This window comes from Varanus komodoensis, unplaced genomic scaffold (genome assembly GCF_004798865.1).
Source record: "Varanus komodoensis strain SLA01 unplaced genomic scaffold, ASM479886v1 scaffold1, whole genome shotgun sequence".
Taxonomy (NCBI): Eukaryota; Metazoa; Chordata; class Lepidosauria; order Squamata; family Varanidae; genus Varanus; species Varanus komodoensis.
In genome coordinates, this window is record NW_025335268.1 from 126,932,603 (window position 1) to 127,066,787 (window position 134,185).

Genomic DNA, 134,185 nt, shown 5'->3' on the forward strand with positions numbered 1-134,185 from the left:
GCATCAATCATCGAAAACATCAGACCTACTGGGTCAGCCCCCCACATCTTTTCTTTTTATGTTAAACTATAAACATATTTAAGTCTATGGTTTAGACTTTATCATTGGTTTCTCTAGCCAATGATAAAAAGAGTCCCAGGTTTGATAGAAATCTGTATCTTCTTTCTCCTTCAGTGTCAAAGTCAATCTGACCGTTTCTGTACAGTCCAAGATCTTTTTTAGCATCAGTTCATCAGTGTAAGATTGTTTTCTTGTGTTTAATGTTGGTTTGGATGTTTGAGCTGCTGCCAGAATCTACATACATGTGTTAAATATTGTATTTTTTGACATTGGCCTCTTGAAGACATGAGATGAAACTATGGTTACCCTTCCAGGACATGGACATGTACACTCACTATATTTGTAAGCTAGCCTGGTAGTGGTTGAACTGAAGCCTGAGGTATTAAATGTTTTAAGTACATATTATTTGCTGGAGAATGTAACTTAGTTCCTATGGAATAATCTTCACCAAGGACCGGAGGATCTCAGAATTAAGCTTCATATTAATGATTAATGATATTAATGATTTAGATTGAGGTCATATCTGTATTTACCTGGAACTTACCTGGAACTTTTAATGGAACTTACTTTTGAGTAACCAGGAATAGGACTGCACTGCTAAAGCAGTTTGTATAAATGAACAAACTTACATAAAACCTTAATGAACTATATACAGTTGTATTGATCTGGAGACTATTAATTTGCTATTGGAATCATAAATATATATCATTATAATGTTGCATTTATTTCCCACTTTTTTCCTCCTGTGATATTCCATGTTAAACGTTGCAATCTTTATGTTCTTTGCTGCTTTGCTAATTTAATACATTATACACTTAATATATGCTAAAATGCTTTTTATAAATGTGTTTAAAACTGCACCACTGAAATGATGCATGCCATGAGTTCCCTGAAAATTTGTGTGTGTGTTTAATCATGCCAGTAGTCTACCCTTGCTGGACTACAACATGAAAACCTACAAGGAGGGTTTGAGTTATGAAATGGGTACTCACAGGTGTCTAGCATGGGCCACAAGCCACAGAGACTTATTTAACCCACTGTGGCTTAAAACAGTTGTGCAAAATATCTCAGTCATGCTCTCAATGAGACATCTCAATGAAAAATCAGCATGGCTTCTGTATAGCTCTCTCAAAAATAGTTTAGAATTCTTTTGGGAGTGTCCACAAGTCATGAAGATACAGTACAGTGGTTGCTGCTTATCTGGATTTACAAAATTATATGAAAATAGCACACTGTTAAGGACCTGTCCCCTTTTGAAGGCGGAATTTTGTAGTCTGGGGGCAGAGGGACAATTGTGTGCATGTGTGGCCATACATCCACAGTCTGGGCTCCCATAGGTGGGGTTTATCCCTTTCCCCAAATGCCGCTTTTCCACACTGAAAATTGCCCCCTCAAGTTGCTTTTAATCTAGCTGGGGATTTTTTTTAACTGGTTATGTTTTACCCAATGGGGATGAATGTACAGGGGGTGGGAAGGCAAGATTTTCAGCAGGAAAGAAATAATGTGAGGGTTGGAAAAAGATTAGGAAAAGTTGTGCTCTCCATGCTGATGTTCCACTTCAGACTGTAGCTTCAGCAGTGCAATGTGGGGAAGAAACAAATCCCCCTGCCCACAAAATTGCAAACTTCTACCTTCAGAACAGAAGCAAAGGTATAGTTTTCTCTATGGAGAAAAATAAAATATTGAAGCTTTCTAAATATTTGAGTATTACAGGGATGGAACAATGAGATAGATGTTTACAGAGGATACTACCAGTGATCAAATCCTAAAACATACTGTGAAGAGGTCCATAGAACTCTCAAAATGTGCTATTTGGACAAATGCTGGGTACTGTGCAAAGTGACATATCTGGATGACATTCTAAGTTGCAGAGCCAGTGTGATGCGTCTGTGAAGAGTTACTATGCAGGATCATGGAAAGCCAGGTTCAAACCTCGTGAAGGTAGGGCAATTCATTATCTTGAAAATGAACCTATTGCCTAGCGATTTTAGGAGAATATGAGGCACTCTTGTATGTCACCTTGAGCCAGTTGGAAACACATGGAATAAAAAGTGCTTTTAACCACCTCAAGATATCCTGGGTTCATAAATCTTCTTGAAATTGTCCTGGCATGACGGAGCTTGGGATTTCAAGAAACACAGCAACACAGACTGCACTTGCAAAGCTTTATTATTATTTATTACATTTCTATACAGCCCATAGCCGAAGCTCTCTGGACAGTTTATTAAAGACAGAGCAAAGCAACACTGCAGTGGGTCTCTCAGGCATAGGGGAGACAATGCCTCAAGGATCATTATACTTTCATAGAATAAAACAACACGCTAGACTTATTTTTGTCTATATCTAAGTCAATGCTTGGCAGCTAAACACAGGTTAAATGTGTGTTGCTAAGTAGATGTTCAAGCAAGCAGCAATGGAGAACTTGACTGCTGGGAAATTTCCAGTCTTTGAAACACTCCCCAGTGGAGAATTGCAATGTATATCTAAACCACAGAAAGTTCTGTGTGTCTGACCATTTGCAGAAAATACATGCAGTATGTAGGTGGCCCCCAGAAGAGTACAAAGATGGATGGGGGATCACTTAGGCAAGTTGCCAGAGCCCATGTGAATAAAACACAAAAGGGCTGAATGGATTAAGACAACACAAAAGGAAGAAACTTCAGGACAGGTATACCTTAGCATATCTAAGGTATAACTGGGGATCAAGATTTGCATTTTGTTTTCCTGTTCAGATCAGGATCCCAGCTTAAATCTAAAGCTGTTCTTACAGTGTCAGACTTTCAGTGGCTGTCTTATAGCTGAGCTTTCACTCATTTTGTCCTGATAGATGTAAGCACTGTAATCTTGTAATCTATTTTGATTACTTTTTAAAAAATGGTTTTTAAGCATTAATGCATTTGTTTTCTCTGTCTTAAAATAATCTTTGCCTCTTGCAAAGACCCACAGATACACCTCTGGAAAATATTTAATACTGAATAAATAGCTTCAAATTACCATTCCAGAAGAACATCATCATCTGTGGCTAAGATCTTAAATACAACTATCAAATATAAGCTGTATTGAAAGGATTTTAATTCTGTATATTTCCTTGGCAACTGAGAATGTGCTAATAGAACTGTTTTGCCTTTTAAGCATTTTCCCTAGGGAAGAATTATTTTGAATTTGACTCATTGGGAATCTCAGGACTGAATGAACACGCCCACAGAAGTCTTTTGCTGAATTATACTAACAGCCATTGCAAATTCCTTGGTGTAAGTATGCTGCCACCTGCAGGTTTTATGCTATTAGCAACATCTCTGTATTACAGTGCAATAGTTTACATCTTTATGTGGAAATACGTTCTACTCTTACTATGTGGTGCTATATACTTTGCTACGTGGTGTCTAATGTTCCCTCTCTGTTAATGTATTTTTGTCTGATACTCCGCAGTCTGAACATTCCGATTGTTTTGTTCCCCTCCCCACACCTTTTTGAACAGTATGCTGAATTCTCAAAGGTACCTTCTCCATTGTGCGTACTTACAGCCCGTAAGTCCAGTCACTTTAATGTGGCTTCTGCTTTTATTCCCTAATAATCTCATTTACCCTTCTCTAGCATGAAGCAAAATCCATTGCCCACAGAACAAATTGAGGGCATAGCTCCAGTGATATAAAACCTAGAAAAGCATTTTTTATTAGATTCCCCCATTTTTTACAGCCTCCAGTCTTTTCTCAGCTTGCAGGCTCCTTTGTTGTATATGTATAGGCCTCAAATAGCACTTTTGGCTACTAAAAGGTACAAGGTAATTTACTTCCTCATCCTGAAATCCCCCCCACCCCCAAGAACAAAACAAATACCATTTTCCAACTTCTTGGATCCCTTCTTTTGCCAAAATAGTCTGACTCTTAACTGACTCTTTACCTGAAAGTCAGCCTGAGTCAATTCTTCCATCAGTTGAACCTTCTGAAGCTATAAAGAGATGGAAGGAAGCTATCAGTCTGCCCCAGCTCTCTCGGACTATAGGAAACCTTTGCCATCTGTTTGTCATGAGTGTGAGAGTACTGCTAGTGGGGTTCTGACCCAGTCCTTTGCTTCTTCTCGTCGTCTTCGTCGTCTTCTCCTTCCTCCTCCTCCTCAGCTACTTCTCGGGGTTACTTGATCCCAATGCTTGAGGATTGCCTGCCACTCTGTGGCAGTTGCTACTATTTTTCTTGAAAAAGGCTCAAGACCTGACTTTATGCATACCTGCATGTCCCATATGCTGCTGCCGCCCCTCACTGATCATTGTAGTCAGCATCTAAGCAAGCTCTTCTGCCTACCCCTCTGTTGTGATTCACCATTCCAGTCTCTTAAATCCTGTTCTTCTCCATCCTCTGCCTGATAAAGGCTTTCCTCCTCATAACTAGTGTTGAGCCCCAGAAGGCCTTCTCAGCAAATTAGGCCTTTTACAAATTAGCTTGACCCCTCTGCTAGGTCTGTGTGTTCTTAGCTTTGCTGAGACTAGCAGATATCACTACCCTGTACCACCAGTGACAAATCATAAACACCCATAACTACCCAAATGTACCCAACTCAATTTAGCTTTGTTGCCTGACCATAAGATATACCCTGCCATACATACTCACCATAATAACAGGAAACACAAGGCAGAGTCCCAGAAAATTTCAAAGGCTTGAGCTTTTTCAGTTAATTCAGCAGATGATGGCCGGGGGGAGAGAAAGGGGCTTTTGCTTGAGCAAAAGGGGTGGATGAGATGATGTTTCTGTAAAGATGTAAAACTCCTCCAAGTTTATATTGCAGCATCCCAGAATTGGGTTGCATCCCTAACATCCACATCCACTATGTGCATATTGTCCTGAATAAAAATGGCTGCTACCTCATCTCTCTGCCTGATGTGTGGTTCCTCCTTGATTTTGTGGGCCCGAGTAATCTGTTCCTGCCTGGGCAGGCTGTCTGCAACCATTTTTGGTGAATGTGCCAGGACAGACTTGGTGGTAGGTGCTTGGACACCCTGCATCCTCCAGTCCCTTGCATCCACCCTGTCTATTCAGGGGTGTTGGATGGGCTCTCCACAGGCATTGTGTGGCACTGAGATGTACAAACTAAGCTCACTGACAGAGACACTGAAGGTTACAGGAACAGATTGAGCACGAGAGAAGGTGGGAATCGGTGTAAACCAAGGAAGGAAGGATTGGCTGGGTTTTTAAACACTCACCCTGTGGTGTCTCCCTGTCAAGTCTGCACTGAGCAACCAGAGCGAGAAAGCCCATAAGGTGCCAGTGGCCATCATCTGGGGAGACCACTATGGGGAAATGGAATTCAGTTCCAAAACCATGTGCCCCAGTGAGTTGAATTCTAAAGAACTGGAGTGTTGGGGGGGGGGATCCTTTGAACAAACCTAAGGTGCTGTTCTTGTGCCATGAAGTCTGGCCAAGAAACAAACTTGGGAATCAGACAAGGTGGCCACATGAAGGGTCATTGGATTAGAACACTATATTGCAATTACAATTGTTTTGTCAGAGGATAGGGAAATGGTTCGAACATACATATGCATCAACTTTTATAGACCTGTACCATAGGCTGGAAACCCAGGAAAAGTGTGGCATAAAGGTCATTTTACTCAGAGCTCCAGGGGCACTGCCAGAGTACCAACTTTCTGACCAACCAGCACCTGTGAATATAGAAAGTCGAATCCCTCCCTATATTCAGCCAGTTAAAAGACATAAGGGAATAGAAGCAAGGTTTCAGTGTCCTCTGCTTGAGAAACCAAGCCTGGTAGCTTTGCCAGAACTTCTGAAAGAGACTTTGGAATGTCCCCTCCATGAGCATGTGGTAATTCTAGAACCACGAAGAAGCAAGGGACAGCCAAAAGGAGATCAAAAGGGACTGCCAAAAGGGAGGGTGAGGCAGAAGGAGAAACTAGTACTGAGGAGATTTGGCTGCACAAGCCGTTTAGTGCTTTAGAACTTGCCGAGTGGAAAAGGAATGCCCCTTCTCCCCCAACAGAGGTGATGAAAGAATGACTGAACTCTAGAACCATTTTTGCAGTCCATAAACCTACATGGACAGACATCCAGATGCTTTTGACTGCTCTCCTGTCAATGGAAGAAAAGCATATGGCATTTAATAAAGCTAGAGAATATGGAGTCACTTTGGTTCAAACTTAGCAAGACCCTGAATATCAATTAAGTGATGTCTTCCCTGAAGTAGCTCCTACTTGGGATCTGAACAAAAGAAAAGGGAAGAAAAATTTGGGGAGATACAGGGAATATATCCTTGATGGATTGGTGCATGCCACCCTGAAACTTCTGAATTTGTCTAAGCCCTACAAGATGTACCAAGAACCTGATGAGGACCCTGGGGCTTATTATCAGAATACATCTGATTATGGCTAAATTGTGCAAGCTTTTCAGAAACATTGAAATTGACCTTATGGCCCCAGAAAATGCCATAGTAAAAGTAGGTCTGTTCATTGGAAATGCTGCTGAGGATATTCAGCAAAAGCTCCAGAAGTGAGAGGAAGTCGCCACAACCCCAATAGCTTCCTCTTGGAACTCACTGGAAAGTATATATGGCTGGGCCAGAGGAGAAGGAAAAGCGAAAATATGCTCAGCAGAAAAAATCCTTTCAGACAGTGTTAGGAGTCCAAGATGGAAAGAGAGAAAGCTGAAAAGGGGGTATCATCAGGAACTGCTAGGAAGACACCAGTGTGGGAAGAAAGGCCACTGGGAAAAGGGAGTGAAGGAAAAGTCATCAGGATGAGCAGAATGGATGAAGGGCCCCTATGGTCCTTATCCCAGGAGGGAGGCTTGGACTGATGGGGACAAGAACCAGGAATATCCCTATCACCCACTAAGGCCCTACGAAAGATGAAAGGGAGGGGGAGGCAACACATGAAGTTTTCAGTGGATTCTGGAGCAACCCGGTCAGCTGTTAATAAAATGATCAACACCCACCCCACCCAGGAAGCAGGCGTCACATAGTAGGAACCACCGGAAACCAGGCCACCTGTATTTTTCTGAAACCTGCCAAATGCACCCTGGGAGAAAACACTAACCTGCAAGTTTCTGTCCATGTCCAATTCTCCCATGCCCTTGTTGGGCCACAATTTGTTGAAAAAGATGGGGGCAACCCTTGAATTTGGGGAAGAGGAGATCCAGCTCAAAATCCCAATGGGGAAGAGTGGCAGTTGTTAGCTTTGAACTTAGATCCAAACCCCAGCCCAGCATTGATAGAGATTGGAAGTGAATCCTAATGTATAGACAGCAGATAAGCCAGGGAGTGTAAAAAAAGTCAAAGCAATACTAACTGACCTCAAGGTAGAAGTAAAGACTGTGCAGATCTGACAATACCCCCTGATGGCTGAGACCTGGCAAGGGTTAGCATCTTTAACTGAAAAAAATTGAAAGGTGGGCTTCTGCAAGAATGCCATGGAGGCATCTGACCTAGTTTTTGGACTTCGTTGTTTGCTCCCCTATCCTCTGTTTCACCTAGCCTGATGAGTTCTGGAGAACCTGGGAGCTTAGAGTTTTTGTGATATTTTGTTTTGTCCAAATAAAGGTTTTGCCCAACTATGTTTTTTTAAATGTTATGTTTAAATGTTTTTTAAAATGTTAAAGCCAAGACACAGCTATCTTGGCTTTTTAACAATCTGATTAATTGATTTTCTTTAAGTTCTCATGAACAATAATTTTATTACATTGGAAGCAGATATATTTTAACAACTGCAGATAGTAAGTGCCATCTTAAGAATAATTCTTGCTTTGTTTGCACATAGGTGAAATTTGCTATACATCTGCATTATCACAGATAAAATATTGTTTTTACTCATATGCAAAATTGACTGATACATTGACATATTCATAAGATCAATTAAAATGTCTTTAGTCAGGCTGCAGCCTTACAACTAATCAAAGAAAAAGGGCAGTGTTGTGTTTCAGGTGCTTTATGGGTACTAGGCATTTGTGATTTCAAGCTTTTCTCTACAACTGGCTTCCCCAACCCAGCTCCCACTGGATGTTTCAACTTCTGTCAGCTCAGCTAGCATGACCAATGGTTAAAAATAATGGGAATTACTAAGCAAAACATCTGGAGGCCACCAGCTTGGGAAAAGCTGCCTTACAACTACAATGCTACAACACACTTTGATCACAGATTCTGAGTAAACATTGGGCAAGATATTCTTTTGCAGATAAAGTGAGCTTAGGATGGGAGGATTTGCTTTCAGTGGCTTGTTTTTACTATCAGACATGCTTGTACAAAAAGATTGTAAGTAAACTATGAATATGAACTTGTACCTCCAGTGAATCATGGAAAATAATAATAATTTTAAAACTCTTGTCATTCAGTCACTTCAAGCTCAAAAACTCTGCATTATGGTCTTGTATTTCGGTGCTCTTGTGAATAAAAGGCATTTACTAGAGTAGACACAACAAGATTTAGAATCCATTTTGTTTTGTTCTTGTCTTGCTTAGGTTGGCAATCACCTAAAAGCAACGATAGTTAAAATAATCAAAGAAGAATTTACTCTATCTACAGATTCTTACAAAAAAGGGAGCAGCTTAACCTTCATGCTTACTTCAGAAACTATTTGCCGTCTTGTGTTCAAGACAGACAAAACACTGTTCCATCTAAGTGGGATATGGAACTCAGCAAAAAAATTTCAGAAACTGCTGTCCCTGGGAAGTACATGAAGCCAAACTACACAAGACATAGGAGATCCAAAGTTCCTATTCTGGCCCCCACCTCGTATTGCCCACTTCTACTTTGCGAAAAAATCCAGGAATGTCCCTTATTGGGTTAAAATTCTGGGTTGTTTAACCTTAGTGGAAAGGAAAATGGAAGTGATAATGCAGGAAGCAGCATGCTTGCTCACTGCCATGTAGCCACAAAAAATATGGATTGTTAACCCATAGGTAACCTTACATGCTAATCTGAACCATGTCTCAGATTCTTTCCAAAGCCCGTATCATTTTGTATTAATTAACAACTGTAGCAGACCACACTAACTAGTGCAGAGACTTACAATACAGTTGGGGTGTTTTGGTTCATGTCCCAAACTTCACTCTGTGCAGTTTAGAACAAACAACTGAAGTACTGACATTTCCAAAAGGTTACAAAGTAAATGTGTTCTTTTATTTATACCTCTTTTTGGGTTGAGTAAGCATGTTTTTGTCACTCTATTTTGCTATTGCTTTGGTTAACCTTTGTCTTCAGATTTGACATCCTTTGACATCTTGTTTCCAAACTACAGTGACCTTAAAAAACAATACATTCTTGGTCTTTTTTTACATGGATGTTATGATACATTTTTCAGTAATCACAACAGTTATCTCCTCTTCCTTTAGTAGTCAGTTGTTTTTGTCTAGTGCATATCATCAGTTACAGACCTTAAACTCTGATGGAAAAAAGGGTCTTTGTACAATGATCAGCTACACTAGATGAAAGAAGCTTAGCTTCTTACTTCATGCTGTTTCTCCAATCAAAATTACCTCCCAGAGGTTGAACTACTAATGTGGGGTTTTACTAATACCTGCATTCAACCATTTTATTCAAAGTAATAAAAGCAAATACACTTTTCGTTATCTCCCAGTGGGATTTAAACTTGCCTTATTAAAACATAAACTAGTTGTATTTACTTGAAGCCTGACTGGGTGTTTCTGTAATACATAATTCTGATTGTACTGTGAGGCTGTATATGTCTATATGTGTTGGAAAAACCCTTTAATTTGAAGAAACAAACTATCAGACTTTTACTATGTCAACTCTAAAACAGCTGTAAGGAAATAGCCCCTGAACAAGTCCAGCAGGGATATCTCTACTACCTAAACAAAATACAAGTTTAGATATATATGAACATGCCTTCAAAAATTAACAATGGGCAGGAGGAAAGACCTAAGAGTATATGGGGTAAGATCTAGATGATCAAAGATTGATGGGTTTGCTTTTAAAGATAGAAATACTTTTGGAGGTTAGCTGGGAGCTACTGATCTCGCTTGGAGGAGCAGGCTGCTCTGTATTGCTGTGTACATGCTTCAGTAAAGTGCTTTTCAGGTAGACATCACTGGTGGGTTTTTTTGTGTGTCTCAGGTTAAGACAAATGAACTTGGCTAATTGAGGGTTAAAATCCCTGACAGTCTAAAAGAGTTCTAGAGAAGCTAATCACCCTAATAAAAGTACAGGCAACAGCATACATGTCTACTCTGAAGTAATTTCCACTGAGTTCAGTGGGTCAAATGGACAGCAATAAAAGAAACATAAAATGAAAGAATGGAGTATCAGCATAAAATAATACTCAGGAGAGCAGATCATCCAGTGCTCTATTCATATTTATTATGCTGGCAATTTTCAATTGAATATCAGGAATATGGTTGCTACCTAGTTCTGTAACTAGACTTAACTAACTCTGAGTTAGCATAATTTTTAGATCCAGCTTCAGTGGGTAGGGTACAGACTCCACTTTGTATTTGTAGAAATTCAGAAAAATTACAACATGCAAATTAATACTGGTCAAGATAAGAAATCTGACCAACAGGCAATGAACAATTAAATACTGATGTTACTAATAAATCTTTAACGGTGCAATCCTATCCGTATTTAAACAGAAAAAATGAATACTGTTGTTCCCTTAATTGGTTTTTACCACAGCATTCAAACTTTATAAAATTGTGAACAATCTGAAAGCCTCCTAAGCTTTAAATGCAGCATTTGGAGGAAACTTTTTTCACTCATGGCCATATCCTTTGTGCAGCACGTAAAAACCTCTCCCAGCCACTGGCAATCAAGTTTAAAAGAAAATGTTTTAAATGTTTAAGAACTCAAAAACGTATGAGGGAAGAAAATTAGCCATGAGCACATGGTAAAGCCACGACAGTGAGTCTGAGAGGCCTGAATGATGGCCGCCATGTATGATGACCTGTGCAGGGAGAGAAACGGGGAGTGCGTTCCTGTTGGTCCTCCTGGACCTCTCAGCGGCTTTTGATACCATCGACCATGGTATCCTTCTGGATAGGCCAGCAGGATTGGGGGTTGGAGGCACTGCTTTGCAGTGGTTCCACTCCTATCTCAATGGCCGATTCCAGAAGGTGGTGCTGGGGGACTATGGCTCTGCACCATGGCAGCTATGCCATGGAGTTCTGCAGGGGTCCATTTTGTCCCCCTTGCTATTCAACATCTACATGAAACCACTGGGAGAGGTCATTAGGAGGTGTGGGCTGCGGAATCATCAGTACACTGATGATACCCAGCTCTACCTCTCTTTTTCAACCAATCCAGGTGAGGCAGTGGCTGTACTCAACTGGTGCCTGGCCAAGGTAATGGGCTGGATGAGGGCCAATAAACTGAAGCTCAATCCAGACAAGATGGAGGTCCTGTTGGTGGGTGGTCCGTGCTCTGGGGTAGGTGACTTGGACCTTGTCCTGAATGGGGTTGCACTCCCTGTAAAGGACAGGGTCTGCAGCTTGGGAGTGCTCCTTGACCCAGAGCTGTCTTTGGAAGCTCAAGTGACTGCGGTGGCGAGGAGCACTTTCCTTCAGCTTTGGTTGATCCATCAACTGCGTCCCTACCTGGAGGATGATTGCCTAGCAACAGTGACACATGCATTGGTTACTTCCCGATTGGACTTCTGTAATGCGCTCTATGTGGGGCTGCCCTTGAAGACAGTCTGGAAACTTCAGATGGTGCAAAATAGAGCAGCCAGGTTGCTGAGAGGAACTGGGCATTACTCTTACATAACCCCAGTCCTCTACCAGCTTCACTGGCTCCCCATCAAAGTCCGGGCCCAATTCAAGGTGCTGGTTATCACCTACAAAGCCCTTAATGGCTTGGGTCCTGGATACCTAAAGGAATGCCTGCTTCCATATTTGCCCTCCCACCCCTTGAGATCAGCGGCAGAGGCCCTCCTCCGGGAACCCTCTGTGAAAGATATGAGGAGGGTAAGTACCCAGAGGAGGGCTTTCTCTGCGGTGGTGCCCCACTTATGGATTGCGCTCCCCAGAGAGGTCCACCTGGCGCCGTCATTATTTGTTTTTTGGCGCCAGGCCAAGACTTTTTTATTTAAGCAATATTTTAATAATTGTTAATATTATTGGTTTTAATTTCTATAGCCAGGGTGAATCCGGATTTTATATGTATTATTTATATGATTGTTTGTTTATTATGTTGGAAGCCATCCCGAGGCTTATGCAAATGGGACAGCATACAAAAACTCCAAATAAATAAATAAATAAATACCACAACATAAATTGCGCATGTCTGAGACACTGTGGTTCAGGTGTTTCTAAGCAAATACAAGAAGTCTCCAATCCTAAATAGAAGAGCTGGAGACTCTGCTTTTACATGAAAAGCTAGACTGAGTGGGCATTTTGGAAACCTGATAAAATATGCATAACTAATAGGATATGGTCATCTCTCAATATAAACACAGAAACATAAAAGAGTCAGAAGGGGCCTCCTGGGCCATCTAGTCTGACCCCCTGGTTCCAGCCAGCTCCACTCATGAACATGTGATTGTCCAATCTTTCCTTAAACATCCTCACTGATGGGGAGCACACCACCTTCTGTGGAAGCCCATTCCATATCTTAGGGGTCCTAACCATCAGGAAGTACTTCCTGACATCCAACCTGAAACCTGGTCCCTTGAACTTTGCCCCATTCAACCATGTCCTTTCCTCCACAGGGGGGAACAGGTCATGACCCTCTACTGTGTGACAACCCTTCACATACCTATATGTCACTACACATACTGAAGGTGTTTCTCTGTACATTAAAGAAATATTACAATTAAAAAGATGCAAACTCTTCAACACAAGCACTGCGGGCAACAATTCCTGGCTCCCAAGTTAATTTAACTCTAGAAATATGGTATTGTTTTCCAGACTGGAATGCTTGGGGCTATCTTGAGATGGAGGGAGGCTTCCTCCAGAAAACAAGTCTTGCCCAAATGAAAATAAAAAAGAGCAGTTTGCACAAGGGGGATACAAACAGTTGATAAAAGTGACAAAAAAGAAAAAAGGAGTGTCTCATTACAAGCATCAAGGCTAAGAAAGAATTGTTTAAATATATCAGAAGGAAAAATTCGACTAGAGAGGCAGTTGGGCCACTGAATAATAACGGGATTAAGCAAGCAATAGCAATTTAAGAGTAGCTTGAATGCATTCTTTTCATGTCTTCCCAGCAGATGATACAGGAAGATACCTGTTTCTGAACTTATGTAGCCAGGGAGGGAATCTGAGAAATTACCGCTGATAGTTCTAACAAAAGATGAAATTCTCAAGCTTATTGACAAACTTAATAAATCACCAGTTCCAGATAGTATCCTTTTTACAAAAACATGTGACATGTCCCTAAGATCAGCCTCTGTACAAAAGGACTGGCGAATGACTAGTGTAATACCAATTTTTTAAAAAAAGGAATCCAAGTGGGAACTGGGAAATTACAAGCTGCTTAACTTAATATCTCCTCTGGGTAAATTGGTTGAAAGCGTTATTAAATATAGAATCTATAAGCATACTGAAGGAAAAGACTTGCTGAAAAAGAATCAGCATGGTTTCTGCAAAGCTAAGTTTTGTAGCTTTATATTTCTTGGACAGTGTCAATCAGTATTTGGACATTGGTGACCTGCTAGGGTAAAATCCTGAGTTTTTGTATACTTTTCCAACACTTGCTTTCTCTTCCACTGAGACAGCAAAAGGAACTTGTAAGTTCTCTTTCTACATACTTCATATCTAAAATTCCTCTTATCAGCCAGATGTATAAGTTCATTGCAGTGGTAGGGCCATTTCTGCTATTTCTCAGTTTCACTGCTTTTTTTTTTAAACAGTTACATACACCTCCCCCCTCGGATCGCCTTTGTGAAGAAATAGCACAGAGAATTTAAAACTGTATCTGGAAATACAAGGTCTGGTCTACTGTGGCTTTCCAATTCCAACAGCACTTTAGCTTTTTATTTCCGTCAGAAGTGCAACCTACGGCTCAGTGAAAACTTAGCACGGATGACTTTTCCCAAGCGCCTCAGTCTACACAAACTGGACACTGCCTTTAACCATTATAAATCATGGAAGGCCGGTTGTAGAGGGAAGAGAGGCTTCACTGGTGCCTTTCTTAAACATCTGGGGGCTTGACATTGTAAACACGCACCTCCGCGACCTTTTCCTGGCTGAACCCCTACGGGCGGCGGGGGAACGTGACGGGGAATTCAGTTTCCGGGTCTAACAAGCGCGGGCAGGAACATTCCTCCCTCCGAGAGCTGCACGGGGGCGCCCCTCCACTTGGTTTTTTTGTTTGTTTGTTTTCTTTTCGAGACGACCATTAAGTAAAGCAAGCTGTTCTCCGAACTGGCCCGGTTTTCTTCACCGTTCTCCGCGTCCAGCGCATTCGGCTTCAGCCACGGAGTTGACGTAGCGCTCACACAAACGCTGCATTCCGCCATCTGGCTCGAGGTTTTATTTTTTCCGCGCTCTGAAAAGAAAATGAAGGGGCGCCTCACCTAGAAGGAGCTGCCCGTCGCGATTCTTGCTGAAAGTTGGAGAGAGGACGGGAAGCGCTGTCCCCGTCTCCATCCTCTGTGGGAGAGAAAAGAAGCGCTCGCCGAAGAACCCTCTCGGCAACGCCGTGACGCCGATGCCCGATTTAAGCTTTGCCGAGCATTTGCTCGGACGTGACGTCCTAGGCGCGCGGCGCCGGCCGCAGTGACGCTTTCACCCGGCGCCGGCGGAGAGGCCGCGCCGAGAAGTCTCCTCGTGGGTGTCGCGGAGGAGCTGCTGTCGGGACGGCCATGGCGCCGGATGGGCAGGCAGGGGCCAGCAGCAGTAGCTCCAACGCAGTGACTCCCGAAGGATTGCGGGGCTGGATCCGAGGGGCCTACCGCTTTGCCACCGACCGCAACGACTTCCGCAGGTGGGAAGAGAGTGTTTGCGGTTACGAGAGGGCGGAGAGGCGCCTGGCAGAGGTCTTTGTACTCCTGCGGGGAAGAGAGAATGCAGTCCTGATAGGGGACCCCCCCCCCGCCCCGGCCTCGCCAGATCCCGTTATTTGCTTTATTTCTAAAACGCTTTGCAAAGGACTCGCGTGACAATGCAGCGACGCAATTCAAGCCAGAGTGGACGTACACTGGTTTTTAAAAGCCGTATGAATTCTAAGGTGCCCCAGGTCGGCAACTTGTCGGATTCCAGATGTTTCAACCTTCATTTTCCATTAGTCGTAGCCAGCGGTGAGGGATCATGGGAGCTCTAGGCCAAAATGTCTGAAGAACCACCACTTGCCCACCCTAGTGCGACTATAAATCCGACTGATTAGAAGGGCTGCTATTGGCTTTAGAACTTAGCATATAATGAGAGCATCACTTTCTTTGTCCCTTATGTCCACGCACGTATTTCAGCCTTAAGCTTTGAGAGGCTTCGGTATTGTCAAGCAACATTTTTAAAGCATTCATTTTATAAATAAAAATGGAAACATTTTCTTGTATCACATTGGTTGTATAACTCTCATGACCTTCCTGTCATTTCCCTTGTCCTCTGCTCGCAGAGCTTTGTCACTGCAGGGAGATGGGTATTCTTCCCCAGACAGCATTCTTTCAACCTGCTTTGCCTTGCAAATTTTGAATTAAATCTGAAGTAGAAAATGAGGCAATCAACTCTGAGAAACTTTGATTTGTGGGAACCCAAAGACAACCTGATTGCTAGACTCTTCTGCCATCTTGTTAACAGAACCCAGCCTATGGAGGCATTTTTGTATTGAAAGGTCACTTTTAATGTGATTACTTACTTAAAACTGCAATCCTGTACTCCCTGGGAAACAAGGGTGTGAAATGGAACATCCTTACAGAGGCCATGGCTGTCTGGATTCCTGAAAACAAGAGCACTCATGATGCAACATTTTGTTGCAGATTCCATTTATAACTGTACAATATGGGGAAAAATGAAATTTACTGTTTTGCTTTTTCCATCACATGAAGCCATTTTGTACAGTTATGCTTTGTAAAGTTTAGTAGCAACATAGGTAGGACAAACACTTCAGTGTTAGCAAGTGTAAAATGATTCACACTGGGGCAAAAGTCCTAATATATTGCTTGATTCTGAACTCTGATAACTGAATAGGAAAGAAATTTTGAGTCCATGGTTGATACTTAGATGGAAATATTAAGCCTTTATACCACTGCTGAAAAAAGTAAATACTATGTGGGCTTCATGAGGAAAGACATTGAAAATAAAATGCTTTATACAAACTTGTGTTCTCACACCTTAAGAAGATATTGCAGAACTAGGGATGTATAAAAATATACATGATAAAAAATTATTAATGAATGTCAATAGGGGAAGTTCCCTCTCAATACTAAAATCTGGGTCACTCAATGAAGTTGGGAGTAATCAACTTTATGAAAACTTTGTTATTGCTGCCCTGAGACACTGTAAAGGGCAGGATATTAAAAAAATAAGTTAGGTAAATGGAAGTACTGCTTTACACATTTGGCACAACTATGCATTTGTTATGATAAATTGTAGTAATTGCAGCCAGTTTGAACCATTTTAGAAGAGAGAATTCATGGAGAATAAGATTGCCAGTGGCCACCAGTCAGGATGGCTTCCAGAATCAGACACAGTAGGTCTTAATAGTAGAGCATGGAGTGGGAACTGGTGGTTTTTGCATGGTTTTCCTGCTTGTGAGCTTCCTATAGGCCCCTGGATGGCCACTGTGGGGATGCAAAGTCTGATCAGATAGGACTTTTGCCAGTGCTTGTAGGGCTACACTGACTTTCTTAATATAAGTGGAAAGCCAGGGGAAGAAACCACTGTGTCCCATTTTTATATGGAGTTTCATAGCCTCGGAGGAAAAGGAACGAGAGTAAAGAAGTTTCCAGGTAATGTGTTTCCTCACAGGTAGCAGAGAGTGCATACAGAGGCTCTTCCTGCACTTCTAGAATATACTTACTATATTAGCACTTCAAGATAGGAAATCCTCTAGAAGGATTCTGTGTAAAATATGGTATCAGCTGCCACTAACCAGTAATTAAACTCAATTTGTATTTGTTTCAGGAACCTTATCGTTAATCTGGGTCTTTTTGCTGTGGGAGTCTGGGTAGCCAGAAACTTAACAGACATCGATTTAATGGCACCACAGCCTGTTCCATAGTAGCAAGGGTGAGTAGGCAAGATTGTGTGAATCAAACATACTGTATATTTTAATATTTCCCCTCATTGCTCTGATTAATAGTTAATTGAAGAAATAAGTAGGACCATGCTTGTTCTGTGGAAACATGATTTCCTAACTATGAATATCTTGGGCAGGTCCTTTGCAAACAGATGTTCCAGTTGTACTACATTTCTTTCAGGAGAAATCTGTCATGTTGTGTTAACCCTTCAATTCAGGACTTTTTCAAAACTAACATAAGTAGGTACTATTGTGACATGGAAAAGAAACTGCCATGGAATTATTTTTTTATGTAAACTCATTTTCTAGTTTCAGATTCATTTTTTCCAGAATGGTACATATGGTCTTCAGTTTGTTTGTTTTTTTTAAAGCACTCCTAAACTCAGGGGCATTTCCACAAAATCAAGAATCATGAAAATTCTGTGTGTATTTAAATCAGATTTAAGGCAAACATTTGAATGTTTCACCTGCCTGTGTATGTCTGAAATGCATTAAGTATTTAAGAGATGTTGAGTTTATGAACATTGTTAGTATTTGAATAACCCCTGCTTTCTGGCTTGATAACCTTTTATGACAGTGTACAGCAGGTAGTAGTGCATCTTCCTTTAAAGGAAGTGGACTTGAAACCTTCGGCTGCAGTTTTTCCACATCCAAAAAATAGGAATATGTACATGCTGATTAATTTCATTTTTAACCTATACAAATACATGTTATTCATGTTGAAAGTCATGATTATGCGATTTTAATATCCGGGCTGAGTACTTGTTCTTTAGATACAGAGGCACTTTTGATTTGCCTTCTATATTTTCAGTAGCTGGAAATTCTAAAGAGGAGTTGTGTTATATAAATTTATTTTTGGGAAGGCTGTACATGTGACTTATTTTTGCAGTAGAGTAGCAGCTGAGTAGCAGCTTTGCTTTAACTTTTGTAAAATTTAATTACAGATGTGAATGAAGTAGATCTGCATGAAGTCTGAACTTTCCACTTGTTATATGACAAAATGAGTTGCAGTTGGTCATCGTGTTGATAATACATGAGATGGAATCTTCCATGCAGCTTCTATTCCACGTAATTAGAGGCATCGGCAGCTGTAGAATTCAAGTATGGAGGATTGGAGATAACACTGAAGCGACATTTTACCTGTACAATTTTTCATTCTATTCCATTCATTTGCTTGGGAGCAATGATTCCAAGTAGTAACATACCTTAGGTTCTATTTTTGCCAGAGGCAGTTATTTAGAATGTTAGAAATTTCTTGTGCTGATGAAATTATCTTCTATACTAAGAGTTTAATTCTGAATTGAAGTGTGAAATAAAGACATACTAATACAATGGACTTTTCTTTTTAATAGGAAATTTCAGCTTACAAAAACAAGGTAAAAAGAGTAGAGATTTACAAAAATCATAAAAACATGATTTATATTTCACACATAAAAGTAGTAACAAGCCCCCCAGTCCTGTGTTTAAGTAGGCCATGTTAATTATTCAAAGGGAAAATACATGTTTAAAGTTCTAGATGAGCCTTAATTGTGGACTGTTTTCAGCCAACATAATGCTTGTCTGGTGCTGTGAATTATGATTGTATATTCCATGTGGAAAAGGAACTGTTTGGTGTTGCATAGCATTTTGGTGCCTTGGTCTGCTCTATGATGCCTCTGAAGTTAACAGGAACCCATTTGCTAGTAGTATATGATTTTTTAAAAAGTAAGTGTTGGAATTCTGTCCCTCTTGCAGAAAAACTCCACTGCTGCTACAATGGGCTTTTAGTCTTTGTTTTTACAATACAATGATGTTCATCATTAGCGCCATCTCTTCTTTAGATGTGGGGATAAAAGATAGTTGAAACAAAAGGAGAAACCACAGTCTAAGTGTTTCAGTTGCTCCTAAGGGGAAATTAGAGCATTAATTCTATGGGTATGACATCTACCCAAATTTTGGAAAGTATAGTCTTAGGCAGATCATAAGATGATGTAGTTAGAGCAGGACTTAGTTTGTTCCTAACTTTGACAGAAAATTCTAACTTCCAACTTTGTGCCACTTTATAATGCAGCTCTTAGGATTTGTAAACTATTAAACCTAGCTCAGTATGTAAAAGATTAGTAACTGTGTGTCAATATCATACATGCAGTTCATTGATGAAATATCAATCATTCATGGGTCTGTCTTCCCTTCATTAACTACCATCTTACAATACACTTTTAAAGCAAAGGCTGTCCTATCTGTTGCAAGTGTGTGGGTGTGTCTATTTGAGCACCACCACACAAGAAGTAGCCAAAAGCAAAAGTAAGGCAACTTTGCCCTGAAGCCCCCTGCAAATAAGTAGTAGACCTACAATCACTTTAAAAGACTGACCCAAAAAGAAAGCTGTAACAGACATCAAAAACTGCACTAAAATGATTGAGCAATGAAAAAATATGGTTGGAGAGCTTTTGCAAGTTAATGAAGATTTCACTGAGACAGGTCTGACTGTTGTAAATTGTTACTTTTTAGAAGGTATCAGTTTAAAGAACAGTTTAACAATAACTGGAAAAGCAGGTGACGAGTTTATCTCTTGTTTTTAGGCTTAGACTTGCATTCTGTATCGTTACAAAAAAAGTTCAACTGATGGCATTGGAATGTACATGTTTCCTTGTTTGTTTAGGTTTACACATGTATGTTTGGTATATCTGAACTTGAGCTAAAAGAGGATTACCTGCATTTAAGATGTATATTAATTATTATTGCCTTTGAAAACTGCACCAAGCAAAAGCGCTCAACTACTGCAATTTTGTCATTCGGTAAGGAAGGGGTAGGCATTCTGGTGCCTTCCAGATGTTTTACACTACAATCCCTTTAACCTCTGGCCATTGGCCAAAAGTAACACCAAGATTGGCTTTTAAGAACCACAAGAAGCCTGTTCTTGTATCTTATTCCATATTGTTAGGAACACCTTTGCTACCAGCAGTTGGCAGGGTAGGGCATTGGGAAGCAAGAGTCTGCCATGTGGAGCACTGACTTAGGAGGAGTGAAACTAGATGTGATTATGAATGTGCAGTGGGAGGCTGCATGCTTGGAGCTGTGTAGTTGCAGAGTTGTACATCTGGCAGTCCATGCTGCTTCTGTTTCCTCACAAGCCTGCCTCTCAGGTTGACAGGTCCTCTCCCTCAACTGTCTGTTAAGAATGAATTCTCAGAGTACTTTACCAGAATTCTATCTTCAACAGCAGAGTTCTTAACAATATTACGAGGCCTTTCCAAAGGGATTTTTCATGCTGCTTTCTAAGTCACAAAACAGTTCTTGTCTTTTTTAATACAGAAGAACTGGCAATACTTAGTGTCAAAATGCCCTGTTCTGTATTCAGTTTTAACGCATTTTCAACCATAAAATTGCCTCACTGGTCTATTGGTGCTTTTAAGGAATACTTTGGAATTCAAAGAGGATAAATGCTACAAGATACACTGCTTGATTCAAGCTTGCTAGATTGTAATCCCATGAATGGTTTTATCTTTAGATAGCTCAGGTTTCTTGTACCTGTTTCTCCTGGTTGCAGAGCCGGGCACCAGGTAATGGAAGGAAGGATGGAAGAACTGGACAAGAGCTGGGTGGGAGAGGCTAGCCTTACTTTTAGAATTTGGCAACCCTGGCTGATTTTTCAGTTGATAGTACTAAAACATTTTACAGCTTTTGTATAAAAATGATTTCTATAAATGAAGTCCCACAATGTGTCACAGTACTTTGCTGCTGCTGGCAAGAATTTCCCTTCCCTAGCTTCAACCTACACTTCATTTGAATAATACAATTCAATCCATACTTTCTATGCAGCAATAGGTTCCATAATCACAGTTCTGTACTCTTAAGTAGTCAGTATTCAATGATGTCCTTCAGAATATGCATACTGAAAGAATGCATACTGAAAGAATGCAACAGTGCCCATGCCTCATCCTAATCAAAGTGCTGTATTTTAGAACATATATTTTAAATTTTTGATACCCTTGGTCTAGTGTCATGAAAATATTCAATAGACTTTAAATTCTGTTAATCACTTATGTAGATCTTTAGCCTCAAGCAACTATGCATATCATGCAATGCATATTTAATATTGCAGGTCTATCTGCATGAAGATATGATTGACTAAAGATGGGGGAAGCAATATTATGATACAAGAGAACTTTTGACTTGCAAGGCACCAGTCAGTAATATAATAGCCTTTTCCAAACTGCTCTGTCAATAGGATGATCCAGGTATTTTTATCTTTCACATAATAGTTATGAAGTACTTGCTTAAGAAAGACTAATCCTAATTTGAAAAAGATTTTACTGACAAAGATTTAACACACAAACCAAAATTATGAACTACTTTTGGGCAAATAATTTGCATTATTAGAAATAGTCTTTAGACAAATACAATAGAATACATCAAGTTGCTGGTAGGAACTTTTTTCCCATTCACATACAGATATGAAATGTAAAAACTCCAATGCTACTAAAGTATTGTAAAGACACAGATTTGGAAGGGAGGAACTGAAAACTTGTGTCCCATGCAAAACATCTTTAGGTACAAGGCACCAATTTTTTATCTTTAAAAAACTGTTCACAAAGCTTTATCAGTAGGCAAAACTAATCCCATCCCCAACTTTCACCCCAGTCATATAAATTACTTTCAGTCAGCAATACTGTTGAAATGCGGCTGCAGCTTGTGTTAGGGATTATTTGCTGACATTCATAACTTGCTTATTTTCTCTCAGACATATGTGGCACACAACATATTAGCATAATGGAACTTTACAATCAGAAAGAGGCCTCTGTATCAAAGAGATAACATGTATGCTTTTAAAAGTCGCTTTTTGAGTCCATGGGACACATTTAATACCAATTTTATTCGTATGTTTTAACTTGTGGGCATATTAAGCTTTCCCTGAAGTGAACAAAAATGCCTACAGTTCAAAAGCAACAGAGAAAGAGAGAGCGAGGGAGGGAGGGAGCACACGCATATGCACAGGTCAACTTTGCAGTTCAATAGAGTAGTGTGCTTGAATATTCCCTTAATCCACTTGATTAGTAGTAATATCCCCATGCCTACAGTAGGCCTCTGATACATAACAATGCCATTACTTTTCCCCCCTTTCCCCACAGATTTGAACAAATTAGATAATGCTGGTTCAAGATGCTGTATATACAAGGAAAAGTGAGTAAATAGGTCTCTGTCTTCCTGTGTCTTTATTCTGACACACAGAGGATGGTTCTCCTCTGCATGATTCCATCTCTGTTTTAAAGACTAGGCTTGCGGAGACTCACAGTAAGACTACTTATTAACACAACATGTAGCTGTTGTTGAAAATAAGGTCATGTGGCATTTTCTCCTGTGCTCAGAAACATTAGGCACACCCATCTAATGACATCATGTGTCTTCCCATGGGTGGGGGAAAGGAAATGCAATATGTAATATAAAACAGTTTGTTTTGCCTAAATGAAATAAGGGGGGGGAACATTTGACCATGTGATGCTATTTCAGCAACTGCACTATGTAGCCCTGTCCTCAGTGAAAGGAAGTGATAACGAAAGTGCTCCAAACTTTGAGAATTAGCTACTACTATGTAGTAGCTGCTTGCACAGATTCTGGGACCTTGAAATACTACGTAAGTCTGATCTACCTTAATACTCATTTCAAAAGCCTGAAGTACCATATTCCACCCAGCTTTATTATTCATGGTTAGTTTTAGCTACAAGCATCAGCTTCTAGATGTAGTCAGCTTACTCCTGTGTGTAAACTCTTTCAACCTGACCCCAAAATGTTTATTCAGAAATAAGCCATACCAAGTTAAACTGGTTTACTTCCTAATCAGCATGTTTAGGATCATTTAGCCCCTAAGATGAATGGAACTATTTCCATGGATGAACAAGTGTGGATGTGCTTTTGCTCATACTTTGCAAGCACATAATGTCTCTTGGAAGTGAAGCACTGCTTTGTGATAAATATTTTCAGGATCAGGGCTGACTAATTAGGCTTCAGTAAACACATGAAAAGAAAGAAGTTGAAAGTGGCTAGGAAAATATGGGAAGACATGTTATCTGATTACTACATTAGGCTTCCATTATAATAGCAAGAGGCAGAGCTATCAAGAGAAGTCAATTATTTCACTTTCTGCCAACCAGGACACTTTAAAACAGTGTACACAGCATAGCAAGAGTACTGCTTGCAGTAGACAGATATAAAAGAAACAGCATAAAAATGCTATACGCTATCGCTTCCAAATAAAAGCTAATTATTAGAGAAACCTCACAGTGTTGGAAAACAGCAAGCTCAGTTCAAAGTATTTCCTTCCCTAACAATTTTCAATTGCACATTTTTCCACATCTCATGGCACTCGGTTATTCACATGAGAGGCTACTACTATCCAAATTTGCTTGGGAAACATCAAGCATTCATGGCTACCAATTGGCCTCACCCCCACAGCCCCACCCCCATTTTGATTTCCTGCTTCTCTCCAGGTATCTGTGTCAGCTCTTTTTAAAAAACAAATGCAATACTCAGTCAGAAGATGAGTATTAATGGTAGGCATGTCAGCTTTTTAACCACCTACTTGTAACTGCCTTTAACAGATGTAGGCAACTCATAGTCATGGCCCAGAGGCCACGACTGCAACTCAGCCTTACTTTATGCAGTCATTTCCAATACCAACAGCTGCCAATCCCACGAGAACAGGAGAGGCAGGCAAGCAGGCGCATGAGCACAGGGGCCTAATCATGGAGTGCAGTAGCTAGAGTAACTGTCCTTTGCAAGATGCTCCAGCAGCCATGTTCTAAAGTCAGATGTCTGAACTTGCACATGTACCTGCCTTCCAGACTTCTTGTTCTCTTCAAAGAAGTGGGATTGCTGCAGGCCAGAAATACCTGATGAAGTAGCTAGCCCTTCACTGGCAACAGGAGAGAGAAGCAAGTGGAGCAGAAAGAATTAAATAGGTGTATATGTGAGTGTCTGAGAGAGAGAGCAAGGAAGAGAAAGAGACAGAGTAGAAGTGGTGGTCTAAATTTACAATCAATACCACTGCACTCCCTCTAAGATTCCTGAAGAGTATCTTAATGTCTGCTAACCTCCATGCCTTGTCACCCCCACCCACAAAAGGATTACCTCCAATGGAATGTGGCCTCAATGAAAAAAGTTGTCCATTCCTGTTTTATCAGTTTGATATGCAGTCAACAGCACCTGATAGTATCTCATGCTGTGTAAAGCTTCAAAGACTGATTTCTGCACATCAAATTGGTCTCAATAAAAGGCTGGATTTTCTCCCTAGTCAAGTGTTAAACTACTAGTGAAAAAATCTCCTGTTATTTGTAGGGGTTAAGCTTATCTTAAATTGGTTAACTGCACTGTTTGTCAGACAGCAGCTACAACTGTTGGGCTTTATATGATGCATGCTTCTAGAGTGAAAGTCTTACAGAGTGTTAGGTAGGCTGACCTGGTACCTCCAATACTTGGAAGCTACATGTGACTGTGCCACTCCCTACCAGACCAAACTAGAGACCCAGGGTGTGTAGCACAGTCCAAGCCCACAGCTATATGCAAAAACCACATATTAACTTTTCTCCACTAATTTCCAGTTAGGGCTCAAAGTATGAAAAGCATGAAGGGGCAAGCCCTTAGCCCATTATTACTTTAATTATTTTGTCATTCAGTTTTATCAGGCAGTTATTAATGGACTTAGAAAGATGGGCTTGCAGTACACATGGCTTGTGGGAGGCAAGCACAAAAGCAGTCTTCCCCTCCCCAGATTTTCCAATGTACATTGAAAGCTGATTTTGGGAATGGCAGTGCATATTTCTGACCAACTAGCTATAGAAAGAAGTCAGGATCTTTGGGACTTTGTGTAAAGTCCTGTGCTTTTCTCTGAAAGTGTATAGTGAAGTACACTTGATTTGCTCTGATAGAGGAACCCAGTGGCAGTTACACACGGTCATCTGATTATTACAATTACAATAGTAGATCTATACTCTTTTACGAGACTCAACTTCTATATTAACTGGGTCAAATAGCACTGGCCTTACAATAAGACTGCAGTTACTTCTTCCAAGTTTTAACTATGAGCAATTAAGCATTTGCTTTCTTGATAGGGCAGTGGCAATCCACCCCCACAAGCTTAGCTACAAACCTAACAAAATCATATCTATTTCATCTGCTTTACCTTCATTATGTGAACAAAGTAGAAGCTTTATGGTATCAATCAGTATTTCCTAGTTCAAAAGCAGCAGGTGGTTCAGTCACCCTGAACCTATGCATTTGAGTATGCCCTTTCCACAGAGCTGCAACAGTGGTAATCACAAAAAGTCAATGACAGTCCTAATCAATGAGTCCATGTGGACATATTATTGATATTTAAAATTGTGCTGAATGGACAGTATGTGTATGTTAAAGTAATCACACACAATGTTGCAGTCTGAAGCTAGATTTCTGCACTAATGTGCAAACTATGTCTCTAAGGCTCTAAGAACTGGAGGTGAGAGAAGGGAAGGAAATGAATACTTCCCTGCTGTATTTTAGGTAGAAAATGCTGCCTTTCAAATATGATTCTAAACACCCACTGCAAGGGAAATTGACTGGAAAGGTAGTTATGAAATTCAATATATTGTTGGCTAGGGCCCATTCCTTATCTGTTTGATGGCTATTGCATCCCTGAATGTTCTTTGCACACTAGAAGTTGTTATGCACTTAGGAAAAGATATGTTTTGATAGAAGATAAAAAGAAAATGAGTCATCATTAATACAGGAAACCTAACTCACCATGGAGAAACTGGGTGGATTCACATGGCCAATTCATGCCTTGATCATCATGTGATAGCCACTGCATAACAGAAGCTTTGAAAGCCATGGCTATCCCATAACAATAGTCTTTAGAGAAGAAAATGTAGACTTTATTAACAGATGTGTAAAAAAAGAAATGGTAAAGAAAAACAGTTCCTGTAATTTTTAGCAGAGACTCAAACTGAAGTGTGTCATTCTGCTTTCTAGATCATTTCAGCATTTGTTCACTCCAACAGAATGGACTGATTGCCGGGGGAAAAAGACAACGTGTCTCTTACAGCAAAAAACAAACAAGGCTTATGAGCACATTATTTTCAGTACAGTACAACTCCACTTACCCAAATTACATTGGTTTAGAAAGATGGCATATTATGATTAAGTTATTTACACCAAGAGGTGCAACAACTGTTCACCATATCAAGCGAGCAAAGATTAAATGGGATTTTACTGTACGTAGTTGTTCCTTTTCTACAAAAATGTATATATTGTTAGTTTGATGGCTTTGTATCCTGCTTGTACACCTACATTAGGATGCACTTACTTTTCCATGCCACATTAGATTTCTCTTTGAAAGAAGATAAATGGTCCTAGACATTGGAGGCTGTTACTCTTTGTTTTGTTTAGAGGAGGAAAGGGTTTACAAATACATGTCTTTAAAAAAAATAGATGTTCTGCTACAATCTCATAGAACAGAGTTGCACATAATAGGATGCCCACTTTTCCAGACTGTGGATCCAATTAATTCCTGCAGCAGTATTTGTTCCTGCCAAGATGAGTGAACTCCAAAGGCTTTTTAAAAAGATGAGCCAGTTGATTGAAATAGTAATGCTTCCTTTCAGGGGAGTGTCAGTCTTCTATCTTTATCATTGTGTTTGGACAGCACCTGAGCTTGAAGTTGTGTTTCTGAGATACTTGCTTTGCCCTGCACAGTTCTTTGAGTATAAAAAAGAATGTAGGCCTGGGTTTTGCATACCTCCTCCACACTACATACATTCAGTTTGGAATCATTGCAGTGGACCCAAAACCCTAAAAAGGGAAAAAGATAATAGTATATTAATGGCAGAACCTTATCCTGCAGTACATAATTCTGGACTGCTCTATACAGAGGAGCCTAGACTTTTGCAGCAATTCTAAATGGAACCCAGGATCCAAAGAAGCATATAATCAGTTCCCTGTGCCCAAGAGCTATATGGGATTGCTGTTCAAAGCAAGCTACTTTTGAATGTGAGGAGTCTCTAAAAATGTTTGTAGCATGTTGTAGTTCTGCTATACAAATAGATAAAATCCAGAACCCCAAAAGGTAAGTCCAAACTTCTGGCCATGCCTGTTAAAGGCTCTCTGGATCACATGCAGGGAACATTATAATGTGCAAACTTCCCCATGTTACAGAAATATTCCAGATAATATTCAAGAACAGGTGTTTATAATTCTGGTTTCCTTCAGATGACTGGGGAAATACTGTACTAACATTTCTATGGAAGGCAGATCCAAGGTGGTATTCTATATACAGAAGAAGGCATATTCATTATTTATATTGGATTTCTGATAACACATTATTTTACAGCTTGAGAAGCAAGGATGTCAATTAAATGAGCAAGCAGAACATTTAAAATCACTATGGAAATTAGAAAAAAAGAGACTGACCCTTTCATTAAAAAGTAAGCAAGCAATAAAGTCAATTCTGAAGGGTTACAAATAAAAGGAAAAGCAGTTCCTATTACTAATTGCTACTAGCAGATATACTACATGCAGTACACAATGGAAACTAAACTACACAATCACAAGAAACCAGTACAATTCTATAAAAGTGAAAAATGTGCAAGATGCAGTAAACTCAAATTTCCCCCTTGTAATAAGGCACACGCACCTCCCTCTGTGTTGTAGCAATATGCCGTGTAATGTCCTGAGCCAAACCCTTTCCCGTGATGCATCACCACAGCCGATAGGTCATAGACAAAGGTCTCTTTGTCAAGAGAGGAGAGAGTGTCCCTGCAGCAGTAAGGTTCCATGTTTAATACCTGGTCAAAGAGGACATGGACCCCAATCTTCTCACGGTGATTACGTCCAGACCACCTGCAACACAAAGAGATGAATACATCTATTACATGTTTTAACATTCTTGATGCTGACAGTTAATGAATATTTCAAATTCATTCAGTAGTACAATGAGTTTTCCAAAATATATTCCTACCACAGTAAGTTCAAACAATATATTTTGAAAATAATTCACTTCTATTTTAAAATTTATTTATGTTCTTCTGAAACTAATTATGAACAAGCAGTTATTTGATAGGAATAATTATTCTAGGCCCCTGTATATTAGCAATGTTCTAGGAAATTGTCAAAATAAGAATTTTGACAATTAAAAATAAAACTATTTCTAAGTAGAAAAGGGATTTGTTCCATGAGTGCATGGTGGGGGGGGGTGCTTTCTCCTTCTTTCAGAAACCTAAAATGGGTAAAGAAGACATAAGTTGTTCCAGTAAGAACATCCATAAGAGGGAAAAATGGTTTTCTATTAATAGGTCTATACAGTGGAGTCTAATCAAATAAACTTGTTTTAAGAGGCTTTTCAGGATCTGCAAAGAGATAGAGACAACCCAGCAAAAAGCACTCTGTGAAAAAGCAACCTAGGCAAATCCAGAATTGAGAGCCCCTTTACCATAAATTTCATAGAAGATGTATCACACTGATAAGGAGTCTTCCTTAATCAGGTTGCAGTCCTTTACAACCCATTCCAATCTGTTCTGAGGTACCTATAAATAGGTAATAATATAAAACATTTCTGGATAATTATTATCTCTTGGGGAAAGTCATTAGTTTCCTCATTTTGTAGGTGGTTACAATTTCACCTGTTTAACAGACACCTGCATCATGTACCGTATTTTTTGCTCTGTAAGACGCACTTCCCCCCCCCCCCAAAAGTAAGGGGAAATGTCTGTGCATCTTATAGAGCGAATACGTGTGTGCAGTAAGTCTGTCAGATGTGCAGTCCATGGGGAAGTAATGGGGAATGTGCCTGTGATAATGTGCCCATTTGATTCGGAATATTTTTTTTCTTGTTTTCCTCTTCTAAAATCTAGGTGCGTCTTATGGTCAGGTGCGTCTTATAGAGCGAAAAATACGGTATGTTAGAAGCAGCTGTACAGTTACAAATATGCAAGCCTGCAAGGTGCTTTTAACAGAACATGTTGTGGCTTCAAACTCACAAACAGCAGCAACTGTGTAGTTACTATATTCCAGTGATGGGTATTTGGATGTACTCCACTGGCACTCCTAATCCAATGGCTGAGTCAATTCCTGCCACATCCACACCCTTTCAAGATATCAGCAGACTTGAATGCCAACTTTGAAATAGCGATCTCTTCATTGCCCTGCAGGATCAGTACTATTTGGAAGAATTTCAGCTTATAATAGGTTGAACCCATTTACAGTGTCAGAAGAAGAATCAGTAGGATTTACTAGTGCAGCACTTGGATTAATGCAGGGATGTGCATGCAGAGAGGCAAATACCCATTACAAAGAACTAATACCATGGAATATGATAATATTTTGTTATAACTGTTCAACTATGAACACACAAGCCTCCTACTATATCAACTTTTTTTTTTACAAGTAGCTGCTTCATTTGTGCTCTGCAGTAATCCCAACAGAGAATCAAAGGAGAACAGGAATTTTAGGAAACATTCTAGTTCTTTTAAAAAAGAATATGGCTTGTATTTGGCATTTAATACACCGTTCAGTAATAATATCAAGTTATTATCCACATTTCTATTTCAAAGATGATCCCTCATTCTCCCACCTCCAATTCACCTGAATCGTTTAAGGTGCAGCCGAAGGACCTGAGGTAGTCTGTAGATCATTAACTGTTTTTTAGCTTCACTTAGAATAAGAGGTTTGGGAGAAGACTTCCGTCGTTTACCTACATAATGTTTAAGAAAGGCACAAAGAGAGTGAGTTGCATGTTTCTATTTTCCAGAGGGAAAATTGCACACACTTCTTTCCACAGTTACCAGCAATCATCATCCAAGCAATAAAGCTGGGCAGTGTGAACACTAAAAGAATTTCGGCTTAGATTGCCATCAGCTATGCTTAGTGCATGGAGTTAGAACTGCATATGTTTAATAGGATATGAAATCAACTTTCTTTTTATACGGGATTTTTTAGCTTTTAGGTTCATACTTCTTATAATAAAATGACTTTCCAGCATAATGGTAAGCAGGTTACCTTAGAAACACATCCCAGCAAGTTCAATTAGACTTAGTGTATTACTTCCTAGCAAATAGGAACACTAATACATGAAGACATAAGAGGCTGATATTTGATTACTACATGCATATACTGCTGATCATATTTAAAAACCTCTAAGCAGCACAATTGTGCAATGCTATATATGTCTATTCAGTTGCAAGTTACAGAGCTCAGTGTACTCCTAGGTAAGTGAATACTGATGTCTGGTAGAACCACAAGATAATTTTAGAAAGCATATTTTTGTAAGGTAAACTACTGACCTACGTGAACAAATATGACATAGCAGTACAATAGTCCCTGGAAAGATTAGAGAGATATTAAAGCTCAGAAACCGATCTCTGCATTGATATTTCATGGGAATTCAAAGCTTTTAAGAATACTGGCACATACATAGGCTTTGCATATTTGCAGTATATTTTACATCCTGAACAGTAAATATACTTTTCAAACTGTAATACACTTATAATTCTTCTTTGTTCTTTAGGAAACAAAGAAAAGCCTGAATTGCTTAAAAAGAAGCATTAAAATCAATTATTATTTGCAATTCTCCTCAGTTTTGTTTGAAAGAGAATGATTGTGTGCCCCCACTATATCAAATTCAATTTTATACTGTTATGGTAACATTTTGTCAACATGAAGCACCAATTCAAGCAACAAAACAAGCCATCCTGCAAAATAAGCCATGGTTGTTCAAGGAACAACCAATGGTGCACCTGACAATCAAGCTCACTATGCATTTGCTCCCCCTCCTCCCGCCCCCTCCTCCAGCCTATCACCATGACCTTCCAGGTGGAACCTATCTTAGCTTCCTTCCAGTTCCTATCACTAATTATTTGCATTTGCTGACAATGTTAAAAAAATCAGGAATTCAAAAATGTACATTAAAGGCTGGGTTGTTTTATTGTTTTGGTTTTTTGAGCCCAGAAATGTGCACAAGTATCTCAAGTATCTTCTCACACATGCCTGTAAATGTGTGCATACATATATACATGTATATATTTGTATGTAATTGGGATTTTGGAGGTGTGCAAGTATGCACCCACAATTGTCTGATATAGTCTTGCTTGGGTGATGTCCTTGCAAATTTATGCTGACAAAGAGAGGGAAGTGCAGTAGGTAATATAGATGAAAATTAATGAGGCAGAATTATATATAGGTCAATAAGCGAATGGGTGGTGAGCTACTTGAAAATCATGGATAAAGGGGGAAAAAGCAGAAGAGGGTGGGAACAAACTCTAACCTATAGTAATGCAATCCTCTGGATTTTAAGTGTTGAACTGACATTTCTCAGTGACCTCCACATATTTGACACTTCCCCTGGACTGAAGCTGTCAAGAAAAAAACGAATGTGCAGGTGGTCTTTGCTTGCAAGAAAAGGTGGTGGAATTCATATTTGCTTCAACTTTTTTTTTACACTAGACTTGCTTAAGGATGACCTCACTTTTCCCGTTATTCCCATGTAAATACGTGCTTCATTTTGACAAAAAATTAGCATAATAGTATAAAACTGAATTGGATTTGTTGGGGAAAAACACACACACTACAAACTCAGGAACATGAAAAATTACAAACCACACTTTTTTAAAACAATCAGTTTTGATATCTAAGTCCTCAGAAACCAAGAAAGCCCTTTAAAAGGGAACCAGATCCTTACAAAGGAGATGGATAACACTTTTTCTATGTTCCAAAGCACCCAGATCCTCAGAAACAACTGGAAAAGTGAGGTCACTCTTAGGACAATCTAAGGGAAAAAAGAGGATCTTGCTGTGAAGGGGTCTAAATCCCACCACCCCCTTTTATAAGCAAAGATAACCCACAACTTTGCTTTCCTTCCATAGCTTTTCTTATGGCAACTGTCAAAAGAAACCAAAGGGAATAAAAGGTAACCCTCAAGATATTGATCCAGTATGACTTCCAATTACCACATTATCAAAGTGCACACCTCCAAAGTTGCACAAATGCAACATTTTAAAATTGTCTTCCAGTCACCAACAGCCCATCCAATGTGCTGCTTAAGCATGTTGAAGGCTCTGTCAATGGCTATCCAAGCAAGCACTGCAAAAGCAGGTTGTCATTTTCAGGGGTGAAAAGACCAGTGCCAAGTGCTGTGGCAGGTACCTGGGCAAGCTTAGCAACAATGCCAAGGGTTTTTACAATTCTTCCCAAGTGAGTTGCTGGCTGGTTCCAAATTACCATAATGAACTCAGCTGCCCAGGTTTGGATGGCACAACAACCCATCATGGATACAAGACCCCACAGAATAAGCTAAGGACTGCTGAAATCAGTCTGGGTTCATCCAACACAACAACCACACCATAGCTTATCACCCATGATGGATTCTCTTGTTGATCAAATGAATATCTGTGAGTTGAACAACCCCCAAAACAAGCCATGAGTTATCAGAGTTGTTCCAAAATAAGCCACTCTGAAAGAAGCAGTGCAAATTTGGACTCAGTGACTAGTTAACCATGATAGATTGCCATCTTGTGCAAATACATTGACTGATTTCTTAAGAGAGCAAACAAATGTTTAAGTCTTACAGTAAAACAGGAGACATTCAATATAATTCTGTTCATGTTTACGCAGAAGTTAAGTCTCACCAAGTTCAGTAGGTCTTACTCCAAGATGTTAAAGTGTTTAACATTCCACTTGTATTCTATTTATGAGATTCATGTTTCACAAAGGAATGTTTCAACATTTTGGGTTGTGTCCAATGTTAAGCCTACTTAGAAGGGACCCATTGAAATGAATGGGACTTAAGTTAGACTAAGACTGAACACAACCCATTGGATACAACCCTTTGCATGTAGTTTACACAGAAACAATCATTCACTCAATTTATTTGGAACCTGCTTTTCCCTGCAAAAGAAAGCATATAACATGATTTGAAAATAAATATTTAAAGGTCAGTTTCAAAAAATGCAGTGACCCTATAAACAAACTTACCATTCAATAAAGAAAATACCAATTAATACAAATTTGATGATCAACAACCAAAAAGGGAATAATAAAATACAAGATTTACTTTGTCAAGAATACACTTACATCCTCATTCCAAGATGTCTGTATTCAGTCAGGTGAACATAATGATAATGCAAGTACTTAAGTGAGAATAGTATCCAAACACATTTCATATTAATAAAATAGCATATGAAAGGACAAAATAAAGCCTTTGGAAGGTTACTACCCAAATTAAACTCAACAATTTTTGATGCAAGTTCCACTAAAGGTGTTTAAGAAATATATTAGATGATGATTGTACACAGTGATAGTATTATTAAGCAGAATTTACAAGTATGCAGAAATACTATGAATGTAAACTGGGTAAAATACAGTTTCTAAGCACCATCAATAAGGAGATGCATCTCAAGCATAAGCCATGATGCTCTATGGCTTAATGGAAATAAGGGCCATTCTCTCTAAAGTATTTTTTGCTTATTTCTGCAATTAATTTAGCTTCTGTGCTACTGGAATTTTAGATCTGAACTATGGAACTAAGTGAATAAGCCTTGGGTGAGTGCCCTCCCTATTTTCCCTGCCCCCAATTTCCCTTCTCACTTCTGATTTAACGGAAACCATTGCTTGCATCTAAACTAGCAAATGGTGGTTTGCTGTCCTAGTTGAAAGAGTTTATCGAAGCTGTAGTTTGACAATTCAGAATAACTGCAAACCATAACTGAATCAAGCCTAGACATTCCATTAAGGTTAGTGAGTAATGGGATGAGGGAGCATTCTAGAACAAGGCTTGTTTCTAATCCTTCAAATGATAGTTTGGAGGAGTGTAAATGTTACACCTGAACCAGCCTAGTCTTTAAGACACCATATGACTGTTCCATTTGTTTATTTTTATCTTAAGAATGTATATTTATATGCTTGAAGTATTTCTCACAGCTGCCCACCTTACTTCAAAGCTGATCTTTAAACATGGTGAGAATATTAACAGAAGACTTATTTGAAAATAAACTGGCAGTAAGAAGATGTACTTGGAGTATGCAGATTTTTCCCCTTTGTACAAACTACTACGCCTCTTGCAATTTATCTCTGCATGAAACTTTTGTGTGTGTGTGTGTGTGTGTGTGTGTGTGTGTGAACTGAAGTCACAAGATGTGGGGGATAATATATAGTCTTTAGGCCAAGCACACTTTGCCAGATTCTGCATCTGTTACCAGTCTTTTTTGGTGGGTTTGTGATATTGATTCAAAAAGGTCATGTAGATTCAAACTGAATCCAATGAGGTACAGAGACAGAAATTTTGGAATACGATTTGAGATCCTTAATAAGAATTCTTTTATTGCCTATGGAGTGGGATACAAACCTCTACCATTGCTTTTTGTATCAAAGTAGATTCAGGTATAGATGTTAAATCATTAAATATAGTGGGAATTCAAGAGAAAGTATTCCTTCCCCCTGGTATTGCAGTGGGGAAGGCAGAACAAGGAAAGAGTGTGCTCTGTGGGAACCAAAAGGGCAACTTTCTACTGAGCATGTGAATTTGCACTTGGATTCTAAACATTTGCCTGCTCCTATTGTAGTGACAAAGCTAGGATAAAACGTCAAGTGCAGAAAACCGATGGTAGTTATGTTGATGTGAATCTGGGATCTCATTTGTAACCATGAAGGCAGAAAGTTCCTTGCCTTCATGGTTACAAAGAAACAAAGTACACATGAACAGCCTTTTGCCAAGTGAATACTACAGTGGAGAGGGACAGGGCTACTTGTAGGGGAAAATGTTCCTTAAGGTGCAATCCTGTGCATGTTCAGTGAAAGAAAATGTTGCATGACATCCAACATTCCCTAGCCAGCATAGCATAACTGGCTAGAGAATGCTATGGACTGAAGGACTTTTTTCCATCTGAACATGTAAGAATGCACTCTTAGTGTCTTAAATGTTCTCCTAATTTCTATTAGGTTCTGTTAACAAAAGAGGGAAAAACTGATTCCGCAAAACTAAAAGATCACAAGTGACTTTGAATTGGTAACTGTCCCAACACCATCTGTCTTGGATATAGGAAGAGGAGTGGAAAGGCTCTTTCAGTAAGCACAGTAAGTTAATTTTATGGGAAATTGTTTATAGAAGTCAACTATTTCAGTTGTTATTTTCTTTTTTCTAGTTAAGAGAATTAAAACAATTCTAGGTGTTTATGAGCAGTTAACATCATAGCATGATCAACTGCAACATTTCTAAAGATGCTTGAATCACTATAGGAGCCATTCCTAGACCAATCATTGCTTTCCTCCAATATGCCTTAGTTTCTATTTAGTTTCAGAAAGTAAGAGATCCTTAAAGGACAGGTTCTCCCCCTAAAAAGAAGTCAGTTCCTGTCAAAAATTCCTGCTATTCCAGTGTCTTTAATCCAGGGATGCACAGAAGATTTAGATCTTCAGATATTTTGGACTTTAACTTTTCCTCCCTTCACCACAGTCGCATTTTCTATTCTTTTCCTCCCTTTTCTTTTCTCTTAGTTTATGATATTTATGTTTTCTATTTTGCTGTTTTATATTGTTTTAATTACTGTGGTTTAATATTGTAATTTTACATTGTGTAAGCCATCCTGAGCACTTGTCGGAAGGACGGGATATAAATGTTTGTAATAAACAAACAAACAAACAAACTCTCTGAAGGCCCTGCCAGCCTGGAATGCTGGGCACTGAAGTCCAAAACATCTGAAGTTCTACTTTTGCCCACATCTGTTCTGATCCACCTAGTTAGTATGACCTCTCTGTCTCAGGAAACTACCTAAAATTCTTATTTTACTTGTTTTGCGGGAGGTGTCCAGGAAGAAACTGCTGCATTCATTTTTAGAGTAGGGAAATAAAAATTTGTGTGAGGAAGTCAAAGAGGCTAAAACTCTTCTAGATGCAATACATTTTTAACTATGAGATTCACAGACTATGCCATTTAAAGCCCTATACAACTTTGGACCTTGCTATCTAAGGAACCATTTATCTCATTACAAACTTGGCCAGCTATTAATACTTGTGAGGGAAGCCTTTCTGAGGGGATTGTTACCAACAGAGGCCTGTTTGTTGAAAACACAGACGAGGGCTTTCTCCTGCATTACTCCCAAAATGGACAATGTATGCTCTCAAGAATTTTGACTGGCTCCCATTCTCTTAGCTTTCAGATGAGGTGTGAAGACACACCTCTTTCATGTTAGCCTCTTAAACTACATTTTGATATTTTTAGTGGCCTGTGTTTTATAATTTGATTCATTTCAATAATTGTGTAGCACCTTGATGGCTTTTTAGCAAAATAAAGGTGGTATATAAACGATAATAAGCAAAATAGTATAACCACAAATGCTATTATAAAAACTTTATATGTAGCATCTTCTTAATGGTTGCAAGGAGACTCAAAAATCATGAATGGAGTACCTGCATGTTTATACAGCATGCATATATATATATATATATATATATATATATATGTACACTCCTTACCAGATACAATGAAAAATTACATCTAAAATGACAGAATGGTCCTTCACTTACTGTTGCACTGGTCGCACGCATAAATCCTCCCTTCCAAAGCTTCTGTTTCTGTGAATTTGGCCAACATTTCAGTCAGCATGCACTCTGTCTGATTCACAGGCATAATCCCTTTGTTGATGGAGTGATAACGTTCAGGAAATTCCAAGGAAAGATCCCAGAAAGGTTCCACAGTATTGGATTTATAGTTACATGTTATACAGGTTACCTAGCAATAAAAGGTTTATTTATTAGGACATTTATATAAATATGTTCTTATGAGACATTGTGAGGTCAGTGCACAGGTTTTATCAGTCAGGATGGCATAGCTTGGTCTGTGCTCTGGCTGAACCAAGTCTGTAACCATCTGTAAGACAGGACTATACATTGAATTTCTTTAAAAAGGGGGGGGGGGGGGAATGCACTTTCAAAAGAATTTCTATCATGTGATTTTCCTTCCTTGTATACTCTCTGGTAGGGATGCATGACACCGGGAATTCCATTCCACTCAGCCCAATGGGTTTCCACAGTGTTTCCATGCCAGTAAACACTAGTGGGAAAATGTAGTAGAGTTTTTTCCATTTTTTTTCCCAAAAAGATCTTGCACAATTTTTTCTGGGTCCTGCCATTTGTGCATAAGTGGGATTTTTTTTAAATATCTTGACACTTATACAAATGGGGTTGTATTTGTTTTTAAAGTTTCATCCAGTCTTTCACAAGTGTACATGAGAACAGATTCAGTGGTTCAATATCTGTAGATCTGCCATGTCACTTTCATTGTATATTTCAGTTCTCAATGGGGACACCAAATTGTAGTAGGTAATATATAGAAATATTAACAGAGAAAGAACTCATGTGGAGTAATTTGTGCACAGTTGCAAATGAAAAACCAATATTAAAACAAAAGAGGAATCCATTTAGGCAAATACCAAAACAAGAAAAAATGTAGTAAGTGCATCAAACAGGAATGTGGGGAAGACACTGTATCTCCCACTTCATAGCATAAGTCTCTTGCCATTAAGAACTGACACTTGTTAGCGTTCTTGCCTCCCCCTTATTTTCATGGCCCTTTCTCAGAATAATTACTGCTGTACTGCAAATATCCCCTCCATTTACTTCTCAGCCTCTAAATTTGCACAAATTTAGGAGTTAGGAAATAAAGATGGAAAATTTTCAAAACAGCATTTTCTGCTACCAGAAGGAGCTGCAAAAAGAGGGGAGCCAATAATTCCCCCTTTTTTGACTTGCTGGAGTTTCAGGGAAGTGTTGAAATGAAGAGCACTGATAAGTGTTAGTTCAATGGTTAATGGCAAGAAGACATTGTCAAGTGACAGTTACCATACACCACCCTTTCTTTGGTGCACTGACTTCATTTACAATTTTTATTTCTAAATTGTGCAAATGTATTCCTCCTTTATCTCATTATTGTATTTTCCCCTGGTTCTCCCTGGTTGCAACTGTGCACAAACTTCCCTATATGCAGTTTCACATCTTGTCAATTGCCTTGCATGTTTTAATAACTACTTCATTTTGGCACTCAGTTTGGCAAGTGAAACACAGAAGGTATTGACAAGACAAACCATATCTTGTCAGACAAACCAGATTCAGACAGCTGAATCTGTGCTCTTGCACACTTGAGAAAGCCTCAGGGAATTCATTTTTTTAAACAACCCCATTTGTGCAAAAGAAAAAAATGCTACTAAAAATCAGAAGCTATGTATTAGATTAACTTGCCACCAATCTAATCAAAGCTAGCAGGGGGAATGCAGAATGAAATTTGACAGGGCCAAGCCAGTAAAATCCAAATTCAAACAGAATTCTCATACCACCTTATTCTTTAATGTAAGAAAGGATTTAATCCTGCTGAAACCTGTGGCAAGTATGTATTCAGCCTTTTAAAGATTAAATCCTTAATTGATACGACTTTTTCAAATGCAAATTTTCACTATAATATTGTAAGTTAAAGTCCCTGCAATTCAACCCACTTGATTTACTAAGAAATTATGCTTGAACTTCCTTCAATCACTATCAATGAGTCAGAGAGTCTATTCAAGTGCTTATTATATAGTGCCAACATGGCTGTTCAGTTTTTTGTGGGGGTTTTTTCAGTCAACTGCCCCTCAAACAAAAATTATGTCATTCAGTATGCAACACCAAATTTATAAAAATAAAGGGTGCATTGCAGCATAACTCCAATTTATATACAATATCAAACTATGGTTTAATATATTTGAAAGTCTTAGGCTGGTGCACCCCTACCTCTCCAATTCCCTCCCTGACCTCCAGTGTTAAGGAAACCATAGTTTGCCAAACTGGAAACATCATACACCAGAAAGTAAGGGAGGACACCAGAGCTCTGATACTGTGCAGCTTGCAAACCAGATCACTCATGTAATTCCAGATCACCACAATTTGGCAGTATACAAGAATCAGCCCATGCTGTTTCTTTTGGATGGTTTCACTACTGGGATTATTTCAAATAAGAACCACAGAATTATAGTTTGCAAAAAAGACAATCCTTTATGCAGGGAACCTCTTCAAAATCCTGCTACATTCTGTCAAAAGATTCTTGTAATAAAATAATTTGTACCAACCATATGGAAGAGTCATAACCAGAAAGTAAGTCATAACTGTGGTCTTTTGAGTAGTCATCTGTGCATACACACACATGGGCTCTGTGCCAGAGCAGGGCCTGTTGTCAGGAAGATTTCCAGGCTAGACTCATTCAGTGGAGCCCTCCCTTCCTGCCCCCTGGTATATATAGGAGAGGTTCCTGCCCTTTTCCAGGTTCCTTCGAGACCAACATTATGGACTCAGAACCAAAAGATAATGAAGAAGGGAGGCTGTTGAACAGCTGACCCATACTGAATAGGTACGGGACCATCGGAAAGACATGGTACCAAAACTGGCTGGCTTTGGTTGGCAGGTGGGGTTGGTGGGTAGGCTGTGCGAATGCACAGATGACCACCCAAAGAACAACAGTTACAAGCAAGCAACCATCTTTCTTCTTTTTGATTTCTGTGCATCACACATATGGGTGACTAGCAAGCTTACCTTGAATCGAAAACGAGCAGGTGATAGAACTGCTCTGCCAAAGGAGTGGTCTTGTCTGGCATGAATATAATGTTGGTAGTGCCAAACAAAGGTTGACAGGGCAAACCATGTTCCTGCTTTACAGAGTTCCTGCAGAAGGATGCCCACATGAAGTTCTGTAAAGGTATCACTCTGGTTGAGTGTGTTCTGGGCCACTCGGGGAGCTGCAGTCTTGCAGGTTGAAATGCAAAGCACAATGGTCTCAACCAGCCAGCGTGTGAGTTGTTGAGACCTAACCATCTTGCCCTTGGACTTTTCTTCATAACATACAAACAGTCTTTGATGCTGGCAAAATGACTCTGTACAAGACTGACAGAATGCCAAAACCCTTAAAATGTCTGAGGTTTGCACGGTGGATTCTATTGCATTCGGTGGTGTTGGGAAGAAGGCCATCTGAATGTCCTAGTTCAGGTGAAATGGTGACTCAGCTTTAGGGAAGAAAGAAGAGTCTGAGCACAGGACTACCTTGTTCTTTTGAAAAGGAATGGCTGATCGATGTGTAGGGCCCATAACTCGCCAGCCCATCTGGATGACCTGATGGCTACAAGAAAGGCTACTTTCCATGACAAAAGTCTCAAGGAACATGGTGGCCAGTGGCTCAAAAGGCATTCATAAGCAAATCCACTGATAGGCTCCAGCTGGGAACAAACAACCAGAGCTGTGGAAAGTCACTGCCAATAATACCTTAATGGAGAACTGCTTAAGTTCTTTACTGTAAAAATTGTGAAGAAAGCCGAGGATTTGGTGGATGGATGCTCAGTGTGAACTGAAGGCTTCCTGCTAGGCAAAGGCAGGCAAGAAGTTCCACTTAGCTGCATATGAGTGCTGTGTGGCCAGTTGCAGGGCATCATCCAGGATTGCCTGTATGTTGGGATGGAGGGTGGCTTCCCAGTCTACTGAGTGATCCTCCATACTGTGAGGCAGAGGGTGTTGACATCTGGATGCAGGATCATGTCTTGGCCCAGTGATGATGTCCAGTCTCAATGGGAATCAGAGAAGAGTCCCAATGGACAGGTGAAGGAAATGTGTCAACAACACCTGCTGGGGCCATGATGGGGTAATAAGAATACATGAGGTTTGCCAACATCTTTGCCAACATCCTGGTAATAAGCTGGAATGGTGGGAATAGATAAAACAGTGTCCCCTTCCATTGGAGGAAGAATGTGTTTCCCATTGAGCCTGAACCAATCCTGGCCCAGGCACACACCGCATTGTTCACAGTGATGAAAAGATTGATTGAAGGCCTGCCCCAGACCTGGAAGAGATCCTTAAGAGCAATGGGATGGGGCCCAACTCCCATTCATGGACCCCTTTAGTCCACCTGCTTGATGAGTCCACTGTGACACTGACTATCCCAGCCAGGTAAATAGCAATGAGGGTAATACCCCTCTGAATACATCAGTTCCAGATATGGATGATAAGGCACCTCAGCATGGTGAAGTGGGTGCCTCCCTGTTAGTTTAGGTAGAATACCATAGTGTTTTGCAGAGATTTTACATAGTTAAGGCAGAGACCAAAAAGTCTAGGAAGTCACAAGTAAGATGAATAAAATCCAGAAGCTCATCTTGGGATGAGGCAACCAGCAGCCAGTTATCCAAGTAGGGGAAAACCTAGGCCCCTTGCAACCCAAGATGAGCAAGATGACAGGCATGTGATTGGTGAAGAGCCAAGGGACAGTGCATAAGCCTAACAGGAGTACTAAAAATTGATACGCAACCAAACTGATTTGGAATCGATGGAAATGCTACTAAGCCTGGTAAATTGTGACATGAAAATCAGTTTAAGTCTATCAAGGCAAACCAGTTCTCTTGGCACAGTAATGGTAAAGATTCTGTAAGGAAACCAAGTGGAACATCTCCCACATCTAACACACTTCCAAAAAGGTGACTTGAGTGCTATCAGGGAAGAAAAGAGAAGAACAGAAAAACAAAACACTGGGGCATGGGAGAGATGGAAGATAGAATAGGAAGGTTTTTATTAAAAAACAGAAAAGGGTTAGGGTAAAACTAGGGTAAAAAAGTAAAAATACTAAAGCAGAAAGTCTAGAAACATGAGAGCAAAGTGAGTTGAAAATGTCAATATTGAGAGAGGAAATTCTTGAAGACCCCACCACGGTGGTTGGAAGAGAACAAGGGAAAGGGGCAGACATCTCTCCAAGATATACCAGGGGGCAGGTGGAGAGGGATTCCTGAAAGAACAAGTCTAGCTTGGAAATTTGCATAGGTGCAGAGCCCATGTGTGTGATGCACAGAAACCACAAAGAAAGAAAAACATAAGGCCACACTAATTGAAAAGAGAATGTTTTACCCCAAAAAATCCACAAACCTTTTAATAAATTAAAGACATACAGATATTCCCAGCCACATTCTTTAAAGATACTATATCTATGGCAAAAGCACTCACATCATATAGCCAATAGCATGATTAGTTGAGTGGGAAAAGCAATTTGGGGGGCATTGAGGAATAGATGAGGGCAATTCCAAATGGTAAAAAACAGCAGGGAAAGATAATTTACAACATACCCAATACACCCATGCAATACATATGCACTTACACACTCTCTTTCACACTCACATCCACAGACTCTTTTGCTAAACCTCAAAACCCACTGGCAGTTGCTTTCTGTAGAACAGCAAAAGCCACTGGAGAAGAAGGTATCATGCAATTACACATGACTGAATTTGCATAACATACTAATCCAACCAAGATAATTAGCCATAGTGGATAGTTGTGCCATACAAGTCTGGACTGCTTTCCACAGGATGGCTTGTTTGCAGGCAACAAGTCACATGGGCGTAGTTCAAACCTGGGCAATTAGCCCAATCATAGCTACAGAAATAAGTCAACCACTCAGCAATAACAGCTCAGGCCACTGCCAGTGACAACTTCTCTACCAAGTGCCAAGCAACTTTTTGAAGAAACGCTCAGTGGTTTCGTTTCCTCTGCACAAACTATGGCCCCTTTTCTAATCACCAAAGCCTTTTTCCTCATTACCACTCTTCTCTGGAGATCATAATTTGCCAGCTCTGAAATTACAGCCATTCATAGTTTCTTCAAAGTGCCTAAGCAGTGCAATAGAACAGCTACCATTTCATTTCAAAATAATAGTTTTTGCTCTCAAAATTTGCACAAGTGTTTCATTTAACTCTTTTGGTTGCAAATCAATAATACAAAAGCATGGTCTTCCTCTCAAAGTATAGGAAGCACCATTCATGGAAATTGCCAAAGTAAGGATACAAACAGGTTAATTTGCTGCTTTGCTTTTCATTTGACAACTGTCAAACAGCAAGCTGTTAAAGGCAAAACAAAGCTGCAAGGGGATCTTCGCTAGCAAAATAGGCTGGGATGTAGGCTATACCCTTTGCAGTGAGATCCTCTAGTTTTGTTTAGATTTTGGTTTAACTTGACTGTTTGCAGTGTCACCTTTTCCCAAAATTCTAGCTGCTCAGAAAAGGCAGGGGGACAACCCATTGTGAGCCTAAGTGTCCATCAGGTACACCTTGAGTTGTTCTAACAAAAACCTCAAACCATGTAGCTTATTCACAGGGTAGGTTCTTTGTTATATAAATTTGGCCCTAGATTGGTTCTTAAAATGCCAATGAAAACTTATGTGGAAAATTACAACTTAAAGTATACACATTATACATAAAGTATACATAGTTATTCCAAACTATTACCTTAGAGTAAATCCAGACATGACCAACACTACACTGGGAAACAAACGTACCTGACTGAGTAGCTGCCCATGAAAAATGGTGTTTACCACCTTCAGGACCTGCTTGGTGAGCTTCCTCTGTGAAAAAGGGATGAGGATCCTGCGTTTTGTTCCTTCAGATTCCAGCTCCTGCTGCACTTTGTCCAATAATTCACAGAGAAATTCCTGAGCATCTTGCTGGTCATAACCTCGAAATGCTGGAATCAGACTCCACACAGAATGCAACATGGCAAAAGGAGATACTGAAGCCCACTTCCCAGACCACATTACTCTGAAGAGCGTGTGCAGTTCATGACAGAGAGAAATGTGCTTTGAACTTGGCTCCTTAGGCTGTATTAGTTCTAAACTTTTGCTTATTGAGGACCCGCCATTTAAGCCAGCTGGCAGGCTCTGCCTGCCATATGAACTCAGTTGATCATTCCTCCCTGACTCAGTAGGAGCAGGCCCATTGACCAGCTTTCCAGACATTCTAGACTTTCCATTCACGGTCTTAGCTAAAAGTTCTTCAGTTTCACAAAGATCCAATGTCAAGAAACATTCTCTGAACTTCTGAAGGTGACTTAATACTTGAAGGATAGAGTTCATGTAGCATGTATTTCCTAGATTCTTTAGTCCAGTCACACCAGGAGTCATGAGAGGCTTACGTCGGATGGAATAAAACTGCTTGAATTTGCTACTTTGCACTCTCCTTGAGGTAGGGGAACTTGTTTCCATATCTCTGAACTTCCGAGGAATCAGATTCTCTCTGCGAATATGTGACAAAAGCCTAGCACTTTTTCTTGGAGGGGTGTTTGCCAGTTCCTCCAACAACCTCCGCTTCATCTCTTGACGACGCTGTCTGGCCACCTCCTTCTTCTTCTCTAGTTCTTCCATTTGCTTCTTTTGTTCAAGTTTCTGCTGGCCTCTAGAACTTTTATCAAACCACGTCCGCAATGCTTTTGCTAGCAATGATTGCCGTCTGTACCAGAGAGCTGTAAGCATCTGAGGCTGTCCCTGAGGGGCCCTCTGATGGCTGCAAACATCATCCCCCAAAGCCATTGACCGTAGCATCCTACTACTTCGAGCAGATGGATCATGCTTCTGACTTTTAATTGCTGAAAGAGAACTTCTTAATAATTTCAAGTCACCCTCGGGATTATCATTCAACACATAATCTTCACAAAGGTAACAAAACACATAGAGATCATTTACTTCCATTGCCAAAGGATGCCTGGTCTCTTCAAAGTGTTTAAGTGCATGGTCCTCAATATATCTTCCACAGGCAACATGGGAGCATTTTAGGCAAGCCCAAATGGATTCCGTGGTGTTGCACTCCATGCAGTGCCACTTCTGGGGATTCAGTATAGAATGGTCCTGGGCAAGTCGTAGCCGCCCAACATGTTTGCATCTATCCATGTCTTACATAAAGCTCCTCCGCTTTAACCTTGCAAAATAGCAACAGAACAACTTAATTATCACACATTAAAAATATAATAATGTAAACATTCTAAGACAAAATACCAACCCACCCAACCCAACTTAAATATTTTTTCATAGTTTAATATACTGTATAAAAATGAGATGTGGCAGAGAGAAATGAGCTGGGTGAACTCTAGACACACATATTCATGCTAATTACCTGGTCAGTACAAGCTTTCTGTTGGGTCTGAGGGCTGATGGTGCAAGGTAGAAAGGAAATTTTAATAACGTGGTAAGAGGTGTCCAACAGGGTTTGCCGCCTCTTACAAGACACCCAACTAGTTGCACCTAGCCGTGGCCAGTACCTGCAGACCAATAGGCTCCCAGGGTAACAGGAAAAGGACACCTAGTAAGAGAGATGCCTCAAGCCAATAACTTTGCCTCACTTGCATTTCACTATCCCAGCCAAAATAAGCAACATTTGAAATGGGGCAGGGATGAAGGAGAGCAAAGGAGAAAGAGGAGCAATAAAAGGACAAGATGGAGGGCAGGAGGAGGACACAAAGGAGAAGCTAAAACAATGGCAACAGGAATCCAGGCCACATGGCAAAAAGGGAGCACAAGGAAGGACATGACTTGGAATATGCACATGTGCTGATTTTGATGGCTGTAGTCAGATTACCAGCTGGTACAGTGTGCCTCCTTGGGAGAGAGAAAAGCCTTTTCTTGGTCCCTGTATTGGCAAACCACAGGTTGGTCTGAATAAACAACTTGTTACCTTTGTTTTAGATAGTAAGGAAGACTTGGGGTTTGAACACCATTGTATGTAAGATTACAAACCAGAATGAGGGAATGTTGGCAAAGCAAGCAGCAGACCTGGGCTTATTACACGCTATTTATCCAGGAGTTCCTGGAAGCAGCAGTTATTACCTGGGGAGGAGACGATCCCTTCCATAATATATAAAGCCTGGCCTATTACTATTTGTCGAGTAGTAATTCTACTTTTTGGTTGAAGTTTCCACAGACTTGTGGTGCATGGAACTAGGAAATAAAATTCCTTCCAATGCTTTTTGACTGCAGTCCTGCTGATGGAAGTACTGGTGCAAGGGGAGGTATTGATGTTCCCCTTTCTCCAGACTTGCTAACATGTGTTTAACCAGTATTGCATCTTTGGCTGGATAAGTACTAAGCATAGGAGCTGCAGATTTTTACCTTTATATGACATAGGGTGAAACCCAGCTTCTTCCTATCTTTCAATGAAAGATGTATACCCATTGATTCTAACACTGATTCAGTTAATCTTGTCCCTCTCCTGTGTTTTGGGTGGGGTACTGTATTTTTCAAAACTCCACTTATACACTTATTAGTTGCATTATTAAATCAGCATTTTCATTTTAAAAGATTTCCTAAACCACTCCAGATTAGGGTTACACAAAATAGGGAAAGTTAGTTTGTTTGAGCCAAACAGATTTCTTGTACACTTCCAGTGATCAAAAGTGGCCAAACTAGGGGAAATGCACAGATTTCCATCTCTAAGAAAGAATCCAATCTGCATACATTTTAAACCAGTAATGAAAATTATGCAAATAAGCACCCAAAACTACATGGTTCCAGTGTGATTTGTGCAAAATTAACCAATTCTGCAAAAATCATGCCACAACTATCTAAGTTTTGACTGCTTATTTGCACACATTTCATTTGCGGTTTAAAAATGCACAGCTTGCACTCTATCTTAGAAACAGCAGTTTGCAAGCTTGTGGAATTCACATCACTGCAAGTAAGCTTCATTGTGGGGCTAATGAACCAGAATCTAGGGAGCCTACCAGCTTCCTTACACATCCATAGTCCAGATTATGGAATGGATGATGGAGTGACTTGGTGTCCTGCATGAGCAGGGGGTTGGCCCCAATGGTCTCCTTGGCCCCTTCTGACCCTAGTATGAATCTAGAACAGTGCTTTTGTTCTATTAGTTGGACAATTTCAGAAAGTAGTGCTTGTCAGTTTCATGTTACAGAGTCCTATGAGTGCCCATTCATTTGTTGTTTATTCATTTATTTTCTGAAGCTTTGTTCTACATAAAGCCATCGCAAGTGAAGTAGATGCTTACTACCAACTTGGTAATGTTATGTTTTCAGCACCAGATAGCGTTGGGAGAAAGACCATAAATATTTTGTGGTTTGTTTCTCTCTGATAAAAGAAAAGAAAAATGGAAATAGATAGTGGAGAAGCATGTAGGATCAAAAAGATGAGTGATTTAGATAGTATCTCAGCTGCAAATTGTGAATGTATTGGTGGGAAGATACAAGACTGAGGCATGAAAGGGTCACAAATGAACTTTGACTTCTCTTTGTGTATGGAGCATCTAGAGATAAGATTGCTAGACTAGCAAGAGGTGCCTAAGGGAGTAGCAGGGGGTTAATGATAAAATTATTAAGTGGAGATGAAATACTATAAAAGCTTTGTGTTTAATTAAGTTTGTTGCAGTTCCTTTTTGCATACTGCCTATCCATGGGTATACTCTGGTTGCCTTGACTTGCCTATTTCTTAATAAAGTGCCACTGATTTATTTTTCCATTTGAGTTATTTGTACCTGTGCTTTCCAGGAACCCTACAATAGTGATCTTGAACAATTTTCCCAGGCTGTTGATTGTTTTTGCTATTTTTTTACTTGGATTTTTGTTAATATTTTGCTTAGGATATCATTTTATTATGTAAATTACCCCAAGAATATTTCAACTGAAAGGTGGCACAAACATTTTACAAATAAAGTAAATAAAGTCATCAACAAACAAACGAACAGCTCAACTTCTTCTCACTAACACATGATAATTGGGAAACTCAGAACTAAACATATTGTACACTCTTAGGACATTACATATAAACAATCATTCTATTTAGCATCAATGTTTGTAGCAAACTTTGAAGAACACTAGAATCCTTGTCTGTATTCTTTTTAAACAGTAAATTGATCTACTCATAATTTTCCATATACTGATAGAAATTAATGAGATCTCACAATAACCTTTGAAGCTATATAGCTATAGCAGTATAGTTATAAAGATAGCTATACTGAGCTATCTTTAGAGCTACTGAATTAATAGGAAAGCATTTTAAGGGAATGGCCCTCAAATTTGTAATCATATGACTCCTAGACATTTTCTGAGGGACCAAAGAATAGCTCAGATTTCCAGATCTGAGGGTGGAGACAGTACTGGGACCTTGAGAGCTAGTAACTGGATATCAAATACCCATCCCTTGCCACCTCACAGCCAAAACAGAAAGAAATGCCCTGGCTATTCTCCAAGATTAGGAAAACAACCCCAGAGGGGGTAAAAGATGGTCAGAGGTGGTGGAGTGCGCACTGGAGAAGCCAGGATAAAAGGTATCCTGAATTCCTATCCAGCTTCCTTCCCTCCCCCTCCATTATACCCCCAGCTAGACCAAAAAACAAAACAAAACCCTCATCTAGAAAAATTGCAGAGTATAAGGATGGAGAAGCAAAGATCACCTCTAGTGCTCCTCCCATTACACAGTGGATGCCCAAAAACCTCTGAGTTTGGGAGCTTACAGGCATTTCCCAACTCACAAACTTTCCAATAGGATGCACCTTAAAATGCAACGAGGCCCACATATATTGAGGAAATATTAGCTCCATGAACACATGGAGCTTTCCTCTGTAGCTGCTGACAAGGCAAGAGCTCTGTTACTCAAGCTCAATTGTGCCATATGCACACAGCCAGACATAAAACAAGTTTAAAACAGGAGACAATACTCACCGATTCATATTTAAATATTCTCGTAACGCAATGACCAGAGACTGGAACACCCCCATTTCAGTCAATAGGCTCTTTAAGTGTTTCTCAAGAATTTAATCACAACTTATAGATCTTCATCAGAAAAAGGCAATGCAACATAAAACACCTAGAGAGAAAATATGCCTATGAAACATACATAAATAAGGCCAAGGCTATGAAGTTTTAGAAAATGAACAATTGCTGTAGGAGAAGAGCTACTGCAAAGGATATACTTTAATGAAGTACAAACAATTAATTAGAAACCATGGGAGTAACACATCCACTGAAGCAAAGATATGAAAGAGGCACTCTGGAGTTTCCATTATTCAAGAGCACCTGCTTTATAACAGTGTGCTAATCATGTATAGTCAGATTATTAGGACATCTAATAATTTACCTATCGTGTTACAAAGTAAAATTTAAGGAAATCATCCAGAAAAGTAGATAAATAAATAATATATATCTTTGATTTAGGATGGCAGAGAAAATGGCTTTTTCTGGGAGGGGGGGAAGCTGCCATGAATTCCTATCAGATTTGTGCTTGCCTAAAGCAACTACAGTACAAATTTACAAACAAATTTAAATGGGGGGAAAGAAACTCAGTTTACAATGGATAGTTTACATGGACTAAATAACTTGTTGGAAACCAGTAAAAAAAACCATCCATATTAACAATACCAGCACAATGCATAGTTTCATTATGCCTGTGAAAAACAACATTGTTACAGATGTGCTTGATGCTGATCAAAAGAATCCTACCACCACCACAAACATCTGTGAGTGCATAGTAAATCATTCCTCACATTGTTCTCTTCTCACAACTAGTGCTGGGTAGCTTTTCCTGGAGGATCCTTTTGTCCTAGAAGCAATCCAATTTATTCTCTGACATATAGCTCCATGGGGAATCTCTCTATTTGCATGTCTTTGGCCTCCCACTAAGCAGATTTCAATAGGTATGATGTTACTGAGAAGGGGTTTGCCAGGGGTGCTAGTCTTGAGAACTTTCCATGAATTTTAGCAAAGAACAAAGAACTGAGGAGGGAGGGGAGAGGGAGAAAATAGACCAATAAGGAACTCCCCAGAAGATTATATGGGAGAGGGAGAAGTGCCTTGGTCCTTCATCAAAGTGACCAGCACAACAGAAATGTGAGGCAAGCAAGAAGTCAAGATAAGCAGTCCCAGATATGTGGTAAAAACTTACTGAAAACTAGGAATAGGTCAAGAAAGCAACGTGCAATCCATAAATCCATATAGTCATAATCTTCAACAGAAAAAAAGTCAAGTACATTGGTCATATACCTCCCTTTGTTCATCCCACCGTTGTACCATGCTGTTTTCCCCACTGTTGACATTTAGATTATATACTTCTCAGAGCAGGAACCAATTTTTTTGGCTTATATTGCTATGTAAAATGCCATATACTTGGACAAAGCTATATAAATAATCCTAGAGCCTACAAGAGAGCAAGCCCAGCTATTAAGCACATAATTTAAAACAGATTTTTAAGAATCATTAACAAAATTAATTCTACTACATCAGAAGCCTACTGTAATCTAATGTTAAGACTAAGCATATGGGTGTGAGCTACATGCTTTAGTGTACATGGAATTTAAAAGCTTTTATCAAGGTCCTTCTCCAAAAGGTTTATATGAACACAGGGGATGGAACAATAGTAAAGCACTCCCCACAGAGTGCAGAATTGCTCCTTTTAGATTCTTAACCACTCTGTCAGTTGGATGTGAACACATGAATTGGCCTAAAACCCTCTAGGGAGCTTTACAGATGAGCAGGGATTTGAACCATCTAAACCAACCATTCCAAATAATGCAGGATCACACTGTTGAAATGGATGATATTATTATTATTATTATTATTATTATTATTATTATTATTATTACTACTACTACTACTACTACTACTACTACTACTTAATTTAGTGGTGGAACTTCCATTCATGGGAGTGGGGGATCTGGGTGGTATAAAATGAAATAAATACATCTATTGCACATGTCAAACAGATGATCCCATTAAGGGAGATCAGTACCTGCTTCAACAGATTTGTTTAAAGTACAATCCTATGCATGTTCAGACAAAAAAAAATTCCTGTGACTCCCAAAATGGGACTGTTATTCATTTAAGGCATTTTTAACTATCTTTCAAGACTAGTCTTCCCAAGGTGGCTTTCAAAATAGATTTGACCTGTCTATACCTTAAAACAAATCAAACACATGGCAGATGTGCATAATTATCTTTTTTCTTAGTAACAGTGTGTGCTCAAACAAAGCCAAAGGCTAGCCTTGCATACAGGTCACATGAGAACTAGCAACTCCATCCTCTTCTTCTATAGCGTGTTTCCCTGAAAATAAGACCTAACCGGAAGAAAAGCCCTAGCATGATTTTTCAGGATGCTCGTAATAGAAACCCTACTCCAAAAATACGCCCCAGTTAAGATCGTCCGCCAGACAGACAGGGAAACATGGCAGTATGTCCGTTGCAACACACAAGAGAAGTATTGAATTATAAAATAATAATGTTAATATATAATTAAATATAAATGAATATTTAATACTTAAAATAAATGATAATATACATTATAATTATTTGTAAATAGTGAAGTGGGCACCTTTAGACGAGAGGTAAACGCCTATGTAAACAGATGAATGCGAGACTTATTGTCAAATGACTAATCAGAGTGCAGACACAACACACAAACATCAATACATCATGTTTTGTAATGGATATTCTTAATGCATGGATGTAAAATACAAGTTGGGTGCAAAAAGAAAGAGCTATTCCGTCAAGTACAAGGAGGATTCTCGGGGCAAGAATCTAACAGCTTTCGTAAGAAAAAAATAAGACATCACCTGAAAATAAGCCCTAATGTGTCTTTTGGAGCAAAAATTAATATAAGACCCAGTCTTATTTTCGGGGAAACATGGCATTAGAAGCCTCTATCAACCACCAGAACAGTGGCAGAACATTATTTCCTTAGTCTCTCATGCAAAATATTCAACTGAGAAGTATACAGTAAATATTTGAACTTGCACTATTTTGCAGAACAAACCTGATCCTGAATATAACTGTTCATTTCTACATGCAGCATTAGACTGATGAACCTCAATCCAAAACTATTCTGCCGATATGGCTTTGAAGCAATACATAGGAATAACACATGGCTATTCTGTTCATTTCTATCTTCACCCTTTGTTTCACATGCATCATCCCTCTACAGCCACTTCTATGACAGTTACACACACTAAGCAAGGGCAGACTTATGTTTAGCACTCACCCTGTAGTGAGAGATGCAGCTGATTCTTGCATATGCACTTTAAAATATGTATGACTTTCCATAAGTTTAAGCTTCAGCTTTGTTTTGCGAGTACTTCACATTTGTACTATAGGAGCATCCATTCTCTACATTCTACAATCATCCCTTAGCTACAGAGGGACCATGATTTGCCCCCAACCCCTATGTATATTCAAGGGTTTCCACAGGACCTCCTTGCCCAGATCCCTTCCACCATGTTTCCCTGTGGATATTTCTTGGCGGAAGGGGGCAGTCTGGCCTCCAACTCTGCATATATTTGCTTTGTTTACTCTGGCTGTCTAACCATATTCACTCATGTGATGTCCCCAGGCAAGCTCTGCCTGGCTGTCTGACCCTCTTCCCACATATATTTGGTTTGGTCAGTTAATCCCTCCTGTTGCAGCTCCTGCCACACTACAAGTGTCCAGCTATCTTAAATACACTGGGTGAATGGAATCAAGTCAACAGCTTCACTAAATCCTTTAAAACCTGCCTTGTTATATATCTGGGGCAATGCCAGGATTAAAAAGATTCCTGGTTCCAAGATGAGGACATTCTAGAACATCAATAAGCTGGGGAGAGGGCAATCCAACTACACAGAGGAGGGCTGGATGCTGTGTTTGAATTTCAGGGAGGCCAAAGGTGGGATTTCCCCATATCCTTTGTAACAGTCCTCTTACATGTTTTTAGAAAGCTATAAGGATTCATAATTTTGTTATAAATTCCCCTACTTCCCCTCCACGTAAGTCACTTAACCTGTTCCCTATCACATCAAGATTCCAACAGTGCCCAATTCAATGTAAACTGAGCCAATCTATATTTTCAATATCTATGCCTTCTGGAATACTTCTAGGAGTACTGCTCACATTTGTCACTTCATTAGCACAGTTGTTGACAATTAAGAGTGTGTGTTGCAGGGAACAGCCAGTTTCTTAGCGTTTGTCTTTAATGGAATTTAAGGAGCTACAAAAAGCCACCAACTGCAATTATAAAGCCTGAATACTGTTGCCTGGACCAAGAATAAAGCCAGGGTACTTCACTGAGACATAGGACAGGGAAAACATTATGTGCTAAGTGTTACAGAAAGGCTACATACCACATCAAATAAGAGGAGTGCTTGAGCAGAGAACTGGCAGCAGTGCTCTGACAGAAAACAAGAACACATATACCAGACTCTACATGGCTGAAAGGTAGAGTAGAGAAATTATTGTTATGTTTCTCATAGTCCTCTAACAGCTCAGACAGCACTTGGCCACACCAACTGAATCATACACTACAGTATCAAAGTTGAATCAACACAGTCATACTGGCAAAACAGTCAACATACCACCTTCAATACAGCAAAAATGCATTCTAGAACAGACTTACCTACCCAGCATGTAATAAACTGGTGTTTTGTTTTCTCATTCCTCATTTTGACATTCACATAGGCCATATTTTGAACAGACCAAGAGATCCTTTAAATGTTACACTAGCCACATGGGAGATATTTTTCCGTGTATGTGTCCTGAACAGATGGGAGTAACATTTCAATAACCTTCTTTCAGAGTTGTTGCAAGAACATGAGTTCTTATTAATGTTACAGAAAAATGACTTGTTGCTTGCAAAAAGTGAAGTGCTTATTTTAGCACGCATGTGTGTGTGTGTGTGTGTGTGTGTTTCTTAATTTTGTATTTGGCATTCATGCCAATCTATGTACTTCAGAAATAATTTGTACTTTGAGTTTGTATTATTGCCTATAAAACAATAAAGAGCTTTCTCACACTTTGATGACTAATTTATTATGACATAAGCTTTCATAGACTATAGAGTCTACTTCAGCAACATGAAGTGTTACCCTAAATTGGCAGTTATTTAGACACACATGGGTACACACAGAGAGAAAAAATGTAAATGGTGATGTTCAAGGGAAATGAAATGTAAAAATACAGACTATGACAATTATGTTAAAGATTAAACAACTGTAAAATAAATGCCATGGCAATTCACAAAACACTAACTCAGTCACCTTGGCATTGCAATTACCTTAGTAGAAAAAAACCTGCTATCTTACTTCAGGCCACAGGGGTTAGACTGCAACTTCCTGTTCAGTGGTGAAGTTCCACTCCCTTCAAAGGTCCTTCGTTCAAGGAGTGCCACTAAGGACTGGATTCGTACAACATGACAACCCATTGACCAGATTCATACAGTCAGTTAGTATGAATTCATTCAAGAGTGACTTGATTCATATAATATGATCAATATGAATCAACCCATTGACAACCCTCATATGATTAAAAAGCATATCTCTAAACAATAACTAGCATACCCATCCTACCCAACAGTTGGATACTGTACACCAGTGCCCTCTGACTTTTTCGCCACCTGGTTCATATGATTGTCTATATGACTGGGGAAATGAGCCTCATGTGCTGAAGGAATTAGCATAATTATTCTCAGTAGCACAGTTTACCTTGTGTGAACCCAGGCAGGTGGCTTGTTGCCGTAACTTAGAAAACACCCTATAAACTAGAACTGTCCATGGATTCTGTGTGGTTTGTTAACTACAGCAACAAGCTACCTTGGTCAGGTTCACATGCCACAACCCACACTGCTGAGGGGTAATTGTGCTAATCCCACATGGCATGCACAGGACAGGTTTGCAAACATAAACCATACTGCAGAACAAACCACACAATATGGTTAGTTTGCTTCAGAGCCTACAATGTGCCCAACAGATGATAAGATGTATCATGGCACCAGAGCCGCCTCCTCAATATTCCTGGGGGATACCTCAGAAACACCACAATTTCCCCTACTCCCAGCAGCAATCACAAGCTGTTTCATGGCTCATCACAGGTTAACTATTTTCAAACTATTTTTCTAAGATCATGAAATCAGGCTGTCAAGCTCTCTTGCTATCCTAATGGGGGCATCCATCCCCAACAGATATCCTACAAGGGCTGCTCATGGTCCCATTAAAAAAAAAAAAAAACAAATTAGACCAATTATTTGTTCAACTAATTGTGCTCTTAAAACAAACAAACAAACAAATTGTTTTATTTGTTTATAAAAAAGGGACCCTGGCATAGGAACTGACCAAATCAAGCAGGCACTCATCCTATACTGTACCTAGAACAGGCTACAGGTTAAGTATTTTCCTCTCCCCTCCCCATCCCAAGATGTTAGAAGTGGAGGCATCTGATTGTAAAGCAAAATCTTTCCAATCTTATTCACAGAAGACTCAAGACAGAAATAAGGAATAATTTCTTAATGCAGCATGGAGATAAACTATGGAATTTACTAGTATAAGATGTAGTGATGTCCAGTACCAAGCAAAAATAGTGTGAACCTACAGAAAAACATTAAAACATTGGTCATTTGTTACTGATTCAACTGCAGAAACAATTGTATCATGGCCCTCCTGATTAGACATAAAACATATATGAGGAATCTTTTCCAGTCTGAGGACTAGTATACCTGGGAAACATCCTGAGTGCCTCATGCCAGCAGTAGGCATAACCATCTCATTCTGTCACAGACCATTCTCTCCCTTACTCTCACATACATACTGGTTTCCATTCCTCCTTTGTGGATCTATCTTGTCAATAAGAGAGATGAGTCTTTTCAGCCCTTGGGAGAGAGACAAGGCCTGTGAAGGAAGCTGAAGGGCCAGATGGGAGGTATCCAGTGCCTGCCATAAATCATGGAATATTTACCCATATGTCTTTGACACATTCTTACCATTTCATGAAGTTCCACCAAATGCCAGAGTGGCCCTGACTTACCGTGTAAGTATATCTACTACATTAGACCATGTACATTTGGGGAGACAAGCAGGAAAGGAACGATAGAATGACTTGACCAGCAGAAGAGTGAAAATTCAGTTTGTGTGCCTCTATTCCTATTTTAATAAACTCATTCAACCCAGTTTAAGCTGGCTATGGAGAAAGTCGTGGCAATACCAACAAGCTGGAGAGCACAACACCAGCAGTTTGCCCTCCAGTGAATACACTGCAACACTGGTTCCCCACTTTTGCAAGCCTGTAGAACAAATTAAAAAAACCAACTTCATATTTCATTGTTATAAAAACAGAGTACATAAAGTTTGTTAGTGTTCTAGTTTTCCTTAACACATATTTTTTTAAATTAGGCTGTTTCAAAATTAAAACTGTCAAATCTTTACAGTAATAAACAGGAAGAGGATCAATATAGTGAAAATAAATTACAGAGCTCACTGCTCTTGCTGTACTGTTTACATTTGCCATTCACAGCATAGGCTTCAAAACTAAGCACCCATGCCTTGGAACCAAAATCTACTAAAATAAAAATGAACTCATTTTTACAGAAATGCATTTCAACTAGAATGCTGGAAAACTCTCTGGGACCTGAAAAAAACCCCCACTTAGCAGTTTTTCCCTTACAGGCTAACATACTTGACCCATCAGTAAAATTAACACTATCTTGTTAACTGCTTGAAACTAGTTATTGTATTTAATATTACGCACATATCTTAAATTGCTCCAAATAAGAATGCTTGCATCTTCTCCTGATTATGCATAACAGACAATTATTTTAGAATATACTATAATACATCTGGACACATAAAGAAATAATTTCAGGGGTATTTGCATTTTCTCGGAACACTCAGGGTGTAATTCTGTACAGACCACTCAATTCAACAGGGTTTATATCTGAGTAGGTATGCACACGACTGCACCATCAGTACATATCAAGCTGTTATATTCTTAGCAAGAGCAGAGATTAACTTAAACCTCTCATATATATATAGCTGAAGGCCAGTGTTGCCTTCAAAACTCTCCTGATGATATAAAAAGATGGCCAAGAGCAGTTAAAATACATTTGATAAGAAGTCATGCATGTTCAATTACAGTGGTACCTTGGGCTCATGAACGCCTTGATTCACAACCAAATCGGGTCATGAACAAAAATTTCATGAAAATTTTGATATGGGTCACAAACTCTGCATTGGGTAGTGACCAAGATCGTAGCTATCTCCCCACCCCCACAAGTGGGGAGATGGCCATGATCGCAGTTGCGTTCATGCAGGGAAGACGTGCGTGATCACGGGCGCGCTCCTGCAGGAAAGACGGGCACAATCTCAGCCATTCCCCCCCACAACCAGCATGATTGCAGCTATCTCCCCACCTCCAAGTGGGGAGATGGCCGCAATCGTGCTGGGGTGGGGGGAGGGGAGCTGGCCAAGATCGTGCCCATCTCTCCCTCCCCCAGCGCACCCCATTCACACCCATCTCTCCGTCCCCCGGCGAGTTGTTTGCGCCCATCTCTCCATCCCCCAGTGCGCCTGCGATCGTGCCCGTCTCTCCCCCCGGGATAACAGGCACGTGCAGGGATGACAGGCATGATCTCGGTCGTGCTGGGGGGCCAGGGAGATGGTCACGCTTGTGCTCAGGGAGGGGGGAGGAGATGGCCGCAATCTTTGTTGTTGTCACTTTGCTTCACATTTTTCTGAATTAAAAAAAATTTAAAAAATGGTTAGAGAACAGATTAAGCTTATTTACGTTGAACCTTATGGGGAAATTTAACTTGGCTCACAACCAATATGGGTCACAACGAGAGTCCTGGAACGAATTAAGTTTGTGAGCCAAGGTACCACTGTATACTGGTAGTTTCTTTTATTTAGACAAATCCCTATTCACCTTACCAAATGTTTCTAATGGACAATTAACTCATCTCCCAATGTATTTCTTCAATTGACAAAAGGAATTGTATTAATTGATTAATCTGATTAAAATTAATTTGATTAAACCTTTGATTAATATAAAAATAAGCTTGCTAAAACAATTTTCTGATAGGGTTAACAACAAAATGCAAGCAAACTGTTTTTATTATGTTCCAAGAAATAATGAAAAATCAGCAACCTTATTAAAAAAAACATGTAAGTTACCAGATGCCTCTTCATTTACAGTGTGAGCTGTGATTGATTCAACAAATTCAAATTCAATTTAAGAAATGACCATTTGCCAAATTTTAAGAAATAGAATTATGATAAAATATTTCTCAATGCAAGTTTTTAAAAAATTTGTTAAGAAATATATTATTTTTAAAGTAAAATATTTGCACATATCATTGTTTTCTACATTTGTGCCTGAGTAAAATGCTGGTCTGGTGCTTAGCCATCATGCAAAAAAGTGACTAATTCTTAATCTGAATCTCATATAAGTTGTTAAAAAGCAAACAGCCAAAGTACTGATGGCCTTGTACAACTTTTTCTTTCAGCTGGTCTTTGTTTCCACAATTGGCACAGGCTGGTGTAGTCTTGCAATGGAATTGCTACACGATCAACCTTTTCTCCAGCATATTAAAAACTGTTAACCTGATGAGGGAGAATCTCTACTTTTTGCCCCAAATTCAGCATCACAGGTAAATTGTCTATATTAGTTTTAGGTTTAATTTAGAAGTGGTGCTTTCGATGCAATTTTAATGATTATAATAATGGGAACATTAGAATTGACAATTGATCTTACAATCTGCAAACTAGTAGCTTTGAGTGCAAGGCAGAGGGAGGCCGGTATCTGCTTTTAATGCCAGTCAAAAGTTTCTTTACTACTGGCCTTGCTATACAATGAAGAATGTTTTAACAGTGCCGATCCCAATGCTGAAAAGTCACATTAAAAAAGAAGATTACTTGCCTGGAATGAAGTAAACTTGCAGTTATCTGATTTCTGAGACTATAACCATAAGCATTAGGGCAGGATTTAAACAAAAAAAGTTTATTCTCACATTGGATTGATGAAAATGTTTACTGACTGATATCCTTGGAGTGTCAATGAATATACACACATCATACAGTAGATGGTCCTGGTCTTACACAATGTTATTCTAAATTTCCTGCTGTAAGCCATTTAGGAAGTAGTAATTAAAGAATGCATACAAGCATTTATTAACAGGGAAGCTGAACCACTTTGAAAGCACAATTACCACATTCTGAGAAACATACCTATTTTTCTATAAAACTGAGCTTAAGTAAAACCTCTGCCAGTTTGCAGTAGAATCCAACTGTGTATAGTACTCATTGGCTGGCACCTGTGACATCACAATCTTTCATTCCTCCCACCTGCCACCTTATAAAAGGCAACCCAAAATCATTTACCCAAAGTCTATGAAACAATTAAAAACAGACCAGAAAGCCCTTCTGAAGCATAGAAAAGAGATGGCTCAGTTGTCCTTGGAATTACTAGTAAGTGTATCTATCAATTAGGTTGGGCTGGGGGCACCAGAGAACAACACATTGACTGCTATGGAATTTGCACACTGCAAACATTCTTCTATTCAGATTCTCACAAAGTTGCAGTTTCTTTTATAGTTACTTCTATGAACACTTCTGCCATGGCAAATCTGTTAGGCTTTAAGGCACTAGAAGATTGGGGCGGGGGAGGGAATAACAGACTAGTACATCTGCCATCATTACATTTGTCCCCTTTTCATGCCACACCTCTCTCAAAGCAAAACCAGAACCCTGAAAAATATATTATTTTGCCTCATTTTTAGGTATCTCACGCACTTTTTAAAAATGCAGACAATCATAGAGACTACCTGATAGGCTTGTACTGGTGGCATTTTAATCCACGATGAGCAGGATTATAGATTTACCTCCTTGATTAAATCTCTTCATTAGTATTATGACTTAATTTTGTGGTTTGATTAAGTTGTCACAAGTGTTCCTTTGTTTAATTAAAACCAGAATAGTAATTTCAAACTTTTTTTTACATAGGCTTAAAATAAACCCTTAAAATATTTTTTTCTAAATCCTACATAAAAGAACAAAAGCCTGGACTTTTTATTATTTTTTTACAATGAAGTATCATCTTTTAGCTTTATCTTTTCACGAATATTAGGCAGGAAAGACTATTTCATATAAATAAGTTCTCTCTGAACCTAATGCCTATCTCAGCATGCCTATTTTGTTCAGAAACCTGCTTTTGTCAACGACTAGAATTGCACCAGGAGGTGACCATAATGATCAACTATCTTCATACAAATGACCTAGAGTCATATTCAGTAGAAAACTAAAGAGAAAGCTCACCATTTACCAAGTTTTAAGCACATCTCTGAAATACTGCCTTTTATTCAAGAACTATAACAATTATAAAATTCTCTGTGTGTTTTAGTGCTATCCTAAAATAAAGCACGTTTTACTGAAAGAAATTCCATTGTTTTGCATATATGAGTCTTTTGAGCATTATGCAAAAACAGACCATAGTGAAGCGCACATAGAATACTTGAATATCAGAGCTTAAGTCTAACAAAAAAGGGTTTTGCAACAGAAATCATGCCAATTTCCTTAGTACACGAACCATGATGCTTCAAGGTGATCCTGAGCCCTCACTGTCTCTCAGCCTAACCTACAGGGCTGTTGTGAGGATAAACATGGGGGGCACATATGATGCCCTGGGGTCCATAGAGGAAGTGCATAATAAATTATATATTAAATAAATATAGAATAACACAGTATCTGTGTATTTATATTGAAGCATTAAGGATTTTCTGTGATGCATAGTGCTTTTGTGCTGCTGCATACCAATACCAGCTCTTCGAGAATTAAAGGACTACAGGAAAAGAAAATACACAGATGGCTATTAGCTTCATTGCATGCCTCTTTGTTTTATACTGGATGATGCTTAACCGGTTCTGAAGCTCATCCTCTATACTGGGGACAGGCACAGAGGAATCAGATGAAGCAGGTGTCTCTCTTAAATCCCACAATGCAGGCAATCAGTCCCTGTGTTCAATTCCTTCCTCAAGAGCAGCATGCACAGGCACCAAGCAAGTCCAATCTTGCCATACACAGGAAGTTTCCAGTTCAAAGTTAATGAAACTGACTGGAAGAAGAGGTGGTCGTGGACAATCAGACTGGAGAGTAATCATCCTAATGCAAGCTGCAGCCTTATTTGCCAAGCTGATATAACTCTTACGTGTTGTGGGTTAAGTTAGGAAATCATAGTGATAACAGGGCTGTATCCAACACTTGTAACAGCAGAAGGACATTCATGCAATCTGTTTTCCTCCTTCTCTCCTATAGTTCCCTGTGTCCTCTGAAAAGTTTCTCTAGAACGTAAGAAAGAACAACCTGAACAGTGTAGATTGTGCCACTGAGGGCTGAGGTGGAAAGGATGAAATTCCCAAAAGTTTGTGACCATAACTACTTAAGGAACAGTTTCCAAAATCATGGCTGTCCTCCTATGTGTATTTCCTTAAGGAGTATAATTCCTCTAAGACTGAGCTACAATTCATGTAATAATTTATTTTAGAGAGCATGCTATCCAGGTGGTTTTCACAGATTTGTAGCAGCAGCAGTTTTCAAATGTGTAAATTAAATTACAGGTTCCATAATGTATTCCTCTGCAACCATAACCGTCAAGTAGTCCCCGAGTTACAAACAAATGAGTTATGAACAATTCATACTTACGAACTGCCATAAACCCTATTAATTAAAAAAAACTGAGGAAAATCATCATCACCTAGAGGGGAAATGAAGAGGGATGGCTTCCAAAGCAAGCCTTCCTGCCCCACCCATCCAGAAAGGGAAATCTCTCTGGCATTTTCTTACTGCAAAGAGGAAACACTGGGCTAGAGATAGTCACCAGTTTTTCTACTTGCACAAGGGTCCTGTGCCCCTAACTCCCATGAATATGGAAGGTCATCTATATGTGATCCAACTTGAGGACAAATTTCCATTTTCTCAGAAACTGAATTTGTAACCTGGAGGCTGCCTGTATTGGTGTCATTCTCCTGCCTTCATTTATATTTGATCATCTAAAACAGGTGAGGAATCATTTTTGGCCAAAATGCCTGGCTAATACATTGAGGATCACATTCCAGCAGTGGACATCCACCCCTTATACATATCCATCCGTCTCAGGCCCATAGCTAATCTATGTGTATCTACTGGATGGAACATTTTTTCTGCTCATCACCGAGAGTCTCACAACACTAAGCAGAGAAAAGGGTTTATTTCTAACCTGTTTTCCACTCTCTTGGCATTAGGGCAGATGAAAGGGGTGATGCCTGTGGAAGACGTATAGTCAGTCTGTGGTTTGGAAGTTCTGTATTAGCACTATTCAAGTATAGTGGAGATGTGCCAAATGATGAATCTTTACTGTCAGTACTATCACCAAAGCACAATTATGAGCTGCATTTCAAAAGAATGCTTCCACCAAACACACACATCCTATAAAAAGTATCCAGATCTAAATTTTAGAATAGAAGCAGACAGGTAATGGCAGATCTCCACAGGCAATGAAGTGTCACATTTAGGAGTTGCCATACCATGTAGAAGCATGAACTTTCAAGGACATCAATACAAAGTAGAAATATATATATTTGTATTTTATTGTATATATTTTAAAATGTTATTTTAATTTTTTGTTGTAAGCCGCCCCGAGGCTTCGGCGAATGGGGCGGCATAAAAATGTTTTAATAAATAAATAGATAGATAGATAGATAGATAGATAGATAGATAGCTAGCTAGCTAGCTAGCTAGCTAGATAGATAGATAGATAGATAGATAGATAGATAGATAGATAGAAAGTTATCAGGAAGTCAGGGCTGCAAATCTCACACGGAAACAGTACATATAAGGCTAAAAGTTGAGGAATAGATATAACACCAAGTACTATGCAATTTCCCAGTTAAAGCAGTACAGTCAAGAAAAATTTAAAGTGACCAGCAGCTGGAACAAATAATAATCAAGCATTAGAATTTTTCCTAGGGAAAGGAAAACACATGGAGACATGTGCAACTCTAAAAAACCTGACCCTCAGCTAGATAGCTGGATATGTCTTCCCAGTCTGGGACAGGCTTTGGGGAACACTTATCACCCTCACTGTTTCCAAAAGCATACAATTTTTGCTTTTGTTTGGACTATTTATTTGTACCAACAGAAACTAAGCATAATTAAAAATGTAAAAAGTTATAAAAGGAAACAAGAAACATGTTCATTTTATGTATAGAAGCAATTTTGATCAGATTGCCACAGGGAATAATTTCACTTTCACAAACTCATATGAGAACTTGAAAAAATAAAAATATATACACTTACAGTCCAAACAATGTTTATGCTTTATTTATTTTTTATTTATTAGAATTTTTGTATGCCGTCCCATCGCATAGCCTCGGGATGGCTTACTTAAAATAAACATAATACAAATAAAATCCAGATTCACCCTGGCAGATTATATAAATAAGATAACCGATTGTAAGTAGCTACAGCGTTAGGAAACACTGGAATAATGCTTAAAAGACCCCAACAAATAATGTTAATATTTTGTTGTTCAAATGTTGGTCTCAGTTGTTAAAAAGATTGTGTCTAAAATAATCTAACCTGATTCTTATCCAGGCTGACCTATTATGAAAATGTTCAATTCATCAGAGTAGCATAATAAATAAATAATGTACTTATAGATCACTGCTCAGTGGAAAAGTATGGCTTTGATAAGCAAAATACAGACTCTGTAAACCCTATGATACTGCATGATTGCAAATAACTTAATTTGCTTGCAAAATAATAATGATTTCTATCTTAAATGTTCACTAGTTTTTAAAATGTGGTGTGAATGGAACTGACAAGATTGACTGTTTTAATACACTGCTATTTTTTCAAAGAATTAGAGTATTTTAAGAGTCTATTGGAACTAGAAGAGAAAATCTAAGGGGGTTGCAGCTACTGTTCTTTTGCAGAAGCCTGGAGAAACCTGGAAAACAAAGCACTAGAATATCAGAAATGTAAACCACATTCCTTTTCCAAAACATTCATATAAATTTCTTATCACATGCCACCTTCAAGACATCTGAATGCCTACTTCAAGGTTCTGCAAGAAACTTTTCCACCCAGTGACCCTCTTAGTAAAAGAAAAAAACATTTAAACATATTTCATAGTATGCCCTGTGTATACTTGAGAGAAAAGCACAGCTATAGGGCATGGTTACTCAATTGAATCTAATGCCACCCACTAAAACAAACTGGGGGAACACAGAAGTAAGGCAGTGTTCCTTGGAAAATCATAAAGAATAAGGAAACAGTCATGCTTACAATTTTTTTTTTCAAATTTGCTTAACTAATATCATTTGGATATCACAAAAGTGAAATAAACACAACTAATTCCTCCTGCATACATCCATTCTTCCTGTAGGCTGACCTACAATAATTTTTTTTATAAACAGCTGTGTAGTATATCAAATGTGTAAAGACAGTGTGGCATAATGAGTGAAAATGTTTTGCTTGTCAACTGACCACACAACTGTGGGAATTTAATTTATCTTTACAGAACAGTGTTCACAGGAATTCTGGGCTTAAGATTTTCATCAAGGACACTTCAATGAGAAGATCACTAACTGAGGCAAAGCATTATTGAAAGACAACCTGCCCACCACTATCAATGTTCCCCTGAAAATGGAAGGAATATCGGTTGTGTTCTAAAGCACAGACTCAGTTCATATGGCTCAAAGGTTACCAATGTGGCCCACTCTAGTTTTCACACTAGAACATGCCACTGGATTCTCAGCAAATACAAAGTGTCCATGACAAACAAGTCAATCTAAATCCAAAACTACTAGTATATAATGAGCTATTTTCAAGCACTTTATCAACTTGAGACTTTTCTTATACTGTGGTAGTATATATTCTAATTTACAATAGATTTTTCAAAATTCCCAAATGCCTCTCACCTTACTGACAGTACATTGTTGCTATGTGCCATTGAATCATCTCCAAATTGTGACAACCCTATTAATTAATGCCCCCAAAATGACCTTTTCTTATAAACACAAGGCTGTGGTATCCTTTATGGAGTCTATGTATCTCATGGTTGGTCTTTCTTTTCTTCTGCCTTTTACTTCCCCTAGCATGACTGTCTTCTCCACTGAGTCTTGCCTTCTTATGATGAATCCAAAATGTAACTGCTTCAAGCTTAATCATTTTTGCTTCCAGGGAATGTCCGGGCTTAATTTGATTTAGGACCTACTTATTCACCTAACTATCTGTCTCAGGCTATTTGCAAAGCTTTCCTTCAGCACTTCCTTTCAAACATACCAGTTTTTTTCAAGTCAGCTTTTTTCACTGTGGAGTTTTCACACCCATACACAGTGATCAGAAGTGCACCGTGGAACGTCCTTACACTCCAGTGGAATGTCCTGACATTTGATGATCTTTTCTAATTCCTTCATTACTGTCCTTCCAAGTCTCAGTCTTCTTTGAATTTCCTGGCTGCATTCTCCCTTTGAATTGATGAATACGCTGAAGTATGCAATTTTCCCCAATTTCAGTTTCTTAATTGTTGTGTAATTCTTTGTAACCATGACTTTTGTTTTCTTAATGACTAGCTGCAGTTCTGCTTTTGCACCTTCTTCTTTTACTTTCATCAGTCGTTGCTGCTTTCTGCCAATAATATGGTATCAACGTATCTCAAATTATTGGTGTATCTATCACAAATTTTCATTCATCCTTGCTCTTATCCAAATCTACCCTACCTTCTATGTTCCGCATACAGATTGAACTGATAGGGGGATAAAACACGCCCTTATCTGAGACCTTCCCCTATTGGAAACCACTGTGTTTCTTCATACAGTTCAAAAAGTGTAGCTTTTTGTCCACAATACAACTTATACATAAGGACAGTCAAGCACTGAGGCACACCCATGTCTTTCAGAACATGATCTCAAGTACTTCTTTCTTTTCAGAATCCAGCTTGAACATCAGGCATTTCTTGCTCCATATATGGTAACATTCTTCATTGCAACACCTTGAGCATCACTTTGCTTGCATGCAAAATTAGTGCAATGCTTCTATAATTGCTGCACTCTTTTGCATGTCCTTTCTAGTGGACTGGAATGTATATTATTTCCAGTCTGTGGGCCATTGTTTTGTTTTCCATATCTGTTGGCACATTCTTACTGGGAATTGGACCAGTTCAGTCTCTGCAGCATGGAAAAGTTTCATTGGTACCCTATCTATTCTGGTGCTTTGTTCCCTCCAGAGAAGCTGTCACTTCAGTTTCTAATACTGCAGGCTCTTCAAAAGAGTGTCATCCTTTTATCTCTTCTGTATAGTTCTTCCATATATTGTTTCTACCTTCTTTTTACATTACTCTGGTCAGTTTGTATGTTCTCCTGTTTGTCCTTCAGCATTCCAAATTTGAGTTTTCTGTTGATTTCTTGGATCTTCTACAAAAGCTCTCAATTTTCCTCTTTTGTTGGTTTTTCTCCTACTTTTTGGCAGTAGCCATTGTGATGGTTATGATACCATCTTCTTGTAGGACAAATTACAGCCTTCAGCAGGGGTGGAGAACAATTTTGATTGGGAAAATGAGACAGTTTAATTGGAACCACTCTTCCAGTGTTGATTTCATGATCCAAATCATTCTCCACATGACTATTAACTGCTAAAATTAACCCCCCTTCACAGATCTGACATCACACCTAGTTTAGCCCTTACTTCAGCTAAATAAAGGAGGGCTTCCTTAATTAACATTGAAATCAATTCAACTGAAGAAAGAATACACACATCTGGCACTATAGTAATGCAGGGAACTGTTTACATATAGGCACTTGATAACTCATGTATAATACTTGCCAGATGGTGAAGAGAGAGAGTTTTACCAGATATCTGCTCCTGAACAGAAAACCTGGAACACAAACAACTGTCCATGCTGATACTCAAACTCTGGTGGAGGTTGCCACTTTATTATTCTACAAATCTGGAAAAGCAGGGATTGTTTTGATGAATAAACAACCCTCAATTATATTATGAGTTATTTGAAGATTGTTAACCCACCATCCAGGTTCAGACATCAAAACAAGCCAATGGCAACCTGTTGTGTGGGGGGCTGAATATTCAAAAAGGCACCAGCACCTACCACAACCCACCATGGTTTAAATAAGCTATGGCTGGATTCCATGTTCATATGAACCTAATCTTAAAGTTCTTCTCACCATTTGGATACTGCAACAGGGACTGCTAATTTACTAAGTGGTTACAGTGGTACAGGGCCAAAGACAGGAACCTCCCAAATGTCTACCCAGAGAGCAGAAAGTACAGCAACAAATTCCATAGTGTTCCCGTAGTCATGAAAGTGCTATCACTGAACTGATCTTAGAATGCAAAGTAGCACATGCTTAGAATTGTTATTGTTTTTGGGGTTGCCAGTTTTTTTCCAGGCCTTGCTCCTGTGTCTTAGCAGCTGCCTGGCACATAGAACCTAAGCATACTAAACTTTCCCTGCAGTTGTTTTCTCTATGCCAAAAAGAGCTTCATGTACTTTCCAAAAAAGGTGACCAACTCAAAAAGAAATGCACAGTCCTGAAAACCTGACATAGAAACGCAAGCACAATCAATTGAACAAAGATTTTTGTAAAAGTTTGATATCCAAGGTATCAGAGGAACACAGCTGTGTCTTAAAGAATTTTAATGTCGATAGCTGTTTTGCAATAGGCAATACGATACATGCGATTTTGCAAAAATGCAATCTTTTACTATTTATCAAGTTCTATCCACTCCTCTCCTAAATACAAGTCGTTCCTGGGTTACAAATGAGTTCCACTCTTGAGAAAACTGAAATTCATCTTTAAGTGGAATTTGTATTTAAGTCAGCTCACATATAGTTGGCCCTCCACATCTGTGGGGCTTAAGGACAGAGGACCCCATGAAAGTGGAAAAACTAGGAATATTTCTATGCCCCCACACATCCAAACTCCCCAGTGCCTCTTTGCCCCAAGGAAACCGGAAACATTTCCCTCTCTGGATGGGCGGAGCAGGAAGGCATGCTTTGGAGGTCTTCCTTCTCTCCTTCTGCTTCCTCTCTCTCTCTATGGTGGTTATGATTTCCTGCAGTAATTTTTAAAAAATTAACAGGCTTTATGGCAGTTCATTTGTAAGTATGGGTCCTTTGTAACTCAAGGACTACCTATAACTCCATCTTTATGTGGTGAATCCCTGTGCAATAATTTCCATATGCATTGCTTTTAAAAGAAAGGAGTGCAAATTAATAAACTTAAAATCAACAAATTTACTATAGCTCAACAATGAACATTTTCTGCCCTGTATATTATAGTAACACTACCATTATCAAGTGTGAGATTAAATAATGCAGTTCAGTGTCAGAATGAAAGGAAGTGATACCTTTATTTCCACTGCTTACCACATACCATCTAAAAGCACAATTTGTTGTCTTAAAAAGAAAGCTACAACTATTATTCAGTAAATAAAAGCACAGTAGGTATTACATTAAGATTAAGCTTTAAAAATTAATCATCACTAATCCTTTTTGTCCCTCCTTAAAAACCACTGATTGCCAACATTTCTTGAATGAAACATCCAATTACTGTTTCATAACACTATTGTTCTTCAATATTTTAAACCCTGCCACCAAACATCTTAGCATTACTAAAATAAAACTATAGTAGGATCAAGGAGAAAGGTCTCTGTAAGGGGTGAGGCTAGCTCTCTAGATGCTTTGGACTTCAACTCCCAGATGCCACTCTCAGTTTTGCCAATAGTCAGTGATGCTGAGAGTTGAAGTCCAAAACATCTGGAGATCTATTTTCTGGTTCCCTCTTCTGAAACATACCAGTCTCACATTATCAGCCTACTAATCTAACACAACTATTCGTTCTGCTAATTTCATTGTTCATCAATGACTGAAGGAACATTACCCTTATCAAACCGCTTCCCCTGTTATGTCCTCACCAGAATAACAAAATCTGCTAAAACACGTTAAGACAGTTTAAAGCACCTACTAAACATCTGGCAATGAACTATGGTTTCTATATATTTTTCAACATTAATTGAGCATATACATGCACTTTCACAAAGATGACAACATAAGGAAGCTGTCAACAATCTGATTTTGCACAATGATGTTTTAAAGTAAACCAAACTGATGCAAACATTTCAAACACATTATATATAATATTTCAGTTACAAAAACTGAGTATGACCTTTACAGATTAAAAAGACAAGTTACTGTATTGCTCCCCAGTTACTATCTATCCTAAATTTTAGACCATATCTAGTTGAAACTACCAATGAATAGAAAATAAACAAAAAGTTGTAGCTTTGCAAAAAATGCAACAAGAATCTTGACTCTTCATAGTTGCATTTCAAAATGAATTCTGGATGTTAGACTTAATTCGACCTCTGATTCACATTTCCTTCACATTCAATACTTTTCTTGTCCAAAAGGTGGATAAAAGGAGGGAAAACAGCAGCATCTGCTTCCATAATGGGCTAATTGCAATCCATAGAATAATTACACAATGAAATTGTAACATGTTAAATGAAGATAGATGAAAAAAATCATTCCTAACTGTAAAACTTATACTCTGCATGAATTATTAAAACATTCAGCAAGTAGTAAAAGGTGCTGTTGGGCAGTACAGTTTTAAAATAAATTATTTGAACAAATTTGGAATAAGTATAAGAAAAAGCTTATGCCACTAATCTTACCATTATATCCAATTACTGACTTAGAAGGGTTTCTATTACATTTGAGAGGACGTTTGAGAAAAATATTGAAGAATAAACAAATTATTAAGTTAAAAGATTGGTTAGAGAAAACAACTAAAAATGAAAAGATTAGAGCAGCAACAGAAGGGGGAAAATAACTTGGTTTAATGTGATCCAATTAGAAAGTTAGACTACAGATTGGTTAAAGAAAAAAGTTGGATGTAGAGATTATACTAAATTTGAAGATAGTGGAAAAGGAAAAACAAGACAACATGCAGATTAAAGGGATAGCAAAATTGATAAGGCATTATTAGAAGATGAGTATCAATATGATCAACTTAATGCAACATGGGAAACAGATTTGAAAAAGAATATTCATAGTGAAGACTGGGAAAATATGTGGAATAAGAGAATATTAAAAGATATGTTAGTAAGAATAAAAGAAAAAAATTATAAATTAGTATGGAAATGGTACCTAATCCCAGTCGAACTGATTAATATGGATGGCAAATATTCCAATTTATGTTGCTTATGTGTTTGAGCAGTGGGTACATATTACCATATGTGGTGGGAATGTGAATATATAAGGAAGTTTTCAAAAGAAGTTTTTAAAGAAAGTAGTAAAATATTAAGTTCAAATATTGAAGTATGCCCTGAGATCGCATTATAGTCAATGTCTGATAGATAACAATGGAGTTGGAATATTACAGAATAACAAACAGCTGTGAGATTGATTATAGCAAAGAATTGGAAAGTAAAATTTGATTATCAGTTGAGTGATTGGTATGTGGTACACAGAAGCACAATGGGCAACTAGCAGAGACTAATCTATTTATTGCCCATTCAGTTCCTTGATTTTAGCAGGAAAACCATCTTTCCAAATAGAATTCTTTGGTTCTAAGATCAGTAGGTTCTTGACACAGAAGCTCTTACTAATAACACTGGCACATGTTGATACATGGCTAATGTTAGTCTGCATCTTCATTTTAAAATAAAGCAAGAAAAAATTAGACAATTCTTACCCATTATTAATTTCAAAGTGTTCTTAAAGGATCATTAAAATAGTTTATCTGCAAAGACCTTATTTTTCATACGACCATCTGTGTCGATCACTGCAGCCTGAAAAGGTTAAACTCTTCCTCCACCCCATCCCACATGACACTTGCTGCTACTACCAGCAACACATTGAGGATTTTGCTATCATCACATGCTGTAATCTATAGTTTCTCTAGAGTTTGAGAGTTTAGGCTGAATATTGAATCCAATGAATGGCAGTACATCTGGCTTGCAAAGCACTAGGGCCCATCATGTACACATTTTTCATGCTGTGTCCAGGGGAACATATCCATTGCATAGCCAATTAAAAAGAAAAAGTGCTACAAAACCTATGGTTCTATGGTTAACAATGCAGTGTGTAAGAATCACACACTGGCTGAAGATCTCCTTCTGTCTGAGCTATTTATTTATATGTAAATATACATCACCTTTTCTGCCAGATGGCCTTCAAAGCAGCTACATCCAATGAAGTGTCACCCAGACCAAGTCCTGACTAACCTTGTAAACAGGCTCAGTCACATAAAGCATAATCTAATTCCTTCACACTTGACCAAGTCTTAAATTTATCCAACTAAATGCCTCACAAAATTCAGGTACTATATGGCAAGCATAATTTTGCTCAACCTCCAGAAACCAGTAACAGATTAACACTATCTAGCAAATAATCATATATTGCACAGTTGTTAAATATGTTTGTTACAAGAGAATTATTTGTTGAAATGAACATGAGAGGCAATACATTTAGTGAGACGCAACTGGAGAAAGATGCTGATATGGTTATGTCTTCTACAGGCCCTCTTTTTCCTAGAAAATCATCAACTGATACTTCCAACATTTGTATTGTATGGGTATATGTGCAGTCTGCAGACCTGCTTTTTTCAAGCACCTGTTTTATCAAGGCTGGCACCTGGTCACAGATTTATATGAAACTCACTTCCTCCTGTCAGGTGCTTTGAAGGGGTTGTGTGTCCGTGCATGTGCATGGAACACCCACCCCTTCATTTTTATTCTTACTGCATCCATCTGCACTCTTTCCCTGCCACCTCCAGCCATCAGCATTCTTACTATATTCCTCCATTTCTAGGCCTTGTCCTTCCTGCTTTCATCTGCTTCCTCTGCAGACCCCCCCCCCCTTTTTTTGTCCTCAAATCCATGACATTCAGGCCTCCATACTTCCTTTCAACCTTCCTGTCAGGCCCCACTAATCTCCATGCTTATTCAACTCTCCTCCAGACTTCAGTAAGTATCACAGAGGCTCAACCAGTAATTGTGGGAAGCCAGAAGATGATCAGCCAGTCAGTGTTTACAATTAAGCTGAATTTGTATTGCATATACAGGCATACTTTGTTTTCTTGTGCTTCACAAATAATGTGTTTTTTACAAATTAAAGGTTTGTGGCAACCCTGTATTGAGCAAGTCTGTCAGCACCATTTTTCCAAAAGCATTTGCACACTTTATGTCTCTGTGTCACATTTTAGTTAATTCTCACAATATTTCAAACTTTTTCATTATTTTTATATTTGCTATGGTGATCTGGGATCAGTGATCTTTGATATTACTGCAGTAATTTGGGGGGGGGGTGCCACAAACTGCACCCATATAAGACATCAAACTTAATCAATTAGGTGTTGTGTGTGTTCTGACTGCTCCACTGACCAGCCATTTCCTTGTCTGTCTCTCTCTCCCCCTCAGGCCTCCCTATTCCCTGAGACACAGCAATATTGAAATTAGGCCCATTAATATCCCTACAATGGCCTTGAAGTGTTCAAGTGAAAGGAAGAGTCACACATCTCTCATTTTAAATCAAAAGGTAGAAATGATTAAGTTTAGTGCGTAAGACATGTCGAAAGCTATGCACTGGGAAACGAAAAAAACTGTGTGACTCACTTTATTGTGAGATTCACTGGAACCAAACCCACAATATCTCCAAGGTATGCCTGTACCACTAAAAAATAACCAAAGGAATATGAGTAGTTCTTCCTTTCCTCCATCACTTTCATTTCATTTTCAGATGTCAAAAATTAACCAATGCACAAGGACCCCCTTATTAAATTTGCAGTGCCTATCTATTCAGTGGTATCTCCAACCATGGACTTTCCTATATGAACAAAAGTTAGATTGGGGAATACTGGGGAAACTACTGCTCATACAAGTACGCTGGGTTTTGGTTCACATTCATTTTTCTACTTTTGCGCACTCTGAACTTTTAAATCAGCTTTCCTTATCAAGGGCTTCTCAGATGTTTTGGACTTCAACAGTCAGCAGCCCTAATTAACATGTCCAATTAGGAGCACTGCAGATTGTGGTACAAAATTTGGAGTGCACCAGAATGGAGAAGGCTGTTTCAAACCATCAAGTTTGCCAAAGCTTGTTAAAATAGCATCTACATGAGGTGGTATCTATGTAATGAAAACCAAGGGAGAGCTTTTGCTATTGGTGACATCCATTCCAAACTATACCGGGTGCTGGAATTATCCCTCTGGAGAATACAAAGGCAAAAGAACAAACGGGGGGCGGATGTAGTTCAAGAAAATGGCATTGGTGGGTAAGCTGAAAATTGCCTTCCTCAGTACTGCCATCTGATTCCACTCCTCCCCCATTGCCACTTTTAAAAGGCGAGGAAAGCCTTTTTTCTCCCTTGGGTGTTGTTAGTCCTATCCTGGAATGCTCTCTTTAGGTACATTTGCCAACATCCCAACCTGGTTATTCAGGATGCAAAGAAATGTATGCACCTAAAAATTAGCTATGTTTATGAAACATTTCCACATATATTACTTTTTTTCGCATAATAACACAACCACCAAAAGTTGACAGAACACCACTGAGGAAACTCAAAACAAGTGTAAGAAATTTAGCCTTTTTGGAAATTTCCATCAATAGCACTCAGTTCCTTCTAATCATCTTTGCTATACGAGATGTCTCTAAAATATTAGGACATGGCAGCTTAACCAATGGCTTGATGGGTGTATCCTCCTCCTGACACTTATTTTGTGTAGTCTTAGATTGTATATGACAAGTGCATAACTTGTATCCCGTCCCCAATCCAATTCCCACCCAAGCAATCCTGATAAAGATTGCGGTCTTCTCAACTGCAGCTTGCAACAAGAAAAGAGCCATCTATTTTAGGATTGCTGAGATGTGTGTGTGCATGTGCATGCATGTGTGTGGTCCTTGAACTCCAAAACAGCAAATGCCTCTTGGAGCCTAACAGTTTGTGCACCCATCAAGTAAAATGTTTAACCTTTTTCAGAGACGGTCCCAGTCTTCACTCTCTTGACACCATGCCTTTTCCACTCATTTTTATACTCCCTGCTGCCCAATATCTTGTTTCCCAGCAATCTCTTCCTGTAGGCCCCTTATAACATGAAAACTAGCCCTGCTTTGTTTTTAGTCTTTTTTCTCAAGCTCCAACTTCCACCTCCACCTAACTTCTTATCCATCCTCCAGGCTTCTTTGACATGACAAAAGCTTAGCCAATTATACAAAAGATTAACACATAAAGCCAACTATTTCACAGAGGGATTTTTTTAAGACTATCACTGTAGGAACTTTTAAAAATCCATGATCTGTGCTTGAATTTCACTCTTCCCTCGCTTCATCACAGCCATAATTAATTCCAAAAGAAGACATAGAGATTTTCATTATGTTAAAACCTGTGTATATTAAAATAGTTGGCATACACTTTGTAGCAAAGGGATATAAAAAAAACTGAAATTGTAAAAAGAATATGTACTACAATTTTTCTTCCGACTAACCTTATATAAATGGTTATGTACAAAATCATAAACTCTGCTACCTATTAGCTAAAATAGTCATGATTTAGGAGATATTTCTATATGTTTTCTATTGCTACAAACAAAATGGCATGACATCCTGATTTGTCCTGCTTAATACTTAGTAGCGCCTGATAAACAGCACTATCTTAAAATGTACTGTATCAAAAGAAACGTGGCTCTTCCATATTCAGTTCTTTAGAAGAAATAATGTATTTTCCTACCTACATTCTACTTACCTTCCTTCTAAACTAATTGAAGGAATGGAAATTCCCACCTGTCCATTTCAAACTAGATTTAAGAATTTGCTTCACATATACCACCAATTCCTATTCAATTCTGTTAATGTAATATATTTGCTTATGCCAACTAGCAGTTTAGTATGAAGTTCAAATTTCTTTTATAGAAAGGAAAAAGAAACTTCTTTTGTTTTCTCACACTGATATTGGGTTTAATGTGATTAAAGAAAAGCACTGGGTTTTTCAAGAGAATGAAGAGCAAAACAAAGCACTAGATCTGCCTGACTTGGCACCTCTGCTATTATTTTCTACATCATTTAAACAAGAAATGAGTTAAAGCTTAGCCCCACCCCTTTTTCCATTAACGATGGGGAGGGGGCAGAGGCAAAGAAAAGAGGAAAACTTCAAATGAAATAAACAAAAGAGTCTTGCTTCCTTCTCTAAAAGATCAAAGAACCAATACATTTTAAATAACAAGAAACTCAAACTCAACAGAACAATCTTTACATATGTAGGGACATGTAAAGGCTGCTTATGTGATATGCTACCACTACAAGATCATATCTACCCAACAAAACAAATAGTTAACTTCTCAGAAAACAACAGGTTTAGATAGCTTTCACATGTGCTGAAGTTTTCAATAAAAACATGCTCTGAAAGCACATCACTCTAACTTTAATGGAGTAACATGTGTAACAGAAAAGAGACTGTCGTATCAACAGCATTACATGAAAATTATCATCTTCATCATTCCATTACTTTTACATGTTAAGGCAGTACAACAGCACTGACTTCAACAGTATATTTGCTGTGTAATAAATGGCATTTGCAAATGAGTTATTACAAAAGCTGGATACATCCTTTAAGACTGAGTGTCCTCATTTGCATTAACTCCAAAGACACCTTAAGTTCTATCATATGATTCCATCTTTGGAACAACTTCCCCAGCACCATTTTGCATGTAGTTGTAACAACAACAACAACAACAACAACAACAACAACCAGTTCAAAAGGTCCTTGGCTCAATACCTTCTCTCAAACCAATTTCATACTAATGGACTTAACTTAGAGCAGAGGGAAGAAAATGCTGTGGGATTAAGTGATACTTGATCAAGGATTTTCTCAGAGCACAATGCTCTGAGAAAAGAAGTTAGAAACATCACACTTGAAATGAACCACCTAAGCATCCTACTTCACGCAAACAAAGAACGGCATGCAGCTTAGCAACACCAGCATGCACCACCCTGCTGCCCATCACTATCCCAGCTCTCTTCTACACTGCCCATGCCAAGAGCCCCAATATGATATTTCTCTTCACAATCACCACTGGTCGGTCTTCCCTGCAATTACTTCTTCTAACTCTCTTGCTGCTTCCCAGCATCCACTGAGGGCCCTATTCATTTCACAACTATTAATGTGCAGTCCCTTGTCTTAGCTTTCAGTAACTATATTACAATATCCCACTCCTTAATTCCTCCTCCCTTTACAACTGCCTTTTTCCAGGGTCCCACAACTTTAATTTCTGTATTGCTACCGAGTCAGCGCCCCCCCCCCACGCACCTTTTTTGTTTCTCTATCTGAGCCCTCTCAGGCTTCCCTGTCCAACGACACGGGTTTGATATATATTGTGAGCTCTCCGGCTGTTCGCGACACCAAAGCCTGCTTCTCCAATCTCGGTGAAGTCTGTTTTGAGCATTTTAAAAAAGCAGTTGTTGGCTGATATCTTTGCTTGTTCAGCCACAGGCTGCAAATCCTGTCACAACTATCCTCCTTTTCACTTGTTAGGGTTGATGCCCCTTTTTACCCTCGCATAGGGCAAGGTTCGTGCACCCCTTCCCCCAACAGGAGGTTTTGCCCCCTCCCTTCGTTGTGTATAACCTCCCATACCGCCTATTGCGGACCTGCAAGGAAATTCTTCCTCGACCCCCCCTACTATGGAGGGGTCAAGACCTCTTCCCCTCTGTCGGCCTGGCCAAACGGGTAGCTGAAATTTCCTCCAAATAAGAAGGTGGGGCTTAGAGCAGCATAACCTCCACCCCCCAATTTGGAATTTGAGCCCCGAAGGGGTGGAGCCCCCTCAAACCTCCCACCCCAATACGGGGGTCAACCTCCCCTCTTCTCTCAGCCTCCCTGGGCCGCACGTGATGCGCTCCTCTCCATCCCAGAAGCAAATTTCTTACTTCCCCTCATTTAGGGTCTAAACCCCAAGGGGGTAAAACCCCCGCCCCCCCTCTGGCCCCTTTATTTACCGCCATCATCAGCACGCGCGAGCTGTCACCAAGCGCGAGACACCCCAACCGGTCCCTGACACGCCCCCCCACTTACCATTGGCTGCCAATCTCTCCCCGCCCCGCCCTACCATTGGCTAAATGGTCCGCCACACATTTTTTTCCTTCCCACCCCCGGCTTGTGGCGCCTTACGAATACTCGCTATTCAGCTATCTCGTTTGCGCTATCTGCGCAAGGGGGCTCCCAAGAGTTTTCCTAGACGGATCTTTTCTTCTTAGCGTCATCTACGTAATAGGAAAAAGCGGGAACCTCTCAGTGATTTACGCTAGTGACGCGTCAGATGATGCATGCTCTTTATCGAGAATCAAAAGATTCTCTTAAAACAGTTTGTTCCAACTGCGTAACTGAAATCAACGCGGACTCTCTCCGTTTCACAAACTACTAATTTACGGCACTTGCGGAGCCTGACAAATCCTAGCCACAGTCTGCAACCCAAAGGCTTAGAGCAGGAGGGTTTCTCAAAAGAGGAGCCGGGGAAAACGTTAGCTCCACCCCGATGCTGTGACATCCGAAGGCTTTGTGAATCGCGGGGGAGGAAGGGGGGCTAAGTTTGGTTGAATCACAGGAGGGTAAATAAGGATGTTTCGGAGACAAAGGGACTCTTAAAGTCGCAGCGCCCCTTTTCGTTAATCCTCCCCGTGCCCGCCTCTCCGGAAGCGTGCAGAGGGCCTGGCCGGCGAGCTTTTTGGCGCAGGCCTTCTAGACAAGCGGAGCTTCTGGCGCAGATGCCTATAGAAACTCCCTTGAGAGGGAGAGGCATAGCCGAGGCTGGCTTATGAGGGCCATGAGGTCCCGGGTGCCGGCTCCTCACGCGATGGCCTCCTGAGACAAGGGCAGCACCTGGCAGGTTCGCATGGACGCATGTGGAAGCACACGTGTACGCACACGGCGTGCGCGACCCCACCAGTTCATTTCTTTCTGGAGACAGAGCCGGGGGTGGCCGGTTTCTGTGTGGTGAGGAGTCGCTGGCGTCTTCAGAGGGTGCCTTGCTCCACGTCCTGAACCTTTCGCGGGTAGTCAGTGATTATAATAAAAATTCTCTACTGCCGAAAATCGAGGAGGATATAATATCGAAATGCGGAACTTTACATCTAGCATCACATTTTGCACATCTAGACAAATGCATGTGGTATCTTGCCTCCTTTGACCGGGACCCTGCTGATGACATGGCAGGAGTTCAGTAATCCGAGTCAATAAGACATTGTGCAATGACAGAAAAGTTGGCTCCCACAGGCAGCTGTTTGAAATTTCCATGTGTTTGTGTAAAGAGAGAGATCTGTGCAAAATACAAAATAACCACTGCAGAACAGCAAAATTATCCCACTTTATGACACTATATAACATTCAGCCAAATGAAGAATCCCGGAGAAGATGAAAGCTTGCTCACTTTTCTGTGACAATTTGCTTATTCCAAAATCACAAGTTTCTTGGGGGGCGGGGGGGGGTTGTTAGACCTTGTTTAAAGAAAACAGATTCAAGACATCAATCCTTATAGATGTGCAGTGGTTTTTGCACATAATACCTCCACAATCTGCCATCAAATGACTGAACACACATACTGCACCTTAAAAATCTCAGATCCAGTGATCCATTATGTTGTATGTGGTTTTAATGACCCTTGACATATTGGTATTCCCACACACACATAACTCACACTCTTGTTTGCTTACCCGTCTGCCTGCTTGTCTACAGTAGTAATGCTGGGAAAACCTCAAGCTGGCATACCCAATTTTGCTACTTTTATTATCACTCATCTGCCCCAGATTTACCTTTGAAGGGTGAAGGTGGCAAAATTAATCTGACCGCACAAGCAAGTTCAGGACTATAGGCCTGGAGCTTTGCTCAGAGTTTCAGGCCTGCATGCCCAAACTTGCTTATGCTGCCACATTAATCATGCCCATCTGTCCTTAAATGCACCACCGAATGTGAGCACATAAGGCTCTGAACTCCACTAGGAGTTAACTACTGGGCCACAGGCAGCCTCCAATGACTGCAACCATGAGCGGGCGGGCAGTGAGCACCACTGCTGTTTGCAAGGCCTGATCATCATAGATTCTCTTGATTTTTGTATGTATTTTTCTTCACCACCACCACTCCCAGTTCCACAATTACACTTTACTTCTGTCTCATGTATGGCAACATAAACATCACACAACCATGGTCCAAAACCCTGAATCCAAGGTACAAATCCTCATAGGTCCTTGGGGGTTGCATAGAATGCCCTCAAAACACACAATGAAACTTGTGAAATCTATGCCTATGTGATAACACAGTAAAAATCAAAGATCTGATGCATCATGTCATTGCAAAAAACTGGGTACTGAACACTCTTAAACCACAGTTAAATCTTCTATAGCAAACTCTGCCATAAAAATAATGGATTCATTGTTCTGTGTTGCCACCATGGTGCCAAGTGTAGATCTGAGGTATGGATCCCCATCATTTTTACAAGAGGATGAGTTGTATTTAGAAAACAGATAAGTTGTTTAGAGGACATGAATTTAAACAGGGAGATAGCACATTTATGTGGGCATGTGTCCATGCATGTGGAAAATAAATCTAATATCTGAAAGAAAAAACAATGCAGGTATAGTATCACCTTGATGTGGATTTTCACAGTACTCAGGCAATCCAATGTACTGTAGCAGAGATTAACAGTATAAAATTGTAATATGCAGACATCATACATGTTTAAGAAGCTTGTGTTAAAATGCAAAGAAAATATATGAAGCTCTGTACTGTGACCACTCTTTTATGTTGCTGGATGCCAAAAGAAACACATTAGAATCACCTCCTCCCACCACCACCCATTGTTCCCCTTTCATTACTTGAAACATCATGCCATATGAAAAGACCTGGAGATTTTTTCCATGATTTGGCTTAATTAAAATATCCTCTAACAGGGATTTCAGAATTTTTCTTATGGCCAACATGGATAGCTTCGCTGTTTGTGTGATTTGGAACCTTTCAGTCTGGGATCATGGTAGGAGAGACTGTTTTCTGAAGGTTTATCTCTTCCAGCTACTAGATAAATTATCAATCTGACTTCTATTGACTTTTTGTACCTAGTACAGCACCTTAAATTTTATCCAGCTATGTGAATATAAAAACTGTAACATTTGTTCTGTTTCTCTTTTCTACTGACAAAGAGACCAGTAATGTTTCACCAAAGGATGTGACTGGATTTTACACTTTCATACCTGATCAATCATTGTTGGCATGTTGCTTCATCTTGGCAATCCTCAGATCAATCCCAGATGCAACTTGAAGTCATTACCAGAGGTAGTTCTTTATTTTTTATTACTGACTTTATATATCCTACATTTATTCCTGTGCTGTTCATTACATTGTATTCTAATTTTCTCTTTTCTATGCATCTGTTTGCTTACAATATCTTTATCCTTCTGCTCAGGCAAAAGGTCTTCTAGAGCTGCTTACATATCATCAGTCAAACAAGGCGGTCCCTGCCCCTGATGTTTACAATCTGAAAAGACATTGACATACAAGGCAAAAGAAATGGAGGAAAGGAAAACATAAGAGCACAAGAGAAGCCATGCTGGATCACACCAGTGGTCCATCCAGTCTAGAACTTCATTCACTTGGCGGCAGACCAGCTGCCCACAGGTTCCCTCATGCAGGATGGGTAGCAGAGGTCTGTCTGTCCAAGCTCCTCAGCAACTGGTGCATGCAGACATTTCACCTCTGATAAACAGAGACAGCACACAGCCAACAAGGCTAGTAGCTACTGAAAGCCTTCTCCTGGAATTTTTCCAAACCCCTTCTAAATCCATCCAAATTCGTGGCCATCACCACTTCCAGTGGTGGTCAAATCCATAATTTAATTATGTACTGTGCAAAGAAGTACTTCCTTTTATTTGTCCTGAATTTCCCACCAATAAGGTTCATGGGATGACCTGAGTTTCTAGTATTATCAGAGAAAAATATTTCCTTCTCAGTATTCTCCACATCAGGCATAACCTTGGATAAAAGGTAAGTCTTTCATCAAGGCATTTAGCTTTTTTGTGGGGGGATGTAGTGCTTGTAATCCATCTAAAGAACATTTGTTATTGTGTGAATTAAAAACAGAATTGAATAAATGAATAAAACGTATTTTAAAATCTGGAGCCTCTTCCCCCATTTCATTGCAAGACTCTGCGCATGTAAACTTCATGTCTTCAGTGTCAGGTCAACCTTTTGTTGTTTCTCTTATTGTATCATCATTCTTCTTTATAACATCTTGCCTGATTTAAAAAAAAAATAGAGCTCTCAGAAGTTTGTATATTTTTGGTGACCTTGAGTTGGCCTATTATTCCCATAACACTTATTTTATAACTACTGATAGTTTGGATTTGAGGTTTTTGCATGTAAAAATAATGGTTCATGTTGCACTTTCATTTATTATTTTTATGATCTACATCATGGGTATGGATGTGAACAGTGATTGGATGGTGGGCTTGGTGTGTCTTCATGTAAAAATCATGAGGACCTGTGCTTCAAACTGATACGTTTATGACACACTAGTCCCACAAACAGCTAAATTATAAACTGTATATAATAGTCTGCAGCACAGATGTAAATTGTGATTTGCCAATGCTTTTTGAGGCCTGTCTAAACATCTGTACCTCATCTACATGAACATCTTGCATCTAAATTTTTGCACCTCAACAATGCCATATAGTGTAAGGCTTTTACCTTAGGCATGGAAGTTAGTGATAAGATGGTGGAACTGGGGGATGTTTATGTAAAAATCATGAGGATCCATGTGGCAGAGATCTATGAATCTGCACCACCATTCTAGTGCCATAGGGTGATGGATGTGTCATCGTTGCAATATATTTTTGGATGCAGATGTGTACCAAAACGGCCCAGGTCTCAGAAGCAAAGTTTTTAGACAACAGTTGTATCATGAAGTACTGGGTCTATGATATTTACGTGCAATTTGTGAACACAGATACAAGATAGTGAGTTTTAAGCAACTTCCTGTAAAAATCGTATCTATGAAGATCTCTGTCTCAGATGTTTTTGTGCCACATGTTTTTGCTGAACCTGTCATTTTTTGCAGCTGGCTATGTAAGAGCTGGTATAGTAAAACTTGTATGAGGATTGGCCAACTGAAAGTTAACCCAGGGTAAAAGGCAAGCAAGGAATAGTTCTGGTTGTCATGGGAACTGGTGAATAGAGATGGAGAGGCCAACTGGGGCTGGGGAAAGAGTGAGACAGAAGAAACTGTTAGCCTGGGAGAGATACATTTGACACTTAAAAAGACTCAGCCTAAAATGCATGGGAGATCATAGTCTTTTGTGTCTATAGGAAAAGTAGTCCAAGAACAAGGTGAAAGACCCCAACAGAGTCCAGTAGCTGGAAAAGTACCATCAGCTGCCAGCCAAGCTCAGCACCTTGCAAGATACTCGTCATCTGATCTCAGCAAGTGCAAGTACAATAATTATAGCCATTAATTGAACCAACTACCTTCCTGTGTATATAAAGGGAAAGTTGTAAAAATAATTGGAAAACACTGAGTGACATTCACTTATACATGTCTACTGACAGAATTGCAATGGACAATGGAGCAGTTTCTCCTTTCCCCTGCAGTCTCTATGCCCCACCAAATCTGCTCTGGAGGGGACCTGAAGCTATTGCAGGGGAGAGGCAAATATAGTAACGTTTTGTTGGCTTGTGCAACATTGGGTGTAGCCCAGGAGGACTTAGTCTACAATCTGATTTATACATTTTATGCATATTTATTCATTTATTACAAGCATTTATATCCCATCCTTCTGCAGAAGCACTCAGGATGGCTTACAGAATGTAGTAATTGGTTGGCCAATAGCACTAATCTAGTTTTATTTGTTCTTTATCAACTGAGTGCCAGCCGGTCTAAATTCTGATTTCTCTCCCTCCCCATCCCACTCAAATGAATCTAACCAGTTCAAAAGCATCCATGAACGTATACTCTTTAAGTTAAAACCCTCACAAGGAGGTTTTGAACATCCAACTGAGGAATTATTGTAAAGCAAAGACTGTAGGCTAATTAATTGGAAATGCTGGTCACAAACCACCCTGAATAAAGCAATAAACTGTCCACTCATTTTAGTCCTCTCAGTTAGCTTTTAAAACAAATATGAGGCCAGAAAATAAGGAAACAGGCTTCCCTGGTTGGATTCAGTGACAAAGTACTTCAATTTTGCTTCCTAAAGATTCTGTTTATCATGGGTTCTTTCAAATTTGCTACCCCTAAACCTTTGTTCTGTTTTTGATATGTTTTAAGTCTTTTTTTAAAAAAAATCAACCTCAGTTTCATCATATTGGCACAAAGAAAGGTAATTATGTCACCTTCCCCCAGAAAGCAGAGAGAAACATCCTGTGTGCTGGGGAAATGGGGCAGGGCTTCCTCAGTTTGATACAATTCCTTCATGGTAGCCAATGTGGTAGTCAGAGTTTTGACAAACTAAACAGGGTTATTCTGACAGATTACTTGGCTGCACATGGAATCTATCCAAGCAACTTTTTAACCCTGTCAAAACTCTGCTCAAATAAAAACCTATGTTTTGACAGCTGTCAAATTGTAAAGAAGGACAGGGGATTGTAGCTCTTACCTTTCTATAGTACCTAGAGGCCTGCAGAAGTCTGGAAAAGTGAGGGACACTTTGAACTGTGGGGGTAATACTAAAAAACTAGAAGATCATACTGCTAAGAGGAAAATCTGCATGTTAAATCCCTTTGAGAGTAAAGTGCCCATCACAGCTTTGCTGTCCTCTTGAGAGCTCACCGTTTGACAGCTGTCAATTGAAAAGCAAAGTGACAAATTAATTGATCAGCTATCTATTAGCACAGATAGTAGATGATGGTGATGATGATGCAAGCCCCCCCCCCCCAGTGCTTGCATATATTTCTGGTACCTAAGAGAAAAAAAGGAAAGGAAAGAAGTGGCAAACCAGTGCCAGCTGTTCAAGTGAACTACTTGGGCACTTTGGAGGGACTGCCACTCATTGTCACTAGGACCGATTAGAAAAGGTCTTCCAACAGCTGGGTGGGGGATGCATTGGCAACTGAAAAGGGGTCACGACCAGAGTAAGGAGACAAGATGGGTTTAGCTGCAAAGTGCCTTGGGATGTTAGTGGGAGGACCAAGGGGGAAGAAGTAGGGACAACCAACGGTGAGCACAATTATCTGTGAGGTGCACAATGGGTTGTTCCAAGAACAACCCATACTGTGTAGCTTATTCTCAAGGTGGATTATTGTGCTAACATGCCCATTGAAGGCTGTCTTACAGGAGCTACTCATTCAGTAAGGCTTTCTCTAAATAAAAGCAATGAGAAAATAATAACTGACAAAGGAAGTGGGAATCCTCTTTGATGGGCTAAAAAAAGAGCACAGAAATATTTAACTAGTGGATAAAATAGTAGAACATAAAGCACTTGAAACTGGGAAAATACAATCTTCCTAAATCACTCTACAATGCAATTATTGTTAATTTTCAAACAAGGGAATTAAACTACTTCTTAGGATCCTCAAACAAAAGAGTGCTACAGCAGCAATCCCAGCTAGTCTAACAAAAGATGGGTCAATAGCAACCAATACCAAACTTATTACCAAATCTTTTGGGAGTTCTATGCCATTCTGTCCACAAGAAAGAATCTTAATCCTTTGGCTATAGATACCAAATAGATATTTTTAATATAAAAAGAATTCAACCTGAACCCAAATACTTAACAAAATTATAACAGAACAAGATGGTTACAAACTCTCCAACTCAATCTCACTACATCTTTGAACCCTCTTTAAGAGAATCCTAAGGTGCTCCAGGATTCTAGAACGTTAGAAAAGAGAAAGGGCAGTAATTATTCCAAAGGATGGTTAAGACATAAAATTACTGGGATCCTACTGCCCAGCCACACTGGTTAACCAAAATGCAGTCCATTTACAGCCATCCAGGCTGACTGAAACAATCCAACTCACAATATGTGAACATGAATCAAATGGGTTTCCTGCCAAATTGTCAGATGATGCTAACCAACAAGTGTCAAACACTATCACCACAGTCTGTGCTGTATCTTTAAACATTTTGAAAGCTGCAAATTGGGTAGAACATCTTGCTTAATTTTCTTTCAAAAATGGGCAAAGGTGAGTGCTTCTGGACTGCAGTGGCCCAGCTCTGTTTTGCTTTGGAGTCACTCATCCATATAAACAAGATGGAATCTCTATCTATACAAGGGCACTATCAGACAAGAAAAAGGTGCCCACTTCCCCCTCTCATTTTTTGAACACAACTGTGACGGGGCACCAATGGTCCTGATACTGGTACATCCCATCTTGGCACCATTTTGGTACAAATAAAGAAAGCACAATAAAGGTAGTTTATTGGGTGCACATCACCTCAACTAAAATGCACCATTTTAAAGGTCAAATCTCTTCAAGCTTTGTGCTAGAGAGATATGGTCACACTGGTTCCTTAATACATTTGAGGCAGTTATGTCCCAAAATACTGCATAATGGCAGTATGAGCAATAAGTGCAAACTTATGCAATAGATGAAATAACTAAAGAACAAATTAAAGATTGTGAAGCCCTCTTCCTACTTTTATATTCTAAGTTGAGAACAAATATTTTTACATAAATACTTGATTGTCACATCATGCTTGCAGCTGCCCAACTTGAGATTGCATTAAATTGGAAACCATGTACTGGTTGATTACAAAAATTTATGTACAGAATACAGAAAACTGGTCTTTCCGAAAAGCTGACACATTTACTCAGACTAATAAATGGGTTGAAAAACAGACTCAGGAACCCTATTGGCATCCAACATAGGGCAGAAGAAGTGTGAAAGTGAGGATTCCCTCCACATCCCTCCTGCCTCTGGAAAAGCCATCAAAGTATTTTACCCCAGAACTGGAGACAAATCTAGGATTCCTGGCATGATGGTGATGCCTCACGCCTCCCTTCTCTGCCCCAGAATATTCTCCCAATATCAACTCTCAGGTTGGTCTTGTTACCTCACAGCCAGCATTGTGGCTCCAAGAGCAGAGGGAAGGCACTCCAATTCAGAGTTCCAGCACCAATCCCAGAAACCTCTCTGAGGTCAGAGCTGGGATTTCAAAGTACCCTATGATCATCTAGACAGCGTCTAGGTACCATAGGCTTCTGCTGTTATTCCTAAAAGTCTGGAATACATCTGTTGCATATGCACATTTCGTAATTCATATTCTGGAGTAAAGCACTGTAACTGCTAGCTTTATAATCTGTACCTGTTTTGTTTACATTACATTAAAACATATTTTTAAAGGTATGTGTGATGCTCAATGAGTGACAGTCGAAGTGGCAATGGACTGGTTTTTCCTGCAGGCTTGTATTAGTGACTCTCTGAAGACTGCCCTCGAGAGAGCCAGGAAAGCTGGTACTGTAGCTGGAAACCTCATGCCAACTCCATCAATTCCATTACAGCTCTTGGGTGGTGGGGAGAATTGGATAGCTTTCAGCCATTTCGCTATGCTATGTAACATACTGTAACAGTGGGCTGAAACTTCACCAAATCAGACCAGATTTTGGAATAAAGTGGAGATAGACTTCCCAGCAAAAAGGAGTAAAACCAGATCGTATGCCCCTTTTGTTAGAGCTCCCACCAAGGGTTCTTTGACTAGATGCAGGGTTCCTAGAGCTATGGACAGTGGATCTGAGACATGTACAATCATAGCATTATACCGTGGGAAGGGGCTGTGCAAGCTATCTTGTCATTGATAACCATTGAACCCATTCCAATGGGTTTACATCCTTCTTAAAGTTATCTAGAATGGGACACAGAAGATGTCATAGAACAACATAAAGTGAAATTACTCACTGTCACTTGAAAATGATGCAGCCCCCCCCCCTTTTTTTGGCAGGTGCATTACACTGGTGATTCATCCTTATGTTCTGCTAGATTATAATCTTGTGTTTGTTTTCACATGTACTACTGTGAAGCCAGGTACCCCCTGGCCCTGCCATCCTATATCTATGCATCTGATTATTCTTGTTTTGCCTGTAAGCAGACCATTATATTTATCTCTGTTGAATTTAGGTTCAGCCCGGTTTTCCATTCTGCCTGGGTAATTTTGAATTTTATCCCTGTCTTCTGAGGTACTAGCTATGCTTTCCAGTTTGATGTCACTAGGCAGAGCAAAGCAAGTGCCCTAGGTAGTGGGTAGCATGTGATGGGAGGCAGCCCTGGCAAGCCCTAAGCATTTTTCCTGAACCCTCTTTGGAAGATAGAGCTGTGTCTGCCCTGCACCTCTTAAACTAGCCTGCTACCCTAAGGGGTGAGAAAACTATCCTTGTTGCCAGTTCTGGAGTAAGAGTCACCCTGGCCAGTCTTGTTAGCATGGAGTGGAGAGGGCAACCATCTTGTCCTTCACCACAGGGACCAAAACATGTTGAGGCTGCCTTGCTGATTCTCCCCATCAACTTTTCACAAATCATCAATACACATCTTGAAGAATACCAGGACCAAGACTGAGTCTGGCAGCACTACATTCAGAACCACTTTCCAATTTGATAAGAAAACATTGACCTGGATTGTACATAGCCCTAAGCATGTGCGCTCCTAAATCATAGGTTGTTGTTACATGTAAACCCTGCACTACAGTTTAATTATGGGCTGTAAGCACAACAAATCATCCAGGAAAAGAATCCATTATTTGTTGTAGTACTGTTACCTCTGAATTGTTTGTGGTCAAGAAACTATAGTCAGTATTATCATCCAGCCCTCATTTAACAAGTTTACTAACCAAAATATTGTGGGGAACTTTATCAAATGCACTGCTGAAATTAAAATAAATATTTTTTAAATTATTTCCATAGTCTACTAATCTATACAAAATTTTTAAAATGAATCAGTCTGGCAATATGATTTTTTTACCAATCTGTGCTAGCTTCCACTAAGCAAGATGCTTACTGACTCCTTTGCAATCTGTTCTCATGCCTCTGCCCAGTGTGAAGTTTCCCAGATCATACCGTCCTCTCATTCCTTACAGAGACTGTGACATATGTCTGTGTTCTCAAAGATAATAGACCAAGGCTGGGAGAGGACCCGAACAATTTTCTTTCAAGCCCTCAGATGTTACTAACCTGTTTGTGAAAACAAACTAATTTAAGCTAGCTTTTTCTGGCGAACCCCTTATCAGCTTTGAACTGAAATCTTGTTTCCTTCACAAGTCAGGCTCCTTATGCAAAGCTGCAGGCAGCTCCCCTTTTGAGAGGGGATAGAAGCATAACAGAATTGAGTAGTACTATCTCCATTGAGGCTGCATTCTTATGCCCACTTGGAAGTAAACCCAACTGTAATCAGTGCAGCTTGCTTTTGAGTAATTGTGCATAAAATTCTGCCATTAGGCTCTCTTTCAGCTTGGGATGAGGAGTAAAGGGTTAAGCTAAAAGCTTTGCAAAGGATGTGGGTATTGACATGTCTAAAGGCTTAGAGATACAGCACCAAGTTGAATGCGTTATGAATGGAAAAAAGCTCGTATTGCCCATACTATATAACAGATAAAAAGTTGTTTCCTAGAAGTGTTGGGCAAAACAGTATGGGAAGAGATACAGGGGCAAAGAAGAGAGCATAATGAATACAGGGGAGTCAGAGACCTTTAAGTAGATAGTTGAGAATGGGATAAAGTGACATAATAATGTGGATAAAAGGAGCCCATTTGGGAAATCCAGAGAAAGTAGGTAATAATGGGGACTGCGCAGGGAGGGGAGAGAGACAGGAAGATAGATATATTGGCCTATGAAGGCACCTGGAAAATTTGAGCTAAATTTTAGGAATGAACTAATGAACATTGCCTGGCTGTTTATACGGCTCATATTTCTCTTGTTAAGCATTGCCTGGCTGGTCCTATTATGTCATGTAAGAATAGCAAGCATTTGGAGCAAAGCAGAATCTCTTTAACTCTGAAGAACAGCCATAAATGCCATCTTTTAATGGCATTCTGCATAAAAGCTGTTCCTAAAAATATCTTTATTATTGCTATTATTATTATATTAATTCTTTTGTTTCTATACTGTCCCATTGTCAAAGCTCTCTGGGTGGTTTAGTACATAAAATCAATACAATAAATTCTACCCCAGAAGGAAAGAAGGAAGAACAGGGTTAGGTACATAGAATTTAGAGGCATTTCTCCAGAGATATTTTGCAATCAAGAACAGATAATCACAAAATCATACATACATGTCAAAGGGAACACATATACAAATCACTGATTCCTCTCTTTAAAATACACAGAAGAAGGAGAATGTTTCCCACTAAAGTGAGCTTTTAGCAAAAAAGCATCTCTTGCAATATTACACATGTGTATGCACACACCCTTCATATCTGACATAAGCATGCATTTTGCTATGGGTCTCTGTTCCAGGAAGCACCCTTTCAGTCTCATTAGTTTTGAGAAAATAAGGAACAGCTTACTAAAGTGGTACATGACTTCACTCTGATGTCAATGGAATTGTATGGATATAATTGAAGTCAGAATTCAGCCTGGGGCTCCCAGCCCTGACTTGAGCAAATTAAAGAATATATGCATTAAACCTGCAGCAAGCACAATACTTCTCAGACATGTGGCTTAGGTTTGGCATCTAGGACTATAGGATCTGCTTTATTTTTAAAACACTTCTGATATTTGGCGCATTGAAATCTTGCTCTGAATGCCACTGGTTGTATTCGATGGCAGTCCTATTTAGAGTAGACTAATAATAATGAATAAGACAAAGGAATGAGACAAATTAAACTAACATTGGATACAACCCCATGACTTTCAGTTCTTAAACCCAAATTCTTTCTACAAATAAGACCTCAATCCTTCATGTTCCTAGTTCTTCCTAACTTCCACTGAGGTCTTATGTTTTAGCTCCATGTAAACCTATTTAGAACAGATTTGTATGGTAACTCCTTTAAAAGGCACAACTTTAACTAGTCAAGAGCCTGATCCTTCAGCCCTTACTGTAATTAATCAGCGAGCAAAAGAGTCAAAGCTTATTAAAGTCAAAGACAGTTCATGGATCAGGTTCAATCTGGTTATTAGTATGTTATAATTACTAATTTACTTACAGTATAAACATTTTTATACATGTGTTATGAATCAGCTTGTCAGATCTTTCTGGGCTCATAGCCAATGGACAGGGTTGAAAATACTGAGAAGCTTTTCTAAGTGCCTTAATGTTTATATATGCAGACTTAAGCAATGATTGCCTACCAATAAAAATCATATGTAATTAATAGCTTTGGCATTTTAAACCTATGCATAATACTGATCATAATTGTTTCCTTGCATGTTTTCTAGTGCCTGGACATCAATTGATCACATTAATGACAGTAGGGGATTTAGACCCAAAACACTGCAAAGTTTATACCACAATTCCAAAAATCATAGTAAACATTCTTGAATCAAACTTTCCTACTCACTTCCTTTTTGTTCAGAATAGACATATATGTCATTCAGCACTTTGCCCATATTCAGATTCTGATTAACAACGGAATCTTTTTAAATCATCTGCTTGAATGTTGGGGGAAGAGTTATCCATATGAAATTTAATACAGCTGGATGCAAAAAGAAACAGTTTATTTGTTGTAACTTGTTCAAAGTGGGAAGACAGCATGTTTCCTTCTGTCTATCCCAAAAATGTCCCAACTTGTAAATTAAACAGCTTTCAGTATATGGGCAGCACAATTACTGAATTTTCAGTTTACATTTTAAATTTACATCAGAAACCATATACGGTGAGGAATGAGAAGCAGTTCCTACCATGCATTGTTCTTTTGGTTAAGTGGTTGGGGCTGCAGAAAAAAATTGTTATTACAACTTCTGGATTATAGGCCATAGGATCCTTGGCAGAGTATATTCTGAAGCTCTACTTCTCTTTGCCCTTCAATATAGTCTCTTCTCCAACTGGAATCACACAGGTTCACTCCTTTCCACTGCAACACTTTTGAATCAACAGTGCACTAGGAACTCTATAGGAAACTAAGGCACCTGGTTATATCCAGGACCCTGAAACACTAAAACAAAATGTTTCTCCCAAAAAAAAAAACCTCTTACTTTCCTTACTACGTGCATGTCAGTGTTAAGGGAGAGAGATGCCCTCCTGATCCTAGTTATGCAGCATTACTACTATCTCTCACCACCTGCTCAAAGCTCCCTACATCATGTTCCTGTATTGTGCAGTGATTTGCACTCGGACCAATACAAAAGCATCAATTGCTAACCTAAGATGTGCGTGTGGTGAATGCACAGTAGAATTCCCAGGGCCAGAAGGCAGGGAAAGGATAATTATTATGAATCAGAGACTGAATCAGTCTCTTGCCACTGTGCAGAACAACACAAAATCAAATAGGAGAAGTTTCCGCTAAGAAAGGTTAAATGGCCAGCCTAAGAACAAAATCTTTATACAGATTTGGTTTCTAAAATTAAGCAGAGAAGGCCTTAGCTTAGCAGCCCTTTAATGTGAAAAGCTTTTAAGTGAGGATATTCATATGGGAATTAACACAATGGGTTTGCAGCTGCAAAACTAAAAGAAACAGTGTACAACAAAGACATCATGCAGCACAGGAAAACACAATAAGGAGAGTAAGATTATTCAGTCAATATTTTTAAAAATATTTTTGAGAACTGGCAAGGTTATATTTTATGTACCTTTAGGCATCATCTTAGAAAAATGTTGATATTGTAGCAATTTGACTGAAGTCTTACAGCTGTACAAGGTCTCTATTCTACCACATACATTTGCAACATTAGAAGATACAGGAATTAAGTCTCTAGACTCCAAGAATATCATCCTGAAGCTCATACATGCTAATCCCCTCAACAGCTTTATGAAGATGGTGGGAGGCCAAGAACTTAACAATAATAGGGCAACATAGAATTTTCTTGAGTTTGTTTCACCAAGATATATTAATTTCAACCCAAAATGTAAAACTTTCACAAATTTGAGGGCAAATCCCAGTATTAGTTAACATATGATAATAAAGCTCTCTTCATAAAAGTCATACTATTAGATGGAAACCCCACATTAACTTAGAGTTAACCAAGGAAATTAATCAGATCCAAAGGTTATCTTCCCATTTGCACAATTTGAACCTATACATTTCTGTGAGACATTAATTTTTCTTTCATTTCCACTCAGTTGCAGGACTCTTGCTTGAAGAATTTAAGTCAGATCACTGAGATAGTAGGTCAAGGAAAAGCATGCCATTTTTATTGAGACATACTCCCCTAAAGGTCTGAAATGAGACAAAATTAATTCTGTTCCAAAGAGAGAGAGAGATTGTTGCTTTAATGCAAAACATCTGCAATTTGGAATACTGGGATGGAGCTGCTACTTGGACAGATTATTTGGCAAAACAGTTGCTCACTTGGAAAAAGATCTTACAAAAGCTTCTTCATCTGATTCCTGCAACGGGCACCTGCTGCTGTTTTCGAATCTTATTAAAGAGTTCCATGTACTGAATCATTGTGTCACCTGGGCTGTAGATGCTGTCATGCTTATTGCCAAACCCAGAAGGGACTGCAGGAGCTTGATTTCCCATGAAGCTTTGCATGAATTCTAGTAACAGGTTCCAGCAGTCATTGGCTACCACACATGGGCAGTATTCCACCTGGCAACAGAAACAGAAGCTTTGAAGTACAGAGCAACCAACAATCTAATTCTCCTCCCAAATTTTCAAAAAGCCTAATACTTCATTGCAGTGAAGTCCTCTTCCATTCCTTGTAGACAGGATGGAGGAGATAACTTGCCAAGTGAACAAAATGAAATCATAGCTGGGGAGGAGGAGAGGGGTAATGAAGGTGGTGAGAATCTGAACCATTTGAGAATATTAAGAAAGCTGCTCTCAAGTTTTAGCTACATTTATGTTTCAGACTACTACTTACCACAGTAATATTAGAGCACACTCAAAAGCAAGGGCTTTGCCACTGGATTGTGAAGGATTCCAAAACTTCCAGCTCTGAATATTATAAATTAACCTTCTCTTTCTGACATATAGCCAATAAAATTAAAAATTTTATGCATAAGATTAAACTTAGCCATAGCAATATAAAGCTTACAATAGAAAACTTTAAAACCCCTAATGTATGATGTCTGGATGCTGATCAATTCCAGTTTAGCAACCCTGTACAATAACTGTACCACAGTTGAGAATGGATAAAAAAAGGTTTCTCTAGGTCTTCACTGCTACTTGTTATATGGAGAAGCAGTTCTGGCCAATTAGAAATAGTTACACAGCACAGGAAACTGTTTCCATGGTATAAAGAATCCATGTTGGTGGCATGGGTTGACACATATGACATGATAAGCCACACTGCATCAAAAGCTGCTTGACGTGGCTTATAAGCCACCCTAATTGTGAAGTACCCAAAAGCCAATCGGGTATATTGTGGGAAGGGCCATCTCCTTCCCTTTTGGCCCTCCAGCAGGTATCACAGAGGACATGAGAGGAGGAATGTTTTGAGTGTGCTGTTGCTTTTTTTCTTTTTTCATAATTAATTCTTTTTAATTCAGATTGCAAAAACCAGCTATTAGTCATGTGTTTTTGATAGCCACAAGTTGTCCCTCCAAAGTGCTCCAGCAGCACCTGATAATGTGGGGGGTTTTTTTGCAAAATTTTCCAAAAAAATTGTTTACTTTATTACCATTTTATACAGTTGTGAGGTTTCATTTCTTTTTTGTTTATGTTTAGCAATAACGTGACGAATAATAAACCTAGAGGATCTTGCCAGAAATGGGATGACAGACTCACCACTTCCTTTTGGTAAGCAAAGCTCTACTCATGAAGTTACTTTTACCTGACAACTCACTATCTGACAGCTATCAAGTTAGCACTAAGTAACAAATTCACCAATTTGCAGCCTTACCTTGTCAATGTCCACAGGTGTTACCTAATGCATTTTGACAGCACATCAAATGTCTGTCAAATGTCCTGGGCAGCCAGCCAATGTCCTGGCTGCCCAGGACATTGAACAGGAAGGGTTTTTTTCTTTAGGGCCCCATACGTGCACAGGTGCACACTTGTGAAAGAGTGGAGAGAAATATATAATTTCTGCAAATGCAGAAACTTTCTCCAAAACTTGGGAGGAAAACAAGCACAAAGTACTCCTGGAATCCAGGGAAAAAATCTGGTGCAGTTTGAAGCTGCTTGCCAGAATGGAAACAGGGTACAATTTCATCAAAACAGAATACGCAGCACTGCACATCCCTAATCTCTGTATTTAAGCTCAGACTCTGCTAAACATTCTCCATGTGGTTTACCACAGGCATTGGACTAGCCCTGTTTAAAAATGAAAACCATACCCGGAAATTGGCACAGACTACTCACAAACAGAGGCTGGAGAATTACATTCCCTCAAGTGCACTTTGATGAGTATGATTCAGAGCCAAAAACAGTGCATCTTGCTCACTGAGAAGTTTCATCTGCAAACAGGACGAGGCCTTTGGGAACACTTAGAAATATTGAAATAAATGGACCTAGCTGCCAAACCAAATATCTATTAGGATGTTGTCATACGTGAGGTTTTTTGCAACAAAAATATTTGCAAGGTCCAAGATGAAAGCATCCAGTTCTAAGGATGCTAAATGGGGTGTGTTTTATGCAAGAAATGCTTGAATGCACATTATCAAAAAGATCTTTAAGTCTTTTTAGGGTGGGGGGAATCTGCTTTTCCTGGTACTGGGCCCAGCTCCTTGGTTAAATGTATCAAGAGCCTTTATGACAATGACCCCCTCCCCACCAAGGCTTGCTGCAGAAGGGCAGATCAGTGGGGCCAGCCACTGTTGTATGATGGCAGCCATTCCTAGCAACCCCCCGCCACGCACATACATATGTAAAATATGTAGAGAGGGTTCAGTGCTCTCAAAATACAATCCCCCCCACCCCCGTCGGACACTCCAGATTTAAAGGAGGAGGTGGAGGGGCAGAGTTGGACAGTTTTGAGGTTATCAAGTGAGGAAACTCAGAGCATGAGGACCTGCATGCCTAGGAAAAGGAGGGAGGCATTTCAGAACTGGCAGAGATAGAGACTGAGAGGGAATTCTTGACCCTATAAGGAGATGATAGGCAAAGCAGACCAATGAAAAAGTGTCCAATGTTCTTGCAGTCTCTCTCTCAGAAAGTGGGAGCCACCCTGAGAACAGAGTCAGGATCTTTCTGAAAGGGAGGGAAGGAGGCGATGTTTCACTTTGAGTGAAACTCTTCACATGGGCAGACACTACTCCCACCTATCAAAGAGACTGTTACTTTGATTTATGCTATTTGTAACCTGTAGAGCTCAAATAAAGGACTGTGCTTCTAAGGTTTCATCTAAGTCTGCTGGAGAGGGAAAAGTAAGGGAGAGTTCTCTTCATGAAACACTCAGCTTCCGAGTCACTGCTGGGGACAAAGTGGATGACCAACTGATGCAGCTAAGAGAAATTTCTGTTCTGATTTTTAAGATCTTTCATGGCTTAAAATGAATTCCCCGTCTGTGTCCTCAAGCTGTTGTTTGTCTCCATTCCACCAAGAAATCAGTCTGGAATAGCAAATCTATCCAGCTTTTACTTCCTTCATACACAAAGCGTATATTCAAATAGCTCTCCAACAACTCCCTCCTGAAGGCATACATTATATAATGCTACAAAACATTCTGAACAATAGTTATGGAGCTAATGGGCTCTAACTACTGCTTAATATGTTGACTATAATGGGAACACATATCTTAAAGCCAGTCTGTCCAGCAAATTTACTTACCTTCTTGGGTGCAATTCTGCACAAAAGGGGAATTAAGTCTTTGCAAAATGTGTGTGAAGGGAATGAATACAACATAGCAATTTTCTTTTTGAAAGTGAGTTCCGTGACCAAGTTTAGGATAGGGGAAATCTGGACAGGGATATGGGAAAGGCATGCACAAAACTCCCAATCCCTACACCAAATTCCCAATCACTGATGAAATGCCCATGTGGGCAACCCATCTGCCTGCTCGGAGGAAAGGAGTCAGCTTCTGCAATCCCTCCATGGACAGGTGCTGTGCCTGCAGCAGCCTGGCTCGAACTCTGATTCTCTAACAGCCAGTTCATCTATTACGGGATGCTCAGCCAGTGACATTTTTGCCTTTTTCATACTTCAGGGGCATCCTTACCTCCACAGATATTCCACGAGCGCTGGGCCCCATGGTAACCGTGCCAACCTTCACTAAAAAGTCGCAGTACTGATACCGGGTTCCCCGGCTCTCTATCTTGTTCCCTTTGGCATTTTGAAAGAAGCCTTTCAGTTTCACCATAAGGACGTCGAAGTTGGCATCTGCTATGAGGCAGGGGCCATTTTCAAAGAGTGCAAAGCAGCTGAGGGGATATTCGGAATTGTGCATCACGTACATCAGCTTGGCAGCCTGCCCTGAAACAAGAGCAGCATTATTTTTGCTTCAAGAAGGATATTCCTTCCCTCTTAAATGCTTTAAAATGAAACATCTGTTACATCTTTCTTTGTCCCTTTTTCCCTACAAACCACTGAGTCTATTATAGAACCTCTAAGTTATTCATTAGTTATTGACATTGCGCTGGTTGCTCAATGGCTTTTTATGTAAGTAAAATGTAATTGACGTTGTTTGACTAAAAGATCCATTATTCTGAGATAAATTAACATTTGTCCATCCTAGAGTATACCCTTCAAACAGGAATGCATCAACTTAACCAAGTCACAGAAGTATATCGCACAATCGTTTGGCAAGTTGGCATTAACAGGGGTTCAAATATAATCTGACCATAAAATGGCTTTATTATACCTTGACTATGTCATTATGTGGGTATGTATGTGGGCTCTCCTAGTACAATAAGCATTGTAAGTGCCTTCAGAAACCTCGATAGGTAAGGCTGAAACAAGTCTCCATTAGGAAAAAAAGAGGTGTTAAGATGAGCCAAGGAGGCTCTGCAGTCATTTAAAACCATTCATTTCATAAACCACCTGGAGCACATGCGCAAGGCATTGCTATCAGGCAGTACATAAATTCTACAAAATACATTCAAAGTATTCGACCCTTCCCTGCAATGCTCCTCTCCCCACAAAAGTAATTCCCAGTATCACTTCCATCATTGCATCCAATTACATACTAAACAGGCAGAGAAACAAGAATGGTTATTTTAACAATGATAATTTTCAAGAAAATATACTTTAAGAAGTTAGTCTACCTGTACCAGAGACTGAAAACCACCTCAGTTACCTGGCAGAAATATGCCCTTTCTCTAAACAAATGAAATTTAGCATGTGAAGTAGAGCCTTCAGTTATTTTATTATCATTACGGCTTTCATTTCTATACCATCTAATAGCCAAGGCTCTCTGGGCAGTTCGCAATGTGTAATAATACACATGTGGTTATGTTACAAGGAGCTCCGATCTTTGATCTTGAAACTAGTGTTACAAACATGCTTTTTCCTTTATCTGTTAAATATTCAAGGATATAGTTTAACAATCCAGACTAATGCAGAAGCAAGCACTTTCATCACTGCCTTGAATCATAGATCTAAATGATTTGCAACAATATTGGCTACAATAGTAGAAGTGTTTGATTGGAATGTGGTCTTGAGTACACTGTGTAACTTCCTGTTAAGGAATACTACACACCTTGGCTTTTCTCCTAATTCACTGGGAGGGCCACAGGCTGGTACATATTGGATTTACCTTTAGAAGCTTGTACTAGTTTTTCAGATACAGCCATATTTATTCCATACCATAACCTTCATTTTAAGAATATTCCACTATATTATGCAGCACCATGAATGATGGAGATAAACCACCTTTCTGGTGCAGCACAGAAAAGAATGGGGGGAGAAAAGAAGGCTGTTCCATGTAAGTAGATGAGCTATTCTGAAATATGAAATAGAAGGTACACCAAGAGAAAGGTCTAAAGAATCTTGTGAATTTATTTATGGAGGCAAGGATTGTTTCAGTTAGTTAGTCTACAGGGAAGTTGACAGCTACTGCATCCATGCACATCTAGCTAAAGAAGAAAGCAAAACCAAAAATTATGCTGGAATAACATGCCACAGTTGCATCTGTGTTTAACTTTTCACTACTAGATGATACAGGGCATTGCTTTAGCACTGCTACTCAGGAATGAGCACTGAAAAGGACTTCTGGTGAGCTGTACCAGACCACTGGAATTTCCTTAAAACTCTGGATTTGAGGGAAAAGAGGGGACACTTCATAGTGGTATACAAAATAATACTTGGTGTGGAGAAAGTAGATAATTATCTAGGATCTGGGTCTTCCCATGAAACTGAGTGATGGGAGATTCAGGATGGGTAAAAGGACACACAGTGCATGGTTGAACCATGGAATTCACTTCCACAAGATGCCACAATGGCCACCAATTTAGATCATTTTGAAAACAGATTGGATGCATTCATGGAGAATAGGGCTATCAATGGGTACTAATCTTGATGGCTACGTGGCACCTCCAGTATCAGAGGTAGTAGGCTTATGTACAACAGATGCTGGGGAGCATGGGTACTTCAGAGTCCCTCCAACACCTAAGAATGGTGGAAGGGGATAACAGTGAGTTTTGACAGGTACTGATGCTGCTGCAATAGTTATGAAGTAAAATAGGGACCCATAGCATAATACTGAAACTTACACTGTAAGATTGGATTTGGACAAGATTGTTTTAATGCTTCTCAACTATTTCAGGATTAGAAGGATAACAAGCGGGACCTGAAACAAGGAGTTCCTGTGTGGAGTGCTCCTCTTCAGGGTTCCAGCCTGCCAGTCGGTCATGCTTTTTCCAAAATCTCTATTCCCTTTCTCCTCCCCTCACTGGTTTTCCATCTCACCTCCTGTCCCACATTCCTTTTTACTTCTGAGAATCAACCAAAAAATGGAAAGATTGAATGAAATCATGGAGGTAGAAAGGACACTGGAACACATCTAGTTTAGTTTCCTGCTCAACATAGGATTTACAATGCCTGATGCAGCTACAGGACTCCCCCTACAGGATTCCTGAAAGATGGACTTCCAAACTATTAAATGCATCCTGTAAAAGAGACTCTTCTACATCCTGGAGCATCCCATTGGCTTATCAAACAGCTCTTACAATTAGAAGTTTCTCATGTTTTGCTGAAAGCTGATTGCTAAGATTTCCACCCATTAGATCTACCACTGCCCTCTTGAGCAACAGAAACCAATTCTGCTATAATGGGCCTTTAGATATTTGAAAATGATTGTCCCCCTTTAATCTTTTCCCATTCAGGCTAAACATTCCCAGTTCTTTCAGCTGTTCCTCACAGGACTTGTTTTCCAGATCCCTCAACATCCTGTTTAGCCTTCTCTGGTCATCTTCTTTCTAAAACATGGAAAGGACTCAGTGTTCCAGATGTTGCCTGACCGGTCCAGAACAGAGTGGAACTATTACTTCTCATGCTTCTGTCAACACAACCCAAAATTGTATTAGGTTTTGCTTTTTGTTTGTGTGTTTGCTTTCAGCAGCAGCAACTTACTGCTGACTTGTGTTCAGTTTGTGATTGGCACCTGGATCATTTTCATGTGCCAATTCAGGTCTCCCACACTACTTAACTACTCAATATTACCACATCAAAAGCTCGGTACAGCCTGTGTTGTGCTCGCTCTCCTAGTGGCTTCAAAGAAGCATAGAATAATCAAGTTGGGAGGGGACAATAAGGTCACCCAGGTCCAACCTCCTGTTTAATGCAGGACTCCCAAGTTTAAAGCATCCCTAATAGATGGAGGTCCAGCTGCACCTCAAATTCCTTCACTATGGGAGAGCCCATGACCTTCCTAGGTCATTGGTTCCATTGTCGCATTGTTCTAACAATCAAGAAGCTTTTTCTTCTGTTCAGCTGGAATCTGGCTTCCTGTTACTTGAGTTGATTCCATCAGATCCTGGCCCTTCTCTCTGTGACTACCTTTCAAGTACTTGAGAGCACCATTACAGCTCCCACCAGCCTTCTCTTCTCAAGGCTAAGAATGTCCTATTCATTTAGCCTTTCCTCACAGGGTCTTGCTTGCAGTGTCCACACCATCTTTGTTGCTTTCCTTTAAACCTTTTCTCGTTTGTTTGCATTTTTCTTAGACTGTGGTACCCAGAACTAGAAGGGAATGAGTACCTCACTTAGTTCTTACCGTCGCAATAGATAGGATTATAAGTGTACAGAGATCACACATTAAGTGTATGAGGGCCATGAAGTCTACAACACCTTGTCACTACCCACTCCCAGAAAGAAGTGGGTAGTTTTTGCTGCCACCAACAAAACCCTGGATATCAAAACCACCATTCTCTATCAGACCTGAAGCCTAGCTACACGTTAGGGTCAAGCAGGCCAAAGAAGACAATATCACTCATAGGATGGAGGTTAGGTGCTGGGTGCAAAGGCTAAAGGCAGAAACATGATAAAAGTTGGGCTGGAGGGCAGGTGTCCAAGGACAAGAACACAGCAAAGACTGACCAGTAGTCAGGTATGAGGCCAGTCTGCTGTTACTCAGCCCAGAGACCACATCTTGAAAAAAGCAAAGCCCCCGCCCCCTCTCTGCCACTCACAAGTCCCTGGCTGGACGGAGGAGCTGCACTCGCAGCTCTGCCCACTGTACGGCAGTGTTGCAATATAAGAGAAATTGGTGCTGGGCATTCCTCAGTCAGAGACTAAGCTGTCCTGGTGACAGTAGGAGCAAGCTAGTCTAAGGCAGTCCATTCCAAAATCCAGCAGCTCATACCAACAAGAATGTCTTCATAGTATTTAGGTGAAATCCTCTTTCTTCTCATTTGAACCCAATGGTCCTATCCTCTGTTAGCTGATGCAGCTGCCCCTGAGCTACCAAAGGCAAATATGCCTTTATAACTGATTTACAAAAAAAATTACAAGAAAAATACCTCTGAAAATATCTCTGCAGAGAGTTTCTATTTGGATTAAACTAGCAGTTATACATGAAGCTTGATTCTATATACATTTATTCAGAAGTTAATTCTCACTGGGTTTAATGGTATTATTCTCAAATATGCTTAGGCATTAACTCTCATGGTGCTTTGCGGCTTTCATCACAGTTTTAACAAGCTTAGTGAAAGTCAAAGACAAGGAAACAACTAAAGCAGTATTTTGGAAGAGCAGAAAAATATATTAGCATATTGCCATACAAGTGATCATGAGGCTAGCTGGACTCCCAGACTTGAGGCAAAAGGACAGGTGCCCAAGCTCATTGTTGAGTTCTGGGGGGGAAATTGTTCATTGCTGGAAAAGCTACAAATAACATGTATAACTATTCTAGAATTACAAGCTCCTTGAGCCATATCCCAGGAGGAAGAGGAATACATGAAACTTCAGGAAACCTAGCAAGCCAATTACTCTCCTGTAATTGTCACTACAATTATAAAGGTAAAGGTTTCCCCTTGACATTAAGTCCAGTCATGCCTGATTCTAGGGGGCGGTGCTCATCTCCATGTCCTAGCCGAAGGAGCCAGCATTTGTCTGCAGACAGTCTCCATGGTCACGTGGCCGGCATGACTAAACACCGAAGTGCACGGAACGCTGTTACCTGCCCACCAAAGTGGTACCTTTTTATCTACTTGCATTTGCATGCTTTCGAACTGCAAGGTTGGCAGGAGCTGGGACGGAGCAACGGGAATTCACCCTGTTGTGCAAATTCGAACTGGCAACCTTTCAATCAACCAGCCCAGCAGCACAGCGGTTTAAACCACTGCGCCACCTGCAGTCCCTTTTATATATACAATTATAGCTACCTTTAAAATCTCAACAATGTTAATGAAAGCAGTATGTAGACCTTGATGATTAGTTTAAAAAATGGAAGAGTTATGCACACATGCATGCACACATACACACACACGTCAACTTTTCTGTTAGGTAGGACTCAACTGAATTTATGGGGAAGATACAGAAATCACTGAAAAGATCTCTTGCTTCCACTCATTATTAGAACCTGAATAATGGGCTAGGAATTTAACCATTTCAGAAAGACTGAGCAGCCCTGGGTTGAAGATATTGCAGCTGAATGCCACATCAGTGAATGGGAAAACAACCACCATCCAGGATTGGATTCTGAATGAGCACATCTATGTAGCCTGTTATCACAGTGACCTTGACGGTGAGACTGGGGTAGTATCTCTCCCAGTATTGCCTATCTGGGCTGTCCATGTTGCAGTAGGCAAGACCTAGAGAGAAGCGGGTAGGAATATTCTGTCCTCCTGATCAGCTGCCCCAGCCTTCCAGTTTGGAATGTGGGTACCTGAAACTTGATGACTGGGACACAGTACAGATCCTCTGTTAGTATACTGCTTGCCCTGCTGCTGAATAGTCTGAGAGTCTCCCTGGTTTGTGCTTGGAGGCAGAACATGGGACTTGAAAGCCCTGCTCTCTTATGCAACCAGTGCTCCTTCAAGTGGACATTTCAGAAGGTGGTGCTGGGGAATTCCATCACTATGGCCATTCATGTGAGGTGTCCCTCAGATATACTTGAAATCACTGAGAAGGATTTCCAGAGTTTGGGGATGCAGTGCCACCAGTATGCTGATGATAGAGAACTCCCTCTCTCTTTTCCATCTGAATTCAAGGAAGCTGTTATGATTTTAAATCAGTGACTGACATCTACAATGAGCTGGATGAGGGTGAACAAACTGAAACTTAATCCAGAGAAGACAGAGTTTTTCCTGCTTAACTGAAAGGCAGATCAGAGAACGGGCATTCAACCTGTGCAGATGGCACTAAATTCCCATTGTCATCACCATCAGGCCTGGGAATCTGAGCTCTGCCCTCCTTCCCCACCCCTTCTCTGCCAGCACAGAAAGAACTACATGGCCATAGTTGGGAAGGCAAGCATGGAGAGGGAGAAATGGGATGGTAGGCCTGGACATTGAAAGGAGACTGGAGAAGTCAGCATTCATGACTGATATGGGAGTGTTAAAGTTGTAGGAGGGCTTTCTGTCTAAACATGCACAAGACTGCAGTCTAAATGTTCCAGACCTATTCATTTGTGTTCCACTTTCTAGAAAGCATTCTCCTAACTGAGAATGGATTTGATGAAAATCCACTTTTCTGCAAAAGCAGTGCACAGAATTGTTTCCTTGAATGAAGCTACATGTGGAAGCTCTCTAACAAAGCACAAGCTATTTATATCTCCTGAAGGATCTGAATCCACCAATTATTCTAAAAAAATCAAATGCGTACCTTGATTGCCCATTGTGGAGGCTGCAGTGTGGTAGGTTTCACAGTCTACACAAAAAGTGCCTTGTTTCTCTGCTCCAAGTAGTTCCAGTTTTCTTGTTAAGATTTCAACAGTTTGCTGGACACTCTTCCCTTCTGCTATTGGCATCTGAGAAACACTAACATAGGAGAAATGACTTTAACAACAAGAGAAATTCCCCAAAGTCACATACTCGGGCAGATCACGGCTGCTATCCACTTGATGCACTAACCAAGAAAACTCAAGTTTATTGTCAATATTATCGACACTATCATACTATGTTAATATTACATGAATATAGTACATGTTCTTTTACATGGTAACACAAGTAAGAAAGGCAGGTCCCTGCCCCACAAGCCTTACAATCTAAATAGAGAGCCTCAGCTATTGGGCAGTCTATACATGAATTAAACAAACAAACAAATAAATAGAAATTAACAAAGGGACACAGAAACATAGAGATCAATGTGAGCAAATTCCAGAATTCATATTCAGCTTCTTTTCTTATTTTGTATAAGGTGTATCGCATACCTGATAGAGGAAAAAGAATTAAAATTCCCTTTAACATTCTCTTGTTCCCCTCTGCAGAGTAAAAGTGTTTTCCTCATTCAAACTTCTTAATGAGAAAAATGGACAGCCAAGGTTTATTTCTGTATTAAAATTATATGCTTCGTTTCTGCCAAGTGGTGTTCAAGGTGGCCTGTGCAAAGAATGTTTTCTCATTCTGTTCAGGCTCTCAGTGCCCGTTTCCCCAGGATACATCAACAAGATCTAAGGGTATCCCAATCTCTCTGGGATCCATTTTTGCTGAACAGTCCACACCAACATTCTTCCATTTTACAGAAGCACTTGGAAAAGTAACTCTCAGTGATGAACTGCAAAGTCTGAATCACCATTTGCCATTTACAGGTGACTTACCCATCTGTAAATGACCACAGAATGTCACATTCTCAGATGAGCATCAACCCAATAAACAGGATCTTTTCCCAAATATTATATTAAAAATGAACAATTTAATGTCAGTTGTTTCCTGCCCCCCAGGCTGTCCATATTCTGCAAATAACTGATGCAGATATATCTAGCAAGTGTGCTAATTTAAAAAAAAATGGTGTGGCCTACTAACAATATTGATATAGTTGCAAGGCTATATAAAACACTTACATGAGATTTGCTCAGAGCTAGATCATACAAAATCTGTTTGCTTCTTTTCTTCCTGCCCCTATGTTCCTTCCATATCTTAAATGTGCCAGCACTGGATATTGCTAACATAAAGGGAGGAATAACAAACACCTCTTCTTGACAGTCTCATGTATTTATTTCTATACTGCTGCATAGCTGACACACCAAGCATTTTACAGTCTGGGTTGGTATATACTGACAGAATGTACTGTTGGAGTAACACATTTCTACTAGTCCAAGGGATTTTTATTATTTATACCATCCAAAGTATCATATACCAGTACAGATTGTTAGGAGAGAAATACGGCATATGGTGTTCCTTTTATAAGATCCTGCAGGGTATGATCCAATGGGGATTCCCATAAGCATCTGAAATCAAAAGATTACAGGCATACTAGGAATGGTGAGGAGACCCACATATGGCATCTTGGAAGAGGAGTGGGATGCAAATACATAAATAATTCAAATCATATGTGCAAAAATAATTAAACCATCTGTAATATTAACAAACTCTCCAGCTTTCCCTCACAATTCTGCCCCACTTGTTAATGCATGGCTAATTAACCCAGGGCTGTGATAATTAAGCGGCTGTGGTATCAGCATTTGCAACGCCATCAATGAGCTCTCGCGATAGAAACCAGGCACTAGAGCAGCCCAAAGTGAACACCCGGCAAATGACAGCGCAGCCCACTGCAGCAGTGAACCCAAAAGATCAGCTTGCAGATCCCCGCCTCTCGTGTCCTTGTCCCCCTCCATCTCATCTCCTCCTCCTGCCCACCCCTATAATCAGGCTGCTGCACCCACTGCAGCAAAGCACAGCACCCACGCATTCCCCCTTGCAGAACGGGCATTTTACGCACTCGGCAAAGTCAGCTAGTTACAGCTGTTTATGCGAGGAAAGGCGTGTCAAGGGCTCCTGCAGCGACCTGAGCGCTCCTGCCTGCCGCTCGTGCTCCCTGCGCCCCCCTTGCCCTTGACCCCTACCAAAGACACATCGTTTGCTCGTCCACACTTGCATTCAACAGCGTATGCCCCCACAGGTCGGAGCCCGATCGAAGTAGCAGTAGTATGATTAAGCACCAACAGAGTATTATTGATCTGTTCTGGGGGTCTGCTTTTGTTTCCTTTTTTCTTTCCCGAGCAACAGAAATCCCCATGCCAAAACGGATCGCTCGGAACCTCAAAACATCCAAACGGCGTACCAAGTGACTCCCATGTTTCCAGCGGTCTGCGCGCGGGCCTGGGCTGGTCCCTGCAAGGAAGACCGGCCACGGCTCGAACTTTTCCCCCCTTTCACGCCAGCAGCCAGAGGTCCCGGCGGGGGTCTTCCTGCCCGGAGCAGGCAAGCCGCCTTCCCGCGGTCGGTACCCTCAGCGGCGGAAATGAGGCGGAAGTGATGTCACCGAGTGAGGTGCGGTCTGGGAACAGCCGGCCCAGGGCCAGCCCCGTAGAGCTTGAACAGAATCGTGTAGAGCCATCCGCAGCTCAGAAAGAAGCGATGGCCCGTCCTGCGAGGGACGCCCGCGCTGTCCGATCGTCAGAAGTCGCCCCAAGCGCGCTAAGCACCTGCCCTGCTAAGCGCTAGGAGAGGCGACGGCTGCCGCTCGAAGAGTTAACACCTGGATGCGATGCTTTCCAAAATGAAGGATCAAGACTTGTCCACCTCTCTCTTGTTCCCAGGGAAGCTGGCAGAGCCGAATTCGACTGTCTCCAGACCCTTCCTCCGCACCTCATTTCATCTTGAGACTCTGCCCATGCATGGTACAGACAGCCTGTCCACAACAACCTCTCGCCTCGCCCTTCATCCCTGCCAAGCTGCTTTCTGCAACATTTTGGCTGCTGACGAGATCTGGCGATTTAGCTTAGTAGCAGAGCTACTTTCCAGTTTAGAGGGAGACAAAGAGAGAGCTAGTGTGTTTGTAGGACAGCTGTTCATAGAAATTAAAGACAAGTGGATGATTTTACAGTAACTGTGCCTGCTCATCACCCTGGCTTCCTCAACAAACGACAGAAGACAGAAATCCCTGCTATTACTAATTCGGATCTTATTTTATCACTTTAATTTGATAGAACTTTTAGACAAGCCTACCCCAACCTGGTGCCCCCCCCCGGTGTGTAGGACTACACTTCTCATCATGCGCGACTATTGCCATAATTAATGGGGCCGATAAGAACTGAAGTTAAAATAGCTAGAGGGCACCAGATCGGGGAAGGTAGTTTTAGACATTTACACTGCAGTTCGTGTCTACTCTGAAGCAAGTTTCATTGAGTTCAATGACACTTCCTACAAGATGCAAGTGTATGTATATCTTTGTAGACATAAAAGCACAAGGCGGTTGAATGCAAGTCAATAGATTCCAAGGGTTCACTATGAAGCGGAGCTCTGGGTTTGGGATGGGAAAGACTCTGAGGGGACAGTTCAACCGGATCGACCTATCCTGTATCTCAAGCCAATATTGTGTGGCTTGAACTATAATAATGTAAATATATTAAACCCTCAACTTGCAATGTGAACGCTGAATTCTGAAAGGTTTGTTGGAAGCGACTCTCCCTGACACTCCTGGCCCACCTGCCATACGGAGATATCAGACTGTATTTGCACTGGAATTTACATAGTCAAGGGTGTTTTTTTAAGTGTTTAAGGGCGCAATCATATACATATCTCTACTGAAAATGTCTTACAACTCTTAGCATCTTCCAACCAGCTGACTAAATTCGCATAGGGCTGCACCCTAAATATATTGAAAGCCGGGGAAACCGACCTGAATTAGAGGGAGCATAAACTGCTCTTTGCCACTACTTTTTGTAGCGGGGTGGTCACCCTGATGTCAGACCGCACCTACAGTACATATTGCATTCTTCCATTGATTGCTATGGGTCACTAGCGGGCGGGGTGGTGGTGGTAAAGATAAGGTAGAAGAACTCAGAAATCACCTATCCAGCAACAAAACTTATCTTTCCATTTTTTCTATCTCTGTAGACGGAAGGGCACCCGTGAGGCGCATGCGCTCTTGCAGCTCCCTGGTCTCACACGTGTGCCGTTCCTTTGCTCGGGATCATGCCTAAAGTGAAGCGGCCGAGGGGCTCCAGCGGAGCGGCGGCAGCGGGGAATATTCCGCTAGCTGAGCAGATCGCTCTGGCCGACTCGGTGAAGCCCGTCACGCGGGTGAAGCGGCGCGGCAAAGCGGCGAAACATGGCGGTGGCGAAGAGGACGAGTACGTCGATGAGAAGCTCTCCCGCCGGATCCTGGAGCAGGCTCGGATCCAGCAAGAGGAACTGGAGGCCGAACACGGCGCGGGTGGAAGAAACGAGCTCAAGACGAAGAAAAAGACGACCGTGCTGGGTGAGTGAGCGAGCAGACGACGACGACCACGGCTAGAGCAAAGGGCATCGCTTAGCGAAGAAAAAGAGGGACAGAATGGATCTGGAGCAGTTTTTGGCTTGGGCATGCCAGGAGTGGGTTTATTATTTATTCATACTATTTGTATCCCGCTGTTTTACCTGTGAGAAGCTCCAGATGGCTTACATAATCCTCCTCTCCTCCATTTTATCTCCACAACAACCCTGTAAGGTAGGTTAGGTTGCGAAAGGCTCCAGAGAGCTGAGTGGGGACTGGGACCAGGATTTCCCGAGTCCAAGTCCAGCGCTCTAACCACTATACTTTGCTGGTTCCCAATGTAGTCCACCCCATCTAGAGGGCACCAGGTTGGATGGAATCGCTCAGTCGTAGAGCCTGTGTTTTTCCATGCAAGAAAGTCATGGGTTTCATTCCTGGCTTTTCCAAGTAGGCAGGGCTGGAAAAGGCACCTATCTGAAACCTTGAGGAGGATGCAGCAATGGTCAATTTGCTGTAAGGAAGCTTCCTTTGTCCCTGCTTATAATCAGAAACTGTGCTCTTTCATCTTTGGTATAGTTTATAAAATAACCTTGCTCATCACTAGGAGAGAAAGATGAGTCTTGTTGCTGGATAGGTGATTTCTGAGTTCTTCCACCTTTTTTACCCCCTCCCCTGCTAATTAAGCTGGGAATGATAACCATCAGATCAGAGAAGTCTGCTGTGTTTGTATGCCGCTGTTGCCAGTGGAATACAGTAGAGCAGGCAAAAGTTCAAAACTATTCTGACAGGCCATTTTTCTCAGTTTTTTTTTATTGCAGATGCAATATATTGCAGATGCAATATCTGCAATAAAATGCAGATTTTTTTTAAAAGCACCTAAAAATGCAAAGTTGGAATGAGACAAGCTAGTGCATTATATTGCTATCCCTCAGATGCTTCAGTGGTAGACCAAGATTTGCCCTGCATAATGTGAAATTCCTCTCAGAATGCATATTGTTTTTCTGGACCCAACATGATATTGTTGTTCATCTTAAAGTTGGTTTAGTACACTGGATAGCCCATCCTCTGCTGTGTATCGCAAGTCTGTTTACATGTAATAGCGGAGAGTTATGGGTTAATTAAACTCATGAGTTGCTGGGTTGCATGCCTGCTATGTCACCATGCTCTGCAGCCTCTAATCAATCCAGTTGAAGGTTACTTTGTGATGTGCAAAGCGGGATACAATAGTTTTTTCAAGCCCCAGTTAGTCTAAAAACTAATCTTAGGTTAACTGTGGGTTGTTTAATCTGCAATTAATCCATAGCATCTGTATTTGAAAATCACCAAATTGGACTCACAAGATGTTGCATATTCAGAACAATAGTAGAATATAACGCCAGCAAATTGCAGGTTTAATTAAAACAGGGTTTTCTATCATTATGTGCAAAGTGGGACAGTGTGTTGGCTTGTACAAAGAAATGTGCAAAGTGCAAAGAAACTTGTCAAATCATCGTTTCTTATCCTTAGTTTCCCCATCTATATATAGAATGTATCTGTGGAAATTTGAGAAGAATAAGCTGTATTTAAACATACTATACCAGTGTTCCTATTTCTGATGCCCATGAATTTATCTGAAAGTCTAAATAGAATCTTTGTTCATATGACTGTAGGCATATTGGCTCTGCAGCTGTGATCCAGGCCTTTTGCAAAGTTCCTGGTCATGAGGAACAAATCTCAATGTATAAAACTTGCACATTTGTAGGTTCAGCTGAACGTCTAAACTGGAAGCTGGGACAGTGGATACTATCCCTGTACACATGTGCACATACATTCAGTGAATGTATGAAAAGAGCTAAAAGTTGTACAGTACTGTGCAAGCTGAAAAGTCAAGCATAGAAATAGTAGGAATAGCCTTATTTCTGTGGTGCTATATTCATAAATCCATCCTCTTGGTTTCTGGTGCCTGAAAGAAGTAGTTGGGAAATGCAGAAGCACTTAGTTCAGCATCATTATTTTGAATCAAGGCAGTTTATATTGTGTTCTCTTAGAAAAGACTTTCGAGATATTTCAGATTTCAAAATAACCAGCATTGGAGCTTGGCACACAGTTGCAGAGTCAGTTCAATATATTTTGCTACCTGAGCCTTTACTGGACCTTCCCCTCCCAAGTCAAGGTATAGAGTACCCTAGTCTAGTCAAAGTTGTTATGAAACAAGACAGACAATCTCACAAGCACCCTCCAATCTCCTGGGTAGTAAAAATGTAACAATAATAAATTAATAACAATTTGTTGGGTTTCATAGTGACCGCAATCAGCTGCTGGAGATGGCAACTTGATTCTGTCAGATGGAAGGGCTGGCTCTGTCCAGTTGGAGAAATGAGTATGATTTCCCCCAGCACTTTTTGTAGTTAATCTGGCTTTTTGACAAACTCAGTATTTTATATTTTACTATTAATTTGAAGAATTCATACACAAATGCTTTTAAGTTAGCTTACAATAATACAGCCACAATTAAAAGAGATCAGATAAATTCATAAGAAAATGCAACACAGCAGAGTAATAGAATAAGATGCTAGCATAAAACCAAAACATCACACCAACAATTAAAAAGTCGTAGACAAAGTTTTTTTTACCAGTTGTAGAGAAGAAACTAAGATGGCACCAGCTCAGCCTTGCAGCTAGAGAGGTGCAGATTCCAGAGACAAGTGCCACAACAGAAAATGCTTGGATTCCCGTTGTCACCTGCCTCACTTGGGACTCCTAGCAGGGACACCATTTGGGGAAAGACAACAGGCATCTTTTTGGATGATCTGCGGGTAGTGACATCACACCATTGGAAATGGGAAGCCTTTCTGTCACACTTACATTCCCTGCGGTCATTCCCCCCTGAGCCCAAGAAGGAGCCTGGCTGATTTATGACTGGCCAAATTAGAAAATGACCCAGTTCACACATCACAGCAGCAATTCCTGTGTTGTTTAAGCCAGGAATTGCAGTGATGATGTATGCCCTCTGTTTCTTTTCAGTTAACAACCCAGAAACTGAATTGCTTTATGATTTCAGAACTCAGAAATTCTGGGTTGTTCATGGGATAAACAACTTAGTGTTAAAACAACAACAAACCATGGTCAATTGTTGGGTTAACTCTGGGTTCCTCACCTCAACTTCTAACTTAATCAACCCAGGACTTGCCACTGTGATGTGCAAATTGAGAGCACCAGTGTTTTTCCAAGCATAGGTTTGTCAGGGAAACTGGTGCTTTGCTGAAATATCCAGAAGGATTTGATTTTGTTGTACCTTTTCTAGGACCTGCCTCAAAAGATGGAGATTCAGATACAGAAGATGATGAGTGGCCATCACTGGAAAAAGCTGCTGCCATGAAGGAAGAGTATTGTGAAGAGATTATAGTGAATCCAGAAGATGAAAAGGCCATTGAGATGTTTATGAACAAGAACCCACCATTGAGGTAAGCCTCCGATTACCATAGATGGCTCTTTGAGTGAAATGATTTGTTTTGTGGCTCTAGTTGCTGGGATTGGCCTAAAAACTGTTGACATGGAAGATAAGGAAGTTTCACTTGTTTATGATTTTAAGCACTATAAACTGTTCAGAGAACTTTAGCTGTTGGGCAGGATAAAAGTTAAATAAATTAATGTTTATTTCAGAAAGAGATCTATAAACCTCCAATTGTGCAGTGTATTTGAATGTCAAATGCCTTGTTTCATGTAGGAAAGCTCTTCAGTTTAAAATATATTATTGCTTTGCTTCACTAAGCTATGTGCAGGGCTGTGAAAATATTTGAAATTTCTGGGCTCTCAGGTGACCTTGAATTTTTCTAGGCTTTATCATGTACCGTTCTCCCTCCCTTTTTCCTCATTTCATCACCTGCCAAATGAAAAGCAAGCCTTCAAGGGTGAAATGCCTGTAATTTATTAGATAGAGGGCTTGCTTTTTTCTCATTGGAAATCATTCTTTATTAGAGAGTTTGACCTGGTTCATAGTTGTGGTGTTGCCAGATTCCTTTCCCACATCAGTTTTGGCCTGGTAAGTCTGATACACAGAGATAATCCCGTGTAAGCTAATACAAGTAGCACTTGTTCACATAAGACAGAATAACAGCAATTCTCATGATTTTGGTAGAGCCTTCTGGAGTCATGATATTATAGCAATGGCTACAATTCCATGTAGCCCCTCTTCCTATATAAGAATATGTGTACAGTCTTGCATTTCATGTGGAGCAGAGACTGAACATGTAGAGGCAATTCAGCAGTAATACTGTAAAGAATATGAAATCCATTTATTGAATCCAAGCATTATATTGCTGCTGCATGTAGGGAAACTGATGCAATTGTTTGCATGATTGTCAGATTCTCAGAGGGAAAATTAAGCCATACTACAGCCAGCACCCAGCTATATTTCTTATTCTGTTTTTACTTAATTTAGCCAGCAGATGGTGCTTTCGGAGTAGCATGCATATTTCATAATGCATGCTACCTCGCACTGATTGCTGTAGGCACAAATTTATGGCCTTCATATTGTCCATATTCCTTGGATTTTTTTAATAACATGGCCTGCACATGTGTTTGTACAACATAGACCTAACTTGCACATAACAAACCATAGCATAATTAACCATGGTTTGTTGAAGTGTGGGTTGTTGTTAATCTATACTGGGTTAAGTATGATTTATTAAGCATGAACAACTGATGAAATGAACTCATGGTTTACTGCTGAACTGTGTACTCTAGGTAGTTTAAACCATAAGCTGTCATTACATGAGAACCCAGAAGCCTGGGTTGTTCATCAGTTATTTTTCCAGGCAAAAGCAGTAAAAAATAGTAGTAATTCTGTGCACATTTTTGATGTGCTGTCACCGATTAGCTTCCAATAACAATTTTTTCATCTTTTAAAACTTTTCAACTTTCTAATTGGTATCTCAGATGAAATGAGATGAAATAAAATAGGTATTGGTTTGCTTTCCAATCTCTTAGAACAAAACCATCATAAGTGATAACATAGGTTTCCATCTGCAGCAGCATTTTGAACTGAACAATTTCAGTATGTCAGTCCATTTGAAGAAGAAGGGTGTCATTGAAAGGGTGTCATGCGTGGAACCGTAATCTGCCCAGGAAGAAACCAAACTTTGAAACCATCTTATTACTGCCTCTGCTGTTGGACTTACCAGCAGTGAGGGAGGGGGCGATAAGTTCTTGGCCCCATTTTGTTTCCTTTGATACCAACTAGGCGCACCTTGGCAGATATTATCATGGAGAAGATCACAGAAAAACAAACAGAGGTAGAGACTGTGATGTCGGAAATATCAGGTCAGCCCATGCCACAGCTTAACCCTCGTGTCATAGAGGTCTACAAGGGCGTCAGAGAAGTAAGTAACACTGCGTGTGCGTGTACGTGTGCGTGTATGAGACGCAGGCTGAAGCCAAGCCGCTACGGAGCCTAGACATCCTACTTCTGCCCGCTGTCTACATGCTACCACGGCAGGCTTGGGCAGCAGTAGTTGGCACTGCATGTAAGATCATATATTATCGATAACAATATGAATTGGGATTATTTTCTTTGATAATGAGTTGCTAGTATTTTTGCTGGTATGTGCAAAAACATATTTGTAGGAGATCTTGTAAACAAATGAACTTTGGAATAATCCATGTTACATAACCATTTTTAAAGGTGCTGTCAAAATATAGGAGTGGAAAACTGCCCAAAGCCTTCAAAATCATCCCGGCTTTGTCCAACTGGGAGCAGATCCTTTATATCACAGAGCCAGAAGCATGGACGGCAGCTGCCATGTACCAGGCAACCAGGTGGGAGACTTGTGGTAACTTGGTTGTCAATAAGGCAGTGACCTGAGTCCTCCTCCTCACTATCCCCTCTCAACTGTCACAATTCCCATGAGTCTCTGTTTTTAGCTCCAGTCTGATTTCTCTTGCAGTTGGTTGAATAACCAAAACACAGTACTACAGTATCAACATGCAAACGAATCTCAGGCTTGATGAACTACAGAAACAAAGGGAGGTGCTGTGGTTGACTTTTAGTATTGATTCTCATTTCCGATAGATATATGCAATCCTATTCATGCAAATTGTAAGGCATGGATTTTCCTCCACATGTGAAGTGTGAGTGTGTCGCATGTGGTTGCACATGCACTGTCCTGTGCTTGAGTTCCCAGCTTTTCAGAGGTGGAATAATATTTCAAATTTCTGGACACTATTTTGAAAATGTTTTTAGGAGTTTTGGGAATTGGGTTGCTTTGATTTTTATGTGTAAATCTCTGCATTCATTTCCTATCCCTCTGGTCCTGCCACTTATGTGCAGGGTCATCCATTCCTGGCTATTATGACAGGCATAAGACCCTTCTTGATCTTTAAAAATAAAAAAAAGACTTCTCTAGTTAGTTCAGTCATTCCTGTTTAGATACGTTTGGTCAAGATGAGTATACAGTGTTAAATTAAAATAGCCTCTGTAGTGTTACCACTTTGAGTTGGAAGGACCCAAAGGGAGCATAGTACTCAGATTTAGGGGGTATAGTGCAGTGGGTTTTGCAGGCAAGCAACAAGTGTGAACGTATTTGAAATTTCTTTCATGATCTCTCTCACACAACTTTGGTTCCTCTTTCTCTCTGGTGACACTGTGCAGTGTATGGCTGGCTGAAAATATGGGCCAGTGCAACAGTTGATTTCCTTTTATAGATAGACTGCTATCCATAGGACTGTAGATAAAGCTTCCCCAATCTGGTGTAGTCCAACACATTTGAAGTTCAGTTCCCATAATTCCCAGATAGCATGGTCATGGGAATGATGAAGGTTGTAGCCCAACAAATTTGGAATGTATTAAGTTGGAGATTATTTTTCATAGTCATTGCCTCAGTGTAATAAACTGCATGGACTTCTTATAAAGCATTGTTTTGGGAACCAAAACTTTTTCAGATCTAGCTTTTAAGTGGTATGTGCATTTTCTGGGTTTGCATTTTTTACTATATATAGTTACGTTTTACATTATATTTGGTATTAAAGAGCAATTATAGACATTCGCACATAAAATATGTACATAGATATCCACACTCCAGGCAAGTTTGCAGTCAGGATGGGAGGCATTATGTGGATGCTGCCATGTTAAATGCCTGGTATAATATGAGTTCAGGGAGGGGAGCTGATTCATGCATGCTTCCCAACTTTTCTAACATGATTTTGTTTTCTGGCCTTTGTTGTTGCTCCCAGAATCTTTTCATCTAACCTCAAAGAGAGGATGGCCCAGAGATTCTACAATTTGGTGCTACTCCCACGAGTCAGAGATGACATTGCTGAATATAAGCGCCTCAATTTCCACCTTTACATGGCATTGAAGAAGGCCTTGTTCAAGCCTGGAGCTTGGTTCAAAGGTAAAGGGGACATGGATCTTGGAGGCTGACACCTTGCTTTGCTTGTTTCCTAGGCTGATAACAATTTTTGTGCCAGCCAGTTGGCCTTTAAAATACTGAAGACCTGAATAAAAGCTTTGCTCTGGGGTTGGACTTTTGATGGAATGCTTTGCATGTTCTATTGGAAAAGCCTGTTTAAATTCTTACCCACTGTCTCTACCCAGGGATCCTCATCCCCTTGTGTGAGTCAGGAACATGCACACTGCGGGAAGCCGTCATTGTGGGCAGCATCCTCACCAAGTGCTCTATCCCTGTCCTTCATTCTGGGTAAGGAACACTGGGCTCATGTGAGGGTGGAAGGAAAATAGCACTAAAACATCAACGTTGGTTACGCTTTTCTGCCTGTCACCCATGTGTCCCTGCCCACCACCCAAGGATCAGGAATCATGCTGCAGAAATGTCTTTGGAATCTTGGGGGAAGATCTGCTTTGTTTTCCTGGCAGAATCTTCTCTGCAGCCATGCTGGCAGCTGGATTGCAGTTCTCCCATATGATTAATAAAGGCAGCCCACCAGAGACTATCTGCTAGATTAGAAATTCTCTTGTCTGTGTTTGGGATTTCCAACATGGTGTTCATAGGCATCAGTGTGACCACAGACAACCTCTTTTGGCACCCACTAAGGTCCTTGGTCCCCCTGTTTCAATTTGATTTTTAACTGGAAGCCTAGTATGTTGCAGAAGTTGTGCCTTCCAGTGCCATCTTGTTTTGGGTTCAGAAGGTTAGCTTTATGTTTTGGAGCTCAGACCCCACATTTTTCTTGTACTTGAACAAATTGTATTAATTTTATTCTTACCATGTGCCTTCTGGGAAGTGAGTATTTTTGTTACTGGCCATGGCTACCATGACAGCCATTTTATGAATGGGCAAGCCCCCTTCCCCAGTCATTATAATACTTTTTAGATGATTTTGGACAACTACTTCTACTTCATGCTAGAATCAATTTTGGCATTCAGTACTTCTGTAACGAAGGTTGCCATCTTTTCCACTGTCGTGTCTCCTCTGCCTTTAACAGTGGTCTGCTGCACAGAAAGCAGGTCGGAGACACCTACAGTTAGCAGAAGCAGCTGACAACTCCCATTGTGGCTCTTTGAACACTGTGGACTTCCATCACAACATTAAACTGCCTTTTGGCTGGTTCCTCTTGGGCTTTGTCATTTCCCTAGCCAAGTGTGCCTATTACTTCCTCATTGTCACAAGTACAGGCTTCCTCTTTTAAAGACAACTTAAAAGTTCCCTTGAGTGATTCTCGGCCCCCCACCCTCTACCACCTTGTCTCTCTTCACTGGGAGAGGCAGCTGAAGGATTATTCAGTGATACGGACCTACAGCAGATCCTCGGTTGCTTCTTTTTTGCTTCACCCCTGCAGGGCTGCAATGCTCAAGATTGCTGAGATGGAGTACAGTGGGGCCAATAGCATCTTCCTTCGCCTGCTCATTGATAAGAAGTATGCCCTGCCCTTCCGTGTGGTAGACGCCCTGGTCTTTCACTTCCTAGCCTTCCGGACTGACCAGCGGACCCTGCCCGTCCTGTGGCACCAGTGCTTCTTGACCTTTACTCAGCGCTACAAAGAGGACTTGTCCTCAGAACAGAAGGAAGCTCTCCTGGAACTGCTCAAGTTCCACAGCCATCCCCAAATCTCCCCTGAGATCCGCAGGGAACTTGTGAATTCCAAGTGTCGGGACGTGGAGAGTGTGCAACCAGTGGCAATGGAGTGAATGGATGGGTAAAATTGCTTCCATATATTGGGCTCTTCACTTGCTGTGATTTTGCTCCTGGTGGGATTTAAGAAGTTAAGGGCAGCAGCTGCTTCGGTTTTGAGGCTACTGCAACATAGTATAAAATGAATGGGGTTTGTCCCTTCTACACTATGAGTCTGGCAAGTCTTCCTTTATGCAAGTTCAAAAGCATTTGGAGCATTTTTCCCCTTAAACTTGCCCATTTGCTCATGGAGAGATTTGTTTTAGAAACCAGGATCCCTCCCATGTGATTCCTTTCATGATAGACTTTAGAGACCTCAACTGTCAGAAAGTACTAGAAGATGCATATTAAATGATAGCAGGGAGCAGATCGATGGGGGGCAAAGAGCATCAGTTAGAGGTGGCATCTGGCAAGCGGATGCTGCTGTACTGGCAGAAGCCCTTGGACCACCCCTTGAGTGCTGGTCAAGCCAGAAGGGGTGTGAGTTTCAACTGTACTGACTTACACTTGGGATGTGTACTTGAATGCCATTGACTGCTTCTAGATTGATCTCACCTTTCCTGGCTTAGGTCACTTTGAAAGCTGAAGCTTTTCTTTGAAAATAAAGTTTTGTACCCCACCTCTCAACCAAGTGATTCTCAAGGCAGTTTGCAACAGGTTCTAATAATTGCTGTTATTACAGGAATACAGTTTGTTGTTGTAATAATCACAGAACCTGCCCTACAAAATCACATGCACAGACACCCTTGAACATCTCTTAGTCCAGGAGTGCTGGATCTCTCAGCCTGAGGGCTACATTTAGTTTCATTTCTCAGGGAGCCACTTTCCAGTGGTGAGGTGAGCCAAAGGCAAAAAGGCTGTAGATAGCAAAATACTTTCATGTTTAGCTTAATGTTTGTGCTGCTAGTAACTAAGGCTTAGAGGCATTTCAGACTTAGAGAAGAAAGTTTGTGCCAGCCAGGAAACAATTAAATGTTTGGCACTTAGGAGAAAGGGGTGGAGCCTGGGGAAGAGGGAGCAGTTATTTGGGTGGGTTTTCTCCTTGCTGCAGTTTTTCCTTGGAGACAGGGAGTTCAGGTTCCCTGTACCCCCAGCCAATAGCAGGGGCTGAAGCATGCTTTCCTTTAACATACTATTCCCCAGGCAACTCAGCTGTAATTTAACTTGAAAGCAGTACACAGCCATGGAGAATACTCCACCTAAACTGCTCCTCTAAGAAAATCCTTAGAAAGCGACTCCCCTCAGATTGCATGCTGTTTCTGAACCAGCTTTTCTCCAGGAATCTCTAAGCCGGTGTAAAGCTCTTTCTGAGTAGGACAAGAACGGGTCAAGCTCCAAGCAGCTTGGCTGGGGAAGATCTAGTCACATGGGGTTCAAAGAGCCACCCCAGATTTAAGGACACACAGTCTTGTCTTCCCCCCTTGGTAAATTTAATCCTGTTACTTACATTTTTCAAACAGTATCATTGGATTCTAATTCTGAATTCTCATTGCTTTAATTTCTTTCCTCCCATTTTTTTTACATCTGAATAGATGGCTATATGGGGATGTTGTTCAATCTGTTGGATAAGCCATGAATTTCAAGGGTAACTCAAGGCCTGTCCAGCTTTAGAAATAAAAACAAACCAAAGCTTGGTTAAGGCCCAAACTTAATTTCCCATATGACCCCAGGGAAGATGCTTAAATGTAAGTGTCCACAACAACTTTTGGATGGTGATCTCGGTTGACATACACATGCTGTAGCATATGTATAAGCTGAGCCAGGTTTAGGTTCAGGTTTAGAAAGCTTTCCCACTTTTATAGATTCTAACTCGTGTGTATATGGTCTGTTGATGTGGCTCTTCAGCTTGAACCTCCAGGTGAAGGAAGCCTTGTTTAAAAGCAAAGGAACTCTGTTGTCAGGGAAAGGTGACAATTGCTGCTGCTATATAGTACTGTTCTATTCTCCTGTTCCTGTACGCTTACTGTTTTCCAAAATATGGCATGAGTTCCAGTCCCCCTTCCCTGGTTTATGACAAAACTACTGGACAGAAAAATGACTAGGTCTTTGGTCAAATTAAATCTCTAGGTTATCTAAGAGTGGGATCATATGCCTATTTAGGCAGAAGAAAGCAGTCTCCAGGCAGCCAGACATTCCCCCCTAAGTATTCATAGGATTGTACCCTAAGTGGTATCTTCATGATTTGCATATGAATCTGAAGAGAAAAGGTGGGCCTTCTTTATTTTTCTCTGATACTGCTTTTCATATGTGTATGATTCATCTAATAAAAGACCTCTGTGTGAGGGAAGGGAGAGAATAACTTTGAACCTTTTAATTGTGTAATAAACAACAGTAAATACATGGGCCATCAATAATTGTAAAATCATTTGATTATTGATCATATGTTGAGTGGCTCAACAGGGGAGAACATCTCTAGTCCAAGCTGTGTAATGTGTCCCAAGCTTTTTCAGCCTAACAGTTCTCCAAGCTGACCATAGGAAGCTAGTGGAGGTAGGGAAGCTGTATTTTTGTTAGTTGATTCAATAAATGATTTCCAAGTCCCCTGAAATCTTTATTATATTTCTGCCTTTTTTCTGCAGGAACTCAATGCAGCATTAATAACCTTTCTCTTCTCCATTTTATCTTTACAAAAAACCTTGTAAGCTGAGAGTGAGCAACTGGCCCAAAGTCAGCCGGTCCACTTCATGGCCAAGTGGCGATTAAAATCCATGCTGCCAGAGTTCCAATCCAACACTAACCACCATGCCTCACTGTGGCCTAACTGCTTTGGAACTTGAGTTATTCTATTCATTTCCTTAAAGTTTTGTTTTTGCTTCAATTCCATAATAGATGGTTCTGCTTTGGACCTCCAGTTTGCTGCTATTTCTGACCTGGTCACAATCCAAAGCTGACAGTACTTTATGTTTTAATTTTGCATCCATCCATCCCAAGGCACAATGATATGAGCCCTGTAGCTGTAGCGAGCTCTATGCTTTGCTGAGTCACATCCCTAGCATAAATGCCTGTACATGGAGGCAATCCCTCCACCACATGTATTAGAGGATCATCATGCTGCCAACAAGAGGGCTCAAGGCATGGCTGATAGGGCTTAAATTTCAGCAATGTGGCACACTGTGTCTCATTTTCATAAGTTTGTTAGGGAAAATTGCTCACGGACTGTAAAAAAGAGTTGGGGCATTCAGTGTTTTCAGTGAAAACATTTTTCACCCTATTCACAAAGCCTAATGTGGCCATGCTGCTGCTTCCAGACAGTACGATGAAAATGATACAGAAGGTTAAGATCCCCAGAACCATGGACAACGGTCTTCCGTAAGCCCACCCCTCTCCCCAAACACACCCCTGCCATGCACAATGCCTCCCCTTGGCTTGCATTGACTCCTTTCCATGCTGGAGCCTGGTTCCAGCAGCGCAGTGTTAAGCACTAGCATGAAAGATCACCAACCGCTTAGCACTCCACACTGCTTCAGTGGGCTAATTTACCTGCTCTGCATAGAGTTAACAGCTTTTGCTTGCGACTGGTTCAGCCGAATGCTGCCAAGGAGATGGATGGAAGACGTGCAAATTGTTCAGTAATCTGTGCTCCAGCAAGCTGCTGTCCTGGGAGACATCTCCTAGCACAAACAAATCTGCTGCTCAGAGGAGCCACTCAACCAAATCTCCCCTGGAGCTAAAACCTGTTCAAACCAATTACTCTTCCTTTCCCAGCTGCTGTGGGAACAGCACAGAGTTTGTCTGTCATTCAGGATGACAGCAATGGATTCTGTTGAGTGACTGTGGACACCAGAAGGGCCAAAAGCACAAACGAAGTTAATGCAACCCTAAGGCTGCACCTTCCTGAAAAAAACAGAAGGTACTGCCTTGCTGACTCCCTGCCAAGATTCAAGGGTTGCCCTTGGATATCCTCACATTCTTGCTAATCAAGGTTTGGAAAGCGGATGCAACAGGCCCCAGGCTTGCAGGAGGAAACATGCAACAGAAAGAGCCAGCATATCAGAGTGCCTGTGGTCATGGGAAAGGGAAGGACTTAAAATCTGCAATGCAATACCCTTAATATTCATGTGAGTTAAATTAGTGCCTGATGTATACATCATTTTGGCAATGGCAGAAAAGAGCAATTCTACTGATAATGTGTATGGCTTTAGAACAGGCCAGAACAACCCAATGAGGGCAAGGGATGGAGGAAGCATGACAGACGAGCCACAGGATCTCAAGCCCTGGTAGGCATATGCCAAGAGACCAGAATGTAGCGGGTGAGGGACGGTGGAGGTTAAGTCAGCCGGTCCATTCCATGGCTGGCAATCCCTTTGAGGCCATGTCAGGAAAACAGGAATGGTGGTATCCAGCAAATCCAAAGCTGCCCTGTATCCCTGCCTGTCCACTCGTTCTGCTGTCACCATCGAGAGAGCACCAACAATGAAGTGGTACTCTAAAGACCACAAGATTACAATCTTGGTCACGAAATCTAAGTATTTAATCTATGATTAACTGTGAAACAATTATTTTTAATGCTACAGGAAATGGGGCACATCTTAGAAAAGGTTTTCTTGGGGGTGTGGAGCCAGCATAAAAATGAGAGGGCTGCCTAGAGCAAGCGCTCCATTCCTATGCCATCAAATCATCTCCGACCCATGGCACCCCATGAATGAAAGCCCTCCAAGATGCCCTGTCCTTCACAGCCCTGCTCAGCTCTCGTTAGGACCCAAGGCTGTGGCTTCCTTTATGGAATCGAGCCACCTTAGTTAGTCTTTCTCTTCTTTGACTTCCCCCAGCATTGTCTTCTCCAGTGAATCTTGCCTTCCCGATGTGCCCTAAGTACAACTTCTCTTTCATCCATTTTCTTCCAGAGGAAGTCCTGGCTTAATTTGATCTACCACTCACTTGTTCATCCTTCTGACAATCCAGGGTGTTCACGAAGTGCTCCTCCAACACCAGGTTTCACACACATCAATCTCCCTTCCTTCAGCTTTCTTCATCGTCCAGCTTTCACACACTATAAAGCAGAGACCAACCTTCTGAAAGTCTTTGCCACACTTCAGCAGATAAGCCTTCAGTTTGCAACATGGTCTTGAGTACCTCTTCCTTTCCGAAATCCAGCTTAAACATCAGGCATTTTTGCACCATATATGGTAAAATTCTTTGCCACACCTTGTGGATTTTGTTTATAGAAAATTAGTGAAATGGTCAGTAATTGCGACACTCTTTTACATCTCCTTGCTATGGGATTGGGATGCATACTGAACATTTCTAGTCTGCGGGCTGCTTTGTTTTCTGTATTTGTTGGCATATTCTTGTTAGGATTTGGACCGATTTAATTCTCTGCAGCTTGAAATATTCATGCCCTCTCTATTCCAGGTGCTTTATGGGATTTTATAGGATAAAGGCATGAACTATTTGGGTTGCCTGTAAACCTATGAACTCATAGACTTAGAGACCCTACACAGAGGAGTGTAGATGATAGAGTGGTGATACCTGCCTCTGACCTGCATTTTTCCTAGATAGCCATTTTTGCTGCAAAGGGAGCAGTAAGGAGGCTACAGAGAATACATTATTCCCTGGCATCTAGTCTCCTCCTCTATCCACCTATCAGACTACCCCTTTACCTCTTCTGAGGTTGAATTCCTGACCTCTGAGGCAGCCAGCATAGCTCTTTCCAAGACAGCTGTGAGGAAAGACTGAGAAAACTGCGAGCTGTGAGGCCAGAGCTGTTTACCACCCTTGGGTATGAGGGTCCAACATAGTACATGCCCCAAAAACTTCTAGGGAGCCATGGGATTCCCCCCTTGCCCCTGCCCCGACTTGTTTTATGCTTACCACCTGCATCAGGAGCTCAGCCCAAGGAACAATTAAAAGGAACAGTGATTTAGCACACATCCAATTCTCTGCTTCTAGACCAATATGACGTTCTCCCTGTAATCGGCCATAGTATGATGGACCATCTGTTTCCAAACAGTTAAAAGATAGAGTATGCTACAGTGGTCCTCATGGGACATAGCTACGGCATGCATCAGCTCACGTGCCTCCTCACACATCCTTCAGCCTTGTTCCTGTGTCTTCTACTTACACACGCTGCTGATAAAATACTGGCTGTAATAGACCAACTTGGATCAGTTACCATCCAGAACCACCTTCTGGAAAATGACACAGCTGAGAATCTTCTGAAACAATCTGCCACACTGCAATGAAAAGGTTTACTGATCAAATCATTGAAGTCTTTATAAGGCAGAAATCGAGAGCAGTGATTATTTTTTATTCTTAATAGCACCTATAAAACAAACAAGCATCATCAGAGGAAGCCAGGCTACATTCTGCATCTACTGGATTATTTCCAATGTTAGTTCTACTTCAAAGAAGCCCACTGAAATGAATGTTTTAGACTAACAATAAATATAACCCACAGAGGGTACAATCCTATACATGTTTAGATGTTAAAATGTTCCCCAACTCCCAGGCAGCACAACTGACTGGGGAATTCTAGGAGTTGTAGGGTTTTTTTCCTGTCTAAATATGCATAGACTGCGCCCTTGATCATTTAAATCATATTTCCAGAGTTTAGGAAGGCAAGACAATGCTAGTTTAAAAAAAAACTTTATTGCAATGTAATAGATTTCCTAACAACTGTATTTCAAGTGCTGGTGAATATCTTATTAACAAACTTTATTTGAAGCTCTAATAAGTGTGTGTGTGTGTGTGTGTGTGTGTGTGTGTGTTTGTGTGTGTGTACATAAATATATATGTATCTATAAAATGCATTCCCCTCATTTCCAAACTTTGCTAAAGTTCTAATGCATATGGACTTCCCACTCATCACAAGTGTTGATGGCACTTGAATTATATGACTAATGAGGCTTAAAGCACAATGAGGGGAAAGGAAAGGCAAAAAGAAAAAAAGAAGCTTTTTCTTGTTGGCAAATGTGACTGTCTCCAGTGGTGGTTTAGGTAGCATCAGTTCATTTTTTTTCCCAGCTGGAGGGCTGAAGAATAAAATACCACTAGAATTCAAAATACAAAGTTTGCTCCCATGACTATAGTTCACCCACACCTAATAATCTTAAAAGTGATAATTTATAAAAGCAGCATTTAGAAAAAATACTTTTTTTCCTGAACACACAAGAAAACAACTCTTGACTCCAGTGCAGTCTGCAGCTCATCATATTGTAAACTCTTAGGGGAAAGAAATTCATCTTTTATCCCCTTTTAAAAGCAGGTGATAAGTTATATATGCTTTGACTTCCTCCTACTCCTCCATCCATCCTTTGCATGTAGTTCTCCTGTCTTTTTCTCTCTCTTTTGGCAATGAAGACAAGAGGGATGTGTACATACAAGTATAGCAGCACTTATTGGGTGTACTCTGAATATAAATGACCTTGACTCTGACTAATCTCTCTCAAAGTAAGCAACCCAGAGGTATGAAGGAGAATGAGGAAGAACATTAAGGCACTATTTTATATGGCAAGAAGGGATGGACCAAGATCAAGTACTCTTGCTGAGCCTCTTCCCTTGCTTTGCAGCTTTGTAAGTTAGTCCTCACAATAAATAAAGTAGCTGATGGGTCTCTTAGGAGTAAACAAAGGCAACTGGGTGCAAGTAGAATTTATCCCTTTGGGCCTTTGTGAAGAGGGGATTTTCTGCCCCTAAGCTTTCACTATGGCAAGCAGCACTTTACAAGCACCTACAAGAAGCGAGCCAAAAAACCTCACCCATTTCCCTGCATTTATGCTACTATCACTCTCCAAAGGAAACTGAGACTTCCTTGGTATCAAGGGAAAGGGATCCAGCACTAAACTTCATATACCTTGGTCTCTTACCAGTGCCCAAATATGGCAGCATGAGCAAAGCAATCTTAGCCAAGGAGGTCTCAGGTGAACTTTGAAACTGCACGGACGGCGATTAGATAACAAAAGTGCGTTTTCTCTTGACATGCATGCAACAAGCATGCAGCAAAGATTGGGACAAAACAGCAGTGATGAGCAGCACCCACCAACAAAGCAAACCCAAACTGAAGAACATGTTGAACTGACACTATGTTCACCCATCCCTCCCAAGTTCAAGTATGGTTTAGCCAACCCCATGAGGCTCTCCTGATCCTAGGAAATATCAGGCAAGCAAGGGAGAAACAGTCCTACTGCAAAACGCCGACTTCCTTTCAAGCCCCACCCAGTTCCAACAGTCTTATTACAAAGATGATGTTCACTCGGGAAGTCCTTTCCCATTCCCTTTGTTCTTCAGGAATAACATGGACAGGCAGAATGTTGTAGGCAGCCTCTTAATTTCCTTCATCAGGCTCTACTTGCTGGGAGGTGGGTGGTCACAAGCAGGGCTTGATCACAGGTTGATGTCAGTGACATCCGTAGGTGTGCTGGTCAGGCTGACTTCCTGGCTATCTGGGTAAACAGCATCCTTAGAGGGGCTGTATTCTTGCTGCGGCTGGGAAGTCTGTTTCAGATTCTCTGCTAATGCAGCCTCGATCTGCTCCTGGCACGCTTTCAGGCAGTCCTGAGAAAGAGAGGAATGCACAACAATGAAAAAGATGTTCATTTCCACTTTTTTTTGTCCCTGAGGTACTTGCCTATTTTCAGAACAATTGAGCATCTTCTGATGTTTTAAAACATTCTTAGATTGGGCAAACAGGTCTTTTAGCTCCAGCAAAGTGGCACTCATCATGTCCAAGTTCGTCCTACAAGGACTTTGCATGGCAGTTGGGACTCAGCTAGCCTAAACCTGAATTTCAGAACAGCAAACCCCTGGCTATTCTTTTTTTCCTCAAATACATCTGTGGAATGGACACTAATTCCATGTGAAACCAGTTTAGGATTATTCAAGTTGTCATTACAGTAACAGAACAAGGGGCGATGACCTGCTTCAGAACCTCTTGTCAGATCTGGTCCTCTAAGCCAGGGGTCCTCAAACTTTTTCGATACGGGGTCAGTTGAAAGGCGGTCGCTACATGCGCAGGCCAGTGAGGTGGGGGTGCAGGCTGGTGAGGTGCTGTCGGGCACGTGTGAGGTGGCGACGAGCACATGCGTATGGGAGGCAGGCGGTGGCGCAGGCCAGATGGACTGCCGTGGTGGGCCGGATCCATCCCGCGGGCCGTAGTTTGAGGACCCATGCTCTAAGCTTTCTAGTTCTACAGAAGTACAGAAAGAGCATTCCCTTTATACATTGACTGTCCCAACCTTTCTCCCGCTGTTCAACCCCACTTTCTTCTCTATTCTTCCTAGGCTGAAATAATAAAGATGAGAATGTCCTTTGACATGCACAAATTAGCTTCCCAATACACATCTGAGGTTAGTCAGAGTAACTTGCAGGAGATGTTAGCCCCCAAAGCTCTTCTCATTTGCTACATTATGTGCTTCCTCCAAGGGAGACTTGGGAGGATGGCAGCAAACAAGAAGGCCTTCCTGGTGGTAGCCCCTGGGTGTGGAATGTTCTGTCTTAACACTAGCACTAAAACTGTCATCTTTTAGCTCTGGGTTACTACTTTCCTTTACTCTCAGGCATTTAACAACATACTTGTTATAAGCTGCCTAGAAATTCCTGTTCTAGAAATTCCAGTTGGAATAGTTTGGTAGTATACAAATGTAAAAATAAATACATACATAATAGGATGGGGCATTTTCATCTTGTTAGTCCTGGTAGTTATATTGTTAATTGCCTTTAACTTATTTTTAAACTGTTTTAAATTCTTCAGTGCTAATAGCTTTACATTATACACCATGTAGTGAACCACCTAGAGAGCTTTGGATATTGGACAGTACAGAAATATACTGATAATATATGTTTAGTAAATGAACAATACAGGTCTATTTCTACATCCAACTCTGCGCGTACAAGATTCACCACTTCACATTCATCCACCTCCTACTGTTCAGCTATGGCACAACACGAATAGTTTGTCCTTCTAGCATGGCTGTGTTTCAAATTTGAAAACTGTGTGCTGTACCTTTAGAAGTAACCCTGAAGGCAGAAAGAGTGGTTATCAGTAAGGTTCCTCCTACCTTTCCCCTGCCTCCAATTCCTGCCTTCCTCTCAAGGTTCTGAATGTGATACTCTGCATGTGACTGAACTCTCTAGATTCTAGATATCAGTTCATGGATGCAACAGTCTTACAGGCAAGTGACAACCTTGACCTTACATTTAGATATGCAGAAATGGTTTGTCTTGGGGAGATGAGGAAACCCCTTTAGTTCTGCAATGAGTCACAGTGGCAAGCCTCGCAAGACACCTTTGCTGCCTGTGTCTCTTGCTCTAAAGGCTAGGAGTCACCCTTTCCGCCACTTTTAATGAAGTGACATTTTGTGCAGCAGACCTTCAGGGTTCTGACTGGATCACGGACAGGCTCCTCAAGCCTAGCTCTCTTCACAGGATCCTGTCATATATACAATCTTACAAAGAATCCTGCCAAGTTCTTAGAAATTGACAGAGGATGTGGCAAGTAAAAATAGCAACACCCAACACTCCGTCCCCAAGACACTTCCAGTAACTGTGGCTTTCAAAACCTCCACTCAACAGCAGCAAGAACTTAGCAAGAGCCATTCTAAACTTCATGGCCAGCTTGCAAGCCCATGGGAAGGGAAAGGAAGTAAAAGCTATAAAAGAAGAGAATTGAGGAAATTCAGAAACATTATAGTTCAGGGTTCTGCACAGGATATACTTTGGCAAACTGGACTTTCCGGGTGTACTTTTCAGGGGACTCTGCCACACTATTCAGAAAGTTAAAGAAGGGTCACAATGCAGTGGCGGAGCCCTGCCCTTGTCGGCCAGAGGTCTCAAGTACAGTCCCCAGATCTCCAGGTGAGGCTGGAAAAGACCCCGCTCTGAAAAATCTGGAGAACTGCTGCCGGAATTCTGAACTTCTGAATGAGTCCAATAAATTCCAAGCAAGATGCCCCTGGAGCAACCCTGTGGCTCTCATGTCCTGGTTAATGCAACACAACCCAACACACACCTGGTACCTAAAAGTGTTTACCCTCACTGAAAGAATACATAACTGCGAACTCCAACAAGCACATACGGAAACTGAAGCAATCAACATACTGACAGGGAACACAGGAGCAGTTGTGAAGGTATAGGGCTGGGGCAGAAAACCTGTGGCCCTCCAGATGATGTTCTTGGACCACAACCTCCTGTCACCCCTGGCACCTGGCAAAAGTTAAGGCACAAATGACAAGGCCATTTTCCCTTCTGCAGCTGGCCAATGTGAGAGAGAACAAACACCCCAAGTCACCAGTGAAATCCAGTACCCACTGGAACCTGCAGCAGAAGTTGATCAGGTATGGCAAGACACATCAGAAAAGGATCCTTCTCCTGCTGCCTCATCCTGTCTCTAGAGACAGCATTTCAATGGTCACGGTCACAAAAAGTGAAAGGGAAGCCAGAAGGAAAACCCTGACAGACAAGCAGTCCAGCTTAGGGCAGGCCAAATTACAACAGGCATTGGCAACTAAAGCTCACCTAATCTTCTCTCTGTGAGCTTTCTCCAGTTTGTAATCCTCCCCACACCTCCCACCTGTTCCCCACTGCCTCCAATCAACCATGTCCATAGGGTCAGTATTCAGCTTTGCCACATTCACAGTAGCAACTTGCAAGCCAGCAACTGTTTGTGGGCAATTCAGGGAGTTGAGGGCAAAAAGCCAAAAAACTCAGCCTTCCGCTCCATGACTGTCAGGCAGTGATTATAAGAAAGGATCTATAAGAAAAGTACAATTCTAGAGCTGCTGCTCTGCTCTCCAGTTTTTCACCAGGTAACAGAATACATAAAGAACAGCTTTGCTCTCTTCCCTGGCGCCCAGGGAGGGCTTGCAAATGCCACTTAAAGCAAGCTTCTCTGGGCTCTGTACTTGCCCCTGCCAGGAATCTGACACTTGGCCACATGAACAGATGCTAAGCTAGTTTCACCAACTCCTGATTGGCCAACCAGTCTCTAACACCTGCACATTCAGGTGACGGGATGCTTTTCAAAAGAGCCTCCTGTGTAGAAAAGACAAAAAAGAGCAACTGATCCGAGGCATCATGCAAGTAATCAGTGGAGGAGCCATCTGCGGTGTGCAGCAAACATACACTCCATGGCAGGCCAGGAGCTGGCAGGGCACCCTGGGAAAGTGCAGTTGGGCTTTAGAAAGGCAGCCAAATCTGTGGAAACCCCCACTGGCCAGGGAAGAGTCACAGCCACTTTCTGTGTTGGCTTTGTACCCAAAAGAGGATGCTGGCTTGGGAATCAAGAGAGAAGCAAAGGACGGAGAGGAAGACTGCCAGCCAGAAGGCTCAGTTAGCTAGAAAGGAACTTGATACCTTCCTGTGCCAGCCATGCAACCTTGCATCGCAAACAGACAAAGAAAGCCAATGGTGTCCTCTGTTTCTGGAGGATGCGGCACTTTTCCGCCTTGGACTAGAATTTAAAAAAGCAGCTACTCTCAACAGTGTGAATACATGGATCGGATGAAATACATTGCTCTGTAGAAAACCTTTGGCCAAATACAGAAGGTTACCTCTAAGATACTGCAAAAGCCTCTGTGATCTTGCTATCAGCTGTGATGGCTGCTCTTACGGAATTATGCAGGATGTGAGTACCAGGACCCCTTGCATGTGTTCAGGTGCTTCTGCATGGCACACTGGGACTCCCAGATTTTCCTTTGCATGTGAATGCTTTCACACTATATCATAGGCCCCTTCCAAGGGCTCCTTGCTTTGGTCTTTCTGGAGTATCTTTCCGAGAGGGTAGAAAAGAGAGGCTGCAGAAACCCAGCGCAAGTGTGTTCTGCAGTATTACTGGGCTGCATAAACAGGAGCCTGAAGAGGATGGCACGACCTGCCATTTCCAGTATCTCAGATGAAATAACATTACTGAACCATACTGAATGTACTGATAATTCTGACAACTGGTCAGCATCCTCAACAAGTTCAGAGAGAGAAAAAAATTGTCCACTGCCTGAAATTCCACAACACATGGAAAATGAGGAGCTTCAGAGATATATTTCCCAGATGTACTCTACAAATATATGGCAGGAGGGAGCAGCAGCAAACTCAGCAAGTGCTCACTAATGCCTGATGCATATACACCTTTCCAGTGGCTTGTACAAAACAGTATTAAAAAGAGTATTAACTCTGAAGGCTCCCTTATGAACATCCATTCTGTGAAGAAGGGGCAAAAAGGGCTTACTTAGAGATGTTTGGGGGCTGCGTTCCAGTGGGGTTGGGCAGAGAGCAAAAGGGGCAAGGCAATTACCTAAAGTGCAAGCCTATTGTAGTTTAAAGTTGTTAATGCTGGCAACTAAGCCTCAAGAGGAGGCAATTTAACAGTTCAGAAATGGAAACACATTTCAGAAAAGCTGGAAATCCTCCAAAAAGATTGGTGAGAAGAAAAAGAGATGGATCCGTCAGAGGAAACCCAGAAGACTGAATCTGGTCACTAGGCCTGGGGTTCTGAGTCTGTACCTTAAGCACTCTAATCAGGATATAGTGAAAGCTTCAAGCACCAAACAGACCTATTACCAAAGTAATTCCCATTGAACTATTGACTAAACATTACTTTTGAGTAACATACAGGATGGCACTGCGAGTGACATCCATTGCTTATACCAAGAAGATACAGATTTACTTCCTCATTCCGACATAGACCCTCTTCCTTAATCTTGAGCATTTCTTCCACAAGTGGTCCCACTTAGAAGCTCACACACAGACCTCACTTCTCCATAAGAAGTGATGTAGCTCAATGAAAAGAGCACATAGTTCGCACACAGGAGGTTCTAGGTTCAGTTTCCATTTTCTCCCAGATGGACCAGGAAACAATCTTGCCTGAAACCCCGGAGAGCTGCTCCAAGACAGTATAGGTGACACTGGGCTAGATGGATAATGGTAGAAGCTTCCTATGTTTCTAAGCTGGGAAGCTGAATTATTTTCTAAATTTGCAGGAGAACAGTCGCTGTATCCCAAGGCTAGTGTTCTTCTACAAGCATAGACAAATGTCCTAATTTACCAGCACATTTCCAAAAAGGGTAATAGCAACCCAAGCATTTCCTTGACTTAATCCTGTTGATTTTAATATACATTCATTGATTTAATAAATATCATTGTTAGGTTGCTACTTTTGTTAACTGCACAGATTATCCATGTGATAGAAAGATGGGACTGAAATACTTTCAATCATTAGAATACTAAAATAATTTTTAATCATTATACTAAATATTAATCACAGCAGTAACAGGTTATCTCCTTGTTCTGATTCTACCTACATGTTGCCTGAAAGCCATGAAAGCTATCACCTAAATCAAGGAACCTATAAATCTTAAAATCTACTTGGATTGCACCACTCATCACTTTTTACAAAGTGATCCTTTTTGTTCTGCTTGCAAGCAGCTGAAGCCATGGCAACTTGTCTGAAATCAAAAGGCAAAAGCTAAGAGCACCCCATGTTTCTAATTCTGAAAATTGTTTCCCCTGATCATATACTCACCACCTCTGTGCCTGTAATGCCAGCAAGCAATTCTGTAAGTGCCTCGCCAGAAAAATCACCAGATGAGGTAGAGAGGCCGTGGACTGCCGCTCCAATGCTACCTGTAGCAATCATGGATGGTGGATACATAGCAAATGTGTAATCTGCAAATTACAGAACAGAAAAAGTGTTACAAAGAAGAGACACACATCCACTTGCTTCCTACTGCATTCAGTAAAGTATTCTAGTCAGGGAAAGAAACAACTTAAGGGAGAACCCATATGGTATATGAGTTTAGGACTGAAAACTAAGCAAGTACAAGCCTTTTTCACTTTTGGGAGTCCAGAGTTAAAGGCAACTGCCTGAACTGAGTTCAGATGTTTGCTGCTAAGGTCAGACACTTGGAAGTTTTATTTAGTATCTTACAAGCATACAATTCATTAGTTTACTGAGATAATTTTGCAAGAGAATGATAAAAGCCTGTTTTTCAGGAGTAGACTGCACAATGAGCAGGAGGAATCCTATGCTGAAAACACTGGGCTTAAAAGAAATCCGGTGAATTTATCCAATAGTTCTGCTGCTATTTCCTGCAGGTGTGTTGTTCACATTACCATATTTTAGTAACTGATTGTTCTTCCACCTTTTAGAGGACAGGAAAGAATTACTGCATGATGCTTTGTCCATTTGCTTCTAAGTCATCCAGAAGCAGACAGAGAGAACATCCTACAGTTGCTAAGCAGCCACAAAGTGCTTCTTCTCCACTATCTCTGAAACTAAGCACAACACTAAAACATAACTGAAGATACATGAAGCCCATCCAAGCCCATTTACCCAAGAGTGGCCTGCCAGTTAGAACAAGGCTGCACAAAAAATACTTTTCAGTGGCACAAGAGTGGCATTAATGATGCCCATGGCAGTGCACTTTTCTGAGAAACAGAACCAGAAGGAATCTTGCACATGTGCAGCAAAATGACCTTTTTATTCAAATGCCATTTTAACTGTTAATACCATTTATTTATTTTATTCTTCGGGCAGGGTGACTTATTTTATATTGTTAACTTGTTTTATATTTTTAGAGAGAGAGAGAGAGAGAGAGAGAGAGAGAGAGAGAGAGAGAGAGAGACACAGAGACACACACACACACACACACACACACACACACACACACACAGAGGGAGGCTAAGCAGATCAGAAGCATTAACATCACCAAATGGCTCTGCCGTGGCAAACAAATGTTGAAAGCCTCCATGAGAGACCACCTGGATCATACCTGTTCTTAACAGGTGATGAAACATTGTTTTTGTGGCTGTTGTATGCTATCTTCCAACTGAGAATGGTTATAAGAATGGTATGTCTTTATGAATAATGGCCTAAAACATTCATCACATATTCATCATCCCAGCTTTCAGAGAAACTGAAGCACCATAGTGCAGGGTGTTCAGGGCAGTCCCCCACCTGGTGCCCCTCTGACTATAACTCCCATCACCCTCTGTCAGCACAGCCCATGTCCATGCTGTCTGGGGATGACAGCTTTATTCCAACACATCTGGAGGGCACAGGTTGGAGAAAGATGGCCTAAGGTGACATTAAGAATCAATTCAGCACCACTACAAACTGAAAAACATGTTCACTTCTTTTCAGTCCCAATAATTTCACTACTGCTCCATCCTTCCAGAGAACAGCATGTTTGCAATTCAAACTTATACCTGTAGCACACAGTGCAATGAAGGTCTGTGCATGTTTCTTCACCAAGTTCACCTTATGTTGGGGAAGTGGCAGCTGCTGAAGAATATGATCCAGGAAGTCATTTGCTATTACTGACACAAGGTCCCATTTTAGCTTCTTTAAGACTAAACACTCCCAGTCCTGAAAAGAGAAAACAAGAAGAACATGTTATGCAAAGCAAAGCAACCTTTTCAACCAGACACATAAATAAACCAGCAAGATTTATGCTGCTGAGGATATACAGTGTATTTCAAGAAACATCTCAGCTGAAGGTTACAACAGCCAATTAGCAAAGAAGTCAGGGATCTGCCTGGCTAGATCTTACTGTGAACTGACAGATAGAAGATGCAGTGGACCATCATGTGGAATCTGCTAGCACCCCCAAACTCGTAGTTTCTTTCAGGAAGATATAGAGTTTACAATTGCTCTTTTCCTGTCCTAGCCAGGACTGTGGGAAAGCCTTCTGGTATTACTCCTGCTGATTTAAACAAGCCTTCAGCATTTTCCCCCTCTGCTGGCCAGGTAAATATTCTGCAAGAAAACAGAGCTGTACAACATCCACACGCATCACTGAAGTCCCTTCCCATTCAACTACACCAGTGGGCCCCAACCTGGTGCCCTCCAATACTTTGAGCAACTCCATCAGCCCTAGCCAGCAAGGCCAGGGGTGATGGGATTTTGAGTTGGGGGGCGGGGATTGGAACTGTACAAGAAAATCACAACTAGAACACGGAATTGTCAAACTCTCATTAAGCCCTTGCACAACCCTTTTGCAATGTAGACTAGCATCAATAAACACTCAATTCCCAGCAAATAGTATCATCCTGCAGCTGCTGATTTATTTCCTTTCTATACTGCCTTCTAGCCAAAGCTCTCTAAACAATTTGCAACAATGTATAAATGTGCAATATTTGTTGTTATTAAGAACCAAGCCCAGCCTTTCATTCAGTGGCACCCTTCAGTGCCAACTGGTATTGCCAGTGGTCTGAAGTGATAGGAGCTGTGCTCCAAAACATCTCCAAGGCACAGGTTGGGTCCAGAAGTACAGATGATTTCAAGGTCAACATCAGGGAAGCTCACATCCTTTTACCTGAAAGGACCAACCTGTTTTCCACAGATTCTTCTTATAATAATTCCACTTTATGACAGAATTATGTTGTTAAAGTATATATTGTTTACCCAGAATAAAATTGACTTTATTAGGTGCTTAAATAAATAAAATAATAAATTCCTCAATTGCTTTAAGGGGCAACACCAGAACCCCTGAAGAAGGGCATATGTGTTGAAAACAGCCAACATAATTTTCCTGAACTTCTCCCTGATATTTAACAAGTGCAGTTCAACCAGCTTAACACTAACACACACACACACACACACACACACACACACACAGAGAGAGAGAGAGAGAGAGAGAGAGAGA

General features: G+C 40.5%; 5 protein-coding genes across 9 annotated transcripts in view; 2 read left to right on the forward strand and 3 right to left on the reverse strand.

The window, feature by feature from the left end:
• The first annotated feature begins 14,747 nt into the window (after window positions 1–14,747).
• Window positions 14,748–18,516, forward strand: TOMM6 (translocase of outer mitochondrial membrane 6). Its single transcript, XM_044445218.1, has 3 exons — window positions 14,748–14,934; window positions 17,070–17,174; window positions 18,129–18,516. The coding sequence occupies exons 1-2, from the start codon at window positions 14,813–14,815 to the stop codon at window positions 17,164–17,166; spliced, it is 219 nt and encodes a 72-aa protein (XP_044301153.1). The 5' UTR covers window positions 14,748–14,812; the 3' UTR covers window positions 17,167–17,174; window positions 18,129–18,516.
• On the reverse strand, window positions 18,512–76,835 carry USP49 (ubiquitin specific peptidase 49). Of its 3 annotated transcripts, none has more exons than XM_044445147.1 (8): window positions 76,764–76,835; window positions 48,661–48,805; window positions 43,499–44,909; window positions 36,703–36,907; window positions 31,865–31,951; window positions 29,773–29,881; window positions 27,827–28,032; window positions 18,512–26,985 (listed from the first exon to the last, which is right to left on the reverse strand). In XM_044445147.1, the coding sequence occupies exons 3-8, from the start codon at window positions 44,879–44,881 to the stop codon at window positions 26,795–26,797; spliced, it is 2,181 nt and encodes a 726-aa protein (XP_044301082.1). In that variant the 5' UTR covers window positions 44,882–44,909; window positions 48,661–48,805; window positions 76,764–76,835; the 3' UTR covers window positions 18,512–26,794. The 3 variants fall into 3 exon arrangements, with proteins under 3 accessions (XP_044301082.1, XP_044301075.1, XP_044301089.1); XM_044445140.1 differs by lacking the exon at window positions 76,764–76,835 and adding an exon at window positions 76,075–76,633; XM_044445154.1 differs by lacking the exons at window positions 31,865–31,951; window positions 48,661–48,805; window positions 76,764–76,835 and having other exon boundaries at window positions 43,499–44,890.
• Window positions 76,836–90,368: 13,533 nt separating this feature from the next.
• Window positions 90,369–105,531, reverse strand: MED20 (mediator complex subunit 20). Of its 2 annotated transcripts, XM_044445204.1 has the most exons (4): window positions 105,370–105,531; window positions 102,973–103,127; window positions 95,930–96,183; window positions 90,369–92,418 (listed from the first exon to the last, which is right to left on the reverse strand). In XM_044445204.1, the coding sequence occupies exons 1-4, from the start codon at window positions 105,381–105,383 to the stop codon at window positions 92,203–92,205; spliced, it is 639 nt and encodes a 212-aa protein (XP_044301139.1). In that variant the 5' UTR covers window positions 105,384–105,531; the 3' UTR covers window positions 90,369–92,202. The 2 variants fall into 2 exon arrangements, with proteins under 2 accessions (XP_044301139.1, XP_044301129.1); XM_044445194.1 differs by lacking the exon at window positions 105,370–105,531 and having other exon boundaries at window positions 95,930–96,178; window positions 102,973–103,090.
• Window positions 105,532–107,152: 1,621 nt separating this feature from the next.
• BYSL (bystin like) lies at window positions 107,153–117,239 on the forward strand. The gene is made up of 7 exons (XM_044445166.1): window positions 107,153–107,511; window positions 110,789–110,948; window positions 112,727–112,865; window positions 113,168–113,301; window positions 114,715–114,875; window positions 115,079–115,181; window positions 116,281–117,239. Exons 1-7 carry the CDS (start codon window positions 107,226–107,228, stop codon window positions 116,627–116,629), a joined length of 1,332 nt encoding a protein of 443 aa, XP_044301101.1. The 5' UTR covers window positions 107,153–107,225; the 3' UTR covers window positions 116,630–117,239.
• Window positions 117,240–123,180: 5,941 nt separating this feature from the next.
• Window positions 123,181–134,185, reverse strand: part of CCND3 (cyclin D3) — an 83,788-nt gene continuing 72,783 nt past the window's right edge. For both annotated transcript variants that reach the window (XM_044445184.1, XM_044445178.1), the window contains exons 3-5: window positions 132,747–132,906; window positions 131,062–131,204; window positions 123,181–125,105 (exon numbers count right to left, since the gene is read on the reverse strand). In XM_044445184.1, coding sequence (XP_044301119.1) covers window positions 124,935–125,105; window positions 131,062–131,204; window positions 132,747–132,906 — 474 coding nt within the window. In that variant the 3' untranslated portion in view covers window positions 123,181–124,934. The remainder of the gene's footprint in view (window positions 125,106–131,061; window positions 131,205–132,746; window positions 132,907–134,185) is intronic.

Excerpts from the sequence above, each read along its gene's own strand:
- TOMM6 (XM_044445218.1), top strand. The coding sequence starts at position 14,813 with ATGGCGCCGGATGGGCAGGCAGGGGCCAGCAGCAGTAGCTCCAACGCA. Across the intron at positions 14,935-17,069 it reads GACCGCAACGACTTCCGCAG|GAACCTTATCGTTAATCTGG; the intron begins GTGGGAAGAGAG and ends TATTTGTTTCAG.
- USP49 (XM_044445147.1), bottom strand. The coding sequence starts at position 44,881 with ATGGATAGATGCAAACATGTTGGGCGGCTACGACTTGCCCAGGACCAT. Across the intron at positions 29,882-31,864 it reads AAGTGTTATCCATCTCCTTT|GTAAACGACGGAAGTCTTCT; the intron begins GTAAGGATCTGG and ends AACATTATGTAG. Across the intron at positions 26,986-27,826 it reads TTGCTACAACACAGAGGGAG|GGTTTTGGGTCCACTGCAAT; the intron begins GTGCGTGTGCCT and ends TTCCCTTTTTAG.
- MED20 (XM_044445204.1), bottom strand. Across the intron at positions 96,184-102,972 it reads CTCCACAATGGGCAATCAAG|GGCAGGCTGCCAAGCTGATG; the intron begins GTACGCATTTGA and ends CTCTTGTTTCAG. Across the intron at positions 92,419-95,929 it reads CTCGTGGAATATCTGTGGAG|GTGGAATACTGCCCATGTGT; the intron begins GTAAGGATGCCC and ends TTCTGTTGCCAG.
- BYSL (XM_044445166.1), top strand. The coding sequence starts at position 107,226 with ATGCCTAAAGTGAAGCGGCCGAGGGGCTCCAGCGGAGCGGCGGCAGCG. Across the intron at positions 107,512-110,788 it reads GAAAAAGACGACCGTGCTGG|GACCTGCCTCAAAAGATGGA; the intron begins GTGAGTGAGCGA and ends TACCTTTTCTAG. Across the intron at positions 110,949-112,726 it reads AACAAGAACCCACCATTGAG|GCGCACCTTGGCAGATATTA; the intron begins GTAAGCCTCCGA and ends GATACCAACTAG.